General features: G+C 62.0%; 2 protein-coding genes across 5 annotated transcripts; both read right to left on the bottom strand.

Annotated features, from left to right (window-relative positions):
• Positions 1-4270: 4270 nt before the first annotated feature.
• Positions 4271-28893, bottom strand: EPPK1 (epiplakin 1). The gene is made up of 7 exons (XM_053245994.1): positions 28793-28893; positions 28115-28397; positions 26941-27022; positions 16251-26389; positions 13303-15668; positions 10860-13056; positions 4271-10580 (listed from the first exon to the last, which is right to left on the bottom strand). The coding sequence occupies exons 1-7, from the start codon at positions 28891-28893 to the stop codon at positions 4968-4970; spliced, it is 20781 nt and encodes a 6926-aa protein (XP_053101969.1). The 3' UTR covers positions 4271-4967.
• An 18332-nt stretch (positions 28894-47225) lies between these two features.
• On the bottom strand, positions 47226-96560 carry LOC128322890 (microtubule-actin cross-linking factor 1, isoforms 6/7-like). Of its 4 annotated transcripts, none has more exons than XM_053245076.1 (39): positions 96442-96560; positions 89520-90113; positions 88136-88294; positions 86612-86781; positions 78192-78348; positions 77877-77961; positions 76015-76256; positions 73467-73586; positions 72686-72793; positions 71286-71507; positions 70995-71198; positions 70534-70753; positions 69995-70224; positions 68064-68186; positions 66829-66930; positions 65350-65451; positions 64582-64743; positions 64078-64233; positions 63613-63810; positions 63157-63285; positions 61775-61948; positions 61514-61669; positions 60079-60285; positions 59839-59964; positions 59086-59255; positions 58531-58690; positions 58164-58349; positions 57159-57284; positions 56929-57072; positions 56476-56664; positions 56122-56224; positions 54019-54188; positions 53503-53665; positions 52888-53042; positions 50804-50878; positions 50594-50711; positions 49315-49478; positions 48014-48149; positions 47226-47668 (listed from the first exon to the last, which is right to left on the bottom strand). In XM_053245076.1, the coding sequence occupies exons 2-39, from the start codon at positions 90048-90050 to the stop codon at positions 47646-47648; spliced, it is 6165 nt and encodes a 2054-aa protein (XP_053101051.1). In that variant the 5' UTR covers positions 90051-90113; positions 96442-96560; the 3' UTR covers positions 47226-47645. The 4 variants fall into 4 exon arrangements, with proteins under 4 accessions (XP_053101051.1, XP_053101050.1, XP_053101052.1 ...); XM_053245075.1 differs by lacking the exon at positions 96442-96560 and adding an exon at positions 91881-92171; XM_053245077.1 differs by lacking the exon at positions 96442-96560 and adding an exon at positions 91881-92171 and having other exon boundaries at positions 71346-71507.
• Positions 96561-108010: the final 11450 nt, after the last annotated feature.

Genomic DNA, 108010 nt, shown 5'->3' with positions numbered 1-108010 from the left:
ACCCTGCCGGCAGCTGCACTAGAGCAGGGACTCAGGCCCGGCAGGCAGCCTCATGGCCTTGGGGAGGATACCAAGGGCTCCATCTGGTGCCCCCCCCCGCCCGACGTCTCACCAGGGGAGGGGAGGGCGCTCACCCAGAGGTTTGGGCTGCCACCACGGGACCAGTGCTGGACAGTGTGAAATTCAGGATGCCAAGAGGGTGTCACATCCTGCAATAATGTGGGTCAGCCCCACCATGCCAGGCCTGTCGAGTGAAGCAAAGCTGGGGGTCATCCCCAGGTCGATGGTCCCATGGTGGCAGCCCAAACCTCTGGGTGCACCCCTGCCCTCCCCTGGTGAGACCTCCCCAAGGCCACGAGGCTGCCTGCCCGGCCTGAGCTCCTGCTCTCGTTCTGCTGCCGGCCTAGCTTCCTTCCTGCCCTGTGTAGAGGGAGGTTTCTCATGAGAACAATGAGATGTTCTGGGATGCCATTTTCCTAAGGAGATTCCATAACTTGATCTGGTTGTTTATTTATTTGATTGACTGATTGATTGACTGCCCCAAACTTCCGTCTCTGGGCGGTTAACAATAACATAAAACAAGTTTTAAAAATACACAAAACAATTTAAATAATTTAAAATCAAACAGATTAAAACCTAAACAATTTAAAAAGCTGGAAAAGATTGGGTGAAGAGGTGGGTTTTCAAATGCTTTTTAAAAATTGTCAGAGATGGGGAGGATCGTATCTCAGTAGGGAGCGCATTCCACGTCCGTCCCGTGTGGCCACCAGCCGAGCTGGCAGCAACTGGAGACAGACCTCTCCAGACATCCTCAGTGGGCGGTGGGGCTCGTAATGAAGAAGATGTTCTCTTAAATACCCGGGGGGGGGGGCAAGCCCTTTAGGGCTTCGTAAGTTATAACTAGCACTTTGTATTTTGCCCGGAAACCTCTTGGCAGCCAGTGTAGCTCTATCAGGAAAGGAGGGACGTGGTCTCTCCGAGATGACCCGGAGACCAACCTGGCCACCGCATTCTGGACCAACTGCAGTTTCCGGACTACGTACAAAGGCAGCCCCACGTAGAGCCCATTACAGAAGTCAAGTCTGGAGGTGACCAGCAGATGTACTGCTGTTCTGAGGTCATGTAAACGGACACAGCGGTCATATCAGCCGAAGCAGATAGACAGCCCCTCTGGCCACCGCCTCAACCTCAGATACCAGGGAGAGGTCTGGATCCAGAAGTCCTCCCAGACTGCGAACCTGTTCCTTTGGGGGAAGTGTGACCCCATCTAGAACAGGTGACTTCCTTCTGGCATTCTTTGGCTTTCTCGGTTACCCAGCATGCACCAGCAACGATGTCTCCTGTTCCTTGGCCTTAGCCAGCTTGAACATCCGCCTGCCGCCTCACCTCCAGCAGTTCGAGAGAGCTGCCACACAGGGGTTTGCGACGGGTACGCCTAAGATAAGTATAGATAGATAGAGATTGTGCAGTGATTTGTGCATTCTGAGAAGCCTGAGCCATGCAGTTGTGCCGGGGGGGGGGGGCTCCCAGCAGCCACTCTGCTGCCTGTCGCCCCCCGCCTCCCCACCACAGAGGGAGAAGAACTGGCCCTCCCTTACAGGGCTGTTGTGTGGGAGGGAATCAACCAGGTGACCCGCTGAAGCGCTTGCCGCCCTCAGAAAAAGGGCTGCCCAGCAGTCGCTGAGCGCCATCCTTCCCAGGGCGGGCACCCCCGGCCTGCCCCCCCCCCGCCACAAGGCAATGCAGGGCCCGGCTGCTGCCCCGGCCCTCCCCTCCACATCCACGGCCCTGCCAGTCCGCGAAGCGCCCCTTTTGTCCTTTGACCCAGTTACCCTGTTGGGGACCCCCCCCAGCCACCGCCACCTTTTCAGCCCTCCTGAGTCCCCAAAAGGCTGGAGAAGGAAACGGGGAGGGGGCGGCCCATCATCCCCCCCCCGCCTTGTGAAGCCGGCCGAGGGGTGCGGCTGCTGCCACCCAGTGGCAAGAGCTCGGCCCCCTCCAGCTCCTCCGCCTGCTGACAGCCGCCCTGTGGCAGGTGAGGCGGGCGGCGGCAGCGGGCCCCACTTAGCTAGCGGGCCACCCCTGGCAAGGGAGGGCAAGCAGCCCCACCCCACCGTGGCTCTAGTGGCGGGTCAGAGGAGGGCAGCGGGGCTCCCAGCACCACCAGCAGCTCCCAGAGGTCAGCTGGGTTTTGCCTCTTGGGACGGAGGGGCAGGTGGGGCTGCGTGGCGGGCGAAGCAGAGGCAGATGGACGCGGCAGGCAGGGCTGTCCCCACCCCGACAGGGGCAGTCTTCAGCTGGGAGGGAGGGGCATGGGGTCCCCCCCACGATGGGCTGGCTGGGAGACAAGAAGCTGGGACAGCTCCCGTGGTGGGGACCGAGCCAGGAGGAGGGGCCCTTGGGTGGGGAGGGGCCAGGACCCAGCCCCCCTCCAGCACCTTGACCTTGCCCTCCTTCCACAAGGCGCTCTCACCTGTGGGGTCGGCTAGGCTGGCTGAGTGTGTGTGTGTGTGTGTGTGACCACCGGCCGCGGGACTGAGCGGGGTCTTGACCCCAGGGCCCCGGGCCCTAGCCTGACGCTGCAGCCCCTCTGCCCAGGTTTGGACTGGCTGGCCCCTTCCCGAGTGCCCTGCTCCTGGGCATCCACCCCCCTCCCCCGGACAGTTCTGTCTGTGGGGCAGGCCGCCTTGCCAGAGCTGGCCCTTTGGGGAGGGGCTGGGCTCTTCAGGGCGTGGGGCTAGTCCTTGGTACATGATGTGGGGCAGGGGTGGCGTCTGGGTCGCCAGCAGGGTTCCTTGGAACAGGGATTCTCAGCTGTTGTTGACTACAACTCCCACCACCCCCAACTGCAGTGGCCTTTGGCTGGTGGTGATGGGAGTTGTAGTCAACCACCGCAGGGCATCTCTGCGCCAGGGAATGTGTCCAGGAGCGGCTGGGATCTCCTGCCAGGCCTGGCCAGCTCTTGGGCCAGCAGCGCCCCCCCTCCCCGCCTCTTCCAAGGCTAAGGGGTTCTTCGACCGGAACCCTCTTTTGGGAAACCAAGCCCAGCCTGGTACCGGACTCTCCGCAGGGGCTCCCCACGCGGCCCGTGCTTGCTTGCGCCTGCCTGAGGCTGTCCCTGGCAGACCATAATACTTGGCGGCATTGAGCTCGGTGCGTCACAAGTGGCGCAGGCTGGCGTTTGAGCCAGGGAAGCTGCAGCCTCACCGGGAAGACCAGGGACATGGGGGGGGGGGAAGGAGAGTGCCTCTGAGGGAGAGCAGAGTGCAGTAACCACAGCCCCCCTCCACCGACACACGGATCTGTGCAGAAGCAGCCAGAGTGAGGGCAGACTTCGCAGCAGAGCAGACCTGAGGCCCCCGCCCCCCGCCGGGCCTTTCACTGGGTGGGTGGGTGGGTGGGGGGCAAGCTACACAAGGTGCTCAGGGCATCGCTTGGCCCTGCATGCTCTTGTGGGGTGGGGGTGAGGGCAGGGTCCTGACCCAGGGGAAGGGGTGTTGCACTCTCTCCCATTGTGCCGCAGTCCCAGAGAAAATGCTGCCCCCCCCCAGAAAGGAAGCGGTGGGTGGAGGGCGGGGAGCTGGGTTCCCTGAGCCCTGGGGTGGGTCCCCATCCTGACGGTGCCCCCCGCTGCCTGCAGGGTGTCGTGTGGGGTTCCAGCCAGGGTTGCAGGCCTCTCCTGGAGTGAGGCCCACGGCCGGCTCCCTCGGCCCCCCTTCCTGGGAGGGCCAGACTCTCTTCCCTTCGCGGCATCTCTTGCCTGGGCGAGTGTTGGCCTGGCATCCTGCAGGGCTCAGCCTCCCCCGCCCCCGAAGTGGGGCAGTGGCTGGGGAGACCCGGGATCCGAGCCCTGCTCAGCCATGAAGGTGCCCATTCACGGCCTCTCTGCCTAGCCTACCTCACAGGGTTCTTATGAGGATACAGTGGCAGGCCAAGACCTCGGGCGCTGCCACCCAGCTGGGCAGCCAGTGTGGGCCAGTGTGGTTCAGGCTGGTGGCCCTGGCTGTGGGTCGGGGCAGATGGGCACAGCTTCCTTCCTGGCCTTCCTCCCTGTTCTTGGCAGGGACTTTCTCGCTTGAGGCGGGGGTCTGTCTGCAGGGGCAGGTGGGGGGGGAACCTGCCCACCCCTCCGTTCTGCAAAGAAAGTGGTTCCCCTCATAACTCTGGCTGTGACTGGAGTCCCTGTCCTCATTCTTGTCCCACCTTGAGAAGAGCTAGGGATGGATGGATCTGCCCACCCCACCCAGACCCAGACCAGGGCAACCAGAAGTCCAAAGGAGCCTTTTATTGTCAGCTGGAACCATGAAGCTGGGTTGCTCTGTCTCTGTAACCAAGCGGGCTCTTCTTCCGACACGGTGCCTCCTTTTGCAGATGTGCCCCCCCCCCCCGCCCACCCGCTCAATGCGCCCTCCTCTCAGGAGGGCGGCTCCCCACCTGGGCTCTGCACACGCTGGCTGCAGCTTGGCCATGATCCGGTTCTTCACCCAGGGAGGAGGGCAGCCCAGCCCCCCACTACACAGAGCTCCTGAAGTCACTGACCCCAATGTCTCTGTGGCCGGTGGTTTCAATGCACAGACGTGTGGCCAGCTTAGGGCCTGGAGGGGCATTTTCCAGGGAGCTGCTGTGCTGAACATGCGCGTGTCCCTCGGTGGTGGATAAGCAGAACATCTTTTAGGCCCTTGCAGAGGAAGTGGTGACTGCCAAAGCGCGGATGAAGTCCAAATGCTTGAAATAGGGAAGCCAAAATCCTCGGGGACAGCAAACAGAGTTTCAGAGGATGGAGAGAAAGCAAGCGTTTTAAGGGGCTTTTTTTCCTGCCCGGTGGGTTGCAGATAACCAGTTGTATGCTGAGACCAGACGCAGTGCAGAGTCTGATGTGCACTGAAGAAAACTCCGCCACTGGGGGGCAGGCCGTGGCATCAGGGAGAGCGGGGCGGATCGAGCCCAGGCACCGCCTCGGCCACCGGTTAGGACTGGGGGTCTGGTTCTTTCCAGCAGCCTCTCCTGGGTTGGCTGCCTCTTCTCCTCTCTCTGCCGCTGGCTTCCCCACACTTGCTTTCTGCCTCTTCAATCATGGTGGTGAGCGCTGTCATCATTTCTTGAATGGGCAACACCCCTGCCCTGTACAGTTCCAGCAGCTCCTGCCTTTTGTCCTGGGAGACGTATTTCGAGAACAGGAGGTCCAAGACACACACCTTCTGGCCTGCAAACTCCCCCGAGGCCACATCGACCAGAGTTGTCCGCAAGGATTTCCTCAGTTGATGCTGCCGGGCATGTGAGTCTGCTCCCTTCTGCTTGCCGCCCTCCTCTGTGCTGGCGGCCAGGTCCCTGCTAGGCTTCTCACTTTCCATGATGATGTTGGTGAGAAGGCCCATCAGTTCCTGAACAGTGAGGGCCTTGGCTTGGAGGTGGTTTAGAAGCTCCTGCCTCTTCTCTTCAGAGATGTATTTGGAAAAAAGGAGATCCCAGCAGGAAACCATTCGTCCCTGAAAGTCACCAACTGGAACCACGCAACTCTCAGACCGTAACGTGTTTTCTAAAGAGACAGAATGAGGGGAGCAAACTTCCTGACCTTGTAAGGATGACTTTGTCTCTTCTCTTGAACTTGCTGCAGACTCCAGTGTGCTGACTTTCTCCTCCTCCATCTTCTTTACTATGGCGGTGACCACGGTTTCCATCTGGTCAATGGTGAGGATGCCAGACGTGTATAGCTGCAGGAGCTCCTTCCTTTTCTCCTCAGGGATGTACTTGGAGTGGAGCAGATCCCACACGGAGACCTTCCGTCCATGGAACTCCCCCGCGGCAACTTCCACCATCCGGGACTTCAGAGCCTGGTCTTTCTCCTTCCGCTGGGGTGCGTCACGGTCCTCCTCCTTCTCGGGTGCCTCTTCGTCCTGACTGGGCGTGTCTGGGGCCGAGGGGTGTTTGCTGTCCCTGCGGGTGGGCTCAGCGAGGAGGGCGGAGAGGATTTCTGCCAGCTCCTCCAGGCTTACGCGGCCATGCCTGTATCTGCTCAGAAGCTCTTCCCTTTCCCCCTCCGAGATGTGTTGAGAGACGAGGAGGTCCCACACAGAGAGCTGCTGGCCCTGGAACTCGCCAGCAAGCGGAGTCAGGGTGTGATTCCTCAAGGGGCCTTCCCAGTGGCCTGAAGGTGAGCATGCAGGGAACGCCTCCATCCCCTTTTGCTCCTCTGTTTTGTTTATGATGGCAGTGAGTACATTTTCCATTTTGTCAAAAGTGAGGATGCCATTTTGGTATAGCTCCAAAATCTCCTCCTTTTTCTCCTCAGGCACATAATGTGAATGGAGAAGATCCCACAGGGAAAGCTGTTGGTCATATACTTTGACCATCCTAGATTTCAGGGCATTCACTTTGCTTTCTTGGGATTCTGCTTGAGAAGCCTTGAAGATTTTCGGTGGCCCATGGTCTTCATTGGGACTTCCACTGCTTTCGTATGATGTGCCACTTGTGCTTTCAGGTTCTGTAATAATAGTAGTAATGCTTCTTATACTTTCCTTTACACTGAGTGTTGGTGCTCCATGTCTGTGTAGAATCTCTTCTCGCCTGATGTCAGAGACACACCTCGAAAAGAAAGGATCCCAGACAGAGGCCTTTTGTCCTTGGACCTCTCGGATGGTGACATCAATATTCTCGAGACGTAACGTATGCTGCAGCAGGTCATAGTGTGATGCCTGGGGAGATTTAGGTTCCTCTGAGACAACTGCGTGATGACAAACATGTGACACATTTTCTTCCCGTTCCTCAGTCTTGTTTACGATGGTGGTGACCACGGTTTCCATCTGGTCAATGGTGAGGATGCCAGAGGTGTAAAGTTTCAGGATCTCCTTCCTTTTCTCCTCAGGGATGTACTTGGAGTGGAGCAGATCCCAAATGGAGACCTTGCGTCCATGGAACTGTCCCGCGGCTACTTCCACCATCCGGGACTTCAGAGCCTTCTCTATTCTGTCTCCTTCCTGAGGATCACAGTACTTCTTTTTCTCAAATGATGCTATCTGCGGACCCATGGTGACTTCCATGGAATGCTTATTGGCTCCATCTGTGGTTTCAGCAATTAGAGTAGAAAGGATAGCAGCCAGTTCCTCAGCAGTTAAATTGTTATCCCTGTATATGGACAGAAGATGTTCCCTTTTATCTTCTGTGAAGTACTGAGAGAAGAGGAGGTCCCAGAGGGAGACCTCCTGACCCTGGAACTGGCCGACATGCAGGACTACTGTGTGGTTTCTCAAGGGCTCTTCCCAGTGGCACGAGTGCGGTTGTGTGTGGGAGCTCTCCTTCGCTTTCTCCTCTTCCGTCTGGTTGACGATGGCGGTGACCACGGTTTCCATCTGGTCAATGGTGAGGATGCCAGACGAGTATAGCTGCAGGAGCTCCTTCCTTTTCTCCTCAGGGATGTACTTGGAGTGGAGCAGATCCCACACGGAGACCTTCCGTCCGTGGAACTCTCCCGCGGCAACTTCCACCATCCGGGACTTCAGAGCCTGTTCTTTCTCCTTCCGCTGGGGTGCGTCACGGTCCTCCTCCTTCTCGGGTGCCTCTTCGTCCTGACTGGGCGTGTCTGGGGCCGAGGGGTGTTTGCTGTCCCTGCGGGTGGGCTCAGCGAGGAGGGCGGAGAGGATTTCTGCCAGCTCCTCCAGGCTTACGCGGCCATGCCTGTATCTGCTCAGAAGCTCTTCCCTTTTCCCCTCCGAGATGTGTTGAGAGATGAGGAGGTCCCACACAGAGAGCTGCTGGCCTTGGAACTCGCCATGGGGCACTTGGATGCGATGTGACCGCAAGGCGCTTTCCCAGTTTCCAGAGCGTGGGGAGGAAACGCTGTGGGCTTCGTCACTGGTTGCCATCTCCTGGCTCGGGCTTCTGACTTTAATGTCGAATTTCCTACCAGTGGCCTCTTTTTTCATGACGAGGGTGGTAAGGACCCCGATGAGCCTGTCCGTAGGGAGTAGCCCTCTTTGATACAAGTCCAGGAACTCTGTCCTCTTTTCCTCAGAGACGTAGCTGGAGAAGAGCAGGTCCCACAGAAGGACCTGCTGGCCTTTCTGCTCCCCGGCAGGCATGGTGACGGTTGTGGTCTTCAAGATCTTCTCCGGGCTCGGATGGGCCACCACGTCACCTTTGGGCGAGGTTGCTGTGGGTGTGCTGGTTGCTGGCTTGTGCCCGCTGTGCTTGGCATTCCTTTCCTCGGTCTCAGTGATGATGGCGGTGAGGATTTGGGTGATGTCCTGAAGAGTTATGGTGCCGGACTTGAACTGCCTGAGGAGTTCCTGCCTCTTGTGCGGCAGGACGTACCTGGAGAAGAGGAGGTCCCACACGGAGACCTCTTGGTCCTGGAAAAGCCCCACGCCAACTCGGGTCTTGGCGGACTGCAGAGACTTCCGCGTGTTCTCGCTGAGGTAGGAGAAGAGGGACCCCTTATCCATCAAGTGAAGCATCAGCAGGCCAGTGTCAGGATCGGGGACACATCTGTGCAGGAGCTGCATGTACGTGAGGTTCTCGTGGGTGTTGGGGTCAAAGAAGCCCTTGGTGTCATCTGTGGGGTCTGAGAGGATCCGGTTCATCTCCTCGTCAAAGTAACCCCGCTTGTACGCCACCTCGACGGGGAGGCGGTGACTGTGGATGGGGTCGATGATGCCCCCGGTGGCAATCTGGGCTTCCAGCAGGCGGACGCCGTGGTCTTTGACGATGAGGCCTTTCTTCATCGCCTGGAAGAGGGAGATTTTGCTCCCTGTGTAAGGATCGTTGTACCCGGTCACAGCTCTCTCTGCAGAGAGGAGCTTCTCCCGAATCTCGGCACCCACCAGTTCGGCGGCAACGGCTTCTTCGACAGAGAGCTTCTGGTTCTTCAGCGGGTCAGTCATGAAGCCGGTGGCGGCCTGTGCCTCCAGCAGCACCAGGGCGGTGCCTGGCCTCAGAACCCCCTTCCACATGGCCTGGTAGACGGTCATCTTCTCCGTCTTGGAAGAGTCTGATCTGGATGGCACGAGCACTCCGGCAATGCAGCTGGTGCCTTCTAGGTATCGCTTCACCGAATCCCTTTCTGTGATCTCCTCCACCGTGGTGGTGCCTTGCGTGAGGCCAGAGAGCGTGTCCTGGTCAATGATCTGGGAGTCAAAGAGTTCTGATGCCGTCACCCGCCTCCTGAGCCCGGAGAACTTCAGCTTCTGGCTCTTCTCTTCCATCTCCTCAATGAGGTTGGTTATGATTCGGACAAGCTCCTCTGCGGTCAAGGATCCTGCTCGGTACTGCTCCAGGAGCTCCTGCCGCTTCTCTGCAGTCACATACTTGGAGAAGAGAAGCTCCCATACGGACCGCCTGCTGCCCTGGAACTCGCCCACAGGCACGGCTAGGGTCACCAGCCGCAGGGTGCTTTCCAGCTCTTTGTCCTGCTGGGAAGGAGGGGCTGTCTCGTCCCGGGGCAGAGCCACTTCTCCCATCGGGCTGCTGGCATCTCCTGCTTCTCTGTCATGACTCCCCTCCGTCTGGGAAAGAAGGGAGGCCATCAAGGTGGCTATCATTTCCTGAATGCTCAGGGTTCCTGACCGGTACTTTGTTAGGAGCTGCTCCCTCTGGCTGTCCAAAATGTGTTGTGAGAAGAGGAGGTCCCATAGGGAGACCTCCTGACCCTGGAACTGGCCGACATGCAGGACCACTGCGTGGTTTCTCAAGGGCTCTTCCCAGTGGCATGAGTGCGGTTGTTCGTGAGAACTCTGCTTCGCTTTCTCCTCTTCAGTCTGGTTGACAATGGCGGTGACCACGGTTTCCATCTGGTCAATGGTGAGGATGCCAGACGAGTATAGCTGCAGGAGCTCCTTCCTTTTCTCCTCAGGGATGTACTTGGAGTGGAGCAGATCCCACACGGAGACCTTCCGTCCATGGAAATCTCCCGCGGCAACTTCCACTATCCGGGACTTCAGAGCCTGGTCTCTCTCCTTCCTCTGGGGTGCGTCACGGTCCTCCTCCTTCTCAGGTGCCTCATCGTCCGGACTGGGTGCGTCTGGGGCCGAGGGGTGTTTGCTGTCCCTGTGGGTGGGCTCAGCGGCTTTGCCATGACTTCCCTCCGTCTGGGAAAGAAGGGAGGCCATCAAGGTGGCTATCATTTCCTGAATGCTCAGGGTTCCTGACCGGTACTTTGTTAGGAGCTGCTCCCTCTGGCTGTCCAAAATGTGTTGTGAGAAGAGGAGGTCCCAGAGGGAGACCTCCTGACCCTGGAACTGGCCGACATGCAGGACCACTGTGTGGTTTCTCAAGGGCTCTTCCCAGTGGCACGAGTGTGGTTCTGTGTGGGACCTCTCCTTCGCTTTCTCCTCTTCCGTCTGGTTGACGATGGCGGTGACCACGGTTTCCATCTGGTCAATGGTGAGGATGCCAGAAGTGTATAGCTGCAGGAGCTCCTTCCTTTTCTCCTCAGGGATGTACATGGAGTGGAGCAGATCCCACACGGAAACCTTCCGTCCGTGGAACTCCCCCGCGGCAACTTCCACCATCCGGGACTTCAGAGCCTGTTCTTTCTCCTTCCGCTGGGGTGCGTCACGGTCCTCCTCCTTCTCGGGTGCCTCTTCGTCCTGACTGGGCGTGTCTGGGGCCGAGGGGTGTTTGCTGTCCCTGTGGGTGGGCTCAGCGAGGAGGGCGGAGAGGATTTCTGCCAGCTCCTCCAGGCTTACGCGGCCATGCCTGTATCTGCTCAGAAGCTCTTCCCTTTTCCCCTCCGAGATGTGTTGAGAGGTGAGGAGGTCCCACACAGAGAGCTGCTGGCCTTGGAACTCGCCATGGGGCACTTGGATGCGATGTGACCGCAAGGCGCTTTCCCAGTTTCCAGAGCGTGGGGAGGAAATGCTGTGGGCTTCGTCACTGGTTGCCATCTCCTGGCTCGGGCTTCTGACTTTAATGTCGAATTTCCTACCAGTGGCCTCTTTTTTCATGACGAGGGTGGTAAGGACCCCGATGAGCCTGTCCGTAGGGAGTAGCCCTCTTTGATACAAGTCCAGGAACTCTGTCCTCTTTTCCTCAGAGACGTAGCTGGAGAAGAGCAGGTCCCACAGAAGGACCTGCTGGCCTTTCTGCTCCCCGGCAGGCATGGTGACGGTTGTGGTCTTCAAGATCTTCTCCGGGCTCAGATGGGCCACCACGTCACCTTTGGGCGAGGTTGCTGTGGGTGTGCTGGTTGCTGGCTTGTGCCCGCTGTGCTTGGCATTCCTTTCCTCGGTCTCAGTGATGATGGCGGTGAGGATTTGGGTGATGTCCTGAAGAGTTATGGTGCCGGACTTGAACTGCCTGAGGAGTTCCTGCCTCTTGTGCGGCAGGACATACCTGGAGAAGAGGAGGTCCCACACGGAGACCTCTTGGTCCTGGAAAAGCCCCACGCCAACTCGGGTCTTTGCGGACTGCAGAGACTTCCGCGTGTTCTCGCTGAGGTAGGAGAAGAGGGACCCCTTATCCATCAAGTGAAGCATCAGCAGGCCAGTGTCAGGATCGGGGACACATCTGTGCAGGAGCTGCATGTATGTGAGGTTCTCGTGGGTGTTGGGGTCAAAGAAGCCCTTGGTGTCATCTGTGGGGTCTGAGAGGATCCGGTTCATCTCCTCGTCAAAGTAACCCCGCTTGTACGCCACCTCGACGGGGAGGCGGTGACTGTGGATGGGGTCGATGATGCCCCCGGTGGCAATCTGGGCTTCCAGCAGGCGGACGCCGTGGTCTTTGACGATGAGGCCTTTCTTCATGGCCTGGAAGAGGGAGATTTTGCTCCCTGTGTAAGGATCGTTGTACCCGGTCACAGCTCTCTCTGCAGAGAGGAGCTTCTCCCGAATCTCGGCACCCACCAGTTCGGCGGCAACGGCTTCTTCGACAGAGAGCTTCTGGTTCTTCAGCGGGTCAGTCATGAAGCCGGTGGCGGCCTGTGCCTCCAGCAGCACCAGGGCGGTGCCTGGCCTCAGAACCCCCTTCCACATGGCCTGGTAGACGGTCATCTTCTCCGTCTTGGAAGAGTCTGATCTGGATGGCACGAGCACTCCGGCAATGCAGCTGGTGCCTTCTAGGTATCGCTTCACCGAATCCCTTTCTGTGATCTCCTCCACCGTGGTGGTGCCTTGCGTGAGGCCAGAGAGCGTGTCCTGGTCAATGATCTGGGAGTCAAAGAGTTCTGATGCCGTCACCCGCCTCCTGAGCCCGGAGAACTTCAGCTTCTGGCTCTTCTCTTCCATCTCCTCAATGAGGTTGGTTATGATTCGGACAAGCTCCTCTGCGGTCAAGGATCCTGCTCGGTACTGCTCCAGGAGCTCCTGCCGCTTCTCTGCAGTCACGTACTTGGAGAAGAGAAGCTCCCATACGGACCGCCTGCTGCCCTGGAACTCGCCCACAGGCACGGCTAGGGTCACCAGCCGCAGGGTGCTTTCCAGCTCTTTGTCCTGCTGGGAAGGAGGGGCTGTCTCGTCCTGGGGCAGAGCCACTTCTCCCATCAGACTGCTGGCATCTCCTGCTTCTCTGTCATGACTTCCCTCCATCTGGGAAAGAAGGGAGGCCATCAAGGTGGCTATCATTTCCTGAATGCTCAGGGTTCCTGACCGGTACTTTGTTAGGAGCTGCTCCCTCTGGCTGTCCAAAATGTGTTGTGAGAAGAGGAGGTCCCATAGGGAGACCTCCTGACCCTGGAACTGGCCGACATGCAGGACCACTGCGTGGTTTCTCAAGGGCTCTTCCCAGTGGCATGAGTGCGGTTGTTCGTGAGAACTCTGCTTCGCTTTCTCCTCTTCAGTCTGGTTGACAATGGTGGTGACCACGGTTTCCATCTGGTCAATGGTGAGGATGCCAGACGAGTATAGCTGCAGGAGCTCCTTCCTTTTCTCCTCAGGGATGTACTTGGAGTGGAGCAGATCCCACACGGAGACCTTCCGTCCATGGAACTCTCCCGCGGCAACTTCCACTATCCGGGACTTCAGAGCCTGGTCTCTCTCCTTCCTCTGGGGTGCGTCACGGTCCTCCTCCTTCTCGGGTGCCTCGTCGTCCGGACTGGGTGCGTCTGGGGCCGAGGGGTGTTTGCTGTCCCTGTGGGTGGGCTCAGCGGCTTTGCCATGACTTCCCTCCGTCTGGGAAAGAAGGGAGGCCATCAAGGTGGCTATCATTTCCTGAATGCTCAGGGTTCCTGACCGGTACTTTGTTAGGAGCTGCTCCCTCTGGCTGTCCAAAATGTGTTGTGAGAAGAGGAGGTCCCAGAGGGAGACCTCCTGACCCTGGAACTGGCCGACATGCAGGACTACTGTGTGGTTTCTCAAGGGCTCTTCCCAGTGGCACGAGTGCGGTTGTGTGTGGGAGCTCTCCTTCGCTTTCTCCTCTTCCGTCTGGTTGACGATGGCGGTGACCACGGTTTCCATCTGGTCAATGGTGAGGATGCCAGACGAGTATAGCTGCAGGAGCTCCTTCCTTTTCTCCTCAGGGATGTACTTGGAGTGGAGCAGATCCCACACGGAGACCTTCCGTCCGTGGAACTCCCCCGCGGCAACTTCCACCATCCGGGACTTCAGAGCCTGTTCTTTCTCCTTCCGCTGGGGTGCGTCACGGTCCTCCTCCTTCTCGGGTGCCTCTTCGTCCTGACTGGGCGTGTCTGGGGCCGAGGGGTGTTTGCTGTCCCTGCGGGTGGGCTCAGCGAGGAGGGCGGAGAGGATTTCTGCCAGCTCCTCCAGGCTTACGCGGCCATGCCTGTATCTGCTCAGAAGCTCTTCCCTTTTCCCCTCCGAGATGTGTTGAGAGATGAGGAGGTCCCACACAGAGAGCTGCTGGCCTTGGAACTCGCCATGGGGCACTTGGATGCGATGTGACCGCAAGGCGCTTTCCCAGTTTCCAGAGCGTGGGGAGGAAACGCTGTGGGCTTCGTCACTGGTTGCCATCTCCTGGCTCGGGCTTCTGACTTTAATGTCGAATTTCCTACCAGTGGCCTCTTTTTTCATGACGAGGGTGGTAAGGACCCCGATGAGCCTGTCCGTAGGGAGTAGCCCTCTTTGATACAAGTCCAGGAACTCTGTCCTCTTTTCCTCAGAGACGTAGCTGGAGAAGAGCAGGTCCCACAGAAGGACCTGCTGGCCTTTCTGCTCCCCGGCAGGCATGGTGACGGTTGTGGTCTTCAAGATCTTCTCCGGGCTCGGATGGGCCACCACGTCACCTTTGGGCGAGGTTGCTGTGGGTGTGCTGGTTGCTGGCTTGTGCCCGCTGTGCTTGGCATTCCTTTCCTCGGTCTCAGTGATGATGGCGGTGAGGATTTGGGTGATGTCCTGAAGAGTTATGGTGCCGGACTTGAACTGCCTGAGGAGTTCCTGCCTCTTGTGCGGCAGGACGTACCTGGAGAAGAGGAGGTCCCACACGGAGACCTCTTGGTCCTGGAAAAGCCCCACGCCAACTCGGGTCTTGGCAGACTGCAGAGACTTCCGCGTGTTCTCGCTGAGGTAGGAGAAGAGGGACCCCTTATCCATCAAGTGAAGCATCAGCAGGCCAGTGTCAGGATCGGGGACACATCTGTGCAGGAGCTGCATGTACGTGAGGTTCTCGTGGGTGTTGGGGTCAAAGAAGCCCTTGGTGTCATCTGTGGGGTCTGAGAGGATCCGGTTCATCTCCTCGTCAAAGTAACCCCGCTTGTACGCCACCTCGACGGGGAGGCGGTGACTGTGGATGGGGTCGATGATGCCCCCGGTGGCAATCTGGGCTTCCAGCAGGCGGACGCCGTGGTCTTTGACGATGAGGCCTTTCTTCATGGCCTGGAAGAGGGAGATTTTGCTCCCTGTGTAAGGATCGTTGTACCCGGTCACAGCTCTCTCTGCAGAGAGGAGCTTCTCCCGAATTTCAGCACCCACCAGTTCGGCGGCAACGGCTTCTTCGACAGAGAGCTTCTGGTTCTTCAGCGGGTCAGTCATGAAGCCGGTGGCGGCCTGTGCCTCCAGCAGCACCAGGGCGGTGCCTGGCCTCAGAACCCCCTTCCACATGGCCTGGTAGACGGTCATCTTCTCCGTCTTGGAAGAGTCTGATCTGGATGGCACGAGCACTCCGGCAATGCAGCTGGTGCCTTCTAGGTATCGCTTCACCGAATCCCTTTCTGTGATCTCCTCCACCGTGGTGGTGCCTTGCGTGAGGCCAGAGAGCGTGTCCTGGTCAATGATCTGGGAGTCAAAGAGTTCTGATGCCGTCACCCGCCTCCTGAGCCCGGAGAACTTCAGCTTCTGGCTCTTCTCTTCCATCTCCTCAATGAGGTTGGTTATGATTCGGACAAGCTCCTCTGCGGTCAAGGATCCTGCTCGGTACTGCTCCAGGAGCTCCTGCCGCTTCTCTGCAGTCACGTACTTGGAGAAGAGAAGCTCCCATACGGACCGCCTGCTGCCCTGGAACTCGCCCACAGGCACGGCTAGGGTCACCAGCCGCAGGGTGCTTTCCAGCTCTTTGTCCTGCTGGGAAGGAGGGGCTGTCTCGTCCCAGGGCAGAGCCACTTCTCCCATCGGGCTGCTGGCATCTCCTGCTTCTCTGTCATGACTCCCCTCCATCTGGGAAAGAAGGGAGGCCATCAAGGTGGCTATCATTTCCTGAATGCTCAGGGTTCCTGACCGGTACTTTGTTAGGAGCTGCTCCCTCTGGCTGTCCAAAATGTGTTGTGAGAAGAGGAGGTCCCATAGGGAGACCTCCTGACCCTGGAACTGGCCGACATGCAGGACCACTGCGTGGTTTCTCAAGGGCTCTTCCCAGTGGCATGAGTGCGGTTGTTCGTGAGAACTCTGCTTCGCTTTCTCCTCTTCAGTCTGGTTGACAATGGTGGTGACCACGGTTTCCATCTGGTCAATGGTGAGGATGCCAGACGAGTATAGCTGCAGGAGCTCCTTCCTTTTCTCCTCAGGGATGTACTTGGAGTGGAGCAGATCCCACACGGAGACCTTCCGTCCATGGAACTCTCCCGCGGCAACTTCCACTATCCGGGACTTCAGAGCCTGGTCTCTCTCCTTCCTCTGGGGTGCGTCACGGTCCTCCTCCTTCTCGGGTGCCTCGTCGTCCGGACTGGGTGCGTCTGGGGCCGAGGGGTGTTTGCTGTCCCTGTGGGTGGGCTCAGCGGCTTTGCCATGACTTCCCTCCGTCTGGGAAAGAAGGGAGGCCATCAAGGTGGCTATCATTTCCTGAATGCTCAGGGTTCCTGACCGGTACTTTGTTAGGAGCTGCTCCCTCTGGCTGTCCAAAATGTGTTGTGAGAAGAGGAGGTCCCAGAGGGAGACCTCCTGACCCTGGAACTGGCCGACATGCAGGACTACTGTGTGGTTTCTCAAGGGCTCTTCCCAGTGGCACGAGTGCGGTTGTGTGTGGGAGCTCTCCTTCGCTTTCTCCTCTTCTGTCTGGTTGACGATGGCGGTGACCACGGTTTCCATCTGGTCAATGGTGAGGATGCCAGACGAGTATAGCTGCAGGAGCTCCTTCCTTTTCTCCTCAGGGATGTACTTGGAGTGGAGCAGATCCCACACGGAGACCTTCCGTCCGTGGAACTCCCCCGCGGCAACTTCCACCATCCGGGACTTCAGAGCCTGTTCTTTCTCCTTCCGCTGGGGTGCGTCACGGTCCTCCTCCTTCTCGGGTGCCTCTTCGTCCTGACTGGGCGTGTCTGGGGCCGAGGGGTGTTTGCTGTCCCTGCGGGTGGGCTCAGCGAGGAGGGCGGAGAGGATTTCTGCCAGCTCCTCCAGGCTTACGCGGCCATGCCTGTATCTGCTCAGAAGCTCTTCCCTTTTCCCCTCCGAGATGTGTTGAGAGGTGAGGAGGTCCCACACAGAGAGCTGCTGGCCTTGGAACTCGCCATGGGGCACTTGGATGCGATGTGACCGCAAGGCGCTTTCCCAGTTTCCAGAGCGTGGGGAGGAAACGCTGTGGGCTTCGTCACTGGTTGCCATCTCCTGGCTCGGGCTTCTGACTTTAATGTCGAATTTCCTACCAGTGGCCTCTTTTTTCATGACGAGGGTGGTAAGGACCCCGATGAGCCTGTCCGTAGGGAGTAGCCCTCTTTGATACAAGTCCAGGAACTCTGTCCTCTTTTCCTCAGAGACGTAGCTGGAGAAGAGCAGGTCCCACAGAAGGACCTGCTGGCCTTTCTGCTCCCCGGCAGGCATGGTGACGGTTGTGGTCTTCAAGATCTTCTCCGGGCTCGGATGGGCCACCACGTCACCTTTGGGCGAGGTTGCTGTGGGTGTGCTGGTTGCTGGCTTGTGCCCGCTGTGCTTGGCATTCCTTTCCTCGGTCTCAGTGATGATGGCGGTGAGGATTTGGGTGATGTCCTGAAGAGTTATGGTGCCGGACTTGAACTGCCTGAGGAGTTCCTGCCTCTTGTGCGGCAGGACGTACCTGGAGAAGAGGAGGTCCCACACGGAGACCTCTTGGTCCTGGAAAAGCCCCACGCCAACTCGGGTCTTGGCAGACTGCAGAGACTTCCGCGTGTTCTCGCTGAGGTAGGAGAAGAGGGACCCCTTATCCATCAAGTGAAGCATCAGCAGGCCAGTGTCAGGATCGGGGACACATCTGTGCAGGAGCTGCATGTACGTGAGGTTCTCGTGGGTGTTGGGGTCAAAGAAGCCCTTGGTGTCATCTGTGGGGTCTGAGAGGATCCGGTTCATCTCCTCGTCAAAGTAACCCCGCTTGTACGCCACCTCGACGGGGAGGCGGTGACTGTGGATGGGGTCGATGATGCCCCCGGTGGCAATCTGGGCTTCCAGCAGGCGGACGCCGTGGTCTTTGACGATGAGGCCTTTCTTCATGGCCTGGAAGAGGGAGATTTTGCTCCCTGTGTAAGGATCGTTGTACCCGGTCACAGCTCTCTCTGCAGAGAGGAGCTTCTCCCGAATCTCGGCACCCACCAGTTCGGCGGCAACGGCTTCTTCGACAGAGAGCTTCTGGTTCTTCAGCGGGTCAGTCATGAAGCCGGTGGCGGCCTGTGCCTCCAGCAGCACCAGGGCGGTGCCTGGCCTCAGAACCCCCTTCCACATGGCCTGGTAGACGGTCATCTTCTCCGTCTTGGAAGAGTCTGATCTGGATGGCACGAGCACTCCGGCAATGCAGCTGGTGCCTTCTAGGTATCGCTTCACCGAATCCCTTTCTGTGATCTCCTCCACCGTGGTGGTGCCTTGCGTGAGGCCAGAGAGCGTGTCCTGGTCAATGATCTGGGAGTCAAAGAGTTCTGATGCCGTCACCCGCCTCCTGAGCCCGGAGAACTTCAGCTTCTGGCTCTTCTCTTCCATCTCCTCAATGAGGTTGGTTATGATTCGGACAAGCTCCTCTGCGGTCAAGGATCCTGCTCGGTACTGCTCCAGGAGCTCCTGCCGCTTCTCTGCAGTCACGTACGTGGAGAAGAGAAGCTCCCACACGGACCGCCTGCAGCCTTGGAACTCGCCCCCAGGCACGGCTAGGGTCACCAGCCGCAGGGTGCTTTCCAGCTCTTTGTCCTGCTGGGAAGGAGGGGCTGTCTCGTCGCAGGGCAGAGCCACGTCTCCCATCGGGCTGCTGGCATCTCCTGCTTCTTTTTTTGTGGACTCCTCAAGGATGGTGGTGAGTGTTTCTGTCAGCTCCTCCAGGGTTATTCTGCCATGCCTGTATCTGCTGAGAAGCTCCTCTCTTTTGCCCTCTGAGATGGATTTTGAGAAGAGGACGTCCCACACAGAGAGTTGCTGGCCTTGCATTTTTTCTGGGTATCTCTTCATTTTTGTCGTCTTCAAATGCTCTTCCCAGTTTTCCTGCTTCTGCATAAGAAGATCACCCTTATTTTTTGTTTTTTCCTTTTGTATGCTCATATCTTTGGATCTTCTCTCTCGGTTTTTGTTCTCTTCCTCCATTTCTTTGATGGTTGAGATAAGCATGGTGGCTATTTCTTCAAGGGCCGTTTTCCCAGCCTTATATTGTCTCATTATCTCTTCCCTTTTGGTTTGTGAAAAGTACCTGGAATAAAGTAGGTCCCAGAGAGAAACCTCCTTTCCTTGGAAAAGCCCCTCCGTCATCCTGGTTGTCGTAGACTTCAAAGTCCTCCTCATGTCCTCTTCCATGTGCCAGGCCCTGGATGCCTGTGGCTGCACTTGCAGCATCAGCATCCCACTGCCTGGCTCACGAATGCATCTCTTGAGCAGCTCCAGGTATGTCAGGTTCTCGTGAGTGTTGGGGTCAAAGAAGCCCTTGATGTCATCTGTGGGGTCCGAGAGCATCTGGTACATCTCCTTGTCAAGGTAGCCCCGCTTGTAGGCCACCTCCACCGGAACTCGATGACTGTTGACCGGATCAATGATGCCCCCAGTGGCCAGCTGTACCTCCAGGAGGTGGGTGCCGTGCTCTTTGATAACCAAACCTTGTTTCATGGCCTGGAAGAGGGAGATTTTTTTTCCCGTGTAGGGGTCTGTGTAACCAGTCACAGCTTTCTCTGCAAAAAGGAGCTTGTTACAAATTTCTCCACCCACCAGCCTGGACGAGATGGCTTCGTCGACTGAGAGCTTCTGGTTCTTCAGCGGGTCAGTCATGAAGCCGGTGGCGGCCTGTGCCTCCAGCAGCACCAGGGCGGTGCCTGGCCTCAGAACGCCCTTGCACATGGCCTGGTAGACGGTCATCTTCTCCGTCTTGGAAGGGTCTGATCTGGACGGCACGAGCACTCCGGCAATGCAGCTGGTGCCTTCTAGGTATCGCTTCACCAAATCCATCTTGGCTATGTCCTGTACACTCTCTTTCCCCTCCTCCAGCTTCTTCATTGTGTCTTGGGTGATTATTTCAGCATTGAGTAGTTCTGCGGCTGTGACTTGTTGCCGGAGCCCTTGGAACCATAACTCTCTTCTGTTTTCTTCTTTTTCTTTTATTATGTCCAGAATTTCATCAGTGATGTGCTGCAGAACTGCAGAGGATTCCAATTTATATTTTTTAATCAGCTCTTTCCTCTTTTCTTCATCAATGTAGTCTGAAGTGAGAAGCTCCCACAGAGAGACTGTCTGCCCCCTGTATTTTCCAATTGTTACTTTCACCTTAGTGGATGAAAAAATTGTTTTTGTTATGTCATCACTGTAAAAGTATTCCTTCTTGTCTAGCAGCTGAAGGAGCTGCAACCCTGTGTCTCTGTCCACAATGCACCTGCGCAGCAGTTGTGTATATGTGATCTGCTCTTGAGTGTTGGGATCCACAAATCCTTTGGTAGCATATTCTGCATCGGAAAGCAGGAGGAAGGTGTCGTCATCCAAGTGGCCCCGTTTGATTGCCACCTCCACAGGGATGCGGTGGCCATATGCAGGGTCAATGATGCCACCAGTGGCCATCTGGGCCTCCAGCAACCTAAGGGCAAATGCTCTGTCAACCATGTTCTTTTTCATGGCCTGGAAAAGAGAGAGTTTCTTCCCTGTGGAAGGGTCAGGATAACCAGTGACAGCTCGCTCTGCAAAGAGAAGCTTCTCTTGCAGCTCTTCCCCCACGACCCCTGCAGAGACAGCCTGGTCAACAGAGAAGGTTTTCTTTTTCTGTGGGTCAGGGATGAATCCAGTGGCAGCCTGTGCCTCCAGGAGCATCAGAGCATTTTCTGGGGAGAGGAGCTCCCTCTTCATGGCTTCATAGAGCGTCACCTTCTCTCCTTGGGCTGTTACTAAGCCGCCAGCAATGCAACCTGTTCCTTCCAGGGACAGTTTCACAGAGTCCTTCTGGGCAAGCTGCTCAAGCGCCCCAGTCCCTTGGTGAAGCCCATCCAGCGTCTTCTTGTCGATGATCTCTGCATTGAACAGCTCTGCAGCTGACACCTCCCCTCTGGGCCCCTTGACCTTGAGCGCCTGGGTTCTCTGCTCTGTCTCCTCCACGATGGTGGTGATGGCTTGGCGGAGTTGTTCCAATGTCAGGCTTTGGCTCTTATACTGATTCACCAGTTCTTTCCTCCTCTGTTCTGGAATATATGGGGAGCAGAGGACGTCCCACATGGAGACCGGTTGACCTCTGTACCTGCCAACCTGCATCTGGAGCGGCTGTGCTTTCAGGAACTGTTTGGTTGCCTCATCAATGTAGACATACCGGCCCCCCTTCCTGACGATCTGCAGCAAATAGAGCCCAGTCTCTGGGTCTTGGATGCACCGATCTAGCAACTGCAGGTAAGTGAGGTTCTCATGCGTGTTGGGGTCAAAGAAGCCCTTGGTGTCATCTGTGGGGTCCGAGAGGATCCGGTTCATCTCCTCGTCAAAGTAGCCCCGCCTGTAGGCCACCTCCACAGGGATGCGGTGGCTGTGGACGGGGTCGATGATGCCCCCAGTGGCAATCTGGGCCTCCAGCAGGCGGATGGCGTGGCTTTTCACAATGAGCTCTTGGCTCATGGCTTCAAAGAGGGAGATCTGCCCTTGGGTGTAGGGGTCTGTGTATCCCGTCACGGCTTTCTCTGCACTCAGCAGCTTCTCGTAAATCTCTCTCCCAACCAGCCCCGCTGCCACTGCGTCGTCTACTGAGAGCTTTGTGTTCTTCACGGGGTCAATGAGAAAGCCGGTGGCGGCTTGGGCCTCAAGCAACACCAGAGCCGCCCCTGGTCTGAGGAGACCCTGCCTCATCGCCTGGTAGATGTTCATCTTTTCACCGCTGGGCTGTATCAGGACGCCAGCAATGAAGTTGCAGCCCTCCAGATATTGCCGGACAGACTCCATCTGGGTGATGTCCTGCACCGTTTTCTTGCCCTCGCTCAGTTGGTCCAGTGTTTCCTTGTTGATGAGCTGGGACCGGAAGAGGTCGCTGGCTGAGACCTGCTTGCGTAGCCCCTTGAAGGCAAACCTCTTGCCTCGCTCTTCAGTCTCTGTGATGATCTTGGTGACAGTGCTGATGATTTCTTGCAGGATCTCCACATGCTCTTCTTGGTATATTACCACCAGCTCCTTCCGCTTGCAAACAGTGATGTACTCGGAGTTGAGTAAGCCCCAGAGGGACACCTCTTGACCTTTAAACCGCCCTGCGTTGACACTGACGGTTACAGATTTCAGCACCTCCACGGTTTGACTGCCTCCATAGAAAGCGGCCTCTTCTGAGAGAGGGAGTAGCCAAAGTCCTGTCCCAGCATCTTGAACGCATCTGTCCTTCAGCTGCTGATAGGTCAGGCTCTCCTGTGCATTGGGGTCAAAGAAGACACGGGTGTCACTGGTGTGCTGAGAAAGGGTCTTGTGCATGTCTTCGTCATAGAAGCCGTGCTTGTAGGCAGCCCAGAGAGGAAGATGATGGCAGTGGATGGGGTCAATGACCCCTCCAGTGGCCAGCTGAGCTTCCAGCAAGGGGATGCCAGTGCTGGCAGGCAGAAGCTCCTTCCTGATGGCCTGGCACACTGAGATGGGCTTTCCTGAGTAAGGGTCTCTGTAGCCTGTCAGGGCCCTCTCAGCCTGCAGCAGCTGCGAGGCGAGTTCTTCGCCCACCATGCCGGCTTTGATGGCCTCCTCTGCTCCGAGCCGCTGGTTCTTCACGGGGTCTGTGATGGATCCTGTGGCTGCCTGAGCTTCCAGCAGCCTTGTCCCCATGCCTGGCAGGAGGAGGTGGTTCTGCATCGCTTGGTAAATCCCCATTTTCTCTTGGGAGGCCTGGATGAAAACTCCGGCGATGCTCCCCGTGCCCTGCAAGTATCTCCTCACACTCTCCATCTCGGACACGTCTCTGGCTGTCTTCCTGCCCTGAGCCAGCTCTGCGAATGTCTCTTCTGAAATGATGCCAGAATCCAGGAGCCAGACCGCTGGCACTGCCCCTCTCAGGCCCTGGAAGGTGACCTGGGCCTGAGCCTTCGTTTCGAGATCCTTCATGAGGCCCAGGACGAGGCTGGCCAGCTGGGGGAGGGTGACGGCTCCCGACTGATACTTCTCCAAGAAGTCTCCTCTCTGCTCCTCAGTGAAGTAGCCGGAGTGGAGGAGCTCCCAGAGGGAGAGGCCCTTTCCCCCCACCAGGGTCTCCCGGAAGAGCTGCTCGGTCTGCTCCTCTGTGGAGAGAGGAGCGGCTGCTTGGGAGACAGGCAGCAGGCGGATGCCAGACCCTTCGTCCCTCTGGCACTGGGCCATCAGCTGGCTGTACGTCACGCTTTCTCTGCTGTCAAGAGTGCTGAAGGTTTTGGTGGCATTGCGTGGGCTGGAAAGAGTCTTGTTGAGGTCCTCATCCAAGTAGCCTTTCTTCTGGGCGAATTCGACAGGGACATAGTGGCCACAGTGGGGGTCAATGACTCCCCCAGTAGACAACTGGGCATCCATCAGCTGCATGGCTTGTTTTTCAGCCAGCAGGCCCTTCTTCATGGCTTGGAAGAGGGAGATCTTCTTGCCCGTGAAAGGGTCTTTGTAGCCACTGGCAGCTCCCTCTGCACGCTGTAGCTTCTCATAGAGTTCTGGGCCAACGAGGCCCTCCCTCACCGCATCGTCCAGAAAGAGCTTCTGGTTGTTCACTGGGTCAATGATGAAGCCAGTGGCTGCCTGTGCCTCCAGCAAGGGCACCGCTGCCCCTGGCAGCACAAGGTTCCTCTTCAGGGCCTCGTAGAGACTCAGCCTCTCATTGGACGGCTGCAGAACAATCCCCCCAATACTGCCCGTCCCATGGAGGTATTGCCGGACCGTGTCCATCTGCAGGACCTCCGCGGGGCTCACGGCCCCCTCCAGCAGCCTCTCCAAGAGAGCCCTGTCGATGATGCCGGTCTCCATCAGGTGGTAGGCAGTGACGTGGCCCCTCAGGGCTGGGAATCTGATGGGTGCCCACTTCTTCATCTCCTCCTCTAGCATGAGCCGGATTTGTTCTAGGGTGACCTTCCGTAGACAGTAGTGATTGAATATTTCCCGTCTCTTCCCCTCGTTGAAGTACTCTGAGTTCAGGAGATCCCATATGGAGACTCTTTGTCCTTGGAAACGCCCATATCTGACCAGGAGCCAGGAGCTCTTGAAGGCCTGCTTGGTGGCCTCGTTGACAAACTGGCGCTTTCTGCTGTTCAGCGGCAGGAGGCACAGGCCTGTGGAGGGCTCCGTGACACACTTCTCTTTCAGCTGCAGGTAGGTCAGGTTCTCGTGGGTGTTGGGGTCAAAGAAGCCCTTGGTGTCATCGCTGGGGTCCGAGAGGATCAGGTTCATCTTCTTGTCAAAGTAGCCACGTTGGTAGGCGGCTTCCACAGGGAGGCGGTGGCTGTTCACAGGGTCGATGATGCCCCCGGTGGCGATCTGGGCCTCCAGCAGGCGGATGGCATGCTCCTTGACGATGAGGTCCTTCATCATGGCCTGGAAGAGGGAGATCTTCTTGCCCGTGTAAGGATCCCTGTAGCCAGTGACGGCTTTCTCAGCTGCCAGGAGCTTGTCATAGACATCTGGGCCAATGACATTGGCACACAGGGCCTCGTCCACAGAGTATTTCTTGTTGGCAGCAGGGTCAGCGATGTACCCCGTGGCAGCCTGGGCCTCCAGGAGGATGAGGGACGTTCCTGGCCGCAGAAAGCCTCTCCTCTTGGCTTGGTAGATGCTGATTTTCTCCTGGGAGTCTGGCAACAGCAAGCCACTGATGCTGCCCGTCCCTTCCAGGTACTTCTTCACCATGCCCATGCCCACCACATCCTTGGGCAAAGTCTCCCCTTGTGTGAGCTTCTCAAACAAGTCTTGGTTGATGATCTGAGAGCTCAGGAGCTGGGCAGGGGTCACCTTGTCCCTCAGACCCTCAAAGGTGACTCTCGAGTTGGCCGTGACTTGCTGGACAGTGGCAGACACGCGGGCAGCCAGTTCCTGAGTGGAGAGGCTTCCAGAGCAGAACTGCTGGGTGAGGGCCCTCCTCTGCTCCCCTGTAAAGTAGTCTGAGAAGAGGAGCTTCCAGAGGGAGACGGGCCGTTCCTTGAATTTGCCACAGGCCACAGACACCTTGGTGTTTCTCAGAGTGAGCTGCGTGTGGTGGTCAATGAAGGAATGTCTCCTGCTACCGTGGCCTCCAGAAAGAGGCAGGAGGCAGAGCCCGGTGTCTGGGTCAGTGACGCATCTCAAAAGCAGTTCTGCATAGGACAGGTTTTCCTTGGAGTTGGGCTCAAAGAACCCCCGGATGCCATCGGTGGGGTTGCAGAGGAGGTGGTGGGTGTCTGGATCCAAATGGCCACGCTGACAGGCCATCTCCATCGGGAGCCGGTGATGTGTGTGGGGGTCCACGATGCCACCCGTGGCCAGCTGAGCATCCAGCAGGAACATGCCGGGGTCTCTGGGCACAAGACCCTTCTTCATGGCTTGGAAGAGAGAGAGCGTCTCCCCCGTGTAGGGGTCTCGGTGGCCTGTGACAGCTCTCTCAGCCCAAGACAGCTTCTCGTGAAGGTCTGGCCCAACCACTCCTGCCCGGATGGCGGCGTCCACGGTGAACTTCTCGTTCCTGACGGGGTCGATCAAGCAGCCGGTGGCGGCCTGAGCCTGCAGGAGGAGGACGGCAGTGCCGGGCAGTAGCAGGTGCTCCCTCAGGGCCTGGTCCAGGCTCTTACAGGCGTTGCTCTGCAGAACGGCCACCCCGGCCACCCTGCTTGTCCCTGAGAGGAACTGCTGGACGGACTCCATCTCTGCCACCTCCTGGGCGCTGACTTCCCCTTTATGGAGGGCTTTGAACATGGCGGAGTCGATGATTCCAGAGTCCAGCAGCTCGTGACTGCAGACGGCCCCTCGCAGGCCCGGGAAGGAGATCTTCAGGGGCAGCACCAGCAGGCCCGTGCCGGGGTCTGCAATGCATCTGCTCATCAGCTCCCGGTAGGTGACCTTCTGGTGGCTGTTGGGGTCGAAGAACCCCTTGGCCTCCTCCTCCCCAGGATCAGAGAGGAAGCGACTCAGCGGCTCGTCCAGGCAGCCCTGGGCACAGGCCTCCTGCAGGGAGAGCCGGGAGCCGGTGAGGGGCTCCAGGGCCCCCCCGGTCGCGATCTGGGCCTCCAGGAGACGCAGGCCCGGCTCCCTTCCCATCAGCTCCTTCTGGATGGCCTGGTAGAGGGGGATCTTCTCCTCCGTGTAGGGGTCGGGGAAGCCAGTCGCGGCCCGCTCGGCTCTCAGCAGCTTCTCCTTCGTCTCCAGCCCCACCAGCCCCGTGGCCACCGCCTCGGACACAGACAGCAGCCGCCTGCCCACGAGGTCCACCAGGCCCCCGGTGGCTGCCTGCGCTTCCAGAAGGGCCAGGGCCAGGCCAGGCTGCAGCAGGTGCTCCCCGGCGGCCTCCGTGAGGCTCATGGTCCTGGAGGAGGCTTCCACATAGACCCCGGCGATGCTCCGGATGGGTGAGTCGCCTGCCGCTGCCGCGGGGCTGCTGGGAGGGAGCTGGCAGTGGTGGCCCCCTGGCAGGCGTGTGGCTGGCCTCCTGGCCTCCATCCCGGCTGGGTCTCGGCTCGTCCCAAGTGAGTCTTCTGCTCCCTGCGGGGGGCGGCTGAGAAGCAAGCTCGGTGTCTCTGTGGAAAGAGGAAAGGGGGGGGAGGAGGGTGAGCCGGGGGGAGCCTGCATGATTCTGCTGCACATGGCTGGGGTGAGGTGGGCTTGGGGGGGGGCAGGCCACCTGCAGGTGCATGGAAGGCCCCCCCCCCCCACACTGGCTCCTCAAGCCAAGCACAGCCCCGTCGATGGGGAATCACAGACCTGCCTCTTTCCCAGGCACAGGAGGGGGGCGGGGGCCGCTTCAGGAAGCCCGGTGAAGGCAGGGGTCATGTCTGGGACAGGAGGATGCAGGAGATGCTGGGGGGGACCGTTCCTTTGGGGTCTTTGGGGGCATAGGGGCTGACTGCACCTCCAGAGCCAGGCAGGGGGACGTTTGGCAAAGCCCAGCAGACTGGCAGCATCTTCCCTTACTAGGTCTTTGGCCCCTTGCAAGCTGCCCCACTGAGAGGGGATCCATGGGTGAAGCCGCCATGGGGAGAAGGAAGCACAGGCTGTGTGGGACACCCTCCTCAACAGCCCCAGCCAGCCCAACTCCCCCCCCCCGCAAAACCCCCACGCCTGGTTGCACCTTCTGAGCCTCTGCCAAGGAGGGTGGCAAGCCCAGGCATCCGCCTTTCCTCCTCCGGGTGACAGGTAATCCAAAGCGGCACCTGGAATGCAGGAGGGGCCAGGGAGGGGACGGGCCGGCCGGCACTGCCAGGTCTGCGGCAGGCAGGCAGGCAGGCAGGCAGCTCCAGGGCGGGCCGAAGCCACTGAGCGCCCCCCCTCCCCCCCGCACCGCCCTTGCTCCAGGGTGGGGCTCCGGTGCTTCCTCCTCCTCCTCCTGCCCCCCCCACCCCACCCGCAGGAGCCTGCCTGGCATGGTGCCCCCTGCAAAAGGCACCGGCCTGCCTGGGCCCCACCCTCCAGTGGAGGGCTCTCGTCTAGGGCTGCCAACTTTTCATGCCAGAATGAGGGACACAAGTGGGGGGGGGGCTGGCTGGCTGGCTGGCTGGGAGGTATAAGCCGTGGGAATCAAGACCCCGAGTCTCACTGAGGAACCTGTAATTGAAAGATCTGCTGTCGAATAAATGAGGGGCAAATGCTGGCCCCATAGGGGCCCACATCTCATCCCTGACACGCGTGTGGCAACCCTGCAGTCTCATCCCACAAGGGCCCGGCTCAGGAAGGAGGGAGAAGCGGCCGGAAGGGGCTCCCATGGGGAGGCCAAGGAGCAGCCGCGGCATCTCAGCCCCCCTGTCCCCCCTCCCCGTCCCCCCTCCCCGTCCCTCTTCCCTTCTCAGCAAGGTGGGTGGGTATGTGTCTGTGCCGGGGGGGGGGGGGGTGCTGTGGTTCAGGCCTGTGAGAAGCCCCTCTTGCCGGAGGGCCCTCGGCCTCCTGCACCTTCCAGCCACGGGCTGCCCCGCCCCGCCTGCCCGCCTGCTTGCTTGCTCGCTCGCTCCATGGAGCGGCATGTTTGTGTGCCACAGCCAGAGTTGGCGGAGGAGGGGCCGGTTGCAGCCACCACCAGCCCAGCCATCCCTGCCGCCTCAGCAGCTGCCATGCAGACCCCCACCCCCGCTCGTCTGTGCCGCAAAATGAGGCTGGGGGAGGAGCTGAGGGGGAGGCGCTTGAGTGGGCAGCCCCCCCTTGGGTGCCTGTGAGGCTGCAGTGGGGCTGGGGGCTTTAGGAGAAGCCCCTGGGCCAGGGTCACTGGAGAAAGGCCTGTCCCGCCCCCTCCCCACCCCTGCTGCTGCACTCACCCCGCTGCCAACGGAGGCCCCCCCATGGGCCAGTGACCGCGGGGGGGGGGGTCGTGTCAGGGGCACAGCCGGACCCCGGAGACTTAAGGCAAAGCTCTGCTGCTGCTTGCCCAGGCAGGCCAGCCCCCCACTGGCCTTAGGTCCTGCCGGCGGGGCAACTGGGTCTCCTGCTGAACTGGGTGAGGCCAGCCGCGGGTTCTGCCCTGCGAAGCTCTTTCCGCTCGGCTCCTGCAGGGTACAATGAGCTGGCGTCTGACCGCAGGAGGCCACTGCCAGGAAGGATCTGGGGGGCCGGGGGGGGACAGGAGGCGGGCCAAAAGAAGAGCCCTTGGCCTACCCGGGCTGTTCTTGAGGACTCGTAGCCCCTTCTCCACTAGAGGCGAAAGAGAAGGGGAACTGCCCGCCACAGGGCCACACCGCAAGGGAAGTTCCCCGGCCACCCCAAGACAGAAACCAAAGGGGAAGGGAGCAAACACAGGGGCGGTAGGGTTAGGGTTAAGCAGAGCCCAAGTCCGCCAGCAGGCATCAGGCTTCCAAACAACAGGCCAAATGGTGAGGGGGCCCCCCTCCCTGGATGCTCTCCCACAGCAGGGGGGCGAGAGGCTGGCTGAGGCGGACATGCTGGGGGCCGGGGGCCGCCCATGTCTCCCTGGCACTCTCGGGCAAGCACAGCCACACCCAGAGACCACCTGGGGCTCCTGGCTCAGCAGCAGGCGGGGGCCCAGGGCGGGGCTTCCATCTGGGGCGCCCTGGCAGGCGGGCAAAGGCACCTCCAACATGGGCAGCGGGGAGTGTGTGTGTGTGCCACCACGGCTGCCCCCTGCCAAGCGCACAGGAGCCCTGCTGGGTGCAGCAGTTGGCACCACCCTCTCCAGGGCCTAGGCCTTCAGGCCCTGCTCCACCTTGGAGGCTCTCTGAAAAAAGGTTCCCTGGGTTGCTGCTGCTGCTGCTTCGCTAGGAACAGAGGAAGCTGCCGTAGACTGAGTCAGACCCTTGGTCCATCTCGCTCAGGATTGTCTACCCAGACTGGCAGCGGCTTCTCCCAGGTTGCAGGCAGGAATCTCTCTCAGCCCTATCTTGGAGATGCTGCTGCCAGGGAGGGGACTGGGAACCGAGATGCTCTTCCCAGGGCGGTGGCTCCATCCCCTGGGGGCGGGGGGGGGAATCTCTTCCAGTGCTGACACTTCTAGTCTCCCTTTCATCTGCAACCAGGGCAGACCCTGCTTAGCTAAGGGGGCCGGCCCTGCTGGCTGCCACCAGACCAGCTCTCTTCCCCAGAGAGGGGCCTTTCCCTCAGTGCGGCCGGCCTCAAGGTGGGATTCCGCATGGGGGGGGGAGTAGAGCGCCCTGTTGGCCAGTGGCCAGCAAAGCCGCCGAGGGTGGCCCCTGGGCCCTGCTGCCGCGCCGTGGCTCCCCTCGCTCAGCCGCTCCTCCTGCGCAAGGGCCAAGCCCAGGGGCTGTGCTGCTCTGCCTTCCCCCCACAGGCCCACCTCAGCATCGGCAGCTGCTGCCTGGAAAGCCAAAGCGAGAGGAGCTGCTGCCCGGAAGTGGGCCCTGGCTGGCTGGCAGGCTGCAGGCGGTGGGGGAGCCCCCCCCGGGAGGCAAGCTGTCCCCCCCGCCTGCCTGCTGCACAGGGCAGCATCTGCCTGCCAGGAAAAGATGCACCTGGTGGATGTCAGACTGCCTTCCTGCTGCTCCAGGCCGGATGGGCGTCCTGGGGACTCCCTCTCTGTGGGGGCTCCCCCGGCCGGGAGGGGGCCGTGAGGCTGCAGGACCCTGGCGAGAGGGAGGGGGCTGAGGGGGGCCTGGCCAGGCTCAGGAGGAGTCCCCTTCCCAGCCCAGGGGGGGTGAGGCAGCCCTGGGGAGGCGGGACCCCTCCTCGTGGGGCAGGCCGGTTCCCAGGTGATTCCCATCGATGGAAGCCACACAACTGGTTTGGGGGAGCAGACACTCCCGATAATGACAGGGTGTGCCTGCCTGCCGTGGCTCGGAGGTGGGAGGATTCCCAGGAAGGGCTTGCCGCTGCTGCCGCCTCCTCGGCCCTGGCTGGCTGGCTGGCTGCCTCGGGCAGTTGGCAAGGGACTGCCTCCTCCCTGCCCCCCCAGCAGCTTCTCAGGGCTGTGCATGGGTCCTGGGCATGCTCATCCCAGCCCCAAGGCCCCTCCTCCACCCCACTCCCAGCGTCTCCTGGCAACACACACACACACCCCTCCAAGTCCTCCCTGCCGGGCCAGGAGTGCCGCCCCCAAACCCTCAGGGCTCTGGGAAGGAGACCCTGCTGAGGCTGGGCTCTTCCGCGGAAGAAGGGAGGAGCGGAAGGCCCTGGGTGGGGAACCCTCCTCAGGGCGACAGGCGGGGCTGGGGGCTGCCAATTAACAGGCCGGTCAACGGCTCAGCGCCCCATCACTGTGCAGCGTGTGCCTAAAGGGAGCACAAGGAAAGGGAGCCCTCAAGCCGGTGTCGAGGCCTGGCGGGCGCCCCCAGAGCCCCGTGCTGCTCTTGGGCAGAATACAGGAGGGGGTTCCCATGGCACCTTTCAGCCTCTTCCTAGACCGCTGCTGCCCAATACAGGGGTTCACACCAGCGGGGATTCGAACCGGCAGCCTTCGGCTTGTGAGTCGAGCAGTTCCCCGCTGCTGCGCCACTTAAGGTGTCGAGCCTAAACAGGCGTGTAATTTCGGAGGAAATGGCTGTTTCTGGACCGGGGGGGGGCAAGGGAGGGCCAGATCCTCCACAGGGCCGCAAGGCAGAATGTGCCACCTGGCTGGCCTCAAGGGGGCGGAGGTGGTGGACACCCAGGAAGCTGCGGGAACCGCCCCCCCAATATGGAGACGTGGGGCAAGGCAGACTTGGCTGGCAATGGAGGGGCTACCAGTGGTCTCGGCAGCAGCTGCTGCTTCCTGAGGCACGGAAAGCCCCCCCCCCCCGAACTGAGCACTGCCTGCTCCACTCAGTGGCACAAAGCGGCAGCCGCCTGTGAGCCGAGAGCCCTGAGGCTGCGCCACTGGCGGGGGGGGGGAGACCCCTGCCCCCCAAGTGAGCCCAGCTGTCTCCAGTGACAGCAGGGCCTACGGGGGGGGGGAGGAGGAGGAGCCTGTCCTCTCCCCCACCGGCCCCCGTTCTGTGGGGAAGTGGCTTTTCCGGGCCACCCGGCTGGGCTTGGATCGGTTTAAATCGCCAAGGGAACCAGGTCGGCTTCTTCCCGCGGGTCTTCCAGCTTTCTCCTCCTTGCTGGACATCGACGGAGTCCAGTATTGCAACTTAACCGAACAATTTCTACAACGGTACACGATGCGCTGCTCATTTAATCTGCTCATAATTTGTGCCGAGCTCTGTTTGTGTGATGCTAACGAGAAGTTGATTATACCCACACCTCGCTGAGCAAATTGCTGCTACTGCTGTGGCCAGCAAAGCCGCAAGTGGGATCTCCGCCTCGCACCAGGCAGGGACCGGCCAGGCCCCTGGTGGGGTCTAGAAGCCGGCCCCCCACGTCGGGGAGCTGCGCCCTTGCTTTCCTTTCCGCAGGGGGGTCTGGGAGTCCAGCCAGAGACCCCCAGGGAGGGGAGGAGGAGGAGGAGGAGGCGCTGACCGGGCAGCCCCTGTGGACACGCTGGTTCCGAGGGGGACGCGCTGACCTCACGGTGGCGGCTGGGCTGGGAGCCACGGGGGGCCGGGCACGGGAGGAGTCCTGCAGCCCAGCGTCCCCCGGGGTGGGTGCCCCCCTCCGGTGTCCATAGCAGCCCCCTTCCTTGGGACAAGCTTGCTTTGGCACCGCTGCTGATCCTGCAGCCCTTTCGAGTCGTGTCCTCCCTGCTGACGGATCAGCCGGGAGCCCCACTGGGGAAGCCCCACTGGGGGGGCCGGAGGACAGCAAGCAGGCATCCCACGGCAGCTGGCTCTGCCTGCCTCTCCCCAGGGCGCAAGTCACAAGGACAGCCCCACTGGATCCGGCCCGAGGCCCACCCAGGCCGGCCAGCCACGCTGCCCCAAGCAGGGGCCAGCCACGAGCATCATCGGGGAAGAGGGCAGCCGCCCCGGCCCCTGGTGCTCTGGGGTATTCCTTCTTCTTGTTGTTATTAATAATATTATTTTACATTTCTATCCCGCTCTTCCTCCAGGGAGCCCAGAGCGGTGCACATGGTTATGTCTATCCTCACACCAACCCTGTGAGGTAGGTTAGGCCGAGAGAGAGAGAGTGACTGGCCCAGAGTCACCCAGTAGGTTTCCTTGCTGCATGGGGATTTGAACCCGGGTCTTCCTGGTCCTGGTCCAACACTCGAACCACTACCCCACACTGGCTCTCCACGGAGAGACGTGCCACCGCTGCTCCTGAGGGAAATGCTCAGCGCCCAAGGCACAGAGAGGTGCTGGTGGCCAGGTGTGCCCCTCTCTGCCCCCCAGCCCTCCTGGGCATGCCCGTCCCCAGGGGCTCCCTTCTCCCATGGAGGTTCTGCAGAGGCTCCCTCCAGCAGTGGCCCTCAGACATCGGATCCTGAACTGCTGCCATGCCTAGTGGGGGGGCAGGGGAGGGCAGGGCAGGCATTTGCTCCGGGGGTGGGTGGGTGGGTGGGGGCAGGTTGCCCGAGGGAGAGCCACACGGAGGCTGGCCAGCACCCCTCCCGCCTGGGCAGCTGCTCCTCCCTGCACTGAGCCCCCCCCCCCGCCCCTCTGTGTCACCAGCCAGGACCCTGCTTGCCCCCCCCCGCCTGGGCCGTCTGTCATGGGTCTGGGGCCAGGCGAGGGGGCAGCAGCCTGGCAGCCCCACCGGGAAGCAAGGCAGCAGCCAGCCCCCTGAGGGCCAGAGCTGCGCCCTCTCCTGCCCCTCTGCCGCGGGTGGTGACCTTCAGGGCCACATTCCAGCCACGCCTTCTTCGGCAGCAGCGAGGCCACCACCAGCAGGGCAGCCCCACACTCCCCACAGCCCCTTGACCTCCCAGCCGGCTCAGCACCCCCGCCCCTCCATTTGCAGCCCCCCAGTCACCCCCTTGCCGGCCTACCTGAGCCAGGCAGGTGCCCCCTGTTGCTGCTGCCGCTGCTGCTGCCGGTTCACACTGCACTCAGCTGGGACAGCCCTAGATTTTTTAAGCCTTCCTCTTCTCTCCCCGCCCTGGGCGGCCCATCCCTGGCCGTGCAGTGTCAACACACACACACACACACACACACACACACACAGACAGGCCCGTGCACTGCCTCCGCCACGGCTCACACAGACAGGCTGCCCAGAGCCAGAGGCTGGCAGGCAAACACCCGCACGTGTGTGTGTGTGTGTGTGTGTGTGTGTGTGTGTGTGTGTGTGTGTGTGTGTGGATCCCTTCCCCCCATAGCTGAAGGGAGCCAGAGGGTGCAGCAGTCAGCCAGGAGGAGCCCTGGAAGGGCAGGCAGGCAGGCAGGCTGCTCCTCCTCCTCCTTCTCAGGGGGGCCCCAGGGCCCCTACTCCCGAGAGCTGCCACGGGGCCCTGGCAAAGGCCCTTGACCTGCCTCTCCCCTCCTGCCCCAGCTGGGGGGACGCGGCTTCCTCCCAGGCCAGCCGCCTTCTGCTGGGGGTTTCCTCGGGGGGGGGACCAACCCCGAGATGCGTGGAATCCCCCCCCCGACACAGCCCAGCTGAGCTTGCGCTGGATTCCCAGGGCGATGGTCCTGAGGAGATCAGAACAGCCCTGCTGGATCAGGCCCTTCGAGGAGGCCTGGGGAGCCATCAGGAATCAGGCCTGGTGCTCCCCACATGGGCCTCCCCCCACATTCAGTGGCCCTGGTGGCTGCCCAAGTGCACGGGGGGGGGGGGGGGGCAGCCAGGAGTTGCCAGGCCTGGGGAAGAGGGGTCCCTCCTCAGGGGCAGGGGGGAGAACAGTGTTCCCCAAATGAGTCCTCATTTTAAGACAAAAGCCGCAACCTGTGTGCACGCAGGTGTGGCAAGCCACTTGGATCAGGGCCGGGGCACTCTGTGTGTGTGTGTGGGGGGCGAATATTGGGTGTCTCATCCCCTCCCTCCCTCCCCCCCGTATCTAAATCCCCTCTCACGTTGCTCTTCTCATTCAGGAATAATTTTCCTCCAGTTGATCCTCCCCTTCACACACCTGCAGGGAGTGTGGGACTGGGAGAACCCCCCCCCCCCCCCGGCTTGGCTTGCCTGCCCCAGTGCTACTCCAGAGGACCACCTGGTTGGGGGTGGTGCCAGCCTGGCCATGTCCCAGCCCCCTCCCTGCCCTCCTCTAGGCCCTGACCCCCTTCGCTCTGCTGAAGCTGAGGGGGGTCTGCTCGGTCCTGCCCCCTCCCTCCCTCCCTCCGGAGCTGGGCCAGGCAGGGCAGCCCAGTGGGAAGAGCAGCCTGGCTGGAGGATCAAGGGAAGTGGCGCTTTGGGTGGGTGGGGAGCTCTCCCCTCCCTCCCTCCCTCCCTCCCCCCGGCTGGTGAGGCAGTCCTGTCCAGCCCGCTTGTGAGGGCCAGGAAGAAGGGGGCCTCCATCCTGCAGACCACACGCTGCTCTCCCCCGGGGGCGGGGGGCGGGGGGGCGGTGTCTTTCCCAGCCGACTCCCTGAGATCTTGGGAGCTGGGATGGGAGCCGGGACCTTGAAGCAGAGGCTCTTCCCTGGAGGTGACATGGGCCTCCGCCCCCCCCCCGCTGCCGCACCACCCTTCCCTAGGCCTGGTCAGACAGTGGCCCCCTGTGAGTCGGGGCGCCCTCCTCTGCAGCCCCCCCCCCGAGTAGGAGAGCTCTTCCCGCCACTCCCACCGGCACATAGGCCAGGCCAGGCCGGGGGGGGGCATCCTTCTGGGGGTCCGTAGGGGTGTAAAATGGCGGGTCTCCTAACAGAAGGGAGGGAAGGGAGAGGCAGCCTCATCTTCCCAGAGGACAGGAAAGTGAGCACCGTTGGATCCATTTGCCCCCCAAGGGAAGGGCAGGTTGCTGCTGCTGCTGCAGTGTGTATTTGCTTCTGGTCCATGCTTGGGAGGACGGCTGCCACATGCTTGCGGGGTGTGTGTGTGTGTGTCTTTTTGGAGAGCTGCTGCTGTGTAGGGCTACACCGCCCCCCCCGCCCCCCTCCGCCCGAAGATTTAAGAGGCAGGGGAGTCCTGAAGAAAATGGCAGGGACCCGCTCAGTGACAACGGCTCAGGCGCATCCCTTCTGCACATCTCAAGCCTATGTCAACAAGGGAGGGGAGTGAGCCTCGGAAAACCACCTAATTACTGGCATGGCCAGTACAGGCATCAAAGGAGAGGCGGGGGGGGGAGGCACAAGAGAAGCCTGGGGGTCCCCCCCCCGCAAAAGCTGCTGAAACCGGAGGATCTTTTAAAGCCGGCCATACTCCAGGCGAAGCCAGAATGCGCAGCACGCTTGATGTCGCGTCATGTCTGTCCTGGTCCCTGACAGCCTGCAGAGACCTGGGGCAAAGGCAGCCGATCTGTGGACCGGCACGCTCCCATCCGGAGAGGATTCGGAATAAAAGCCCCGTGTGCCGCGCCTCCAGGCAAAGGGTCCTGCGGCCGCGGTGGGCAGCAGCTCCGTGGAAATGTGGCGGCAGCTGTGGCAAAGGCCAAGGCCCTGCTCGGGGTCCTAGCAGAGGAAGGGGCCGGAAGAGGCAGAAGTGCGGCCTTTGCCCTGGCCTGGCCGGTGCAGCCCCGTGGCCCGGAGTCCTGTCCGCCTCCTCTCGAAAAGGATCAGAGGGGGAAAGGGAGGGGCTCTGCTGCCAGGGCAGGTCCTCGTTCCGGGCCCAGAAGGGACAAGGAGGGAGGGTCTCCTTGCGGCCCAGAACAGAAAGGGAAGCCGAAGCCGGGAGCCCTCCCTCAACTACCCCCACCCCCAGCCCTGTTGGAAGTTCTCTGTGGCGAGAGGATCCCTTTCTCATGATAGCAGAGTGCGCAGAGGCACAACACAGCGGACATTTAGTTAGGCAAGCGTGTGTGCTGAGAGTAAAGGAACTTGGAGCCAGTTCATAGTTTCAAATCAATATATATGGCATTTATTAGATAACTCCATTCTAGATAGGAAAGTGAGGAGTTAGGATCTCTACTCTATCTGTCTAGCTGGATGCAGATGGATTCTGCATCTTCTCTGCACACAGGGTGCAGGGAGAGAGGAGCTTGCCATGTTGCAAGGTAGAGGGGCAGGTAGGGAAGAGAGAGAGGAAGGAAGTTGAATCCCTAAGAGTAGCAATCTACATTTCAAAGGGATAGTATCAGAGCAGTGGAGAAGGGATGACCAATGTCTTGACCCTCTGGCCCTCTGACTCACTAGTCTGTCCTCCACTGTCTGAGGCAAAGAGACAGTGCAAAGTCCTTTAACTTCCAACAGGCCCATCAGCACTACTATGGGTGGTGGGCTCAGTGGGCGTGGCCAGGATGGCTTCTCCAGGAGGCCCCCTTTGCCTCTCAGCCCCTGGAATGGCGTCCTTGGTGGTGCTCCCGCCCAAGGGGTCACTCAAGGCAATCAACCCAGGGTTGATTTCCACCTGGGGCAGGACGCCTTCCTGCCCATCTGGCTGCCCCGGCCGTTGTCCACCATGGAAAGGGGACTTGATGGGCTGCAGCTCAGCAGCAGAGCCCTGCCCGGCACGTCGGAGGCCCCAGGTTCCATCCCTGGCAGGCAGCATCTCCTGCCAGAAACCTTGGGGAGCTGCTGCCAGTCTGTGTGCAGAAGGCTGAGCTAGAGGGGCCCATGGCCTGACTCGGTGTCACAAAGGCCGCTTCCTAGGTCCCTGGGGCTCCATCCCTGTGGAGAGCTAAATGGAGCCTCCATGGTCAGAAACAGTATACCTGTGACCATCCCTTCCAGGGAGGCGACCCTGGGAGAAGGCTCCTGTCTCCCTGCCCTCTTTGTGGGCTTCCTGGCTGGCCACTGTGGGGAGGAGGAGCTGGGCTGGAGGGACCCACTTTGGGCCTGACCTTGCTTGCAGGGCTCTGCTTAGGGGTGCAGAGGAGCTGGGGGGGCAGGTGGGGCAGAGGGTGTGGGGGCCCAGCGGCCAAGGGGCTGAGCAGGTGTGGGCGCCGCGCCCTGCTTGCTGAGCTCCCTCCCGGTCCCTGGACCAGGCCCCAGCGGGCCGCTCCTCCCTTGTGCGCAGCAGTTTGCGGGGGGAGGATGGGCCGGCTGGATGCAGCAAGAAGGGACGGACCCCTGGGGGGCCAAGCGGCCAGCTGTCAACTAGCAGCAGCTGCCAGGGACAGAAGAGAGGCGAGGAGGCGCCGAGAGGCCAGGCCAGGCGGAAGGGGAGTGCCAGCCTCTCAGGGCTGGGCCCTGCAGGAGTCTTCTGGGCGGCTCCCAGCCGCGCACAGAGCACAGAGATTGTCATCGCGGCGGCCCACCGGCAGGCAGGCGTGACGAGTTTCGCCCTCCAGTCATCAGGGAGCCTCGCCTTGCTAACTGGGGCAGGCGGTGGCACCTGAGCGGCTGCCCCCCCCCCCGGGGCTGCTTGCTGGGGGCCACAGGAGGGCCCCCTGCTCCAGGCGGGAGAGGAGCCCACCCGGCAGGCAGCCATGGCCGGGCAGGGCCAACCGCAGCGCCAAGGGCCTTGCGTTGGGGGCAGGAGGAGGCGCTTCCGGTGGGGGCTGGCGCTGAGGCCTGACCTGCTCTGGCAGCCGTAGGAGAGCCCCACTGTGGGGCCAGACCAGCAGACCCCGCTGCTGTCCCCAGGAGGAGCCCTGGCGGCGGCCCAGCCCTTCGTCAGGCTCCCCCCTCAGCCCCCCTCTTCCTTAGCCCCCTCCCCCACCGCAGTCCTTCTCTCCCATTAGCTGTGCCCCCCACAGAACCGGAACCCAGCCCTGCTTCCACCCACTTCTCCCGTACTCCAGCCCCACAGCTGCTCCTCTGAGTCTCTGCCCCAGGCCGAGGTATGGGGCACGGGGGGGGCACCCCAGGGCAAGGATGCGCCTCGAGAGGAAGCCATCGGCCCTTTGAGGCTGCTGCTGCTGCTGCCTGTAACCGGGGGGGGGGGGGGCTGTGCCCCACTGCCTTGGAGGGCACTGATCCGCTCCAGGCTGGCCTTGCCCTTTGCAGGCTGCTGGCTCCTGGCCCCTGCGGCCAGCGGCTCAGCTCCCTCTCCAGCCTCGGGGCGTCCCTCTTGGTAGGTGCTGGTGGCGTTGCATAGGCTGCCCCCCCATGCAGATGTGCTGCCCCCCCCCAAGAGCCTGTACAAGTGGGTGGAGTCGGGCTTCCTGCCGGGGCATCCGCTGCCGGGCCTGGAAGGGCCTCCTCCCAGCCCCCCTTTGCAGAAGAGGAAGACGAGCCTCACGGGAAGTCCCTCGCGGCCCAAGCAGGAGGCGGCGGCTGCCCATTTCCATGATCGGGCTGGTTTTCCGAGCGGGAAAGAACGGCTGCTGTTTAGCAGACAGACCAGCATCAGTCCACATATTTGCATATGGAAATGCGGGCAAATAGATGCAAATGGAGACGTGTATGCAGGTGAATGCGCACACACACACAGTCCACACACAGTGCCCTGCCCCACAAGGGGGGCAGCAGGAGGGTTCCGACCCGGCTTTCTCCTCTCAGGCGCCCGCCCGGCAGTGAAGCTCTCCAGACCTCGCAAGGAGGAGGGGGCCTGTGGTGGCTCCCGGCCGGCGGCGGGGGGGGGGCTCCCCTGGAGGACGCTGCTGCTCTCCCCCCACCCCCCACTGCTTGCAACCCAGTGGCCAGTCGTGGCTGCATGTGGCTTCTGGCGCATCACGTCCCTCGTGCAAGAACAGCCCGTGGAGCACCCTGGCGCCTCTGGGAAGGCCTGGCCTCCAAGGGCCCCAGTGTGGTCCAGCCAGGCCGGATGAGGGGCAGGCCCAAGAAGCCCCCCCCCCCCGGCTGGCTCTGGAGGCAGGCGCACCTCACCCCAGGGGAGTGGAGGGTCAGCCCCGAGAGCGCATTGCTCTGGCCACACTGACAGAGCCTGTTGCAGCTGCCGGCTGGGCTGGGCTGGGCTGGGGGGGCACCAGCACCTGCATGTCGGCAGCAGCCCGGCCACGGTGAGCCATGCGCTAGTGGCCCCAGGATCAGCTGCTGCCCCTTGTCGCTCCTGGGGCTGCCCTTGGGGACGGTTCAGACAGGGGACTTCGTTCAGGAGGCGCCTGTGAGGCTGATGGCTGGAGCCCGCCAGAGAGGCCCTCGCCCGGGCTGCATGCTGGGCCCTGCGCTCTTTCTGCTGCTGCGGCTGCCCCCCTCCGTGAGCTCGCAGCTCCTCCCCTCCACCATGCGCACCCCTCCAAGTCATGGGGCCTTCAGTAAAATCAAAGCACTCCCTTGGAGAGGGATAGATGGAGCAAGGAAGGAACCCTTGGGGGGAAATTCCGTGGCAGAGGTGGGTGGGCAGGTGCTCTAACTGAATGCGACCAGTTGTGATGGCCGGATTCCATGTCCCCCCCCCCGGCACAACCACCAGGGGCCTCTCTCAGCTGATCCTGGGCCCTCCTCCTGTGGCAGGTCAGTCGCTGGATCTGGTTTTGACCAACCAGTCAATGAATCAGCTGCAGGAGGTGGCGGAGTTGGAGGCGACTCCTTTGACATGGACGGATCACCATCTGGTGGGCTTCAGTTGGATGGCTTTGACCAACCTCTGCAGGGGTGGTGGTCCGGTTAGAGTGGTCCACCCCCTGGGGGTGTGTGGGGAGGGGAGGCAGCAGGAGGCCCCCCTATGACCTCTGCAGCCAGTGGCAGCCCTCCAGCGGAAAGGCTGTGGTGGAGCTGGCACCAAGGTGGAGACCCGAACCCACCTCCATCTTGCCTAGATAACCCATCTGCTTTGGGCATGATGGCCCTTCAGCCCCTGACCCTAGCTGGCCTCCATTTCCTGGCATTTTGGAGTGAGCGTGGGAAGCCCTTCACATTATAACCTGTTAAACAGAAATATTTTTTGTTCATCAAATTGCAGCATGCATGTAGGGTGGGCGGAGGCAGCCCGGGCAACTCCCGTTCGCTCCGTTCCAGTGGGCAGGCATTGATGAAGGATCACGCCCTTGCCCAGCATAGGGAAGACCAGCCCTGCTGAAGGAGTCAGCCTGGCTTCTGCAAAGGTCAGCTCTGCCTCCCCAACTTTCCAGAGCGCCAGCAGCAGCAAATGTGTCATTAGGAGCGATCTGCTGGAAGGGAGGAGATTGCAAAGTTCCTCCCAACTTTCGTAGTCATGGGATAAGAGGCCAGGTCCTCTTATGGACTGGTAACTGATTGCAGAACGGGGTTAATGGACGATTCTTACTGTGGAAGGGAGTAGATCCTTCGGGGATCTGTATTCAAGCAGATGAGGCCTGCTCAATTCCCCCCCCCTTTGTGTACTACAACTCCCATAACCCCCAGCCACAGTGGTCAATAGCCAGGGATTATGGGAGTTGTAGGCCTTCCTGCTTCAGCCCGAGTGGGATCTAGAAGGAACTGAGCGGAGAGCACATGGACACGCCTGAGCAGGAACCCTGGGTGGGACAGGAGGGTGCGCTGACAGAGCAGAGGCAGTTTCCCTCCAGGCAGAGCCAGACACAGCAGCAGGACTCAAAGAACAACATCCTCTCCTGACTGCAGAGCCAGTGGGGCTTTCGTGGTACGAGCACGTGCCGGGTGGGGCGTTCCTCCTTGACACAGGGCGCGGAAGACGAGGGCCTTTGTGCCTGGGCGCAATTGCGTACCCTTCGCTTGCAATGACCGGGCTCTTCCAATGGCTGTCTAAAGAGAGGAAGGGGAGTCAGTGGGAGGGGGAGAAGGAGAAAGCGTTAGCACAGAGACCCAGAAGACAAGTGTGTGTGTGTGTGTGTGGGGGGAGACTTTGAACCCAAACACATCCAGAGAGGGAGTTGGGGCCGATCCAGAGTCCGGGGGGAAGAGGAGGGCAAACATGGAGACAACCCTGGGGGAAGACCAGGTAGCTGCGTGGGTCAGACTAGAGGACCACAGCGGGAGCAGACGACCAGTAGACAGAGCTGCCCCAAACAGAGCCGGGGAGCGGAGACCGGGTGAGCCCCTGTGGACTTCTTCCAGAGGAGCCAGGTTGGAGGGGAGGGGGGGCGGGACTGAGAGAGGCCAGTCACACCCAACAGAGGGCCAAGACCGGTGGGAGAGCGAGGGGTCAGAGCAGGCTGGCCGGCCCGGGGGGGGCAACCCAACCCCTTGCGAGGTGGGAGAGAAAGAAGCAGCAAGTCGGAGACTGAGGAGACCCCCGAAAAGACCCAGACCCCGTTCCAGGGAAGGGAGCAGTGCCGAACGGAAAGAGGAGCCGGCAGGGGCTGGGGAGCTCTGGGGCCACGTGGCCCCCGGAAGCCCCAGTATGCCCTGCGCGAGCACGCAGGCATCCTGGGGAGACCCCCAAGCCGGGAGGCTGCTTTTAAGCCTGCCGGCCGGAGCGCTCACTCCACAAACCCGGGCTGAGGGGTGGGCTACAGGAGCGGGTTAGCCGCTCCAGAACCACCGGGCTCGGCTGCCAGCCCGGTGGTTCTGACGATCACAAAAACCGGGCTAGGATTTAGCCCGATTTGTGTGATTGTTAAGAATAGCCCCCCTAAGTCTGTGGCTGGGCTGCCGCTTGGCTGTGGGGGCATGTAAATGGAGTGGCGCTGTGGGGGAATGCTGGACTAAAGCAGAAGGTTGCCAGTTCAAATCCCCGCCGGTACGATATCAGGCAGCAGCAATAGAGGAAGATGCTGAAAGGCCTCATCATCTCACACTGGGCGGGAGGAGGAGGAGGAGGCGGCGGCCATGGGAACCCCCGCCTGTGTCCTCCCAAAGACAACCACAGGGCTGCTCTGTGGGCGCCAGGAGTCGACTGCGACTCGCACACTTGACCTTGAAATGGAGTGGAAGTGATGGTTCCTGGGCCGGGAAGGTGCCTCGGAGAGAGATACCTGAGCCTGCCTTGCCAGGTGAGTGCCAGGAGTGGAACGGAGGAGGACCATTTTCAGTGAAAAGGGAGTGTAACATTCAGGGAAGCTGCTTGGCAGAGAAAGCCACTGGGTCCGGGGGGATTTAGGCAGATGGTGCTCAGAGGCTGCTAGCAGGGGGAATTCCTGATAATTAACCTCATTGGTTCTACCTTAAAACGCTCACACATGCACACATCACGCCAAAGGTGGGGAGGGGATCTGGGGGAAGGCAGGGGATGAAGGGGAAATGCACTGCCCAAATTACCCGTCTGAACTGTAGGCGAGGCAGGGTTCCAAGAGAAGGACGCTGGTCTCTGGGTCAACTCTCTGCTGACACTCTCCAAGGACTCCAGAAGGTTGGTGGGGCAAGATTTGCCTTGAGAACGAACCCCAAGGCTGTGCAATTGCATTCCTGCCCACCTGGGTGGGAAATAGGCAGGTTTGCAACTGAGGAGGGCCAGTGGGCCTGTCTTATAGGGCAAAGATGGGACATCCCAGGGCCACTGAAAAAGCCTCTGGCTACTGATTAACGGAAAGTGCTTCCTGTGTAGGACAAAGGCAAAAACTGGAGTAAGTAACAGAGGTGAACATTGGAAACCGAAAAGTGTTAGGGAACCTACTTATTTGAGTGAAGAAGGCAGGAAGATGCTAACTCAGCAGCCAGACAGAAGTGCAGTGAGAAGAGAATGTGGAATCCCCCAAGCAGCAGAAATCGCCTCCCCCAAGTGGTCCAACTGCCTCTCCAATAGTCAGGCAAAAAGGCAATCTCCTCTGAGAGGCCAAACTGGTTCCTCAGGAGCCATCGGAGGGAGAGGCGCCCTGTTTGCCTTTGGGCCTAGGGGGATCCGGAGGAGGAGGAGGAGGAGGAGGAGGAGGAGATGATGACTCAATGGAATTGTCTGGAGGAGGAACTGCATTCCTGAAGGGATGCAGGAATGGGCTGGAGACGGAGTGGCTGAGCCCCATTGCTCTTGGAAGGTGCTGCAAGTGGCTAGACAGTCCATTGGGGGTGTTGTGGAGAGGCCTTTTGCAGACCCCCCCTTCAAGAATAAGAAGCCAGTGCTGCACGCACCTCCCTCTGTGCTTCACTGCCTCGCCTACCCCTTTGCCTCGGCATAAATGCAGTTTCTCCTGGACCAGAGTCTATGGCGGGTGCCCTCCCTACTCCATGCCAGGCCCCTCATGTAGGGGTGTCCAAGCAGGGGAGTGTCCAGCAGGCAGTCCCAGAACGACCCTCTGTCACCCGGCTCCCAGGCAGGCAGCAGGCGCAAGGGGGCTGCTCATGACAAGCCCGCTTTGGGGAGCACTCCGCTTCCGAGGTGTCCATCTGGCCCCTCCGCTCAGGAATCGCTCTCCGTTTTCTGCCAAGGCAGGATTGGGACGGCCCGGCAGCCAGAACACAGAAGAAGAATCTGACGGAAGCCCCGAGCACAGAGAGTTCCCCCAAGGACTCAGGCTGCCGAGCCTGTCGCTTGGGGCCGCAGGGCTGGCCCACCAGGGCTGCTTGGAGCCAGAGGTTTCCGCCCAGCTGGGACTCTGTCCTGCCGGCTGCTCAGCAACTCAGCGAGTCCGATTAGTGAAGGGGGAAGGGGCCAGGCGGGCGGCTCCCAGGAGGCAGGCGTGGCTCTGAGCTGGTCTTCCGGAGCAGCGCGGGGGCAGCTGGGGCTACCAGACTTCATCCTGCGGTGCTAGCAGCTCTCGCTAGCGGCCTCTCGGAAAGGTGGTGGTTTCCCTCAGGAGCAGAAGAGCCAGCCCAGGGCTGACCGGAGAGAAGGGCTGGGGCGGAGGAGGGCCTATAGAAGGGGGAGGGTCTCAGGCCACAGCCCTAGGAGCCTCTGGCCCCGGGTGTGGGGGCTGTCCCTGGGCCCTGCCAGCACTGCCTCCCGCCCAGCGGCTGTTGCTGGGCCTCCCTTGCATTGCCCGGAGGCCCTTTGGGACGAGGCAGCCTCCTTGCAGCACCCAGCTTGGGAATCGCCCTCGCTAGCTGGGCCAAGAGAGGCGCCTTCCAGCATGGCGGCTCTCTGACCCTTAGCGGGCGGGGTGGGGAGCAACTGCCCCACTTCACCCCCCGAACAGAGCCGCCCCCCCACCCCCATGGCTGTGGCTGGTGCTTCCCTTGCATTCCTTTCTAAATGGTGAGCCTTGGTGTGTGGGCGGCGGGTCAGGAAACCCTCCTCTCATTCCGGCCTTTGGCTGCATTTTGTGTGTGGGAAAGTGGCCTGATGACACCCCTGTCAATGAAAAGATCCCCCCCTTAACCTGGAGCGGCTGGCAGGGATTGCAGGGGGGCGCTTGTGCCCTCTCCGCCCCTCCCCCCCCGCTGGCCTGGGCCTCTCGGAGGGGCCGGCACTGGTTGCCCCCCCAGGAGTTTCCCCAGACAGCAGGCTCCGCCCCCACGGGGTTACCGGGAGGCTTGACTGCATGTCCAAAGCTGCCCCCAAACCCGACGCAAAAACTGGATTATTTCACCCCGCTATAAGTTGGGCAACCCTCGAATGTGCAATGAAAACCCTGAATTGGGTGTGAAGCGCTTGCAGGATCAGTCTGGCCGCTCTGCGAACCCCCCGCTCCATTTCGGAGGAGATGTGGGCTCAGAGCGGGCTGTAGAACACCTCCCCGAGCCAGCCTGCCCAGCACGGCCACCCCGACCCCGCGCATGCCCAAGCCCACCCCAGGGGCAGGTGGCAGCTGCCCCAGAGAGCCGCGGGCAGGAGGGCTCGCTTGGCCGCTGCCCCCCCCCCGCGCCTGGGGGAGCCCCGTCTTCCGCGGGGGCCAAGCAGCAGGCGAGCCCAGAGAGAACGGCCCGCCCGCTTTGCCGTCACGGAGCTTGGCGCTGAAAGGCCGGCAGGGAGGCGCCCTCCGTGGGAGGGGCAGTGGGGCACTGAGCCAGCAGGCGCGGCGGGGGGGGGGGGCGGGGGAAGCGTCTCCCCAGGGCGGCGGCGGCAGCAGCAGCAGCGGGGCCTCTCCTCTGGCGGGACCCCCCCTCCCCCCGCAGCCAGAGCAGGGCAAGGGGCGCCACCGGCTGCGCCTCTTCCTGGGGATGGAAGGGGGCGGCGCAACCACCCGGCCAGGCCACGGGGGCCTCCGGGGGCTGGGCGGGCCTGCTGCTTCCTAGGCCACGCCCATCACCGCCTGCCCCCCCCGCTCTATCTGGGATACGGACACCCCCCCGCCCGACCGAGGCGGCTTGGAGTCGGAGGATGATCGGCTCCCACAGAAGGCAGCTGAGCAGGTCCTGGCAGGGAGCAGCGACCCCCCCCCCCAAGAAAACAGAGGGAGCCTCGAGACCGACCACGTGAGAACCAGCCCCAGCTTGCCCAGACACCGCCCCGCCCGCAGGAGCCTGTCGGAACCGAAGCAGCAGGGAGGCCAGCCGAGGACCCCGCGCGGTGGGTCCCCCCAGCAGGAGCAGCAGCAGCCCCCCTCTCAGGGGGATCACGGAGCACGGGGGGGGGGAAGGGCTGAGCCCCTCTCCCCACATCACAGCCCCCTTCCTGCCAGGGTCTCCCCTCTGGCTGCTCCCGCTTTCTTGGGTTTCAAAGGAACAAAGTGTGTGTGTCGTGGCGGGGAGGGGGGGCCGTTGTTCAATGGGAGGGGTCTGCAGGGACGCTGCTGCCGCCGCCATCACCTTGCTATGGGGTGGGGAAAGGGGAAGCAGCTTCCCCATGAGGCCAAGCAAGTCCCTGGGAATTGGGGGGGGGAGCAGCAAAGGAGAGGAGCCCTGGCCCCCATCCTGCAGACCCCCCCCCTGCCAGCCAGAGACGCCTCGCCCAGTCAGTTCCCCGGAGGGCCAAGGAGAAGGCTGCCAGCGGGGCTTGCCCTTGGAGCACAGGGGAGCCCCAGTCAGTCTCCGTCCCGGGCGAGGCCTCCTCCTGCCCTCCTACGTAGCCCTGGAGCAAGAGCCAGAGGCCTCCCCTCCACGCCGTGGTTGGGGGCAGCTTGCCAGTCAGGGCCCCAGGGAAGGGACTGGGGCACGCCAGAGCCAGCAGCCCCGAAGGGAAGCCCACCCTGTGGCCGAGAGGTCGGGCAGAGGCCGGGCGCCCTCAGCCCCACCTGCACCCCAGAGCCTCCCCGGCTTGGCCTGCCCCCCCCCCCAGGGAGCAGCCCGGCCTGGGGCAGAGGAGTGTGTGTGTGTGGGGGGGAGGCCGCCACTGCATGGAGTTGCCCGCCCCCCTGAAATGCCGGGTCCCACCTGGATTGGGAGCACCCCACCCAGATGGCTCCGCCCACCCAGAGGAGAGCTTGTTTTCTTGCTTTCAAAAGCGAAGCTGCAGCCCTTGTAGAAGCAGAGTTCTGGAGCAAAGCGGGCAGGAATTATGGGCCAGCCAATTTACATAATATATGCAAATTAGGCACCCGGATTTGTCAAGCCAGAATATGGCAACCCTGCAACTGCAGAGACTGGCCACTAGCCAGCATAGCCTAGTGGTTAGTGTGTTGGACTAGGACTGGGAAGACCTGAGTTCGAATCCCCTTTCAGCCATGATATTTGCTGGGTGACTCCAGGCCAGTCATGAATCTCTCAGCCTAACCTACCTCACAGGGTTGTCGTGAGAATAAAAATAACCATGTACACTGCTCTGAACTCCTTGGAGGCAGAGCGGGATAGAAGTGCAATCCATCAACCAATGTCTCCGCAGGGCTGCATTGGCAGGCAGCGTGCTCCTTAGCTGTGCGCAGGCAGAGTTGCTCCAACCCAGGCGGGCGGCGGCTGCTGCTGCTGCTGGAAGGGGCTCCTGTGCATCGCATGGGCACTTGCCAGCTTCAGCCGGCACTTCACCCCACCCCCCCCGCTGCTGCTGGGGATGGCGCCTCCTGGCGCTCCTGAGGAAACGGGCTCCGCCGCCCGGCCGGCCACAGACAGCTGGGAGTCTCTCAGGTGCCCAGCGGCAGGAGCCCCTCCTCTGTGTGGGGTGTGTGTGGGGGGGGTGCGTGCGCGCACGCGTGTGCCTCTGGCCCCTGGGCGGCGGCAGCAGCAGCAGCAAGCAGGCAGGCCTAGGCAGGCGGGCTCACTGGGGCAGCTCTCCCCTCCCCTCCCCTGGGCTGGCGAGGAGACCCCAGCTGGAGCCTCACAGCTCTGCCTGCTGCCCCCCACCCCCTCCTCCCCCCCTTTCATGCTGGCAGCCTGCTGGGTCTGCAAGGCCAGGTCAGCAGCCCCTCCCCTGGGACTCCCTCCGCTGCCTCCTGGCTCTCCAGCCAGGCGCTCCTCCCTCCTCCCCTGCAACAGCCCCCCCCCCGCCCTGACCAGCAGCTAGACCAGGGAGGCACAGACGCAGCAGCAGCAGCAGCAGGGGGTCCGTCAAAGCCTCCTCTTTATTGTGCCTGGCGGGGAGCAGCCCCCCCCGCCCTCGCAGACCTCCTGCTCGGCTGGCTCCAAGCAAGGGGCAGGGAGCCCTGCAGCACGTGGGCCGTGACCGGGGCAGGGAGGGCAGGCGCTGGCCGGCCACGAGGTGAGCACCAGCAAGAGGCCCCTCCCCAGCAGGGCCTCAGCACAGCCAGGCCGGGCAGGGACGGAGGGGTGGGGTGGCCGCTTCCCCCGTCCAGCCTGGGCAGCGGTAGGCGGGGGGGGGGGGCTCGTAAGGGAGGTGGGGTGGGGGCTGAGCGGCGTGGCCGAGGTCTCCTGGGGCCTGGGGGAGGAAGGGGCCACAGGAGCACCAGTCTTTAGGATGGGCGGCTGGACTCTTGCTCAGAGGCAGCGGCTGCATCTTGCAGGGTTAGGGTCCCGCCGGGCGGGGCTCTGGAAAGAAGCAGAGAGAGAGAGGGAGAGAGTCCCACAGAGAAGCCCCTGACTGCCAGGGCCCCCCGCACCCCCTTGTCCCCCGGAGGCAGCAACTCCAGAACCAGGCCCTGAGGATGGAGCGAGCTGTGGGTTAGGCTAGAGGGGCCGCGGAAAGGGGAGTCCATGGGTGGGTCTGCCTGGGGAGGGCAGGGCAGCCCCCCCTGGGAGGGCTACAAGCCAGTGAGCAGGTAGGCTGTTGGCCATACCCCGAGACTGGGGGGGGAGCCCCCCAGCCCTGCCCCATCAGCAGCCTGCCTCTCTCGGGCGCTGGGAGTGTCGCCCCCCCCCCAGCACTCTCCTCACCTGGAGGCGCAGCACCAGCACCGGGATGGGCTCCATCTGCTGCTGCTCCGGCCCCCAGCGGCTGAGCCCCCTCCGACACCAGAGAGCTGCGGGAGTGGAGGCACCGATCCCCCGAGCGCGTTCTCCGCAGGACCGACTAGAGCAGGGGAGTGAAGAGAGGAAGTGCAGTGGGTGACGGGTGGGGCAGGAGAGGGGCAGCCGTGGGCCCTTCCTCTGCCCTGCCTTTAAGTTGTCTTTCCAGAAGGTCATGAGCGAATGATCAGAACCGCCGGAAAGGGCGAAGAAGCCAGCCTGGCCATCCACCCACTATGGAAAGCCTTCCCAAGCCGGCAGCCGGTCTTCAGGGCTCCCTTCCAGGCAGGGCGAGGGGGAGGCTTGGCGGGTTTCTCTGGGGAGGGAGTTCCGGAGACCCCAGCCAGCAGGCCCCGTTCCCAGCCCTCACTGTCTGGCTGAGAGCCAAGGCCTCCCCTCTGGCTGCTTCCTGGGCGCTCTCCGGATTGAACCCCCCGACCACAGGGTCATTACGGACCTGCTCAGGGTGCTTCCGCACTTCCTGTGTGGTGACACCACAGTCCCTGCACTGGCAGCAAGGGGGCGCTCACCTGTTCAAGGTGCCTCCTTTCGGATTTTGTCTTTGCAATTTAGTGCTTCAACACTGCACGTGCGTCACAAAAAAGTAGCTGTACCCCCCCCCCCGCCCCCGGGTAGGAGTTTGAGATTCTGGGGACCGATTTCAATACGATGCTGCCAGGCTGAAGCATTTTACCCCGTTGTAGCATGTAATCTGGAAAGCGCCCAGGTGGACTGAAACACTCCACTTGAACATGCGAGTTCTTTTTGCTTCTCCCCCTCCAGGTGACCTACTTCCCCACTGTGCAATTTCACAGCACCACCGGCCGATTATTTGCTGCCAGTCGGGGATGAGAACTGACCCTTTTCAAGAGTCAGTTCTCATCCTGGATTGGCAGCACACGGCCAGCAGGTGGCGCTGCAAAATCGCACAATGGGGAGACATGTCACCTGGATGGAGCGTGGATAAGTGAAAACAGTGCATGTATTCAAAATGCAGCATTTTGTAAGGTCCGGAAACATCCTCTGACTGCTGTCGGGAGATCCCAGCCCAACGCAGGGAGGCTTAGACCCAGTTCCCTGCCCCCGTGTGTTGGAGTCACTCGCAGCCTCCTCCTGCCGGCCAGCCCCGCTCATCCTCCGACCTCCGTCTTCCTCTGTGGACCTGCCTCGCTACAACGACCAGAGCTGCACCTCCAGGCAGCCTGGCCCACCCCGGCCGGCTCGCTTACCTTCCTGGCCAGGGGGCTGCTGGGGGCCGAAGTGCTGCTGTAGAGGCTGAGGCTGGAGCTGGAGCAGCTGGGCGACAGCACTTTGGGGGCAGCGGCTCCTCTGCCCCCCAAGGGGTCTGGGGACAGGTACTTCTCATTGATCTTCAGGTTGGTCCTCCCCTTTACTGCAGGAGAGAGAGAGAGACACCCCAGCAGCGGTGAGGCAAGGAGGTCCAGCGCGTGGCCCAGAAGTCTGAGGAGGAGGAGCAGCCTCCCAGGGACCTCCAGGGAAGCCACTCGGAGCTCGGCGGGAGACGCCTGTGTGTGCGGGGGGTGGGGCAGGCAGGTCTCCGGGGAGCAAGTGGCACCAGGAGAAGAGCCGGGCCCTCGAGAGCCTCCTGGCAGGAGGGCCCGGCTGTGGCCTGGAGCCCCAGAGCTGGGAGCCCCAGGGACAGCAGCCTAGGGGCCACCTCATCACAACGGAGAGGCGTGCAAAGCTGCAGAGAGCTCCTTCCGAAACCTGGGCCCGTGCAGAAAAAAGGGGGGAAGGGAGGGGGGGAGGTTACTTGCCATGGGGCACCAAAGCAGGCTCTCGGCCACATCCAACTGACAGCCCCCTCTCTTGGGAAGCCAGAAGTCCAGGAGTGAGGTGAGGGCCCCTCCAAGTAGCTGCGGGGCCCAGGTCCCTCCCCACGCCTGAGAACAGGCAGAACTTCTTCTGCCTGACCCCCCCCCGCGCACGCTAAGGTCATCGGAGGAGGTCCGTCTCCAGTTGCCACCGGTTCGTCCAGTGGCGACTCCAAGGAGGGCCTTCTCTGTAGCTGCTCCCAGGCAGTGGAAGGTACTCCCGGCAGAAATCCGTAATCTGAATTCACTGCTTGCCTTCAGGAGAGCCCTTGAAACCTCTCTGTCTGGCCTGGCCTTTCAGGGTTTTTAAACTGCTGTCAACTGTTCTAAATTGTTTTAAATGGTTGCCCTGGTTTTCCAGGGTTTTTAGCTGTCTAATTGGTTTTTATAGTTTGGATTTTAATTGTTAACTGGCTTTAATTGTTTTTATCCTGTTGTAAACCGCCCTGAGCCATTTCGGAAGGGTGGTATATATAAATAAAATAAATACATACATAAGAATAAATAATAATAAACATGTCCCCACCTCTCTCCCATCTGGGGGAGGGGGGCAGCTCCTGCAGGCCCTCCCATGCTCCTGGGAATCCAGAGGAGCTTGGGCATGTGGGGGGGGGGGCAGGGAGTGCTGGGGGGGGCAGCCCAGTCCAGCCACGCCCACCCCATGGCCACTGACCTCTGCAGGGATCGTTCTTCACCAGGAACTCGTCCAGCGCAATCCAGCCCCCACCGACCCGCACCATCAGGGTGCTGCGCAGGATGCGGACCATGCGCAGCTGCTGCGACTCCCCAAACTGCAGAGGGGGGCAGGAGAGGGTGTTTAGCCGGGAGGCCCCACAGCCCCTGCCCCTCCTCGGACCCCCCCCTCCCTCAGGCGGGCACTCACTCTGTATCGGTTCGCACTGATCTGCTCCACCTGGAAGCGCTTGGCACAGCTGCACTGAGCCACTTGCCGGTTCACCTGCAGCACAAAAGACGGGCGGGCGGGGAGAGAGCTGGGTGGCGTTCCTTGCCCCCGCCCCCCGCAGAAGGTCTGCAGCTGGGGAGTGCTTCTGGACCCACCCCTCTCCCTGGTCCCTCAGGTGGAGGCTGTGGCCAGGAGTGCTTTCTCTCCGCTTTGGCTGATACGCCTCCTGCGCCCTTTCCTGGAAGAGTGTGAGGCGCTGGCCGCCTCCTGGCTTGACTACTGCAGCACAGTCTAGGTGGGGCTGCCTTCGCACGTAGTCTGGAAAGGGCAACTGGTGCAGAATGCCGTCCCGAAGAAGCCACGTCACTCCCGTTTCGAAAGAACTGCACTGGCTGCCCAGAGGCTTCTGGGCAGGCAAAAGACCAAGGGCTGGTGATGCCAATAAAGCCTTCCATGGCTCGGGCCCAGGCTAGTCCAGAGGATGCCGGCTTCATTATGAGCCCCGCCGCCTAGGAAAACCTTCAGGGGCGGTTTGTCTGAAGGGGCCGCTGGCTGGTTTGGTGGCGACCGACAGGTGAGCCTTCTCGGTCGTTGCCCCTGGGCTGTGGAAGGCACTTCCTGCGGAGGTCGGAGAGAGCTGTGGCTCCATCCCGGGGGGCTTGCAGGAAACAGCGGAAGACGCTTCTCTTCGGCTTGGAGAGGGTTTGAGTTGGATTTTAGTGATGGGTCTACTTTTAAATTTTATCACTATTTGAAATGGTTGGTTTTTGGATTGTCTGTTATTGTAAACCACCTAGAGACTTGGGTAGTGGGTGGTGTATAAATACGTTAAATCAGTTCATGCATCCATGTTGCCGGGTGTGTGTGTGTGTGGCTTTGCTGGGTGACGGCCTCGGCCGGCCTATCGAGGCAATGCCAAAGGCACAAAGGCAGGCCAGGGCTTGTGGAGCTGGCCGCTACCCCCACCGACAGAGCCAGCGGTTCCTCGGTGGTCTAGAAGGAAGGGGCACCCCGCCTCACATGGGGGGCTTCTGCAGGGGGCACAAAAGCAGCTCAGGGGCTCGTGAATGGGGATGGCCCATCGAGAGGGGGCCCCGGGACACCTGTGCCAGGAATGGGCTGAAGTGGCCAAGGTGGAGCCCCCCGGGAGGGGACCTGCCTGGATGCAGGGACTGGGCAGGGTCCCCCACCCACTCACTCAGCTGGCCTCCACACTGACGGAAGGCCGAAGTGGGGCCCAGTTCTGACCTTTAGGCACAGTGCTGCTGTTTTCTGGCATGCAGAGCAAAGAGGCAGCCGCCAGAACTGCCCAACTAACGGCACCGGGGCCATTTTTGACACACACCCCCTTCCCCAGGAAGGCCTCTGTGTCACCCCAAAATATGTCCCCAAGGACCGTGCAGCCTCTCAGGGACATTTGGGGTGGGGGTGGCATAGAGGCCTTCCTGGGGAAGCGGAGGGTGTCATAAATGGCTCCTTGCCTGATGCACGAGTCCACTTGGTTGGGAAGTTCTGTTAGGCTGCTCTCTCACTGGACAGCCTTGCTCTGCATGCCAGCAGTCACCCCTGAGCTCCGCTCTCGAGAGGAAGTTTTACTCCTGAACAGAACAGGGTGGGTGTGCTTCGGCCGCAGTTCCGGTAAAGTTCAAATTCATGTCAGGATCGTACCCAGCTGACTGCAGGGAGGGCATTCAGAGGACGCCGCTTGGTCCCAAGGAAGCCGTCTCAAGGCCGTTTGTGTTCCCAAGACCAAGAGGTGAGGCGGGAGTATAAAACAAGGCTCCTGCCGCAGGGGAAAGGGAAGCCCCAGGAGGGCTGTGTGGGGCGCTGCTGGAGGCAGCCGCAGGATCTTGGGTGCATTTCTTGGCTGGGTGAAGTCTGAATTCTTACTGCTAATGGAAGTGATTTCTAAAACTTTTTTAAAAGCCTCCATTACCAAAGAAATCAAATACGTTGGATGTGAGAAATGGCACCTTGATGACACAGAACGGATGCAGACGCGATTCTCAGCGTTCTGGTCAGCACCCCCCCCCAGCCCCCAGCCCCCTCCCTCCCTGCCGTACCTCGTCCTGGATCTGATCCGCGTCTGCACTCCTGCGCAGCATGTCCCGGCTGGGGTGCAGAGCGCTGACGAATTCGCAGTAATCGATGAAGCCATCCCGGTTCATGTCAAAGATGTCGGCTACAGCACTCATCTCCAGCATGTTGGTGGGGAATTCTGGAAAGAGGAAGAGGGAGGGAGGGAGGGAGGGAGGGAGGGCAGCTCAGCCCGGTCAGCCAGGCGGGCGCCCAAGGAGGCAGCTGGGGTGGCCCATCTGCCTGGCAGGCTGGCCACCTGTCAGGTAGTGCTGCGCAGTTACTGTACCTGGCCAACAGCCAGCCTGGAGGCAGCCTGAACCTCGGGCAGGCCAGCGGGGCGGCTTCTTGGGATGAGCGGCTCCCGCCGGAGGCCGTGCTGGGACGGGGCCAGCCAGGGCAGGGAACGGCCCGGCGTGGGAAGGACCCTGAAGAAAGGGTGGCGGTCCAGCCAGGGGGTGGGGCGGAGGGACCCACGGGAGAGCGGCCAGAGGGTGGGGGGGGGAGGTCTGGGGTGCTGGGCTCAGGGGGCCCCACACGTCGGAAGCACAGCGGGGCCGGGTAGGCGCTGCCGGGCCCCTGAGCCCCCGCGGGCCACTCACTGGAGGAGAGGACACTCTCCATGAACTCCCGCTGGGTGATGCGCCCATCCTGGTCCCTGTCGATGCCCCGGAACACGTCCAAGACCCGGGACTTCATGTGGCCGATCCACTGCAGGTAGCGCTTGCGCCAGACGGCAAAGTCAAAGTGGGAAAACTCCTCCAGCTGCGAGAGAGAGAGAGGGAGGCGCGGGGGGCGGGTGGGGGGTGTCCTGTGGGCATGGAGGCCACCTGCCCCTCCCCTTGGGGAAGCCCAAGGGCAGGCCCCAGAGCCTCCACCCACCCCACAGCCCATAGAGGGAAAGGGAGGGGGGGCTGCCGCCCTCAGGGGGCCCAGTCAGTTCAAGGCTGCAGTGGGGTGCAGAGGGACGGCTTCACTCCCCTGCCCCACCCGCGGGGGACCGGCCAGGCTGCTCTACCATCCTGCCCCCCCCCTCCAGAGGCAGAGAGGAGGGGAAAGGCCCCCTGCCCCGAGGCACACCCAGCTCCGGGGGCGCGCCCCCTCCCTCCCCCGCTCACCTCTCGGAGGCGCTGCTGGGCGTTCTGCAGCCGGTACTGCCGGTCCAGGGCCAAGAGCCAGAGCTGCTGCCAGCGGTGCCCCAGCTGGGCCAGGAGGGGGCTGGGGGGCTCCAGCTCCACCAGGGACCCAGCTGGAGCCCTCCGGGAGAGCTTGCCGGCCCCACGCTGCCCTGCAAGAGGAGGAGTGTTTGCCCGCGTGTGGGGCAGGGGAGGCAAGAAGCCCCCTGCCCAAAGACCACCCCAGCCGCAAGCCTGTGAGCTGGCCTCAGGAAAGCCCCCTCCCCCCACTTGCCTGGAGGCCCACCGGGCACCCCCCCCCGGAAGGCCTGGGAGAGGCAGCCCCGGACAAGGACCTGCTGGAGGGATGAAGGCAGCTGGGTAGGGCACAGGGAACCCCCCCCTCCCGAGGGGGCTTCTCCCAGCACTGAGCAGGGGCTGGGCCAGAAGGACCTCCGAGGTCGGTGGCCAGTGTGGGAGTCTGCGGCTCCAAGACCTTGGCTTGCGGAGGACGGAGAGGGAGGCCGCCCCCCCCCCGCAACGGGCATTCGGAGGCATCTCCTCTCCATCAGGGCCAGTAACGCTCAAGAGCCCTCCCCTCCACGAACTGGTCTAAGCCTCCCTGGAAGGCCAGGAGCTCAGAAAGCATCGCCACACGCCCTGGCAGAGAGTTCCATCGATGAAGGACGCACTGGGTGAAGAAGCCCTTCCTTGGGCCAGTCCGATATGTCCTGACCATCCGTTTCATGGGGCGGCCCCGGTCCGAGGGTTGGGAGAGGGGCTTAGGCTCAGGGGCTGCCTTCCACGTTGGGCAGCAGCCTCAGTGGGTCCCTAACGCCAGCCCTTCCCCCCGAGAGGAATGTCGAGCAGGACTGCAAACGTGGCCACACCACAGATGCGGAGAAGGGCATGGCCAATTAGCCGTCCCTGCTAACTGGACAGAGAGGCACCTTTTAATCGTGGCGATTCTCTCATAATTAGCAGGGGGAGAGCAACTGGCCCTCTCCGTCCCCAGCACAGCATCCCTCCAGTGGCTGTGGCTGGTGTCTATCTTCTTTTTCTTTTTAGATTGTGAGCCCTTTGGGGACAGGGGGCCATCTTATTTATTTATTATTTCTCTTTGTAAACCGCTTTGGAAACTTTTGATGAAAGGTGGAATATAAATATTTGTTGTTGTTCTATTTTCAATCCCCTTCCTAATGATCCCTAGCATGGAATTGGCCTTTTTCTCAGCTGCCACACATTGAGTCGGCACTTTCAACGGGCTGTCCGCCACGACCCCAAGTTCCCTCTCCTGGTCAGTCACCGACAGCTCAGATGAAGTTGGGGTTTTTGCCCCAAAATGCATCACTTCACACTTGCTTACACTGAACTGCGTTTGCCATTTTGTCTCACACTCCCCCAGTTTGGAGAGATCCTTTTGGAGCTCCTCATAATCTGCTTTGGATTTCACTACCCTGAATAGTTTTAGTGTCATCTGCAAATCTGGCCACTTCGCTGCTTACCTCAACTTCTAGATCATTTATGAATAGCTGAATAAAACCAATTTTATTCCTACCCTGCTTCCTCTCCTCTCACCTCTTTAAAACTCTACGTCACAAGTGTCTGGCAAAGTTACTGTGAAGCCGAGTCACTGCTAGATCGAGTGTTTTCCAAAAATGGGGGAACAGCCACTCTTGTTTCTCGGTCCCTGAAGCCCCTGGAGCATGTCCTGCAATCAGCACGTGGCACCGAGCAGGGCCCAGCCACGGGCGTCTGCCTCACCGCCCCCCCTGGCCCCCCCCGCAGGATGTTCCCTCTTGGAAGCTGCAGTCTCCTGGGCTCTCTCACCCATTGCCATCTGCCCCCCCCCCCCGCGCATTGCCCCCGCCCCCTGTTTGGCTCTGCTCAACATACTGCTCTGGAGAACTGGCAAGCTGGCCACGCACAGCTTTGTGTCATCTGTGGCTTTGGGACTGAACCCCTCAGGAGGGAGAGGCGGCACAGCCAGGCAGCGGAAGAGGAGGGGCTCCCCGGAAGAAGGCGAGAGGCCCGCAGGGCGCCAGACCCCCCCCGCCCGCCCCCCTTGGGGCTCCACCCATCCAGGCTGCTGGAGCGGCCACTCACGGGGAGGCGGCTTGTGGGAGGCAGCGGCCGCTCCCGCCTCCGGGGGCATCTTGGTGACTTTCTCCACCTCCGGCTGCTTGCGGTTCAGCTCCTCCATGAACACCTGGCAGGAGGAGAAGCAGCAGGGCGGTCAGGGAGGCAGGGAGCAGCCTCGTGCCCCCCCCCCCCCGGCTCCAGCAGGGAGCACCCCACCCAAGCAGGGCTGTGGGGAGACACCTGGGCCCACGGGCAGGGCTGTCTGGGGAGAAAGGGAAGCCCCCCCTCCGAACACCCCTTCTGCTAGGGAGAGGGAGGTGGGGAAGGATGGCGGGGGGGGCCCATGAGGCCTGCAGCCAGGCGGGGCAGCCGGGTTACCGTGTGCTGAGCGCTGAGTTCCTCCAGCTTCTCGGCGTCCTCGGGGAGGCCCTCCTGGTCCCGGAGGCCCAGGGACTCCTCGGCAGCCGTGATCCAGTCCATGAGCCGCGCCACCTCCTCCCGCTCTGCGGCCAGCGAAGCCGCCTGCGCCTGGAGCCGCTCGGCCTGCTGCTCGGCCCAGCTCAGCACCTGGAGAGGCAGGCCGCCGGAGGGGCTGCTGAGATGGGGGGGGGCGCCTGGAGCCCTCTCCTCACCCCGCCCCCCCGAGCCCAGTCCAAGCCTCTCCCTGGACCCAACGCTTTCTCCATGACAGGCGCCCCAGAAGGGTGGTGTGTGTGGGGGGGGTCCAGGGAAGGAGCCGGCCCCCCAGATGTCTTTGGCCTGGACTCGGGCCCTGCCCTGCGGCTAAGCCTCCTCCCTCCCCGCCCCGGCTCTTGCCCGGGCCCTGCTCACCTCCTGGAAGCGGCTCTTGGCAACGGTGAGCCAGGACTTGACGGTGATGACCGCATCCGGGTGGCAGGCGCTGAGGATCTCCTCTCCCAGGGAGGTGACGCACTCCAGCTCCAGCTGCTGGCACTGCAGGCTCTGCTGCAGCTCCTGCAAGAGGGGGCGGGGCGGGGGCGCTCAGCACCGCTGGGCCAAGGGCTCAGGGAGGGAGGGGGGGGGCTTTCCCAGGGGCTCACCTGGAGCTGTCTCTGGCCCTCCTCCACAGCCGCCTCCTCGCCTGGGCAGACCCGGCCCTTGATGGACTTCTCCAGCTCGGACAGGCGGCCCAGCAACGCGCCCACCAGGCTGTGGAACTCCTCTGCCTAGCGGGCAGGAAGAAAGGGGGCATCTCAGCCCCCGCCAAGGCAAGCAAGGCCGTCCTCCACAGGGGAACGTCCCCCTTGCCCCCCAGCGTGGCTCAGACGCAGAGCAGTGGGCGTCTGCACCTAGGGGGTGTCGGGGGGGGGCACCACAGGCAAACACCAGTTTGGAAGCCCGTGGCAGGAAGCTGCTGGGGGCGGCGGAGGAGGAGGCCATGTGGGGCAGAGAAGTGGCGGGCTGGGAAAGGGAGGAGCCGCCTCCTCCACCTCCACCCCACTTCTCGGCCCCAAGTCTCCTCTCCCAAAGCGCTTCATATTTCCTGGGCCAGGCAGGCCCACCTTGTTAGCCTGAAGCCGTGGCCAGGATGCCCCCCCTTCCTTCCTGCCCTCCTGGCGATGCCCAAAGCCAGAGTTCACATCGGCACTCCTTGGCAGCTGGAGGTTCCGTTCCGTTTCCCCATCCAAAGCTTCCGGCTTCTTTAAGTGGGGGGTGGGAGACGGTCAGCACCTCCCCGGCCTGGCAGTGCAGCTGGGACAGAGCGGAAAGGGCAGGCCGGCCGGAAGAACCCGGGGGTGGGGGTGGGGGCCCAGGGTCAGGGAGGGGCTGCCTCCCGGCCCCTGCCTCCCGGCCCCTCCTGGCCACCTCCCGGCCCCTGCCTCCCGGCCCCTCCCGGCCCCTGCTTCCCGGCCCCTCCTGGCCACCTCCCGGCCCCTGCCTCCTGGCCCCTCCCGGCCCCTGCCTCCTGGCCCCTCCTGGCCACCTCCCGGCCCCTGCCTCCTGGCCCCTCCCGGGCCCTGCCTCCTGGCCCCAGCGGAGTCTTGCTCCGCAGCCGGCCAGCTTGGCCCTCTTCAAGCCGCCCCCTTCCTCCCACCCCATCTCACCTGCCGCAGGGCAGCCTCCAGCCGGGCCTGCTTGGAGACCGAGAGGCTGCAGGTGAGCTCCCAGCGCTGGCCCAGCTCCTCCACCTGGCTCTGCAGCCACTGGGAGTCGCCCCGGGGCAGGTCCCGCACGGAGCGCCTCAGCATCTTGACGCAGCTGGCCCGCTGGCCCAGCTCCTTCTGGAAGGCCTGGGGGTGGGGTGGGGTGGGGTGGGGTGGGGGGCAGAGAAGGCATCAGGGCAGATGCAGGCGGAGGGGGAGGCTGCTGCCCCCCCCTCCCGGGACCTGCTGGCACGAGACCCTCCCGCCTCCGCTCCCAGTGCCACGCCCACCCCCACTGCGGAGGGCCCTGGAGGCGCCTGCCACAGACCTTGTGCTTGTCCACGAGGGCGCTGACCAGGTCGCGGTCTCCAGCAACGGGCGCCTCTTCAGCCAGCTGTGGCTCGGCCCGGTACAGCCAGCCCATGAGGCTCTGCAGGGCGTCGGTCAGGCGGCCAGAGAAGAGCACCCCCTTCTCCAGCCTCTGCTGCCTGCCGGGGGGGGGAGGGCAGCGGTCAGTGGGCTTCCTGCCCCGCAGGGGTGTGGGGGTGTCTGCAGGACTGGCCAGCGCAGTGGGAGGGGAGGACACTGCCCAGCCTCCCCCAGCAATGCCCTCACCAGGAGCAGAAGGCAGGGGTGGGGTGGGGTGGGGTGGGGGGCCTGCTGGCAGGGCGCTCCCTCTAGCCCCAGCCCCAGCCCCCTGCAGTGGCGGAGCCCCCCGGAGCCCCCGCCACGCGTCCTGCCTGCTGCATCCCGCTCAGAGGAGGGCCGCGGGGTCGGGCCGGAGCTCTGGAGGGATGGCCCAGGGCCCAGGCGGGGCCCTGCCGGGGGCCAGGGGAAGCCGCCCGCCCGCCCGCCCGCCCACCAAGCCCGGCCCGGCCCACACCTCTCGGCCGCCCGGCTGCACACGGCGTCCCAGCGCTCCTTCAGCTGGCCCAGCATCCCCTCCAGGGCCGGGGCGTCCGTGGGCAAGAGGGCCTTCTCCCGCAGCAGGCGCCCGCTCCGCAGGGTGGCCTCGTAGACCGGGCGCTTGGCCCGCAGCCGCTTCTGGAACTCCTGCGCGAGGGGCGAGAGGGGCGGAGAGGCAGCGGCCGGATCCTGCCGGGGGCGAGGCCAGAAGGCCCCCCCGCCCTTGGGCCCGCCTCTTCGCCCAGGGCTGCCTGAGGGGGCTGCAGGGGCCACCCTGGGCCCTGAGTTGCAGCCCCCCCTCCCCCGGCCCCTCTCCAGCCCAGCAAGGCCTCTCCAGAGCCTCCCGGGACGGGGAACCCTTCCTGCTACTACTACTACTACTACTTCTTATAAAGAGCTCTTAGATCCAAAAAGGTCTACAGTACATAGAAACATAAATAACACATAAATAAAGAGGGCGGCCTGTCCCCAAAGGGCTCACCATCTAAAAAGAAGCAGAAGGTAGACCCCGCAACAGCCACTGGAGGGACGCTGTGCTGGGGCGGACAGGGCCGGGTGCTCCCCCCACCCCCGATGCCGCTAAGTACAAAAGGAGGTGTCTCTTTGCTCAGTTGGCAGCGGGCTCCTCTTCTCCTCGCTTTGGTTCTGTAAACTGCTTTGGGCACCTTTCCCTGGGCTTTCCTGCCCTTCCGTGAGAACAGCCCGAATCCGGAGGGGCAGCTGGGCTCACCTTGTGCTCAGCCAGGAGGCCCTGCGGTCCCTCCGGGCTGCTGGCGGCGGCGGCTTCGCTGGGCGTCTCCAGGGCCGGCTCCAGCTCCTCCAGCCAGGAGCAGAGTCGTTGCCAGGACTCTTGGAACTGGGGGGCCAGAGGGCACATCAGGGGCAGCCGTCAGCCCCCCCGCCCCGCCCCCCCGGTGGAGCCCCCCTCCCGCCCCGCCCCCCGCCCGGCTGCCCCCTCCCGGCCAGATACCTGCTTGGCGCGCTTGCGGGCCTCTTCCAGCAGGGCCCCCCTCTCGCCCACTTGCTGCAGCACCTTGGCCAGCCGCTCCTGGGCGCTCCGCACCAGGCCGGGGGCCCCGCTGCAGTCCTGCTTCCGGCCGAAGTCCCGCGGGCGGCTGGCCAGGGCCTCCAGGCTGGCCAGCTTCTCCCTCTGGGCTCGCGCCTCCTCGGCCAGGGCCTGCCAGCGACAGATGGAAGCCCTCCCACTCTGCCCCCTTGCCGGGGGAGTCCTGGGCCACCAGCGCCCCGGTCCTCCTGGCAGGGCAGGCGGGGTGCCCAAGGCCGGCTCGGCCTGGTGGCAAGGAGGCCCCGGCCCCGGGCTGAATGGGACCCACCACGGAGGAGGCCTCGCCCTGCCCCAAGGGGGACAAGCCAGCAGCAGGCTGGAGGCTTGCTCTGGAGTTGAGGCCCACTGCAGGTGGGGAGGGAGCCCGCTGGGGCCCCAGAGAGTGAAAGGGGTGAAGAAGGCGCATGGCTCACTGGGGGGGCCAGTGGGTCACAGCTGGAGGGGCACCAGGGCAGAGCCCTCCTCCTGCCCCTCCTCCCAGCCAGCAGGTCCCACGGGGGCCCTCTGAGCCAGGCAAGGGGGCCGGGCTGAACCCCCCCAGAGCGGTGGGGCATCCGGGGAGCAGCAGCCGAGTGCAAGACCCCTGAGCTGGCCGGCTGGGCCCAGGAAGCCGGCCCGTCAGGTGGGCAGGGCGGAGCCCAAAACCCGCACCTCCCCTGCCCCTCGGAGGGGCTGCTGCTCCTCGCCCCACTCGAGGGCCAACGGGGGTGGCAGCACTACGGAGCTCAGCCGCCCCCCCCCGGTGCTCGTGGGGAGAGCAGTGACCAGCCCCCCGGGGCCTGAGTGAGAGGCGGCCCCCGGGGCCCTCCGGAGGCCCTGGGCTACACAGACGCCTCACACTGGACATCCAGCTCGCCTCTTCCCCCTCCGAGCCAGGAGAGGCAACCGGACCGCCCAGCGCCCTGGGAGCGCGACACTCGTGGCGAGGCGAGCGCCTCTCGTTCAGTCTCCGGCTCACCTGGCCTCCGGAAACTCTCCTGGCGCAAACGTCATCGGGGGAAGGCCTAAGCTCCCCAAATGCCTGCCTGAGGGGCCGGATGAGGGGCCCCAAACGGGGACTGAATCCAAGGAGGTCCTGATTGCGCGGGACCAAGCCTGGGGGGTGGGTTTGGCCTGCCTGTCCGGGATGGGGCCACCCTTCCCCGGAAGGGACAGGCACGCCGTTGGGGGGGTGCTTCTGGCTCCAAAGCCCCCCCCCGCCTCAAACGGGGCATCCAGCTTGGGTGGCGCTGGGAAGGTCGCCCCCACCCCTCACTGGGAGGAGGGAGGCAACTCGCCCCCAGCCCCACACCCTCCGCCGGACGGCCCTGCCAGGGAGGCCAGCAGCAAGCAGGCTCACCTTCTGCTCCTGGATCTGGCTGGAGAGGCTTCCCAGGAGGACGCTGGGGGGCAGGAGGGCGCCCAGGCTCTCCTCCAGCTGCCCCACGCCGCGCAGGAGCTCCTGGGCGCTGGCCTGGAACTCGGTGGTCAGGGCCAGCTCCTCACTCAGCTGCTCCTGGGAGAGGAGGGAGAGGGGGCTGCCGCTGCTGCCGCTGCTGCTGCTGGCCTGAGCCCGGCCCCACAAGCCTGCCCCCCTTCCCAGCGCCGCCAGCCGCCGTACCTTCCTCTCCTGAAGCTGGCTGGCGACACTCCTCCACTTCTGCTCCAGGACCCTCAGGCTGTGCTGGGTGCTGCCCCCCTGGGGCAGGGGGCCGCAGGCCAGCAGGAGGGGCCGCACCCGATCCCGGATGCCCTGGTAGGCGGGCTGCTTGGCCTCCACCTCTCTGCACAGCTCCTGTCGGAAGGAACGGGGGGGGGGCGGGTTGGGGGGGGCTGCTGTGCTCCCAGACCTCAGGGTGCCTCCAAGCACCTGAGGGTCTGAAGGGGGGCCGCTGGGCGGGGGGGGGGGGCGACCCTTCTGCCAAGGCGGCCCGCAGAACGAAGGGGGGAGGAAGGGGGGGCAGTGGGAGCAGCGGGCGGAAGAGCCAGGCCGGCCCCCGCAAGGGCCAGAGAGGCCAGCGCAAGGGAGGGCCGGGCAGTGAGGGCAGCAGGCCACGGGGGGGGGGGGGGGCAGAGGGGCAGAAAGCAGGTGGGAAGCCTGGCCCAGCGGGGACTCCCGGAGGGAGCAGGCCGCTCTCTGGCCCTCACCGCGGCAGGGACGGGAGGGGGCCTGGGGGGGACACAGGAAGCTGCCGCCTACTGAGTCAGACCTCAGTATTGTCTGGCAGCGGCTTCTCCCAGGTTGCAGGCAGGACTCTCTCTCAGCCCCCCCCCATCTTGGAGATGCTGCTGCCAGGGAGGGAACTGGGGACCTTCTGCTGCTCTCCCCAGAGCGGCGGCTCCATCCCCTGCTGAGGGGAATCCCTTCCAGGGCTGCTCACACATGGAGTCTCCCATCCATAGGCAACCAGGGTGGACCCTGCTTAGCTCAGGGGACAAGGCCTGCTGGCTAGCACCAGACCAGCTCTCCTCTCTGCCCCCTCACCTGCCCGGGAGGACCGTCTCCCTGGGGAGAAGAGGCCCTTTGCCCCACGCAGCAGGCACCTTGGTCAGGACAGTCAGAGGAGCCAGCATTCCGCTGGAGGTGGACGGAGCCGGAACAGACACGCGGAGAGCCTAGATAACCCGGCAGCCGTGGGGAGCGAGAGAGAGAGGTAGCCACGCCGTGCAGGGCTCTTGCGGGATCAGGTCCAAAGGAGGAGGAGAGATGGAAAGCAGCAAGCGGGAGAAAGGACGGAGAGAACCCGGGAGAGGGCCCCTGGGGGGCGCTGGGGGGAGGAGAGTGAAGGCAAGGCTCTTCCATCTGCCCGGGGGGCGGGGGGGGTGAATGGAAAGGGAGGGAGGGGCGGGCAGTCTCTGGGGGCACTCCGGGAGCGAGGCCCTGCTGCTCTTGCTCCTCGGGGGAAAGGGGGCCCCAAGTGCCCTGGAATGGGCCTTGCTCAGCCCACTGGCCCCTGGAGGGAGGGAGGGAGGGAGGGAGCAAGCCCCCTGGAAGAAGCTCACCAGGTGTGCCGCCAGCCTCTCCTTGATGGTCTCGGGGTGGCCCCAGCTGGGCTTGGCGAAGAAGAGCTGCAGCTCCACCTGCTCCAGCCCCCGGAGCAGCTCCGTGATCTCCAGGGTGAGATCCTGCACCTGCCGGAGGCAAGAGCTAGGCCGGAGCAAAGCAGGCTGGGCGTCCTGCACTCCTCCTGGCTACAGAGGCACCCCCCCCGCGCTGGGGCAAGATGGAGGCCCGACATAACACCCTCAGGTGATGGGGGGGCGGGCGGGGCGGCCGCCCCTCCAAAAAGGCAGCAGTGGGCTGGGGAAAGGGAGCCAGCTGCCTGCTCTGCCCCACCAGCTGTGGGGGCGAGGAGCAGACTGGGCCGCTCTCATGCCTTTTCCAAGTAGGAGGCCTGGGCCAGGAAGTGCCTCCGGGGCCCCTGCTCAGGCCACCGGCTCCTGCCCGCCCGGAGCTACCTGGCTGAGGTGGTTCTCCAGCTCCAACTGGCGCCTCTCGGTCTCGCCCAGCACGAGGTCCCAGCGCTGGCTCAGCTGCTGCAGGCTGCCCTGCACCCCGTCCCCGGAGTCTCCCGCGCGGGGGAGCAGCAGGCCCTGCCCGGCCTCCTTCACAGCCTGGACGGTGCGGGCGTGGGATGCCACGTCGGTCCGCAGCACCTGTGGGGTGGGAGTGGGGGCGAGTGGTGCCAGGTCTGCCCGGGCTGTCGGGGAGAGCAGCTGTGCCTCCTGCGGCCCTGAGGAACCCGGCAGCTGCTGCCGACTGAGCCAGGCTGTTGGTCCACCTAGCCCAGCATTGCCTTCACTGGCCGGCAGCAGGCTCAGGGAGCTTGTCCAGCCCTCTGCCGAGAGGCTGCCAGGACCCGGGTCTGGGGTCTTCTGCAGGCAAAGCAGGAGGGCTCTGCCCCTCGCCCGCCCTGGGGTTACCTTGTGCTTGGCCAGCTCAATCTCGCAGCTCTGCAGGTCCAGGGTGGGGTCCGTGGGCCCCTGCAGCTGCTCTGCGGTGTGATGGAGCCACTGCAGGAGCTCCTCCAGCTGGCTCTGGAACTGGCCGAGGCCCAGCAGGGCGGCTTCCAGCTGGTGCTGCAGGGAGGAGGGAGGGAGGGAGGGGGGGCACCACCTCCGTCAGAGCGGCCCCCCCGGAAAGCCCTCGGGCAAGCGCAGGGGGAGCTGGAGGGGGGGCAGGCAGGCAGTGCTCAGTCTGGGCATGTGGAGCCAGGGGGGAAGTGGGGCGGGGGGAGATGTGGGGCCAAGGCCCGAGAGGCCGGCCCGGGGCAGGAGTGCCCCCAGCAGCCCCTCCAGAGCACAGCCGGCTACAGGTGGCTTGAGCAGACGCCATGCTGTCCTCGCCCCCCTCAGCCCCAGGCCTCTGTTCAATTGGCCCAGAGGGGCTGCCCCCTTGCTGGCCCCCCACCCCCGGGGAGGCCTCACCTGGCGGCTCGCCACCTCTTCCTCCAGGCAGTTCCAGCGGTGGCGGAAGCCCTCGAGGGCATCGTGGGGGCCCCCCTTGCTCCCAGCCCCACTCGCGCTGCCCCACTCGTGCCGTAGGCTCTCTGCCTCCACCTTGCGCTGGTACAGCTCTCGCTTGAAGTCCTGCCAGGAGAGGGGCCAGGGGGGTGGGGCAGAGAACGGGCCGTTGGCAGAGACCTCTCGTTGCCCTCGGCACCTCTGGCCAGAGCCCCCCAGGGGGCCCACCAAGCACCCCCTCGCCTCCAGCATCTCTCCCTCTCCCCACCCCCCCGGGCCTTGTCAATCTTGGACTCTCCCACCCGTGAAATGCCCAGGGCACAGATGCCCCCCCCACCACACTGGCATGAGGAGGGGGCCACGCAGGAGGAACTCCCGGCTTCAGGGGTGGCAGCAGCTCCAGGGAGGGCAGGGCAGGGCAGGGCAGGGCAGGAGGCTTCTCCCTGCAGGACCGCTGCCAGCCAGGCCTGAACGAGATGCCCCCAGCACCTCAGGAGGCACGGGGGGGGCACTTGGGGGGGGCTGCTCTCTCCCTCCAGTGCCGATCCCTGCCCACTTCTGTCAGTCAGCCAAGCAGCCCCCAGGCCCTGCCAGGCTGCAGCGCCCCCCGACACCCCCCGGGAAGCCAGGCTCCCTGGCCCACTGCAAGCCGCCCCTGGAACCGCTCACCCCCTGGGGAAGCAGGCCCAGCCCCCCCCGACCCTTCTTCCCAGGGCTGGGAGCTCCCCTTACCTTCAGCGCCGAGAGCTGCTTCCTCACCGCCTCCAGGTCCCCCCCCAGCTGGCCCTCGTCTGCCAGGCGCAGCTCAGCCGCTGCCAGCCAGCGCAGGAGCCTCTGCAGAGAGGGACGGCAGCGGGTGGGGTGGGGTGGGGAGAGGGCAGGGCTGCCTGGCACTGGGGGGCAGGGGCCCCGAGAGGGAGGGGAGCCTGGGGAGTGGGGCGGGGGCTAGTCCGGGCCCTGGGCTGCCTCCCGCCCACTGCCGGAGGGAGCAGTTGACAGCCACCCCAACTTCCTGGCTAGGCTGGGGGGTCTGACGTGGGGCAGGAGGAGCGGGGCGACATGCCGCTCCCCCCACCCGCTGGGTCCTGGACGAGGCTTGCTGGGGCTTCCTCCCTGCCACTCCCACGTGACCCGGCCTCCCAGCTCCGCTGGAAACACAGAGGGGCGGCCCCCCCCCGCCCGCCAGGACGCAGCAAAAGAGGGGAGAGAAGACGCTTGGGCTTTGTGAAGGTCCCACTAGCCCTTCCTGCCGTGAGAGGGCCAGGCGCCCAGCCTGCCCACCCCCACCCCCAGCAGCGCCTTCCTCCTCTTGGGGGGCTCCTCCACACTGGCTGGTTGGTTCTCCCTCCCAGGCTCCCCCCCCCCAGACCCAGGGCGGAGGGGGGCGGGAGCAGGGACCCCACCCCAACACAAAGGAGCAGTGCAATGCTCTGCCGGCTGCTCTGGGGCTGCTTTGCGCCGGGGGCTAATCCCCCTCCGGAGGAAAACGACCAGGCCTGGGCAAAAGCATGCAGGCTGGCTTTCAAGGGCAGCAGGGCAGAAGCCGACTGGCGGGGCAGAACTGGAAGGAGGCTGCTCCCTCAGGTTGCCACATGCAGCAGCGTCTCCAGGAGGGAAAGGGAAGGCCGAAAAACCAGCAGGGAAAGTGCAGGAACGCCAGCAGGGACCTGGCCTTGATTGAGCATGCAAAGGGCAAGCCTAGAGGCAGCCTCCCCTTCCTGCTCCCCCTCCCCCACTGCTCACCTTCCGCTCCTGCTCCTCCCCCTCCTCCCCTCCTCCCCCTCCTGCTCCTCCCCCTCCCCCCTTCCTGCACCAATCCCCTTCCCCCCGCTGCTCCCCTTCCACTCCTCCTACTCCTCTAGCCCCTCCCCCTTCCACTCCTCCTCCTCCTCTAGCCCCTCCCCCTTCCTGCTCCCCCTCCCCCCGCTGCTCACATTCCGCTCCTGCTCCTCCCCTGCTCCTCCCCCTCCAGCCCCTCCTGCTCCTCCCCCTACCCCCTTCCTGCACCAATCCCCCTCCTCCCACTGCTCCCCTTCCACTCCTCCTCCTCTAGCCCCTCCCCCTTCCAGTTCCCCATCCCCCCTGCTCCCCTTCCACTCCTCCTCCTCCCCTTCCTGCTCCTCCTCCCACTGCTCACCCACTCCTGCTCCTCCCCCTCCCCCTCCTGCTCCTCCTCCTCCCTGCTCCTCCTCCCCTCCTCCTGCTCCTCACCTCCATGCTCTCCTGGTACAGGAGTGAGGCCTGCAGCTGCTCCTCCAGGCGGGTCTGCCTCTCAGTCCACACCTTGCTCAGGCTGTTCCAGGCCGAATAGAGCTGCCATGGGGCGGGGGAAGGAGCAGAGGACTCAGGGAGCTGGAAGGCCTGGTCCACAGAAGCCCCTCCCTCTCCCGGGACTTGGGTGGCCCAAGGTCACGGGGGAGCCTCACTCCCGGCCGGCATCCTGGGCCGGGGCCCAGGGAGAGGCACGCTGAGAGCCCACGGAAAGTCCCCCCCCCACCCGCAGGATCCTGCAAAATGGCCTCCTCCCTCTCGCTCTATTTCTGAAGAGCCTGGTCCTTGGTGGGGGACCTTGGGGCTGGATTTATGGCCACTGACAGCTGGTGGCTCTTGGTGGCCCAACATCCCAGCTGCCTGGGTTGGGGTTGAAGGCACAGCCTTGCAGGGAAAGGGGGTAGAGCCAGGCTGGAGAAAGCCTTGGGGTGTGGGGCAACGATGCTGCATTGGGAATGAGGCCGGCCGGCCTCCCAGCCTGCCTCTCGGTTGTTGTTGTTGTTGTTATTATTATTATTATTATTACATTTATATCCTGCTCTTCCTCCAAGGAGCCCAGAGCCGTGTACTACATATTTGAGTTTCTCTTTCACAACAACCCTGTGAAGTAGGTTAGGCCGAGAGAGAAGTGACTGGCCCAGAGTCACCCAGCTAGTTTCATGGCTGAATGGGGATTTGAACTCGGGTCTCCCCGGTCCTAGTCCAGCACTCGAACCACTACACCACGCTGGCTCTCTGGTGAGTCCCCAAGCTCCCTCCTGCCAAGGAAACGGGCCTCGCTGCCACTGCCACTGCCACACCGCTTGGGGGAGTGTGAAGGAGGGAGGCTGCTCAGAGGGGAAGGGGCCAATGGTGGCTGCCCCCCTCCCGTTGGAGCCCGTGACTCCGAAGAAGACGTGGCTAGCAAGCATGCCAGCTGGCCTGCCTCCGCCCACGGGGGCAGCAGGGAGTGGCTCTCTCCCCCCTGAGAGTTCCTCGGATCGGGGTGGGGGGGCCCTGTGGCTGCCCCCAATGCTGGGGCCAGGGGGCCTGTGGGGAGGGCCTCCCCCTGGGTGCAGCTCTTGACAGACATCTGCACATGTGCCCCCCACCCCTGAGGGCCCCCAGGAGGGCCTGCTTCCCAGCCCCACAGGTATCCGCTGCTGCCCCCGCCCTCGGAGGCGACCCCTGCTCACTTCGTCCAGGCTTCTGGTGACTTCCGGCTTGTCCAGGTCTCCACAAGACGCTATCAGCTCCATCCCCAGGACACCCAAGGAGTCCAGGTCTCCCTGGAGGGAGTCGATCTCCTCTCGCAGTGCCTGGAGGGGGAAAGGGATGAAGCCAGAGCCCCACAGAGGCCTCGCTGGACCCACGCTGGCTTCTGGCTAGCCAGGCAGAGCCCAGGGAGGCTGCCCCAGAGGGTGCCGAGGGCGGGGAGAGGGCTGGACTCTGCTGCTGCGGCAGCAAGCGGAGGGAGCCCGTTCCCACACAGTAGACCCCCTACGGCAGGCCAGACCTACAACTGAGCAATGAACATGGGCCACCGCTAGTGGGAACCATGCCCAGATTTCTAACTTAAATCATAATTTCCCCATAGGGATCAATGGGAAACTCAAAAATATTAGTTACTCACAAATGGCCGGGCAGAAAGATCTGAAATTTCACATGGTGTTCTTACATGACGATAGCATTAAATGCTTTGATGTTCAAGGAGATCAGCCTACCCGTTGATTTTAAATGATTTTAAAAAAAAAATTACATTCATTAAAAATCAATAGGTGGACTGATGGTAGCAAGCATGACTGGTCCCCTTAGCAAAGCAGGGTCTGTCCTGGTCGCCTCTGACTGGCACCGTAAGAGATTCCCCTCAGCAGGGGATGGAGCCGCTCTGGGGAGAGCAGAAGGTCCCCAGTTCCCTCCCTGGCAGCAGCATCTCCAAGATGGGGCTGAGAGAGACTCCTGCCTGCAACCTTGGAGAAGCCGCTGCCAGTCTGTGGAGACAATGCTGAGCTAGATAGACCAATGGTCTGACTCAGTATATGGCAGCTTCCTATGTTCCTTTGAATGTCAACACGTTTAATGCTTCCATCATATGCTGCCAGGATATGAACTCTGAGAACTTTCCGCTCAGCCTTTCTGGAGTTATAACATGGGGTTAAAAAATGGGGGTGCTGCTTTTTTTATATGAAGGCAAGGGTTTCCTCCAAATAGGCTTGAGTAATGGATGAAGTAGGGGATTCAATTCCAGAGCTCTTTGTAACTTTTTGCCTCGAAATAAAGCAAGTAGGACACTTTAAAACAATTTCAGCTTTTAAAAAAAATCATTAAAATTCAGTGAGTGGACCAATATCCTTGAAAGTCCACACACTTAATGCTATCATCACGTGATAGCCTTAAGTGTTTAATTTAATTTAACACTATAGGACATTTAAGCGTTTTCGGCCCAGTCATTTGGGACTTGTTAACCTGTTGAGTTTCCCACTGATCCCTCTAGGGAAACTGTCAGACGGGGCCCCTTCGGAGCTTTCGACACCACTGCCCCCAGACCACGGACCCCCAGGAGTCTGCCTCCCTCAGCTGCTGGCCCCAGCAGAGGCACTCCGGGCCCCCTCCTCCCTGCTCTTCTAGGCACACGGACAGAGGGAAGCCGGATTTCAAAGGCTCGGGCGGTGCAAACCCACACGCTGGCTCTCCTTCATATTCCGCCCCGGCCCCCACCTGGAGACTGCAGCAGCAGCAGCCCCCCCCCCCGCCTGCTCTGGAGCTTCTCTCCTCCTCAGGTTGGTTTCAAGTTGGTTTCTTTGTTCTGCAAATTGCAATGCGGGGGGGGGGGGCTAGGCCTTGAAGGCCGCCTGCCCCGCCCGCTCTGAGGAGGCCACCAGCCTTTGTGCCATCGGGCGGGGGCCGTGGCCGGCTTCTGGGGAGCCCTTTGACACCTGCCTCCCTTTGCCTCATGGGTGGCTGGCCCCCGCTGGCCCTCCACCAAACACCAGGGCAGGGGCGATCCGTGTGGGTGCCCGCCCTCCAGCCTTTCCCCGGAGCCGCCGTGCCACGGGGGAAATACACACACACACACACACACACACCCCGGTGGGGGCAGCAGCCTGTCCCCTCCCGCCCCCGGTACCTGCATGGCCCGGAGCCTGGCCCGGATGGCCGGCGGGCCCCCCGAGGCGGCTCCCTCCAGGTCCGGCACCAGCTGCTGGGTGTCGCTCAGGGTGCTGGCCAGCTCGGCCATCCCGTGCCAGAAGCGCTGGGCCAGGGCCAGGAGGCCCTGCAGCCGGCCCTCCCGCTCCTCCGCCTGCCGCCACAACGCCTTCCACTGGCTCAGCAGCTGCTCCACACGGCCCTGGATGGCTGCGGGGGAGAGCGGGGCGTTGTCGGCCAGTCCCCCTCCTCCTGTGGGCCCCCAGGCCCTCCGAGGGACCCTGGCAGGTTGCCCCACGAGCCACTGGGGGCCACGGCCCACTCAAAAGGGCTTGGGGTCTCTGGTGGTGAGTGGGCCCAGGAAGAGGGCTTGGCCCTCGCGGCCCGTGAGCTGCAGGAATGGTGGGAAGCCCGTCCCGGCAGAGCGGGGGGGGGGGGCGCTGAGGCCTGCAGGGAAAGGCACCTCGTCTCGCTGCAAGGCTCCGGAGGCAGGCTTGCGGGGGGTGGGGTGGGGGGTACCTTGGTTTGCGCCCGCTGGCACAGTCGCCAGCAGCTCGTCCCCCTGCCCACGGAGGGTCTCCAGAGCCACGCCCAGCTCCTCCAGCTCCGCCAGCTGGAGGCCGTTGTCCCTGATCTGCTCCCGGAGGCAGGATGAGTCCCCACGCACGGCCGGGGGGTGCCGCATGCGATCCTGCAGCCTCTCCAGACACCCCACCATCAGCTCCATCCGCTCGGACAGCTGCAAGCCAAGCCAAGCCGAGCTGGAGGGTGGCCGGGAGCGCAAGGGACCCCGCAGCCCAGCTGGCCCGCTGCCTGCCCGGAACTGGGGCCAGAACCGATGCCTTGGGGAAGGGGCATCTCCCGTGCTCTGGGCTAAGCCCCCACCCCCCCAGGAATGCTGGACTTTGGCCGGCAGCGCATCCCGTGGGGGTCCAGGGCGTGAAGGAGCAAGTCTCCGGCCCTCCAGCCCAGGAGCTCACCTGGCTGTACCGGGGAATGGCCTCCTCCAGCACGGCCGCGGCCTCCCAGACCTGCCCCCGGACCCGGCCGTACTGCTCTTCGGCCTCCCGCCAGCCCCGCTCGAAGGGGGCGGCCTCCTCCGGGCTGAGATCCGCCAGCTGCCGCCAGACGCGCCGGAGCGTGGCCATCGGGGGCTTGTGTTCCGCGATGGCCTCCCGCAGGCCCTGCCGGGGGCAGAGGTGGGGGTGAGCCGGTGGGGGCCCCAACACCCGCAGGGCCCGGCCTGCTCCCCCCGCCCGGCCGCCCCTCACCTGCAGCAGCTCCTGCTGCTCCCGGAAGGCCTCGTAGTGGACCGTGAGCGGGGGGCAGACCTGGGCCACGGCGTGCTGCGTCTCCTCCAGCCAGGGGTGCAGCTCCTCCTGGGCCTCGGCAAACTGGGCCAGCAGCACCCGGGCCTGCTCCAGCTGCATGCCCCGAGCCGAGCTGTGCTGCAAGAGCAGCGCCACCCTCTCCTGCAGGCTGCAGACCGACGGCTGGGGGCACAAGAGACGCCACAGCAGGGGGGGGGCTCCCTCAGGGCCCAGCCTCACAGCCCCACGGCCCAGAGCCCACAACCACATCCAGAGACAGGAGGCTTGTGCTGGGGCTGGCAGGGGCGGGGGCCTACCTGCGCCCCTCAGAATGGCTGGAGAGGACCCCCACCCCGACACACGGGGAGCACCCGGAAAGGCCGAGGGTGCCTGACGAGTGGGTGGCCCAGCTCCCGGCTCCCGCCTTAGTCTGCCTGCGGGAGTGTCCATGTTGTGCCTTCACAGCACTGCTGTCCTCCCCACCCAGCCTCCGGGGCTGAGTCAGACCCTTGTCCCCCCCCCCACCCCAACTCAGCAGTGTCTACACTGACTGGCAGCAACTCTGCAGTGTCATTCCCTGCCCCACCTGGAGATGCTGCCAGGGAGAGAAACTGGGAATTGAGGCATGCAATCTCTCTGTGTGTGGGTGGGTGGGTGGGGGGGCTCTTAATACTGTGGCACACTCCCCCCCAACTCTGGTCCAGAATAAGTGGGGAGGAAGAGAGAGGAGTGGGGGGCGCTGCAAGGGATTTCTCTCCGCTTTAGATAAATTCACGGCTTGGTTAGATTCATGGTGGACATGCCTCTCAGCGGCTACTAGTCTGGAGGCTACAGGCCACCTCCAGCCTCCCAGGCCGCAGGAGGCCTCTGAGTGCCAGTGGCAGGGGAGCAACAGCAGGAGGGAGGGCGGGCATCCCCCTTTCAGCCCCTGCCTGTGGGCTGCTCCCCAGAGGCAGCATCTGGTGGGCCGCGGTGTGAAGGGGGATGCTGGGCGAGATGGGCCTCCTTGGGGGGCCTGACCCAGCAGCAGGGCTGCTCTGGTGTTTGCTTAGGGTGGTTTTTTGGCAGAATGCGGCTGTGTGTGTGGGGGGGGGCAGAGGTAGGACACTGCACTTTCAGTCGGCGCTTGTGACTGAGGGCCTGCCCAGAGCTTGCCCCACTGAGCAGGCTGGCTGAGGGCACAGGACAAGAAAGGGGCAGCCCCCGCCCCCGCCCCCCCCCCAGTAGCACAGGAATGGCACTTAGTGGCCAGACGGGGTCTTGCGGAGGGATGTCCCAGCCACCCTGCAGGCTGCACCAGACAGCAGAAGCTGGCACGGGGGTGAAGGTGCTGGTGCCCCCCCTTGCCCCGCCTGTCTCACCTGGAGCTGCTGCTGCAAGCCGGGGGGGCAGAAGCTGAGCAGAGGGTCAGCGATGGCCACCAGGCGCTCCACAAGGCCGTGGTGATGCAGGATCTCTGCTGCCAGGCGCTGGGGGGAGAGACGCCGCCGTCGTGCCTGCCACAGGGTGCCCGGAGGAGACCCCCCAGCTCTCCGTGGGCACGGCTTGCTTCCCCTGGCTGACATATCTGGGGTCGGGAAGGCTCCCCCTGCCCAGATGACTGCCGGGGCAGGTCCTTGGCCTCCCCCTGCTGAGTGTGGCTCGGCTCCTGCGTCCTTTGGGCACTGCGGGGTGTGTGTGTGTGTGTGTGTGTGTGAGGGTTAGGGGGGTCCCTGGCTGGCCAGCTCCTTGCTTCAGCCGGTGCCTTCCGGCTGCTCTGCAGGCTGGCTGCATCTTGTGCAGCTGGCTGGGTATGTGTGTGTGTGTGGGGGGGGGGGTCTTGCACTGCAGGGTCAGCCGCCAGGCCCCTTCAGCTTCCCCTCCCGGTGCCCAGCTGGGGACCGCCACTGATGCTGGTCAGCAAGGCCATGGCGGGGGGGTGGGAACGGGGGCCCAGGCAGGATGAAGCCCAGCTTGCCTGCTGGTGGGACAAGGCAGCCCTCTCTCCAGTTTCCGCCCCCCCACCCCGCCGCACAACGCCCCAGCACTGCTGGCCAACTGCCTGCCTGGATGCCAAGCCAGGACTGGGCCACCCCAAAGTGGGGCTGCCCCCACTGCCAAGGGCTGCCCCAGCCATGCAACCCCCCCCCGCAAGACACCCACCTTGTGCTCGGTGATCTGCAGGCAGACGGCGGAGGCATCCAGGTGCACTCGGCCCAGATCCTCCAGGTGTGTGCTGAGGCGGGCCACCTGGGCCAGTTCTGATGCCAGCACCTGCTCAAACTGAGGGAGAAGGGCCGCCTGAGCTCGATGGTCCAGGGGTGGCGAAAGGCCACCCCGAGCAGGGCCAGGCGCTCTCCGTTGCCCCCCATCTCCCCTGGTCCTGGAGGGAGAGTGGGCCCGGCCCGGCTGGGCCCCCTCCCCTAGAGGTCTGCAACGGGAAGGCTGAGCAGGGGCCAGCTCAGGGCGCTGAGGAGGGCTGTGCCAGGCAGCCTGCTGGAGCGCCCAGGCTTTGCTCCTGCGGGGACTCTCCCTGCCTTCCCAGGTCTGGCTGGGCCTGCACTGGCAGCCACAGGCATGGGGAGAACTCTGGGGGCGCCAGGCACCACGCTCCTTCCACCCCAGGAGATGTGGTCAGGCAGCACCAGAAGGTGAAGGAGGAGGGAGAGCAAGCTCCACTCCCCCACCCTCTGCCGGACTGTGGCCATCGTGCCCCCGCTTGTGAGACCCCCACAAGCACCTGGTGAGCCAGGTTTTTGGGGGCTTTGGTCCCTCAGACACAGTGTGGAGGAACAAAGCCCAGACCTCTTGGTTTTCTAAACAAGCCCTTCTACTGTAAATGAATTGTATTATGGATTGAATCAGGGGTGGAGCCACCATTGTGCGGACAGGTTCAAAGAACCCGGGCCGCCACTGGGAGGGGCCACTGAAGTACGCAGGGGACGTGGCTCGGGCTCCGGAAGAGCCCCAAGCGAGTGCTTCCCTGTCCTTTTCAGGCAGCGCTTGCTGCCTGAAAGCAACTATTTCACTTTCTCTCCCTCGGCCCCAGGACCAAGATGTGGTGACGGCCAACAACCGGGATGGCTTGAAGAGGGGTTTGGATAAGTTCATGGAGGAGAGGTCTATCAATGGCTACTAGTCGGAGGGCTGTGGGCCACCTCCAGCCTCAAAGGCAGGATGCCTCTGAGTACCAGTTGCAGGGGAGTCACAGCAGGAGAGAGGGCGTGCCCCCAACTCCTGCCTGTAGGCTTCCAGTGGCATCTGGTGGGCCACTGTGCGAAACAGGATGCTGGACTAGGTCGGCTTCCTAGAGGGGCCTGGTCCAGCAGGGCTGTTCTTATATTCTTATAAGAAAACTATTAGGGTCAAGAGTTCATGTCTGCTGTACCTTAGTTTCACTTTGGGAATATCAGTTTGGCAGTTTGGTTTGGGAGGGAAGGGAAGTTTTGAAAAATGGAGGGAACTCTGAGTTACCCTGATTGGGTTGTTTAAAAAACACTTGGGGCAAAATCTGTATATACACAAGATGTTGTTCAATGAGGTGAGGTAGTTTAGTTTGGAAGCCTTGAGTAGAAGAGTCCCGGAGACAGTCAAGAAGAAAGAGTTGCGGAAAGAGAGTCCAAGACTGACACGTTGGAGAGTTGGAAGAGAGTTGTCTGCAGCAATCAGAGTTGGACCAAGAGAGGAACAGAGCTGGACAAGGAGTCAGAACCAGAAGTCCAGGTGGTGAGTGTGGTGTGAGGATCGGTGAAGAATATCCGAAGGAGGAACTGCACACTATGCTCATTGATCAGAACTGGTGCGGTAACCATTGCTGTTGAAAAACACTTGCAGAAGAGGGCCGTCCCTCTGCAGAGCTGAAACCACTCACAAAAAGAACCAGACTGGGCTGAACCTTAGAGCTGTGAAAAGGAAGAGGCCCTGCGGCTGAACGAAGGAGAAGCCGGAAGCCCTGAAGGGATCTTGCCAAGTTAGGGCAGAGTCAGAGTCAGGTCAGCGGGTGTGGTTTGACCACAGTTTGTTTGTTCCTTAGGCATTTTTGTTTTTATTTTTTGTGCTAAACTTGTGAAGCAACTACTGATGTAAAGTGAATTAATTACAAAATAAGCCACCTGATGGCACAGCGGGGAAGCAACCTGCCTAGAGAGCAGGAGGCTGTTGGTTCGAATCCCCACTGGTATGTTTCCTAGACTATGGGGAACACCTATACCAGGCAGCGGTGATCTAGGAAGATGCTGAAAGGCATCGTCTCATACTGTGAGGGAGGAGGCCATGGTCAACCCCTCCTGTATTCTACCCAAGACAACCACAGGGCTAGTCTGTGGGCGCCAGGAGTCGACACCGACTCGACAGCACAACCTTTCCTTTCCTTAATTGCAAAGTGAAATCACGGCTTGCTTATCTTCAAAGACAAGCGGTAGCTCCTCTGTCTCCACCCCACGCTGTAGGCTTTGCCACTCTACCAAGGTTTGTTTTGGGCTGTTGTGGTAGACTCAGCCCAGAGCACAAAAGTCTCCCACTTTTCGGCCACTTGGTGGCAGCGGTCAAGCTGGTCCTCGTCAGGGGGGTCCGTGCCGTGTGGCGGCAGCAGGGTGGATCCTTCCCACGTGGAGGTGGCCAAGCGGTGGGTGGGATGGGCAGTTGCCCCCCCCTCCCGCCCCACGGCCTCCCAGCCCCACAAGGGAAGCCCGCCCGTCTGGCCTCCCATTACCTTCTCTCTGTCTGCAGCACTGAGGGGGCTGGGCCCCTCCCCCGTCGCGCGGCCCTGGAGGGGCAGCCCCTCCTCCATGCGGCTCAGCCAGAGGGCCAGATCCTCCTGGGCGGGGTCCCGCCGGGCGGAGGCCTCCAAGGTCTGCTCCAGCCGGTGCAGGATGTCCGTGTGGCTCTGGCCCACCATCAGGAACCTCAGCCGCAGGGCGTCCATCTTCTCTTGGGCAAGCTGGGCTTCTTCCCCTGCAGGAGCAGAGCGGGAGCAGCTCAGCCGCGCAGCCCCCGGGCCCATTTCCTGGGCTCCCCGCATTTTGGTCGTGGGGCACCACGAGAATGGCGGGCCAGGCTGCTTGGCTCGTTGGGGCTCTGGGGCCAGCACTGGCCACGTCGCGCTTGGTGGCTCAGTGGCCCAACTGCATTTCCAGGCGAGGCCGGGAGAGACCCCTCTGTGCCCGAAGCCCCGGAGAGCTGCTGCCTGTCCATCCTGGGCGGGGTGGGCGGAGGGGCCTCCCAGGACCCCGGGGGACCCCCTGTGCAGTGCAGGAAACGGCGACGGCAGAGGCCCACCCTCGAGCCGCCTCTCCTCTCAGTTCCTTCACAGACTCCGCACAGGACTTGGCTTCCAGAGCCCTCCCCATCCTGGTTGCCCTCCTCTGAACCCGTGATCCAGGAGGAGGCCTTCTCTTCGTTGCAGGGACAGAAGGTTCAATTCCCGGCAGCATCGCCAGGTGACACTGAGGAATGGTCCCTGCCTGGGTTGCTGCTGCCGGTCCGTGCAGTACCCCTGAGGCTGACAGACCAAGGGTCTGACTCAGTGGGAAGCAGCTTCCCTATGTTCAAAGGTAGACGGCCCCAGGTGTGGCCCTGGCAGCATCTCCAGGCAAGGTGAGGAAAGACCCGGAGCCCCTGCTAAGCCAGGCGGGCAATGCTGAGCTAGACAGGCCAAGGGCCCGACTCCGTCCACAAAGCCGCTTCCATTTGTGATGACCACAGAGTTGTGTGACACACAGAAGGTTTGCGGGGAACGTTAGGAAGAGTTGTGGAAGTCCCAGAGTTCTCCCAGACACCGTTTGTGGGAGCTGAATAGCAACTGGCCACGGACAGAAGCCCCAAGAAGCTGAGCTGGGCTTCCCTCGACTGGACCGAGGCCCTTGTTTTCTGCCGGGGTGGGGGGAGATAGTGCCTTGCAGGACACCCTCCCCCCCCGCCACCCCCTGACCGCCTCGCTTGCGCCAGCAGCGCCTGGCCCTCCTGTGCCGCCCTGGCTGTGTTGGAATGTGGCTCACTGAGTGAGGACCCCCACCCAGCCCAGCCCCAATCCAGAACACTCGGGATGGGGAACCAGCTGGGAACAGCCCCCTGAACCCCCACCCAAGGGGAGCCGCATGTCCTTTCCCGAAGAGTCCACCCCTCCTGCAGCTTCGCTCTGGCCTCCTCCACAAAGCCAGCGGGCGGACGCCTGGCCCTCGCTCCTCCCAGGAGGGGCCTGCCAGAGACCCAGCTGCTGCCCTTCGGAGGGGGCCACCACCACCGGGACCCTGTGGGTGGGATTCTCTGAAGAGGGCGGGGGCCGGCTGCTTCGGGGGCTGGCCTCCACCCAGGGCAGAGGGAGCTGGAGGGAGGGGGCCTGGATGCGGAGGGGGGCAGGGCAAGGGGGGCAGGGCAAGACCCCGCTCGGGGGGGGCGGGGCACTCTCTGCTCTTTCAGTGGTCCTGGCCAGGGAGCCTGGGGGCCTCCCCTTCCCCAGGATGCAGCCCCCAGAGGCTCCTCCCTGCCTCGGCCTCCCTTTGCAGCAGGGCATGAGCCCTCCCGGCCGGCCCCCACCGCCCCACAGGGAGCCTCCGCTCAGCCCCTCCCACTTGCCTGACACCATCCCCAGCAGCCGCTGTCCATGCGCCAGGGCCTGGTCCAGCTCCCCCGGCTTGGAGCGCATCTCCTCGCACAGCTCCTGGGAGGAAGGAGACGAGCAGAGTGGCTCAAGAGCCCCGGAGTGAGCCGTGCCCCCCCCCTCCGTCTTGCCCTGGGGTGCCCTGTGTTGGGCCTGGGGTGCCTTCAGGGCCTCCGAGGGAGACTCGGGGGGGGGCTGGGGGACGTGCCGCTCCGGACCGGGGGCCAAGGCACGGCTTCAGCCCCGCCCGAGCCCCCCCCGCCCCCCCGCTCTGCCCTCCGGCGTCCTACCTGGGTCTGCCGATGGGCCTCCTGGGTCTGGCTGCCTCCGCTGGCTCGCCACAGCTGGCCCAGCGTCCGCTCGGTGGCGCCCAGCCAGTCCTGGAAGGCGTCCGCCGAGGCCTGGAAGGCACAGGCTGCAGGCAGGATGCGCTCCAAGCAGCCGTGCCTGTCGGGGGAGAGGAGCAGTCAGGCCCGCGGGGAGGACCAGTCGCCCCCCCAGCCCCCCCCTCCGCAGACCCCCGGAGAGAAGACCCCCACCCCTGCACACGCAGGGGCAGGCACAACGGGGGGACCGGCCTGCCCCACCCTGGAGAAGAGGAGGGCAAATGTCTCGCGGAAGCCTCTGCCCCTCCAGGCAGCCCCCCACAGAGCCAAGAGCCAGACGGCAACGCAATGCAACGGGCAGAACACACACCCACACACACACCCCCCGCTGCAGGAGCTGGGAGGGACCACGGGCTGGGCAGAGACTGGGGCACGCGGGCCTTGTGGGGGGCTCTGTGCTGGGATGCCGGCCACGGCTGGAGGCAGAGCAGAGCAGAGCAGAGCTGACTCCACCCGACTCAGGGACTCCCAAATCACAGCGCCAGAGAGGAGAGAGGAGGGGGCCCGGGACACTCGGGGGGCGGGGGGGAGAAGGAGGAGGCCGGGAGAGGGCAGCCCTTGCCATGGATGAGCCGACTTCCAGCAAGGGTGGCTGAACCGGACAGGCAGGGAAGGAAGCACTTGCTCCCCCAGGGTGTGTGTGTGTGTGTGTGTGCAGGTGCTGAATAAGATGGGGGGGGCGGGGAGATGGGACCCTGCAAGGCACGGAGGAGGAGCCCCCCAGCCCCACCTGCTGAGGAAGGACTGGCGCCCCGTGGAGCCAGGCACCCCCCCCGCCCCATCCAAGCCGGGGCACTCCAAAGGACATGCCGAAGCTGCCGAGAGGCCGCAGACCCCAGCAGGCCGGCCTGTCCCCTGCCCTCCAGTTCCACCGAACCCCCCCATCACAAGGCGGAGCCAGTCAGCCTGCAGTGGGGAGAAGGAGGAATGGCTGACCCCCTCCCCCCCCAACAGGCCCAGGTGGCAAGGGCTGGCTTTGCCCTGCCGCACAGCCAGGCGGGTTTGCGGGGGCTGCAGCACCCCCTGCCTCCAGCAGACTTCACGGTCCTGGCTCCCTGGAGCAGGGGCTGAGAGGCTGCCTGCCTCTCCCAGACCGGGGAGCTCACGGGGGCTCCCCCCTGCCCTCCCCCCACCTCTGCATCAGGGCCCACCGGCCCCTCTCCTGGCTCCCCGTCAGGGTCTGGGGCCTTCCAGCACTCAACAAGGGCCCCCCTTCTGGGCCCTGGCAAACACAGCCCAGGCCGGCAGCCCGCAGGGGCCGCGTAGCCGGCCAGGCCCAGGCCCGGCGGGGGGGGAGGGACAGAGAGCGCCGTTGCTGAGGCCAAAGCCTTTGGCAGCAGCGCTGGCTGGGCTGGGCTGAGCGGACAGATCCTGCCCCCCCCCCGCAGGGAGCGTCTTCACACATGGCCGGCCCCCCAACACAGTCTGCTTCTCCCGGGTCTGCTGGTGTCAACTGCCCTGAGGTTTGATATGGGGCAGCTGACAACTGTGTTCAATAAAATAAGCAAATAATAAGCTGCCCACAAAACAGGCTTGCCAGCAGCAACCCCACCCCACCCCAATGCCCTCCAGGAGACGGGTCCCTGCCCCTCTGCAAGGCGGTGGGGAACTGCAGGCACCCCCCGGGCAAGTCCAAAGCTGGCTCCCATCCGAAAGGAACCGCGTGGCCGAGTGGGGTGGGGGGGGTTCCTGCTGGCATCTGCCCTGGAGCTGGACCGTGTGCCCCCACCCCTTGCCCCTCTTCTGTCCACTGGGAGCAAGAGTGACCCGCCTGCCAGAGCCCCCTGGGGCCGAGGAAGGAGACCAGTGCAGCCTCCAGCAGCTGCCTGCCTGGGATGGAGGGGGCAGGCACAGAAGGCCCCCTCTCAGTTGGTGTCCACAAGGGACCAAGGCCGGAGGACCGCCCCCTTTGGCGCCCACTGCTCTTTGCAAATCCCTGCCCCCTTTCAGAATGCCCCCCTCCCGTTGCCTTTCCTCGGCCTCCAGGAGCTCGTCCACGCCATGCGGCAGCCGCCTGCCCTCCCCTTCACTGCCTCCCCCCCTTCTCCCTGGGCCCTTCTGCAATGCCAAGCAGGGGCTCGGCTGCTGGGCTCCCTCCCGGGGACCCCCCCCACTCTTGCTGACTCCCTCTTTCTCATATCTGTAAATCTAAGTGTGTGTGTGTGTGTGTGTGTGTGTGTGTGTGTAAAAACAGATCCTTTGTATATGATTGTGCTATGGTAAGGCACTGTATGCTTTGGTAGTTTGTGGGGTCAATAAAAAAATTGTCTCCCCCCACCCAAAAATGTTTGTCTTCCCCAGGGGCTCCATGCACCCTTGCTCCGCGGGGTCTCTTCCTACCACTCTATTGGCTTGTTTCATGTTGTGCCGGGAGGAGCTCTGCCTCGCCTCTCTGTCTCTCCGGCAGGGTCTCCAGGGCTCTGCTCTTGGACATCTGCTAGTCTTTCTTCAGATACCACCCCATCATCTCCTAGGATTTCTTGCACTGCTCCTCCCATGGCTTTTGGGACCACCTAAGAGCTGATGTCACTCTGTGCTCGCTCTCGCTCTCCCACCCCAGAACTTCCTCCTTCCATCCAATCCTATATTTCCCACAGGTCCTCCTCCCCTTCCCCGTCTTATCCCCCTCCCGCTCCCCATCCTCCTCCTCCTCCTCCTCCATCATCATCATCATCATCATCATCATATCAAGTCTCAGCTGCTCACCTTTCCTCCCAAGCCCCCTCTCCTTGCACCCTCCTTGTACCCACATGCACTGTCAATGGGTCCTTCCAGGCTGCTGGAAAATGTGTGACCCGAAGAGCTCCACCACAAGTCAGAAGCAAGGTTTGACTTGCCCTCCAGACACGTTTTCCATGAATCCTAACCCTTCTTTCCCTGGGCAAGCTCTGGGCCAGCAGGCTTCATGCAATTTCACAGCACCATCTGCTGGCCATCTGGGGCCAATCCATGATGAAAATCACAGCTTTTGAAACTACTTTAAAAGCAGCTTAATTTTAATCATGGATTGCCTGAAAGTGGTCAGCAGATGGCGCTGTCTCTAATTCCCACCAACCAAATCTGAGTTCATGGTGGGGCTGCAAGCCCGGCTGGTGAAGCTGAAAGGAAGGCCCTGGCAGGCTTGTCTGTGCAAAGGTGGTCTGGCAGATACCCTGGCCCCATGCCGTGCAGGGCTTTCAGGCCAGAACCAGCACTTTGAATCTACCCCAGGGACAAACCGGTAATATCCATGAAGCGACAAGCACCCACAAGCATCCTTGCAGCTGCATTCTGGACCAGCTGAAGGTTCCAAGTCATCTCCAAGGGCAGCCCCACATAGAATGTATTGCAGTAGTCCAATCTGGAGGTCTCTGAAGCATGAGTGACTGAGATCAGGTCTGAATACTCCGAGTAGGGTCACAGCTGGAGTACCAGCCACAGAGACACTTGCCGACACGGAGCCTCCTGTGCCTCCCAGGACAGCACTGGGTCCAGGGCAACCCGCAAGCTGTGAACTTTGCCTTCCAGGGAGAGAGCAACCCCACCCAAGGCCAGATTTATCTTACCCCTCAGATAATCGGATTCGGTTCTACTAACCCAGAGCACTTCCGTCTTATCTGGATTAAGTGTCAGGAATTCCTCTCTGTCTAATCTTGTCTAATCAAGGTTTCCAGGCGGAGAAGTTCTTCCTCTGATTCTTCTCTCTCCACCAGAGTCCCTCGGGGTGCTGTTTTGGACCCCTTGCCCTGCATGCTCACTCACCCTGGCTCCAGCCCTCTGCCTTTCTGTGCCACCTGCCAACCGAAGACACCCATGTCTGCCTCCGAACTGTCTCCCTCCATCCAGTCCCTTGTCCCCAGCTGCCTGCCTGGCCTCTCGGCTGGGAGGCCCAACCCTAACCTGGCAACTTGTCTGGCAATGAGAACTCTCATCACCTCCTTCCTACCTACCTACCTATCTATCATATTTATACACCGCCCTAAACTTCTGTTCCTGGGAGGTTAGCAACAACATAAAACAAATTAAAACAGACATAAAAATCTTAAATCGATTTAAAGCCACAAGTCTAGTTAAAAATTATGGGTGAAAAAAATGTGTCTTTAAAGAATTCTTAAAAGTAGTCAGAGATGGGGAGGCTCTTATTTCAGCAGGGAGCACATCCCAGAGTTTTGGGGTGGCAACTGAGAAGGCCCCTCCCAAGTAGCCGCCAGAGGCGCTGGTGGCAACTGCAGACGAACCTCTCTGGATGATCTCAGTGGTCGGTGGGGCTCATAGTGAAGAAGACATTCTCTTAAAGACTAAAAAGGGTCTAAACTGTTTAGGGCTTTATAGGTTATAACCAGCACCTTGTATTTTGCCTGGAAATGTATCGGCAGCCAGTGTAGTTCTTTCAACACAGGAGTAATATGGTCTTCTCAAGATGACCCAGAGACCAACCTGGCTGCCGCATTCTGAACCAACTGCATTTTCTGGACTACGTACAAAGGCAGCCCCTGACAGAGTGCATTGCAGTAGTCCAGCCTAGAGGTTACCAGCAGATGTACCACTGTTTTGTGGTTGTTCCTCTCTAGAAACGCAGCTGGCATATCAGCCAAAGCTGATAAAAGGCACCTCTGGCCACCACCTCAACTTGGGACACCAGGAAGAGGTTCGGATCCAGAAACACCCCCAGACTGTGTACCTGTTCCTTCTGGGGAAGTCTGACCCCATCCAGAACTGGTAAATCAAAATAGTACCCCAAATTCTGACCCTGCACAATAAGTACCTCTGTCTTATCTGGATTCAGTCTCAGTTTGTTATCCCTCATCCAGCCCATTACCGCCTCCAGGCAGGCATTTAGGAGGTTATGCCCTCTCCCGATGATGCTGACATGGAGAAAAAGATGTAGGTGTCATCAGCATACTGATAACACCTTGCACCAAATCTCCTGATGATCTCTCCCAGAGGTTTCATGTAGACATTAAACAACATCAGAGACAATACGGAGCCCTGAGGGACACCATATGAAAGTTCAGATTTTGAAGAATGACAGTCTCCAAGGGACACCATCTGGAATCTGCCTGAGAGGTAGGAGTGGAACCACTGCAAAACAGTGCCTCCCTCCCGCAACCCTCTCAGACACTCCAGAAGAACACTATGGTTGATAGTATTGAAAGCCGCTGAGAGATCCAAAAGGACCAACAAAGTTACACTCATAGGAACATAGGATGCTGCCATATACTGAGTCAGACCAACAGTCTATCTAGCTCAGTATGGTCTTCACAGACTGGCAGTGGCTTCTCCAAGGTTGCAGGCAGCAGGAACCTCTCTCAGCCCTCTCTGGGAGATGCTGCCAGGGAGGGAACCTTCTGCTCTTCCCAGAGCGGCTCCATCCCCTGCTGAGGGGAATCTCTTCCAGTGCTCACACATCAAGTCTCCCATTCATATGCAACCAGGGCAAACCCTGCTTAGCTAAGGGGACAAGGCATGCTTGCTACCACAAGACCAGCTCTCCTCTCTCCTCTCTCCCTCTGTCAATTCCCCATTGGAGATCATCCATCAGGCCAACCAAGGCAGTCTCCACCCCATAGCCCGCCCAAAAGCCAGTCTGAAATGGGTCAAGACAATCAGTTTCCTCCAAGAATGCCTGGAGCTGAGAGGCCACCACCCTCTCAATCACCTTGCCCAGCCACGGAAGGCTGGAGACAGGCCTGTAGTTGCTCAGCTCTGAGGGACTCAAGGCAGGCTTCTTCAGAAGAGGTCTAATAATTGCCTCCTTCAGACAAGGAGGCATCCTGCCCTCCCTCAGAGAAGCATTTATCATCTCTACCAGGCCTTCTACAACCTCCCCCCTGCCAGATAGTGTAAGCCATGTCGGGCAAGGGTCAGGAGGGCAGGTGGTGGGCTGCATTGCTCCAAGCAGCTTATCCACATCATCAGGAGTCACCAAGTGAAACTGATCCAGCCTAGCCACATAAGAGGAGTTGCTGGACACGCTCACTAGGGATGGGCACTGAAAAGGCCTCCGGACCGGTCCGGACCTGGGTGGTTCAGATTGGGGGTGGGGGGTAGCTTTAAGAGCGGCGGGAGGGTTTACTTACCCCTCCCGCCGCTTTCCGCTGTGGCGCCGTAATTGCTAGAGTAATTGGGGCGGCAGGATACCTCCCTGACACCCCTTCCCCGCCGCTGCTCTGCAAAAACTCCCAGTAATCCTTTGCGTGTGCACATGTCAGTGATGTGAAGCACGCGCACGATGCTTGCGCACATATCCAGCAAAGGGTTACTGGGAGTTTTTGCAGAGCAGCAGCGGGGAAGGGGCGGCAGGGAGGTATCCTGCCACCCCAATTACTCTAGCAATTACGGCGCCACAGCGGAAAGCGGCAGGAGGGGTAAGTAAGCCCTCCCGCCTCTCTTAAAGCTACCCCCCACCCCAGTGCCGGACCGCAGTGTGGCGGTTCCGTGCACACCCCTAATGCTCACATTAGACTCTGCAATAATTAGGAACATAGGAAGCTGCCATATACTGAGTCAGACCTTTGGTCTATCTAGCTCAGTATTGTCTTCACAGACTGGCAGAGGCTTCTCCAAGGTTGCAGGCAGGAATCTCTCCCAGCCCTATCTTGGAGATGCTGCCAGGGAGGGAACTTGAAACCCAGATGCTCTTCCCAGAGCGGCTCCATCCCCTCAGGGGGGGAAATATCTCACACTTCCAGTCTCCCATTCATATGCATCCAGGGCGGGCCCTGCTTAGCTAAGGGGACCTGCTTGCTGCCACAAGACCAGCTCTCCTCTCTTGTCGGGTCTGCGTCTAAGTCAGGCTGAATACAAGAGATTTCATCTACAAAGAACTCATTAAAAATGTCACAGTGGGTAATTAATGGTTCCAGATTCTGTTTCAAGGGAGAAGGGGCATGTACTAGCCCTCTCACAATCCTAAACAACTCCACTGGGTGTCAGCCTGTGGATGCAATATGGGAAGAAAAGAATCACTTCGGTGCCACATGCAGTGCATAGGTCTATGCCTGAGCATAAGTCTTCAAATGCGTTCTATGTTGCAATCTGTCGGATTCAAGTCAAGTCTTTCTCCACTTGCGCTCCAGTCGTCTACCTCACCGCTTCAGCCCCCGTAGTTCTTCGGTATACCAAGGGGCCAGTTTCGAAGCGGTTTGGAGAGGACACTTAGGAGTGATCATGTCTACTGCCCTGGTGAGTTTGCTGTTCCAGTTCTCCACCAGGCACCAACAGAAGAATCACCAGCAGAGCCAACACTAAACCCTTCCAAGGTCTCTTGGAATCCTATTGCATTTAATAACCTTCTCAAGCAGACCATCCTAATAGGCCCCTCAGCCCCTGCAGAGGTGGGACGTGATTGTGAGCCCAACCTTAACCAGAGAGTGGTCCATCCATGACAATGGGGAGGTCACAGGAGTTACCCATGGAACACTACCCTGGCCAGAGTAAAAGACCAGATCAAGCTTGTGTCCCAAACATGCATCAGTCCCGAGACCACTTGGGATAGGCCCATAGTTGTCATGGCTGCTATGAACTCCTGAGCCACCCCGGACAGATTGGTCCTGAAGTGAACATGGAAGTCCCCCAGCATGATAAGCCTGGGAGACTCCAGTGCCAGTCCTGAGACAGAGTCCATCAGCTCCGTTAGGAACTCTGTTGGGCAACGGGGTGACCGGTGCACCAACAGAAGTCCCAGTCCATCCCTGGTCCCCAACCTTCAGTACACACATTCAATATGACAAGACATTTCGAGAGGGATCCTGGCAAGGATCTTATAGGCCGCAGCCACTCCTCCTCCCCGCCCACGTCCCCCCCCCCCGCTCCTCAACAGAGTACCCTGGAGGGAGAAGCTGGGGCCAGACGGGGCCACCAGCCTCAATTCTTTTGACTCCTTTCCTGAAAAGGCCATTTCAAGCACAGGAACCTGTCCAGCATTTTCAGGAGTGAAGACAGATGCATGGAATCCATCCAGCTTCTCTGCAGTCTCCTTACCCCTTGAAATCCTTGGCCATCCAGAGGGCCAGCCATTTCTCTGGCTGGTTTCTTGCTTCTAATGCACTTACAGAACTCTTTGTGGTCAGCCTTGATGCTCTTAGCTAGATGCTCCTCCTCAAAGGCTGTTTTTGGGGGGGGGCGGGGGGCGGGGGGGGCTCCTATTCTCTGCTCACATGACTTTCCCGAGAGTGTGTGTGCCTTTTTCTCCTGCTCGTCACACTTTGGACAGCTGGGTGGCACTATCTGAATAAGAGGCACCAGAAAGGTTGCCCAAGCTGAGCAGACCTCCAGCGGTGCCCTGCCTGCTGAGCCAAGCACAGAGGCCCCCTGGACTGGGGAGGGCTGGGCCGGGCACTCACCTGGCTTCTGCCCCCTGGGCTACAGCGGCCCACTTCTCCTGGAGGCTGGCGAGGTCCCCGTCCCTTCGGTGCCCCTCCGTCGTGCCGGCAGGCTCAGGGGGCGGCCACCTCTCCTGCAGCAGGAGGCGCTCCACGTGGGGCCGGCGCTCGTCCAGAAGGCGCTGCAGGAGCTGCTTGGGGCCAGGACAGCCGGTGAGCCCGGAGCTGCTCCCAGCCTGGGCCCCCCCCCAGTCCAGCCTGGCATCTCCGAGTTGCCGCAGCAGAAACCCCCCAGGGCCCCCACCCTGGCCAGCCAGGCTGCCTGGAGGGCACCAAGGCCCGAGAGAGAGAGAGGCCGGGCAGGGGGGCAGCTGCTCTCTGTGACGGGCACGGCAAGCGGCTCTGGGGTTCTCTCGGGGGTCTCACTGCTGGATTTGGGGGTGGGGGGCTCGTGGGTGCTTCATAACAGTGTAAGAAGAGCCAGCACCCTCTCTCCCCTCTACATATCTCCATCATCTGGGCCTCAGAGGTAGACTGCCTCCAAACTGGAGGCTCCATCTAGCTCTCCTTAATGTCTGTCCTCCACGCATGAGTCTAATCCCAAGGCAGGTGGCAAGTCCCCTGCATTCATGGGGCGGGGCAAGGAGGAGGAGGGTCTCTCCTGAACCGGCTGCCTCCCCATTTTGCTGGGGGGCTCCACTCTAGGCAGAGGACGGGCTTCGCTGCCCACCAGCTCCAAGCCAGGCCTGACCTCAGAGCCCCCTCCCCCCCGCCTCTCAGGGGCGGCCAGCCAGTCTCCCCAGAAGCAGAGCGACTCCCACTCCCATCCCGCCACCCCCAGCCGCAAGGCATTGTGGTCCCAGTGCTGCCGGGAAGCTGCTCCAACCTGCCTGGGGTGGGGGCCCTTTCCCCATCGCCCCCGACCAAAACCAAACCACCACAGAGGGGGTCTCAAAGCCAGCAATGAGGGCCAGCCAGGCACCTCCGCAGGGGAGGGGGGCAGTTCCCACGTCCAGGGTTGGGGTCTGAGACCCCTCAAGGGGAGGCCTGGCTCCGGGCCGCTGCCAGACAGGGGTGGGCGGCAGCTGGAGGCGGACCTCCTCAGATGGCCTTGGGGGTCAATGAGGAGGCCCATAGAGAAAGGGGGACTCTCTTTGGGACCCCCTGCCGAAGCCGTGGCGGGCTGCAGAGGCACCTGGCACTTTGCCCGGGAACATACTGGCAGCCATTGCCGCGTCTGGGGGGTTGCCCCAGAGACCAGCCTAGCTGCCCCAGTTGGGACTAACTGCTGCCTCTAGACTGCCCCCCCCACAAGGACAGGCCTCAGCAGCGTTCGGGGCGGCCGTTCAGCCGGGGGGCTGCATGCGGCAGCCACCACCGGCCGCTCTCCCAGGTTTGGGGCTGGAGTCTCTCCCAGGCCTCCCCGGAGACGCCGCCAGGGACGGATCCAGAGATGCGCTCCCTCTGAGCTGCAGCCCGCCCCCCGCCCTGGCCTTGCGGCCCTGGGCCCAAGGCTCAGAGCCCTGCAGGAAACGCCCCCCTCACCTTCTGCTCCTGCAGCTGGGCTTTCACCACCTTGGCTTCCGAAGAAGGCGGCTTCTGGCCGGCCATGAGCTCCTCCATGTCCCCCACCCAGCTGAGCATCTTCTCCCACGTCTCCTGGATCGGCTCCATGCTCCGTGGGTCTCCCAGGAAGGCAGCTGCCTGGGCGGGGGGGGGGGAGAAAAGGGGGGGCAGGTGCCTGGATTAGAGGCCAGCCAGCAGGAGCAGCCGCAGGAGCCTCCAGAGGCCCCACCCCATGGCGGAGGGCACTCCCAGCCTCAAGGCCCCAGCTACAGCTTCTCACGTGCCGGGGGGGGGGGCTTGCTTCTCTCCCTCAGTCTGACCTCCCCCCCAGCCAGAGGTCAGCCCCAAGAAGCCTCTCCCTCCCTCTCACTAGCCCAGAGGGCCGAGGCGGCCCACAGCGATGTTCCCTTGAGGCGGAGGCTCCCCCCGGTCAGCAGGCAGCCTCCGATGCCTCCGGAGCAGTTGGAGGAAAGAGCCCAGCGCCCCCTGGCACCCAGGACGGAGGCCGAGAGGGCTGCAGATCAGCACGCACACACGCACACACACAGACACTCAGCCGGGGCCCCGGGGGGGGGGAGTGCTGCAGGAAGAAGGGCCCCGCGCTGCTGGAACCACACGAGGTCAACTGAGCTGGAGAGCTGAAGAGAAGCTCTCCCCAAAACGTCTCCCCCCAGGGATGTGGGGAGCAAACATGCTGCCATCCAGGGCCACAGGTCGGAGGGGGGGCGCTGACCAAAGGGCTTCCTCTGTTGTGGGCCACAGAAGAGTCCGGAAGAGGACGGGGCCCCAAGCAGCTCAGGGGCGGGGGGAGCCCTGCGAGAGCCCCCTCCTGGCCACCTGGAGAAGGACGCCCAGCAGCCTGCCGCTTGACTGGGAGCCTCCGCTCCAGTGGCGAGCAGTTCCAGCCCTGCCCGTCCGTCTCTCTCCTGGCACAACCAGGCGCTCCTGGCAGCAGCTAGCCTCCTAACCCAGTGCTTGGGGGGGCCATGAAAAGTGCCACTTGGGGGCTGGGATCGGGGGGGGGGGGGCAGGGGCCTGCTGGTTTCATGGCAGGCACCCACCATGGGAGGACGGCCGAGCCACCAGCAACCCGGAAGGCCTTGCATTGACGAAGCAGGTTTTCCCTGGGTGTCCCAAGAGCTTCATCTCCAGCATCTCCACAATCCTCCCAACAACCCTGCCAGGCGGGCCGGCATGATCAACTCCACGTTGCAGACGGGGAGGCCGAGAGAGAGGAGCATGCCTGGCCGCGGGACCCCCGGCTCAGAACCAGCTCCTCTTCGCCTACAGAGGGGATGGCGGGAGGCGGAAGAGAGGCTGGGAGGGCTCAGGCCCCCTTTCTCCCCCCAAGCAGCCTATTAACCTCAGGCAGGGCTCCTGCACACTCCGCGAGCACCTTCACCGTCCTGGTGACCGTGGGCTCCTGGCTCCTGTCCCCGCCGGGGTACTCGGTCACTTCCACGGTCTCGGTCACGACCGTCTCCGTCACCTCCGTCACCTCCGTCACCTCCGTGGTGGTGAGGGGCTTCCAGAGCCAGCTGCCCCGCTGCCCCAGGCCCCTGGGAGGGCTCCATGCGGCCTCCAGCTGGGCCTTGAGGGGGTTGCAGCTCAGGCTCCCGTTCTGCACTTTGACGTCCCTGTTGTTCTGCTTGGGCAGGGGGCTGCTGGGCTGGCTCTTGCCGGGCCCCGGGGCCACGCTCCAGCCATTCTCAATCACCACGGCACAGAGGGCGGGCTTGTCAGCGGGGGGCCCTGCGCGGCCTTCGGCATTGTTCCTCCCGGCTGGGCGGCCGGACTCCAGGCCCAGGTCCTTCAGGTAGGAGTCCTTCAGGAAGTCCTCCGGCTTCCGGCTCTTCGCTCCCAGGCAGCTGGGCCTGCCCCCTGAGTTGCCCATGACCGGCAATGGGGGCGGGCGGGCGGGCAGAGGCCCTTGGAGGCCCAGAGCTCAGATCCCTGCCTGAAACACAGGAGGAGGAGGAGGAGGGCATGGCCTGCCTCCAGACTGGGGTGGGGGCGGGGGGGGGGGCTAGATCCAGACAGATGGAGCCCTTCAGCCCCAAGGGCGGCAGCAATGGCACCTGACCCCCCCCACACACACACAAGGCCAAGGCCAGGGGAGCCTCTTGCCCTGCAGTGTCTGCTTGAGGAGGAAAAACCTCCTTCCCATGAAGAGGAAGTGCTGAGCTGACCCAGGTCAGCAGGGACCCACCCGCAGAGTCAGACAGTGGGGGTCACACTGCCCTCCCGCGGAAGCCCTGCAGGGCGCAGGGGCCACATCTTGGACAGAGGCCTGGATAGCCGTATGGGCGCAAAGCCCTGCGGCCAGGCCGTCCAATGGGAAGGGCCCCCCGCATTTGGGCAAGGGGAGGCGGGACCAGCCCTTGCTGCAGAGCCCCAGGAGGTTCTGCCTGGAGCCCCCCTCCCCCCGCTGCCTGGGTGCTGCTGGGGCCCGGACTGGCTCCCTTGGCCAAGCACATGCTCAGGGGGACTCCGCAGGGGGGACCCAGCAAGGCCCACTGGGGCCAGGGGAGGCAGAGGGGCAGCCGTGCCTGCAGGCTGGCAGCGGGGCGGATGCTGAGCCCCACACCCCTCCTGAGGAGGAGCCCTCGGGGGCCCCGGAGGCCTTGGCCGGCCTGCAAGGCAGCTGGCCCTCCTCTGGAGCCCTGAGCCGAGGCGGGGATGCCTGTTGCTGCGCCCCCCCCCCCCGCGCTCCCCAGGGCAACTTGAATGCCCCTGCAGGGTGGGGCGCAGAGGGCTGGGCAGGCCGGGGCTGGGGGTCGGGCTCCTGCAGCCAAGAAGGGGAGAGCGGAGGGGACGCGGAGCTCCGGGTGCTGCTGGAGGGGAGGGGAGGGGAGGGAAGCCAGAGGCTCCCCCAGGCGGCGGCTCTTGTTGCCGGGCTCCAGGCGCGCGGGCTCACCAGCGGCGAATGCAAATGAGCGGGAAGCCAGCGAGGCGGGCAGATGGGCAGCTGCGCCGAACCGCCACCGCCGGATGCCATCCGCTTCAATCCGGGACGAGGGGGCGGCCGAGCCCGGCGAAAGAAGCCATCTGTCCACACAGCCCTGACAAAGGGGTGGCGGGCGGGCGGGCGGGGGCGAGGGCAGCCGGCGAGGCTGGGCTGCATCCATCGCCCGGGCCCGGCCGCCGCCCGACAACTGGCCGCCCACCGAGGGCCGCCGCCGCCCAGGTGGGGCCTGGACCCGAGGCGAGCCCCGCCAGAGCCAGGCCCCAGCGCCACTGCCTGCGCGCAGGAAGGCTTTTGGGGTGCCCCCCCGCAGCTTCCTCCCCCCCGGCCCTGCCCGCCCCCTCCCCTCCTCCGCCACCCCACAGCCCCTGTGCGCAGCAGGTGCCTGGGAGGAAAGCCGCCTGCTGCTGCCGAAGAGGCCGGGGGTCCAGGGCAGAGAGCAGCGAGCCCGAGCCGGAGCCGCCCGAGCCCCAGGGCGGGCCCCACCGAGCTACTGGCCACCGGCTTGCCCGCACGCGCACCCCCCCCCGGACGTCTTGCTGGGGCCCCTCCAGCTGCCCGGGCTGTCCGGCAGGCCTCGCGGCTTCCCGCCGCCGCAGTCCCTCCTCGGCTCTGGGCCACCCGAGGGCGGCCGTCTGTGCCCGACAAAGAGGAGGCGGCGGCGGGGCGGAGGGCAGGTTCACGGGCACCCGGCAGGCAGGCAGGCCGGGCTCCCCTCTCGGCTCCCCGCAGCAGGAGCCCCGTCGGGGCTGTCGTTACCTCCATGGCGTGGCAGGAAAGTCCCGGCTGGTGGCGGGCAGAAGAAGTGCCCCCCGCCCCTGCGCGGAAGGCCGGGGCAGAGGCCGCGCCTAGGGCCGAAGTTCCCGCCGGACGACGAGGAGGAGGAAGCGCGCCCGGCGGGGGCTGCTGCTGGCCCGGCTGGGCCACTGGGCTGGCCGCACTGCTCCTCTGCCCAGAGGCGGCCGCGGGGCGGGCATCGGCGGCGCCCACTCAGCGAGGTCCCCGAGGGCTCGCCCGGCGAGGCGACCCGGCCTCTTGCGGCTCCCTCTGCCGCCGCGGGGCTCTCCGTGGGGCGGCTCAGTGGGCCTGGCTGGGGGCGGCCCACGAGGAGGAGGTTCCGGGGCAGCGGTGGCGGCAGGTTGCCCTGGGGAGGCGGCGGCGGCTTCTCTGCCTGCGGCGGCAGAGACCCTCCCTCTCCCCCTCGCTGCCCCGCTGACCCCCTCAGCACACTCGGGCTAACACAATAAGCCCGCTCGCATTAACTCTTTGCTGGCTCCCACACAATTGCCGTTACTGGGGAAACACCACGGGGCTCGCAACCATCCCGGCCGCGAGAGGGGGGCGGGGAGGGGAGAGAGGCCGCCTGGGCCACCTTCCTCCTCCAGCGGCGGCGACTTTCCCATCACTCACACCCGCCTGGCCTCCGGCGCGACCCCCTTCGCGGAGCCGGTGCGGCCAAAGCGCGCCCCAGTCGGGCGACGCTCAGTGACCCGCGGCGGCGGCGGCGGCGGCTGCCCCGGAGACCTGCTTGCCCCCCGCTCCCGCTGCTGCTGGGCCGCCGCTGTCGGCTCGCAGCGCGGCAAGGAAGGGCTCCTCCTGCAGGGAGGCCGGCGAGGGCCGACGAATCTCTGCCCCGACCGCGCTGCCAACAAGGCGGACGCCCCCGGCAGGCGGCGAGCACCGATTGCGCCCCGCTGCGCGCGCCAAGAGGGTGAACAGGGCCCTGGCCTGGCCGGGAGGAGCCGAGGAGCGGCCGCCAGGGCTCCCTGCCGACGGGCTGCTGCTGCGGCTGCGGCGGCTGCCTTCCTCCCCTCCAAGGCCCACTTCTGGGGTCCTGCTCCAGGGCACCTCCCGCCAGGCACGCGGCTGCTGGTCGCGCCCCGCCCGCCTCGGAGCGGCAAGCGGAAGGATGCCTGCCTCTTCCACCTGGCCTCGGGGTGCGGCGTCGGGGGCGCGAGGGGCGCGCTTCAAGAAGCCGGCCTCGAGAGGACCGACCCTGCCACAGGCCGCCAGGGAGGGACACCGGGCGACCTAGATGCGGGCTTGGGCCTCCCTGGTGCCTGAGCCTGGAACATGGGAAGCTGCCATCTACTGAGTCAGACCACTGGTCTATCTCGCTCAGTCTTGTCTACACAGACCGGCAGCGGCTTCGCCAAGGTTGCAGGCAGGAGTCTCTCTCTCTCAGCCCTGACTTGGAGATGCTGCCAGGGCAGAGGGAACTTGAGACCCAGATGCTCATCCCAGAGTGGCGGCTTCATGGGGGGGGGGGGATATCTTCCAGGGCTCACTCTTCTAGTCTCCCATTCATATGCAAACAGGGTGGGCCCTGCTTAGCTCAGGGGACCAGTCCTGCTGGCTACCCCAAGACCAGCTCTCCTCTCACAAGTGCAGACTGGAGAGGGACGTGGGTGGCGATGCCCCCCTCCCCCCACCGGACCACCCCACCCGCCTGCAGGACCAAGCAGCCCCTCCCCACCTGTCTCCTCTGGCCTGGCACTCCCCGAGACATGGGAGGTCCCCCCCAGGGTCACAGGGGGGCTTGGCGGGGAGGGACCCGGAAGAAGGACCCAGGAAGAGTGCACACACCCCACCCCCCGCTCTGGGTCCTTCTGGTTAGGCGAGGAGGCCCCCGTGGCCGAGTCCCAGAGCAGAGTCTGCTGCGCATGCCAAGCCCCAGTGGCCTTCTTGGTCATCACATGCCCCCCCGCTTTGGGAACCCCTTGCAGTGGGCATCCGCTCCTCCTCCTTCCCCCTCCCAGTCTGGAAGAGCAGCTGAGGAGCCCCCCTTGCATGGGGGCTTGGACCAAAGAAGAGGATCAGGCCCAAGGGAGCCTCTCTAGGCCGGCCACCTGTTCCCCACGGTGGCTGCTGCCGCCCCCCCCCCACCTCCGGGCCCTAAAGGAGGGAGGCTGCCGCTCTCTTTTTCTGCTGATACTGCTTTGGGGGGCTGGCTGGTTTTACTGGGTGCTTGTTCTTTGCATTTGTAATCGAGGCGTCTTCGTATTATTTGCGTTCCGTTTCTAAACACAGAAGAGCAACAAGGCTCATTGCAGAGAGAGGCGAGGCGCAGGCCAGGCCTGCTTGGGCATGTGCTGTGGCAAGCGGGGGGGGGGGCGAGGGGGGGGCAGGAGCCCTGCCTCAAACTTCCCGGCTGAGTTCTGGAGGTTTCTCCGGGCAGGCACAGATCCAGCCAGCGAGTGCACAGAGACCCCAAAGGAGAACAGAATGGCTTCAACCAGTTGTCTGAATGCCTCCAAAGCGGGCGGGCGGGCGGGCGGGGGGGGGCACACAGAGGAAGGACTTCCTCGCAGAGGTGCACTTGGGTAATTTGGGATCCTGGACCTAAAGGCCTTTGGAGCACCGCCCCCTGCAAGTGAAGCATCACCCCCCTACACATACACACACACACACACACACACACAGTATTTTTAACAAGCGGGTTCTTGAGGGCACAAACAGCAACGGGACTCACAAGACTGTAAGAAGATAAAGCAGGGAGATGTAGGCAACGAGGCATGAGCAGGAACATGTCGACTGGCAACTTACCATCTCCCCGCCGCCCCCTATTTCTTCCCCACTCCCTGGGGGCGTGGGGCCCCTGGACTTTGGCTCAGAGTGCCTCTGCTTCCTCGCCTGCTGCTAAAGCAGCAGTGTGGTGTAGTGGTAAGAGTGGCGCCTCCGCCTTCAAGGAAGCAGCCTTCTGGCAGCGGGGAACCGCCCAGGGCTCCAGCTGACCAGCAGCGGCACTGAGGACGGGGCCAGCCCGGCTGCCATGGCCCCCAGCCCCCCCCCCCCCGCGCTGCCCCTGGGCACCCAGAGGCGGTGCTGGACGAGAGAGGGAGAGCAAGCCGCCCCAGGCGGGCCAGACCCCCCTCCGTCCAGAGAGAGGGCCCCTCTCCCCTTGGCCCTTCCCTCCTGCGGCCCTCAGGGCTGGGGCTGTGGGGGCACTGCTGATGACGGGGGTGTGTGTGTGGCGACAGCGCAGCCTGTCTGGGATGCCAGAAGGACTCCCCACCACCGCACAGGTGGACCCACCAGGAAGAAGAAGGGAGTGGGCTTCTGCCAGGGCTGGCCCCCCCTCTTTTGCCACCCAGAGGAGCTACCCCCATGTGGCCCAGCCCCAGAAGCCCCCCCCCACACACACACTGCCCCAACCAGACAGGGGGTCCTGGGGCAGCCTTGTGGATAGCGCTGGCTGCAGCACCTGGCAGAAGTCCTGCCCCAGCAAACACCTTACACAGTCAGGCCTCTGAGTGCGTGCAGAGTGCCTTCCCCTCAAGACTGAGCAACTGCAGCCCCAGATCAGGAGGCTGTGCTACCAGCAGAGAGGGTGAGACGGACCCTCAGGCCCTGCCTCCTCGCCCAGACAGGCACACATGCAGACGGCATCCACAGGAGACTGGGGGGGCTTGGAGGTGTGTGTGTGTGTGTGTGTGTGTGTGTGTGTGTGTGTGTGACTCATGCCGGGGTGGAGCACGACCAGGCTGAGTGAGAGGGAGCCACTGAGGGGGGCAGGACTCCTCTGGCGCTGGCCAGGCTGGCCTGAGCAGCAGCAACCCCGGCAGAGCGGAGGAGGAGGAGGGCCCTGGGACAAGCCTGCTCGGCTGGCTGCGGTCCTGGGAGCTGGGTGGTGCTCTGCCCTCCGAGCAGCTCTTTGTCCAGCCTGAATGAGCCTTTCAGTTTGTGCGGCTGCTGCATGCGGAGGGCCGGCGGGGAGGAGCCCCTCGTGTGCAGCAGGGCTGGCCTCTGGGAGGAGGGGGGGCTTTCCACAGGGTGCCCCAGCTGGAAGGCCCTGCCGTGGGGTGGGGTGGGGGGCTCCCTGAGGAGCTCTGCTGGGGGCTCTGCCCCTCTGCGCCTGGCTGTGGTGGGGCATCCGCAGAGGCCTCCTCAGCATGTGAGGTGAGCCAGTGGTGGGCCTGCCTGGGGAGGGGCCGCTGCAGGCTGCCAGGCCGTGTGACCCCCACCCCTGGAGGGCCTCTCCTCCTGTGCGCACCTTCTCCTTCTGGGCGGGGGGCTGAAGAAGGTGGCAAGAGAGGCTGGCCGCGGGGGGGGGGCTGCTGCTGCTACTCCGCTCCGGCTGACCACCCCCTTTCCTGGCTTTTGCCGGCCAAGCTGGGATGGTTTGCCAAGGAGGCAGCGGAAGAGCGGGACTCTGGGGCCAGCTGCTTACTCTGATCCAGCAAGCTCAGCTCTTGGGAAGCGTCATTGTTGACCCCAAAGAAAGAGGAAGCCTCCGTGAAGCTGGGAGGGAGGGCTCAGGCCTTGGCGGGGCTTCTCCTGCTCCAAGGGGCAGTGCAACCCATCACGCCCCTCCCCTTACCTCTGCAGCCGAGTCCTCCCGGCGGTGGGGGCTGCCCGGCAGCCTCTTCTCCAGGGCGTCCAGCCAGTGGCACAGGGAGACCAGCTGCGCCCACACCTCCAGGCCCGGCTCCTTCTGCCACTCGTCCCTCGGCCACTCCCTGGGAGCAAAAGAGACCGTCAGCCGCCTGCCCCGGTGAGCCCCCCTGATATGCTCCAGGGCCGGGGCAGAACGGCCGTGACCCGGGTGAGTCCAAAGGAGCCCCCCCCCACCAGGGCCTTCTTCCACCCTCAGCCTCAGAGTGGCAATGGGTCATTTCAAATGTGCACCTCATGGAACAAATGAAAGAGCCCCCCCCCCCCGCAAGCCCTGGCACCTTGGGCTCCCTGCTGAGCCTCACCTCCCCCCCCCCAGAAGGTTGGGACTCGGCCTGCCCCTCTAGGCTGCTTGGGGAGCCCCCTCCCACTCGTGCGGTGGGCCCACGGAGGGTGCACAGAGGCCCTGCCTAAGCGGCCGCGAATCCCTTGGCTCTCTGAGCAAAAGTGACGGTGCCTGTAAATGGGAGGGGAGGGCAGCTGTGTGGAGGGTGTGTAGGAACACGAGGCCTAGACCTCTTGGTTTTTGTAAATGAACCCTTGTATTGGAAATGAATTGTAAATGGCATTATGATGCACCAACCTCGCTGCTTGACCCTCCCACTTGTTCTCTGGACCCTTGCCCGACTTGGCTGCTTCCATCTTGCAGGGAGATGGCCTAGTTGATATCGTTAACTGATTGCTGAGGGAGGGTAGGATGCCCCCTTCTCTGAAGGAGGCAATGCTCAGACCACGACTTAAGAAGCCTTCCCTGGATCCCTCAGTGATGGACAGTTCTAGGCCGGCCTCCAATCTCCCCTGGTTGGGCAAGGTGATTGAGAGAGTGGTGGCTAACCAGCTCCAGGCGGTTTGGGAGGAAACCGGTTATCTAGACCCATTTCAAACTGGCTTTAGAGTGGGCTATGGGGTGGAGTCTGCCTTGGTCGGCCTGATGGATGCCCTTTACCGGGGAATCGACAGAGGGAGTGTGGCTCTGCCGGTTCTTCTGGGTCTCTCGATGGCGCTCAATACCATCGGTCACGGTATCCTTCTGGATTGCCTGGGGGAGTTGGGGATGGGGGCCCTGCTCTGCAGTGGTTCCGCTCCTCTCTCTCAGGCAGATTCCAGGGGGTGGAGCTTGGTGACAGTCGCTCTGCGAAACGGGAGCTATGAAATGGAGTCCCTCAGGGCTCCATTCTGTCACCAATGCTTTTCCACATCTACATGAAACCGCTGGCTGAGCTCATCAGGGCGCTTTCCAGATTACACCCTGCAGCGGGGTCAGGGAGGATCCTGGAACTCTGCTTCCACACTTCCTGTGTTGAGACACCGCAGTCTCTATGCTGACAACAGGGTTGCCATTCAGATTTCCGATGCCTTGTTACGAATTCAATCACTGCGATAGAGTGCTATGACATTGTGAATCCGGCACAAAAAAGTTGCTGCTTTTTTGGGTTGTAAGTTTCCGTGAGACTACTCCCCTAGCTGTTTACGTTTCGCATGCGATTTGCCTGAACGGAAGCATTCATTCATTCATTCATTCATTCATTTACTCACTCAATTTATATACCCCCCCTTCCAAAATGATTCAGGGCAGTTTACAACAGGATAAAAACAATTAAAACAATTAAAAACAAAACTATAAAAACAGAATGAAACCAATTAAACATTCAAAAAGCTGAAAACCCTGGAAAACCAGGGCAACCATTTAAAACAATTTACAGTAGGTTAAAAACCCTGGAAGGCCAGGCCAAACAGAGAGGTTTTAAAGGCTCTCCCGAAAGACAGTAATGAATTCAAATTACGGATTTCTGCCGGGGTGCCTTCCACAGCCCAGGAGCAGCTACAGAGAAGGTCCGCATTTGAGCCGCCACCAGACAAACCGGTGGCAACTGGAGATGGACCTCCTCAGATGACCTTAACATGCGGTGGGGATCATGCAGAAGAAGGCACTCTCTAAGATAACTCGAACCTAAGTCGTTCAGGTCTTTGAAGGTAATAACCAGCACTTTGTATTTTGCCCAGAAACATACTGGCAGCCAGTGTAACTGTTTCAAGACAGGCATAATATGGTCTCTCTGGTTGCCCCAGAGACCAGTCTGGCTGCCGCATTCTGAACGAACCGAAGTTTCTGGACTATGTACAAAGGCAGCCCCAAGTAGAGCGCATTGTAATAGTCAAGCCAGGAGGTTACCAGCTAATGCACCACTGTTTTGAGGTCGTCCTCTTCAAGGAATGGACGCAGCTGTCAAATCATCCAAAGTTGATGCAATGCGCTCCTGGCCATAGCCTCCACCTAAGATACCAGGTTGAGGCCTGGGTCCAGGAGTACTCCCAAGCTGCGCACCTGCTCCTTCCAGGGGAGTGTAACCACACCCAGCACAGGAAGATCTAATTCACTCCTCAGATTCTGAGACCCTACAATGAGCACCTCCATCTTGCTTGGATTCAGCTTCAATCTGTTATCCCTCATCCAGCCCATTACTGCCTGTAGGCAGGCATTTAGAGAATGAGAGCCATTTCCTGAAGATGAAATGGAGAAGTAGATTTGGGTGTCATTCGCATACTGATAACACTCAGCACCAAATCTCCTGATGACTTCATCCAGCTGTTTCATGTAGATATTGAGAAGCATTGGTGATAGAATGGAGCCCTGGGGGACTCCATATAGCAGCTCCTGTTTTGAGGAGCAACTGTCACCAAGCTCCACCATCTGGAATCTACCCGAGAGATAGGAGTGGAACCATTGCAAAGCAGTGCCCCCTATCCCCAACTCCCCCAGACGATCCAGAAGGATACCATAGTCGATGGTATCAAACGCCACCGAGAGATCCAGAAGAACCAGCAGAGTCACACTCTCTCTGTTGGTTCCCTGGTAAAGGTCATCCATCAGGCCGACCAAGGCTGTCTCAACCCCATAGCCCACTCTAAAGCCATTTTGAAATGGGTCTAGATAATCGGTTTTCTCCAAAACTGCCTGGAGCTGGTCAGCCACCACCCTCTCAATCACCCTGCCCAACCAAGGGAGATTGGAGATTGGCCTGTAACTATCCACCGCTAAGGGGACCAGGGAAGGCTTCTTAAGGAGCGGTCTAACCACCACTTCCTTCAGACAGGAGGGCACCCTACCCTCCCTCAGCGATGCATTTATGACATTAACTAGGCCACCTCCAACTATCTCCCTGCTAGATAGAAGCAATCAAGTTGGACAAGGATCTAGAGAACAGGTGATAGGCTGCACCGACCCAAGCAGCTTGTCCACAACCTCAGAGGTCACAGATTGAAACTGATCCAAGCTAATACTGCAAGAGGAATCACGGGGCACCTCCTCTATAGACTTTGCAGAAATAGTGGAGTCCAAGTCAGCCCGAATGCAGGAGGTCTTGTTCACAAAGAACCCATTAAATGCATCACAGCAGAACGACTCCGGGGACTGATCGGAAGTAGAAGGAGCAGAGACTAAACTCTTCATAACCCGGGACAGCTCTGCCGGGCGCGAACCTACAGTTGCAATACGCGCAGACCAGAATCTCTTTTTCTCTGCATGCACCGCCATCGCATAAATCTTCAAATGGGTCACATGCTGTATCCTGTCAGATTTGAACCGAGTTCTCCTCCACTTGCGCTCTAGTTGCCTACCCAAGCGCTTCAACCCCTGCAGCTCCTCAGTATACCAAGGGGCCACTTTTGAAGCAGGTCGGAAGGGACGCTTAGGAGCAATCATGTCTACTGCCCTGCTCCAGGTTCCCACCAGGGCATCGACAGAATCACCGGCCACACCAACATCAAAATCCTCCAAGGCCTTTTGAAATCCTACTGGGTCCAGCAGCCTTTTTGGACAGACCATCCTAATAGGTCCTAATTTTTCTGCTGTTGAGCAGCTAACCCGGAAAACGCCAATGAGATTTGGTGCTGGATGTTATCAGTATACTGATGACATCCAGATCTATTTATCCTTTTCTTCATCATCATCATCATCATCATCATCATCATCATCATCATCATCATCGGAAAACGCCAATGAGATTTGGTGCTGGATGTTATCAGTATACTGATGACACCCAGATCTATTTATCCTTATCATCATCATCATCATCATCATCATCATCATCATCATCATCATCATCATCTGGCATTCATTGCCCATGCATGACTCTCTCATCCAGCCCATTACTATCCTGTAATGGGCTGGATGAGGGACAACAAATGGAAGCTGAATCCAAGCAAGACGGAGGTGCTAATTGTAGGGGATCAGAATCTGAGGGATTAGTTAGATCTTCCTGTGCTGGGTGGGGTTACACTGCCCCAGAAGGAACAGGTATGAAGCTTGGGAGTGCTCTTGGATCCAGGCCTCATCCTGCTATCTCAGGTGGAGGCTATGACCAGGAGCGCTTTCCACCAACTTCAGCTGATTCAACAGCTGCGTCCATTCCTTGAAGAGGACGACCTCAAAACAGTCGTGCATCAGCTGGTAACCTCCTAGCTTGACTATTGCAATGCGCTCTACGTGGGGCTGCCTTTGTACATAGTACAAAGTAGTATGTAGTCCAGAAACTTCAGTTGCTTCAAAATGAGGCAGCCAGACTGGTCTCGGGCAACCCGGAGAGACCATATTATGCCTGTCTTGAAACAGTTACACTGGCTGCCAATGTGTTTCTGAGAAAAATACGAAGTGCTGATTATTACCTTTAAAGCTCTGAACAGCTTTAAAGCCCTGAAAGGCTACCTTAGAGAGCCTTTTTTTATATGATCCCCATTACATGTTGAGGTCATCTGGAGAGGTCCATCTCCAGTTACCACTGGTACGTCTGGTGGTGACTCGGAGCAGGGCCTTCTCTGTAGCTGCTCCTGGCCTATGGAATGCACCCCTGGCAGATATCCATAATTTAGGCTCGTTGGCCTTTAAGAGAGCCCTAAAAGCTTACTTTTTTATCCAGGCCTTCCAATTCTTTTAAGTTGGTTTTAAGTATTTTAATTGGTTTTAAATGGTTCTGAACTGTTCTAAAACCCTATCTATCTATCTATCTATCTATCTATCTATCTATCTATCTATCTATTATTGTTAAATTTATACCCCACCTTTCATTAAGAAAATCCCAAGGTGGCTCACAATAAAATTTAAAAACAAGATTATAAAAAAAACGTATTAAAACATTATATTGTTTTAAGCAGTGTGTTTTTAAAAATGGTGTTTGTTTTTATGTTTTTTTAAACTTGTGCACTACCTAGTGCCTTTGGAATGGGCAGCCTAGAAAATAAATAAATAAATAAATAAATAAATAAACAAACAAATAAATAAATAATAGATTGTGATTATAAAATCCTTGCAAGTCCCTGTGTTAGAGAAAACTGGCAGGAGGAAGAGTTCATGACTGCTGTACCTTAGTTTCACTTTAAGAATATCAGTTTGACAGTTTGGTTTTTGGGGGAAGGGAAGTTTTGAAAAATGGAGGAGACTTTGCGTTACACTGATTGGGTTGTTTAAAAAACAGTTGGAGCAAAAATTGTGTATATATAGAAGGGTTGTTCAGTGACACAAGTTAGTTGAAGTTGGAGTCTGAGTGAGACAAGAGATGAAGTCAGTTTGAGTCTGGGAGAGTGAAAAGAGAAGAGTTCAGCCTGCAGTCAAAACTGAAAACCGGGAGAAAGGCAGACTGGAGAGAGACTGCAGCACTGAAGAATTGCTGGCACAGAGCTGTTAAATCAGGGGCAGAGAAGTGTAATCTCTGCAGAGCTGAAATCACTAGGAACTGGCAAAGACAAGACCTGACTAAGGAAAGGCCAGAGTTGCTAAGGGTGATAATCAAGGAGTTAGGGCACAGCGAAAGTCAGGTTAGTGGATGCAGTTTTGACCACATTTTGTTTAGTCCTTATGCTCTTTGGGTTGATGGTTTTGTTTTATATATACTAAACTTGTGAAGCAACTTTTAATTGAACTAATTGCAAAGTACAATTTCTTGTTTACCTCTAAAGCAAAATTGTAGTTTCTCCAGCCCACGTTGGTGTTGCGACAGGAATTGAAAGGCTGTTTGGACTCAGCCTAAAGCACAAAAGTCTGTTTGGTGGCAGAGGTTAAACGGGTAATGTCAGGGAGATCCATGTCACGTGGGGTAGCACAGCAGGGCGGGTCTTCCACAGGGGGCGACTAGAGACTCCGATTTGGGGCTGAGCTCTAGCAGTTCTGTGGCCGTGAGCCCATCCCCAGCCCGCCCAGGGAACTGGATGCCCTCCAGACCCTTGAGGGAGCCTGGCAGTCTCTTCTTATGTATGTAGGTATTTATTTGATTTCTATACTGCCCTTGCAAAAGAGGCTCAGGGCGGCTTACATGAAAATAAGTCAACCTTCTCCTTGCAAGGTCTTCTGTGCGGAGGGTGTGCTGAAGGGCAGTCTCTTGAACACCACCTCCCCAATGGCGAGGGCAAGGGCCAACCCAGGCGGGACCGTGTGTGTTGCTGCTCCCGGGGCTCCTGGCTTTCTCTTCTTCTAACCCTGCGGGATTTGTCCTTCGGGCATCAGAGGCCTGCAGTGCCAGCCACGCTGCCTTCGGTCTCAGGTTCTCTGCGGACTTTCCAGTCGCCGGCTGGCTCTCAGTGAATTCTCACTGAACTGCACAGAGGACTGGGAAAGGCCCACAAAGGGGGCTGAAGGGCACTGGGATCTCAGCCGAGGCAAAGCAGTGGAGTCAAGGTGGCTTAGTCTGATGGCAGGACACAAGAGGGGACCGGCGGTGCCTGCGGGGGACACAGCAAACAAGAGACCCACGTGACAAGAGGAGAGAGGTGCTCTTCCCCCTGGACTTCCGGGCCGGAATCCAGGGCCGCCTCCACACCCCCAGGGGGCCCCCAAAGCCTCTCTAGTCTGACCCGGGGGGGGGTGCTTGCTGGGCCGCAGGTCCGAGCTGCACCAGGCAGCCAAGCGTGATTGTGACCTGCGCCAGGCAGCCGAGCATGACCTCTACTTGAGAGACAGGAGGAGGAGCAGGGAATGGACCAGGTGGGGTGGGAAGAGCTTCCGTTGCGTGCTGAAATCTTTTGCATCCATGTTTTCTTTCATATTCTTACATTCTTGGGAGTTCAGTTGCTGTTTGTGCCCTCAGGAACCCACATGTGAAAAATACTGCGTGTGTCACGGGGTGTGTGTGTGTCGGGGGATGATGATGCTTCACTTGCAGCAGGGGCAGAGGCGGGGGCAGGGGGGGGAGGGCTCCAAAGGCCTTCAGTTCCAGGCTCCAAAATTACTTAGGTGCAAGAGAACCAGTCGGTTATTCACTCAAGGGGGGGGGGCATCGGCAGAGAGGCACTTAACAGCACGTTTGACCCTTTGTGGCACTTTCCATCCAGTTTCGTCTGTCCTGGTGCTTTGCAGATGACTTTCACTGTTCAGCCCTAGTTTACTTCGGCTTGGCAGGATCGTCTTGAATGGTAAATAAAGGTTGTTGTGCAAAGCCACCAGCAGGGGGAGCAGTCTTTCCTAGCTTGCATGAACCTCCGACAATGGGAACATTCAGCTATTTCCCCCCAAGCTTTGCAGTTCTGTAACGGGAAGATCAAACCTGAAAGAAGGGGTCGGAAATGTGAACGGCCCCTTGCTGACAGTGCAGGGACGGTGCTGTCGAAACACAGGCAGTACCGAAGCACACTTAGCGGACACGTAGTGACACTGTTGTCGGGTGTAATCTGGAAAACGTCTCCTAGGCTGCAGGCAGGAGTCTCTCTCGGCCCTCTCTTGGAGATGCTGCTGCCAGGGAGGGAACTGGGAACCCAGATGCTCTCCCCAGAGCGGCTCCATCCCCTCACGGGTGGTGGTGGGGGATCTCTTCCAGTGCTCACACTTCTAGTCTCCCACTCAAATGCAACCAAGGCGGACCCTGCTTAGCTAAGGGGACAAGTCCTGCTTGCTACCAGAAGACCAGCTCTCCTCTCAAGACATAAGGCAGATCCCAGCAACAGCCCCTGGAGGGATGCTGTGCTGGGGCTGGATAGGACCAGTTGCTCTCCCCCTGCTCCATATGAGAGACCCACCACATTAAAAGGTGTCCCCAGTCCTGTCTTAGGGGTTCCCCTCGGGCCCCTCGAGGGCCTGCCCGGCTCCTGCGTAGAAGGAGGCCCTTTGGCAGGCCACGTGGAGTGCCTTGAAGCTGCATCTGCTGAGACCCCCCCCAACTGCCAGGCCCCCTTTGGGAAGGGTGGGGGCGGAGCCTGCTTTGGCCACAGGACAGCCCCTGTTCGTAGAAGCAGGCTTGACCAAGCCCTGCTTGATGGCTGGACAGACCTCCAGGCCAGAAGGGAGGGCCTGAGGGGCCGGGCCAGGGTTCCCCACAAGGGCTCTCCCACTTCACCTGGAGCCCCTGCTGCCTGCTGGGCTGGGAGGGATCCCTCTCTGGGAGGGATGCCCCCAGGGCTGGCCGCCTCCTCCTGCTGCTGCTGCTGCTGGGCTTCCTCCTGGCAGGCAGGGACTGGCCTCCGCCTCCTCTTGGCCGGCTCCGGCTCCTGCCTCGGGCTGGATCCCTTCTTGGGCTTGGCCAGATCGCCCCAGGCAGAGCTAGGGCCGAGTGTGTGTTGGGGGCAGGGCTTGGCGCCAGCCAGCAGAGGCCTCTTCCCCTCCGCATCTCCCCCCCCCACCCCCAGGGGTGCTTCCCTGCCTGCCCCTCCTCCGGGCGGGCTGCCATCGTCTCCTACTAGCCAGGCTCCCAGGCTCTCTTGATGCGGCCACGAAGGGGGCCAGCATTGAGGCCTCCCCCCGCCACGGAGCAATGCCTTGCATGTTGGAGCCCCCAAGGACGAGATGGGCAAGCGCCCCCCTCTGGACAGGGCAGGGAGACCAGCCGCCCATCCCGCAGCCTTGCCAGGCGCCTTGCCCTGCTGCCCGGTGCCAAGAAGCGCTGCTGCCCACCTGCCCGGCCCCTTCCCGGAGGCTCCTCCTTGTCTGTCTGTCAGAGGTCTGTGTCCGCCCCCCCCCCAGGCAACCTCCTTTCTTCCCTTCAGCCCATCGCCCCAGCACGGGCGGCCACCGCCTCTGGCCCTCCCTGGCCTCGCTCTCTTGGCACTGCCGGGCCTGTGCTCCTGGCCTTCCGTCCTGTCCGCTTCTCCCTGTGAGGCTGCAAGTCCTCGGGGTCCAGCACAGCCCTAGCACTCCTGGATATGCTGGAGAGGGACACAGGCAGCAGCTGCCACCTACCGAGTCAGACCCCTGGCCCATCCAGCTCAGTACTGACTACTCTGACTGGCAGCAGCTCTCCAGGGCTTCAGAGGCGTCTTTCCCAGCCCTAGCTGCAGCCGTCAAGGACTGAGCCTGGAGCCTTCGGCATGCAAAGCAGAGAGACTCTTCCACTGAGGGATGGTCCTTCTCCACAGAGGCAGCAGCTGCCTCCTACTGAGTCAGGCCCTTGGTCCACCCAGCTCAGTACTGACTACTCTGACTGGCAGCAGCTCTCCAGGCTTTCAGCTAGGAGTCTTTCCCAGCCCACACTGGGTGTGCTGGCAGGACCTGAACTCGGGGCCTTCTGCGGGCAAAGCAGGGGCTGCACCCTTGAGTGACAGCCCCATCCCCATCCCCATCCCAGCATCAGCCGCAGTGGCTGCTGCAAGCCCAGTGAGTGGGGGGGGGGAGAGCGCTTCTGGAAGTTGGGGCGAGCTTTCAGCACTCAGGGTGCCATCCTGCCAGGAGGCTGGGGCCCGCCTCACAGCCCATATTTCGCATTGCTGCAGAAGTGGGGAGAGGGGCCAGCAGCCCCTCCCCGCCTTGGCTGCTGGGCATGCGGGGGGGGGGCAGCTGGTGGTGGTGGGGGGCTGGCTCTGATGTCCAGGGCAGCTCCAGCTTGAGTGAGCGCCCTGCAGGGAGCAGGCCTTGCCAGATGCCCACGGGCAGGCTGCTCAGCAGCGCCAGCCTCTCGCTCTGGGAAGCTGCCTTCCCTCGTAGATGCCCGCCCAAGCCCAGCGCCACGTTTGCCTGCCAGGCTGTGGGCGGCGGGGGTGGGGGGGAGAGGGCGGCCTCAGCAGTTGCCCGCCAGCAGCCTCGTTCTGGGCAACCGATCCTGGCCAGCTTGGCACAACCCGGAGCATCCCAGGGCTGACTCGCTCTCTTGCTGGAGGAAATGCAGGACTCCTTTCTGGTAGCACTGGAGAAAGGGAGAGGCGGAACGTCTGCTTTGCACGCGGGAAGTCCCAGAGTCAGTCCTTGCCAGGTGTTCTTGCAGGCCCCACTCCAGAAGGCCACCCTGGACGAGCTGGTCGCTCTGTTCCCAGGTTGGTCCATCCAGGCCTTTGCCACCAGAGGGGGCATTCCGATGCTGAAGGAGCCAGCAAAGGCCCTCCCCGCCAGAGGAGGTCTGGTTTCCACACAGACCCCCTTGCATGGGCCAGCTCTCGTGGGTTCCTTTTTGCTGCCCGTGGTGCTAGCCCCTCCTTGCATTGGGGGTGGGGCCTCGTCAGGGGGCTGCCTGTTCTTTCTTCGCGCGGAGCCACCCCCCCGTCTCCCTCTCCCCACCCAGGCAGCCTTTGCAACACTGCAGTTCTCTGGATGTGCGCTGCAGGTTGCCAAATGTCCCCAGCATGTCCCTCTCCCTCCTGCCAAGCTTGGGGTGCAGAAAGAAAAGGAGCGAGGGGGAGGGGTCTCCGGACAGGGTTGTTGATCCGTCATAGCTCACTTCCTGAAAGAGTTCCCTCCCCTCCGTTTCTTCCGCTTTGATGACTTGACTGAAACCCTATGCAGGCTTCCCGGGGAGTAAGCCCCACTGGGTAGGGTGGCTGACACGGTCCGCAGAGCTCTGGTGATGGAAGTGTTGGTGATCCAAGCTCCAGCAGGCGCCGACTCCCTCCACCTGCAACCCTATTGGCCACTAGGGGGCAGTGCGGGGAGGGGAGAGAGAGAGAGAGAGCAAATTCCGGGACCCTCTTTGCCTCTGCTCCCATTTGGCAGACTCAGCTTTCATTCCGGGGGGGGGGGTCCTCCGACTACCCCCCCCCAGCTGCAGCAGTGATGCAGGCTCTCTATCTAAACATGTATGTCCCCAGATAAACTGCTTCTGAACCTTCAGCACGTGTCTCCTGATACTCCGAACGGGCTGTGCCTTCTCTTCCCCTGAGCATTCTGTTGCAGTCAGGGACAGTCCGATAAACTCCCCCTCTAACCGGGTTATGGGCCCAGAGCTCAGTGTGCATGAAAGAATTGCCCGCTGCTTAAAAGAAAAGGAATGGCAAAGGGAAGCAAGGAGCTTTTGCCATGGGGACAGGAAAGCAGGACTGGTCCCCTTAGCTAAGCAGGATCCACCCTGGTTGCATTTGAATGGGAGACTAGAAGTGTGAGCAGCTCTGGAAGAGATTCCCCTCAGGGGACGATGGAGCCGCTCTGGGAAGAGCAGAAGGTCCCAAGTCCCCTCCCTGGCAGCAGCATCTCCAAGAGAGGGTGGAGAGAGATTCCTGCCTGCAACCTTGGGAAGCTGCTGCCAGTCTAGGTAGACATTCCTGAGCTAGATAGTCCAATGGTCTGACTCAGTATATGGCAGTTTCCTTTGTTC

Source organism: Hemicordylus capensis, chromosome 4 (genome assembly GCF_027244095.1).
Source record: "Hemicordylus capensis ecotype Gifberg chromosome 4, rHemCap1.1.pri, whole genome shotgun sequence".
Lineage (NCBI taxonomy): Eukaryota > Metazoa > Chordata > Lepidosauria > Squamata > Cordylidae > Hemicordylus > Hemicordylus capensis.
Note: the sequence above shows the minus strand (reverse complement) of the source record. Positions and strands in the feature narration are given on the sequence as shown.

Bases quoted from the DNA above. Each gene is read 5' to 3' on its own strand.
- EPPK1 (XM_053245994.1), bottom strand. From the start codon at position 28,893: ATGTTGGAGGTGCCTTTGCCCGCCTGCCAGGGCGCCCCAGATGGAAGC. The intron at 28,398-28,792 runs GTGTGGCTGTGC...CCGGCCCCCCAG, and splicing joins GAGCCCCAGGTGGTCTCTGG to ATCCTTCCTGGCAGTGGCCT. The intron at 13,057-13,302 runs GTGCCACTGGGA...GCCCACCCACAG, and splicing joins TCCCACACACAACCGCACTC to GGACAGCAAACACCCCTCGG.
- LOC128322890 (XM_053245076.1), bottom strand. From the start codon at position 90,050: ATGGGCAACTCAGGGGGCAGGCCCAGCTGCCTGGGAGCGAAGAGCCGG. The intron at 77,962-78,191 runs GTAGGACGCCGG...CCTTCCTCCCAG, and splicing joins AGGCCCATCGGCAGACCCAG to GAGCTGTGCGAGGAGATGCG. The intron at 73,587-76,014 runs GTAATGGGAGGC...CTTCTCCCTCAG, and splicing joins GTGCTGCAGACAGAGAGAAG to TTTGAGCAGGTGCTGGCATC.